This window comes from Myiozetetes cayanensis, unplaced genomic scaffold (assembly GCF_022539395.1).
Source record: "Myiozetetes cayanensis isolate MyiCay16 unplaced genomic scaffold, myiCay2020 scf2-11, whole genome shotgun sequence".
NCBI lineage: Eukaryota > Metazoa > Chordata > Aves > Passeriformes > Tyrannidae > Myiozetetes > Myiozetetes cayanensis.
The window spans coordinates 48,219,004-48,340,745 of record NW_026087411.1 but is presented as its reverse complement, the minus strand read 5'-3'; the positions used below and the strand labels follow the sequence as shown (position 1 = coordinate 48,340,745).

The 121,742-nt window shown below is 38.5% G+C and overlaps 2 protein-coding genes across 5 annotated transcripts; both read left to right on the top strand.

Moving 5' to 3' along the window:
• Positions 1-341: 341 nt before the first annotated feature.
• SHPRH (SNF2 histone linker PHD RING helicase) lies at positions 342-61,585 on the top strand. Of its 2 annotated transcripts, none has more exons than XM_050315111.1 (30): positions 342-486; positions 2,740-3,409; positions 3,795-3,924; positions 10,665-10,883; positions 11,205-11,283; positions 12,379-12,529; positions 14,311-14,416; positions 14,918-15,174; positions 16,486-17,181; positions 19,725-19,976; positions 20,783-20,861; positions 22,818-22,981; positions 23,072-23,328; positions 25,949-26,070; positions 28,554-28,642; positions 30,429-30,518; positions 32,604-32,711; positions 33,709-33,851; positions 36,726-36,899; positions 37,220-37,282; positions 38,363-38,588; positions 40,495-40,638; positions 41,936-42,037; positions 42,858-42,929; positions 44,685-44,873; positions 48,254-48,346; positions 48,896-48,982; positions 49,418-49,596; positions 51,664-51,744; positions 52,894-61,585. In XM_050315111.1, the coding sequence occupies exons 2-30, from the start codon at positions 2,771-2,773 to the stop codon at positions 52,988-52,990; spliced, it is 5,088 nt and encodes a 1,695-aa protein (XP_050171068.1). In that variant the 5' UTR covers positions 342-486; positions 2,740-2,770; the 3' UTR covers positions 52,991-61,585. The 2 variants fall into 2 exon arrangements, with proteins under 2 accessions (XP_050171068.1, XP_050171067.1); XM_050315110.1 differs by lacking the exon at positions 342-486 and adding an exon at positions 1,311-1,445.
• Positions 61,586-87,785: 26,200 nt separating this feature from the next.
• FBXO30 (F-box protein 30) lies at positions 87,786-104,369 on the top strand. Of its 3 annotated transcripts, none has more exons than XM_050315126.1 (4): positions 87,786-87,935; positions 92,476-92,580; positions 98,515-100,609; positions 101,451-104,369. In XM_050315126.1, exons 3-4 carry the CDS (start codon positions 98,531-98,533, stop codon positions 101,652-101,654), a joined length of 2,283 nt encoding a protein of 760 aa, XP_050171083.1. In that variant the 5' UTR covers positions 87,786-87,935; positions 92,476-92,580; positions 98,515-98,530; the 3' UTR covers positions 101,655-104,369. The 3 variants fall into 3 exon arrangements, with proteins under 3 accessions (XP_050171083.1, XP_050171082.1, XP_050171084.1); XM_050315125.1 differs by having other exon boundaries at positions 87,787-87,941; XM_050315127.1 differs by lacking the exon at positions 87,786-87,935 and adding an exon at positions 88,445-88,467.
• The last annotated feature ends 17,373 nt before the right edge of the window (positions 104,370-121,742 follow it).

Below are 121,742 nucleotides of genomic sequence, written 5' to 3'. Positions count from 1 at the left end.
AAGACGAGTTTCTCGTGCACTTAGACCACACCGCGCTTCCCACCTCCATCCCCCAGGATCCACCTCCCAGCGCCAGCCCCGCCCACCGCCGGTGACGTCACAGGCGGTGCCCGCCTGGCCCCGCCCCACTGAGGGCAACAGCGTTTTCCCCGCCCCCTCAGGGGTGCGCTCACTGCGCCTGCGCCGTCCTTAGACCTTCCTGCTGCTTTCTTCCTCCGGTGCGCACGAGGGGGCGGAGCAAATGTCACCGTCCCCAGAGCCCATTGGCTGCCGGCCGGGCTCGCGAGGGTGCGCGCGCATCCCGGTGCCCGCCCCCTCCCCGCTGGCCCCGCCCCCGTTCCCCGCCGGGGTCTCCGCCGGGCACCGCCCGGGCCGAGGGATCGCGGACCCCGCGCCACCCCCTCCGCACCGCCCCCCCGCCGCCGCCGCCGCGCGGGGGGGTCCGGGAGCAGCCGCGGCCGCCGGGGCCGCAGCGTCGCCGCTCCGGTAAGTCCGGGGCTCCGCGCCCCGCTCCCCTCGCCCCTCACCCTCGCGGCTCCGGGGGTCGCCCCCTGGGCGGTGACCGGCCATGCCGCGGGCCCTTGCGGGGAGCGGTGGGTGCCGCGGGCCGGCTGCGGGGTGACCGGGGGTGCGGCGGGGTCGGGTCACCGCTGCCGCACGGACCCCTCCAGGGGCTGTCGCGGAGTGTCTCATCCCCCTGGCCTCGCCTGCCCGAGCTTCAGGTCACTTTCCTCGCTCGAGACAGCGAGCTGTGCCCCCGTTCCGGCGGCGGGGGAGGCCCCTGGCCCGGGGTTCTGGGGCGCTCGGTACGGCGTCCAGCCCCGGGTCGCTTTGCGGGCCCCGCTGCTGCTGCGGGGTGCGGGCACGGTCGTCTCCTGGCCGCGGGAGCTTTGAGCGGCTCTCACTGACACAGAGCGCTTCTCCCGCTTTGCGCGTCAGAGTGCGGTGCCCGGGCTGGCGCCCACGTGCATTCCAGTGTGCCGCAGGGACCCCTCCTCCTTTGGGTTAAGTGCGTTGTTTGCTCCCGTCGGGGTTGGCCCCGATTACAGGCAACGACGCTCCGTGTGCATGGGCATTACTTTGAAAAACTTTCCTCGGTTCTGTTGTCTACAACTACCTGATAGGAGGCTGTGGCAAGGTGGGGATCGGCCTCTTCTCCCAGACAAGCAGCGACAGGACGAGAGGACATGGCCTCAAGCTGTGCCGTGGGAGGTTTAGGTTGAACATTAGGAAGAGTTTCTTCACAGAAAAAGTGATCAGACACTGGAATGGACTGCCCAGGGAGGTGGAGGACTCACCGTCCCTGGAAGATGTTTAAGGAAAGTCTGGACGTTGCACTCAGTGGCACGATCCACTTGACATGGTGATGTTCAGTCGCAGGTTGGACTCTGTGATCTCTGAGGTCTTTTCCAACCTAATTGATTCTGTGTTTGAAATTCAAACAGGCAAGATTTCTATATTCTAGAATATTTTCTTTGGCTCTCATAAATCATCAAATAGTGCTTGTTTATTGTTTTGGTTTTGTTTCTTTTTCCCTCAAGACCCTTCTAAAATTATTCAGTTATAGGAATCCTGTCCTATTCCAGCATAAACGCCTTTAACATTAGGATGTGGCGTACTGGATTTAGTAGCTTGGAATACTTTCTTCTCATCTTCCTACATTCCTTTAAAAGTTGTATGCAGAAGCTGAATTGACATGGATATCTAAATATTTTCCTGTCTTTATTGACAGAATGTAAAATGAGGTCATAGATCTATTGCTGTGTTCAGGCTCCTTATAAAAAGTCTCTTTTTAAAAAGAAAAGTTACTACTTGTTCTAGTATTTAATTATGTGCATGCAGTTTTTGAGTATGTAGTTATTAGTTTCCCAGATGGGTCTAATATTCCATAATCTGCTTCCCTGTATGTACTGTTTAGTGTATGTACTTTATTTTCTGGTATTTTATCCACAGAACCTGTTCTATGCCCAGGTTTAGTCAAGGAGTTGGATGTAGGATGTTGGATGACTTGACTTTGCTGTTAGTCAAATTCAATAAGGCTATGCATTTAGTTTGGTGATTGGTCCCACTGAAATTCAATAGAATAACTAAGGGCTCTTCTGTAAGCAATTTGTGTGTTCAGGTCCCAGGATGCATAGTTTCCTGGGAAAATAAAGTATGAATACCAGTAGGAAGGTCACTGGGGACTTTGAAGGGCAGAACTTGATAGCTTAGGCTCTAAACCATGTTTTATATAATGTCAGCTTCAGACTAACCCTGTGTCAAGTTTGCTTAAAATGTCATGTCTATCTAGGCTTTGAAAGGAAAGAGGAATTTTTTGTGTATTTTCCCCACACACGCCCCCAAATTTCCTGTACTTCCTGCACTTTTGTTCATGGAGTTTCTTGTTGTCTCCGTCCACCCCCATCTTTGAGGGATTCCGCTGCTTCTCACTTTATATCTGTTCCACAGAGTCTGAGTAACAGCTGTGAGATGAAGCATTCTTGTTGATCTCTGTCTGTCGCTGTCTGGAAAAATTATCAGATCTAGGACAAGGCAGTGCTTCATGTCCAACTTTGTGTGATGGCACAGAAATAGGAGAGGCTCTGTAGAACTAATACTTCTGAAGAATTAGAGTTTTTACTGCATATGTTTGTGTCTGAACATTTTGCAAGTTTAGCTACTGCTGCATGGTAAAATCTTAGTATGGGCATTTGATTTTATAATGCTTATTGCTGACTGATTTACTTCATCTTGCAGATACTGAAAGTACTATTGAGAAAACAACAAAATGAGTAGCCGTCGAAAACGCGCACCTCCATCGAAAGTAGATGAGGAGAAGAAGAAAAAGCTCTGCTGGAATATGCATGAAGACCGGAGAAATGAGATGGTAACATTAGATGATGAAGTGACTAATGAGGACCACATTCCAGTTCCAAGCACTTCTGCACCCTTCATTGTTATAAATGATGATAGCACTGATGAAGATCTCGTACAAAAGGAAGGCAGTGGCTCAAAATCTGTTAAGTTTTTGACAGTTAATGATGAAGAAGACTCTTATTCCATCTTGACTCCTGTGTCTGTACAGCTAAATATTATAGTCTTGCCATACCGTGCAGATGGGTCCTGGAAGGTTTTGTTGGGAGAATTTGCTCTTCATCTTCCTTCTGAGCAAATTCTATCTGACGAATTCCATGAAAGGAGCTTTACTTTAATGAGAGGAGACTCTGATGATCAGCTGCAGGTCTGTGTTCATGAAAGAAGTGAAGAAGAGTACAGTAATGAAACTAAAGAATACCTGGGCGCTTATGAACAACGTATTTTGGTGGAACCAACTTTAAGTGGTGAAATATTGGAAGGCTTGAGATGGTTGCAAAAGAAGAAGATAATTGGACTTTATCAAAGACCTGGAGAGGCTCAGACTTTAAAGGTATGCATTTGTATACATTTTGGATATTTTTTTTTGTTTGTTTGAAATGTAAAATAGAAACCTCTGAACAACAAAGTCTGGCAGCTACCATATATTTTATAATGTGATGAAAATTTATAGTTTCTACATGCTTTTGTAATGTTTTCAGTGTGTTTTTTCCTAAAAAGTGACTTCTTACTTTTCCGCTGTTAGCAGTGCATTACCCAAAGGAATCACAGAACCTTTTAGTTGCAATTCCTCTACATGGTGTTTTTAGTAGATTTATTGTATCTGTCTATACTTGCTGATTTTCAAAACACTGTTGTTATTTTCATGTTCTTCTGTTTATAATATTCTTGTAATTTTAACAGCTAATTAAATTAATAACTGTATAACCCTTCCACAGGTTGGAATTTACCTTCTTGAAGCTGGACTAAGTAAACCAGAATTTCTCAGTGATGGAGGTGGAAGACCCAAAAAAGCTAATCAGCTGATTCAAAAACTCATGGAAAAGTTCTACAGTTTTTTAATTCCAGGTAATGCAATAAAGTTGATTGTTGGCAAACAGTTTTTGTTATTAAAGTGTGTCTTTTGTGGTAGTTTTAAATATAAGGAAAAATGGTAATTAATCCTGCCATCTAGACTAACTTTTAATTTCAAGGTAATGTTATTTAGGTATGTCAATATTATTATATGACCATTAATAATGTACTAATTAGTTTATGCTGAAATTAGAGGTTTATGCTGAATATTTCTTCTCTACAGATAAGGCACTGAAACACAGAGATGTTTGAGTCCTTACTGTTTTGGGAGTAAATACAATTTTAACTGAGTCTTGTGGGTTGGTTGAACAGATCTACAGTAGCTTCTCTGAGTTACACAGGAGCTATTTAAACAAACCAGGAATTAAATTTGGAAAAATTTTGTTTCCAGGTTGGTGCCTATCACAAATCTACAGAATAGGTTTTTGTGTACTTTATATTGTAAAGCAGTTATAATGTAAACCCCTACAAAATGCAGCTTTATGACAGTTCTGAGAATATACCACTACAGATTTACAACTTTGAGCCTTGTTGTCGTTTTGGAATTGAAGATATGTTTGGCAGAATATACTTAGTACTAATACAGATTTATAGAGTGATAAACGATGACTTTATGGTGTGATGGCTTAGGAAACTTGTGAAAAAAACAACCTTAGTCTTGGTTCTGAGTGTAGGATTGATTCAAAATGTGAGCTGAAGACTGACTCAATAACAGTGACCATAGTATACTGAGTTTCAGTGTTCTTGCAGAAGCAAGAGAAGCCTAGCACCCCTGTATAATTGTATTTAATTTAAAAAGGCAGAATTGTATAAAAAATTAGGCAACTTGCTAAAGAGAAGCTAAAAAGAAGAGCTAACAGAATAAAATCTGAACATCCTTACCTGCTGCAACGAACAAATGTGGAATGTAAGAAAAGACTTGAGGTTATCAAGGGATGGGCCAGTATAACTAACTACGTGGGGAAGGGAAGATACTGCACATAGGAAGTCATCCTTCCAAAAACTGAAGTAATCTGACTGACACAGAGGTGTCAGTGTAAATTTAAAAGCACAATAAAGCAGATCCAAGAAGTCTGAAGAATAAATAGTTTGAGGTATAGAAATTAATAGTAATGGTTTTAAATGCATCAGAAGCAGAATATTTGCCAAAGAATTCATAGACTTGAGATGACTAAGGCATATGATAGAGTGCTTGAAATAAAGTAATGTTGTAGCAGAAAGCACATTTTTCTTCTCTGCATATCTTCTCATTGAGGAAAAGTTGGGGAAAGAGATTGTTTGCGAAGAAAGTGACCAGTGATTTGTTCTGAGATCCAAAATAATTTTCTGCTGGAATCTAGGGCATCTGTCTTCACTACTCTAAAGGATATATTTTTATGGATTGCGTGGTTCTGTGCTGCTTAGAGGTGAAGAGGGGTTTGCTGTAAGGGAAGTCATGCCCCTCAAAGTCACTGGAGCAAGAATGTGGATGTGAGTGACTGGCTTGCTAGTTGCTATGTCTTAACTTACCAGAAGGCATGTAACCAGCTCAGGTTCATAAAGGAGCTGTGTTGCCAACAGGTAAATGTTCTGATCATTTTTCACCATGTACGTTTTGATGTAGCATAAAATAATAATAGAGTCTTGATTTTATGCCAATGAATGCCATTTAAATGACTAAGTGAAATTAGCTGATGTGGAAAACAGAAATAAACCATTGGAAATCACCAGTCAAGTCTTACAAAGGCATGTGCAGCTTAATGTATGCTTTGAGAAAAAGAGCGATTGCTGAAATGCTATCAACAAAGTTTAAATGTATTATTCAGTATAACAGAGATGAACAACAACTAAAAGCTTGCAAGCAGATTAGGCAGTGGAGCTTCAGCAGAAGTTCAATAGATAAATGTAGAGCAATGCAGAAGACAAAAATTATGGCCTCTTTGCTAATTGTTGCAACTTGGCTTGTATTTGAGTAGGTAGGTGTATAGCTCAGTAAATGTATCAACTTAGTGTTTAATACTAATCAAACCATCAAAGGTAAACAATTATCCTGGAAGTATTAGAGAACAAAACACGATCATTAAACCACTATGCAAGTCCACAGTGTGCATTATGTTGTGCTCTGAATTCAGAAAAAGCATGTCACACAAATGAACAATATTTGGGAGGGAAGATCCCAGGCTTCACTGGGGTGATTACACACTGTGAAACTAGTTTCATTTTCTAACAGTTTTTAAGAACCTTCTTATTGATGTAGCATAAAATAATATAGCCTGTGATTGTATGCTGATGAATGTATTCATCTTAAGCATTTCTGGCAACTTAGTTGTGTTTAAAATCCATCTGTTTTTAAACAGAAATAGTTGATTTTTTTTAATTGCTTGTACTTATGTATTTTAACACTTGTCAGTATCCATCTAAAGTGAACTCTGTGCAGCAACATTCCAAGATGAGGTTTCTTGTTTTCCCCATTGATGAGCAAATTCTCATATTGATGGAGTTGTGCACAAGGTTTTACACAAATAAGAGACATGACCTCTGAATCCCTACATTTTATTTTTATATATTTGTTTTCCTCCATGTGCTCATTTTGTTAATAACCTTCTAGAGGTGGTTTTGAGATTTTGTGGTAGGAATTCCACCTCAAGTTCCAGCAAGCATGGCACAGATGCAGTAAGGAATCTAAAACAAAAAAAAGTGACCAAATATTTAACACGGAATCATAGAATCATTGAATCACTTAGGTTGGAAAAGAACTTTAAGATCGTTGAGTCCAACATGTAGCCCAATACATCCAAGTCCATCACTAAACCATGTCCCTAAGTGCCACATTTACACATCTTTTAAATAGTTCCAGGGATAGTTAATCAACCACTTTCCCTGGGCAGCCTTTTCCAAAGCTTGACAACCCTTTTGGTGAAGGAATTTTTCCTATTATCTGATCTAACCCTCCCCTGATGCATTTGAAGCCATTTCCTCTTGTTCAGTTACTTGGGAGAAGAGACTGACCCCCACCTCACTGCATTGTCCTTTCAGGTAACTGTAGATAATACTGTGCCCCCGCTCGTCTGCCTTTTCTCCAGATTAAACAGTCACAGCTATCTCAGCTGCTTCTCATAAGACTTGTGCTCCAGACCCTTCACCAGCTTTATTGCCCTGCTCTGGACATGCTCCCCTCTCTGTGTCTTTCTTGTAGTGAGGGACCCAAAATTGAATGCAGTAACCTCACCACATCCTTGTAGTCCTCCAGAGTTGCCAGCCGCTTCTTCCAAAAGTCATAACCCCTCTTTTTTCCCTGACTTCCAACCAAAGCTCCCTGCTCAGCCAGGCTGGTCTTCCCTGCCACATTATCTTTTGGCACAGGGGAACAGCCTGCTCCTGTAACCTAATGTTTCATTCTTGAAGAATGTCCAGCCCCTTTGCCTTTCAGGACTGCCTCCCGAGAGACTCTGTCAACCACACCCCTAAACAGGCCAAAGTCCACCCTCTGGAAGTCCAAGGTAGCAGTTCTGATGGCAGCCCTCCTTACTTCACCAAGAACCAAAAACTATAATTTCATGATTGCCATGCCCAATGGCACGGCCTCCAGTCATCACATCACCTGCCAGCCCTTCGTTGTTCATAAACAATGCATCCAGCAGGACATCTTCCCTAGATGGCTCACTCACTTTGCAGAATATGGAGAAGCTTCGTGAGTTAGCAGAATTAACTGTAGATTTAACCACTTTTTTGAGGAAATTGTTTGCAGAGATTTATTTTGTTTGCTTTAATAAATAGCTGGTTTTATAATAGCTTGTATCCCATATCTACCATACAATATTGTGTGCTGCTTGTAGCTTCAGTGAACACAGAGGCATTAATTACTTAAAGATCCAGCAAGCTGTTTTCTTAATATGAAAAAAACCATAGTCTTTATAATTAAAATTAAAAAAAAAAAAGAGAATAAAATGTCTGTTTAGTTGCTGTTTGTTCTAGTGAATGGTAAATGATTTAGATTTTGTTTTCTCACAGTGTCATGGAGCTATATTAGCTGGCAATGTCATATTATATAACATTTGCCTTCAATTTTCTTAAGAAGAATAAATTCTTTATTTAAAGATGGTTTTGATATTTGTATATGTTATTTACTACCAAATGCAAAGAAACAAGTTTTTCATTAATCTAGAATAATGGGGGAAAAGATTACGTTTCCAATGATGCAGATATAGCCATCTGGAAATAGAAAGATCCTTCTTCAGATGCAATAGCAGAACTGTAATTCAGTCATTGAAGGATTTAAGTAGACTATTTGAAAAGTGTCAGAGAAACTGAATTTTTAGACAGTACAATACATCTGTTTCTCAAATGTAAAAAAGACTAAGATGAAGCCTGTGTCATTGAATTACATTTTGAAATGATTGAAAGCATAATTAAACATTCACTGTTAAATAAGTAACTGAGAGAAGGGTAAACTTCCCTAGCATCCTTTAAAAAAAACCCTTTGGTACATAGAACTATTTAATCAGGGAAAAAAATCTTTGAAAGAATGAACAAAACAAGAAAGGTGTGGAGAAAAATATCCAATTATATGGAAAAAAATTACTCTGAAGTGTATTTTAGTCTTTGCTCCCCCATAAAATTCTGGATTGATTTAATTTATATAGAAGTCAATTTATTATGCTTAAAAGGTGAGATTTGAAAACTTATTTTAGCAAGTATAATGATAGGTGTCACTGTAGATTGAATTCATTGATCAAAGTTATACTTTGCAGTCATTCTAATTTTATGCTATTTTCCTAAATTGAAGGATGTGTGTTAGAGGATCCCCTGAATGGTTTCTTTAGTGCATAAAGCTGAGTGTTTTGCTTGGTGCTTTTCATTTGGCTATGGCACTAATAACCCCACATGTATACTCTGATAGCCTGGTTTACATTGCAAGTCTTATATGTATATCGTTTTCATGACTATATATAAACTCAAAGTCTTTCAGAATTCTCTTTTTCCTTGTGAAGCACTGGAATTGTTTCTTTGATTTAAAAGGATTAGGGGAATGCACTGATGGCTGCTATTCTTAGGCACACCATTTTGTTCTTCACCTTCACTATCCTTTTGAATGGAAGGGTGCTTTTGTTTTTCATGAAAGAGACTAATAGCAGCTCTCAAACCCCATTTTAAGATTAAGTTCTCTAGTGTTTGTGGCAGGTACCTCTCTTCTTTGCTAGCCCAAGACATAGGAATTATAATTTGATTTAGTTGTGCCCATCATAAGCTGTTTTATTGGAGTTTTTGAAGTCAGTTTATGGTCACTGTATGCTGGAAATGGTGGCCCTGACTTGCTTCCAATTTTTATTTTTTCTGAAATATTTTGCAAGGTGACTTTGTCTCCAGGGCTAGCTAGGGTTAGTATCTTTCTGTATTTTTTTGGTACCAATCTTTTTCACTTAAGAACTAAAACACTGTTAAAACTTGTCCTTTGAGTCTTTTGTTCTCTCCCTTTATGTCAGTTTCCTAGAATACTGACCCTTGAATTTTTCATGGATTTTTGTTCTACAGTGCTCAAGTTCTGTGTATGCCCTTATATCCAAGTTTTCTGAAAAAATACATAAGCACAAGGCCTTCTTTCCTAGAGGGTAGAAAAGAAAGGTAGGCCCTCTGTCTTAAGGGGTGCATACTTCTTTTGAAATGGGTTTTTAATTTCTAAAGTATGCCTTGTCTGTATTTTTGCAATGATGAAAGTAGTGAAGATTAAGTGTTGTCCTACTGCTACAACTTTCTTATCCCGATGGATAACTTAAGATTAACATGAAAGATCTCTGAGGAGAATCTCCTGTATTGCTTTTTAAAATGTGTTATTTTATAAAGAAAGGCTTTATTTCCTAAAAAATTAATGACAAATGCTTGACAACCCACTATGGTTTTCTCCTTTCTGTAAGGTCATTGACCCACATTAATATTTAAATCTGAAATGTGAGGTGTTTGTGATTCTCTACCAGTTGGAAATGTCTAGTGGAAGGTCTTTATCAAAGAAATAAGATCTGGTCATTGTATACCTAAATTCTAAAGAAACAGCTTTTCTGATTATGTATACATCTGTGATCACCATACCATGTTAAGATTAACTTTCAGGTTTCCTGTTTCAGCTGGGATAGAGTTAGTTTTGTTCCTAGTAGCTGGTACAGTGCTGTATGTTTGGGTTCAGTGTGAGAATAATGTTTGTAACACAATTATGTGTTACTTGTTGCTGAGTAACGCTTACCCCACGTCAAGGACCTTTCAGTCCTTGCTCTTTCAGTGAGGAGATGCAAAAGACACCAGGAGGGAACTCAGCCAGGACAGCTGATCTGTCTGAATTGGCCAAAGGGATATTCCATACCATAGAACATCATGCTCCGTTTATAAACTGGTGAGAGTTGGCTGGGAACCATCAGTCAGCACTTGGGGATGGGCTGGGCATCAGTCAGGAGGAAGCGAGCAATTGTATTGTGCATCACTTGTGTTTCTTGGGTTTCTCTAATCTCTTTTTCTTTTTCATTGCTATTACTATTATTACTGTTGTTATTATTTTACATTGTTTTACTTTATTTCAGTTATTAATCTGTAAAGCAGTGCTCATTGTTTACTACTGCTGCTAGCTGAGTTAGGTGCAGTCATGACATATTTAAATGACATTTTGCTTTGCTTGCTTTCATCCGTTAACTAAATATGTTGCAGCAAAATTTACTGAGATGTCCCAATTTAATTGATAATGAGCGTCTTAAATTATTTGGTGTATGCAGATGAACTGGAGGAAGATGAGGAAGAATCTGACATGGAGCTAGAGCGACAAAATATTGAAGAGCTTTATGACTTTGTAAGACACACCCATCAGCAGGATATCCAGTTACTTAGAAAGGATGTGCAGCATCCTGCATTAATTCCCATTCTGAGGCCGTACCAAAGTGAGGCTGTGAATTGGATGCTTCACCGAGAGAACTACACAAACGCCCCAAGCAGTGGCAAGTATATGGATCTGGAAAACTTGCATAATTGAAGAAAGTGTAATTGTATTGTCAGCAGTAATGTTTTCTTGCTGTTTGATTAGAAGTTTTGTTAATTATTTCTTTACTAATTCCGTAGAAGTTGTTATTTGGTTAGTACACTAAACGATAAGCTATGTCTTGCTGAACAGCAGTTGATGTACCTTGTTGGTCATGAAGCTCTGTGGAGGTAGACTTAAGCTTTTTGTCTCTAAGTGTCACAATAAGGCTGAACAATTCTAAGCAGTGTGCTGTTTATAAAGAAACTTCACAATAGTAACATGAACACTTTCTTCATAGAAAATGCACTGCACTTCTTATGGCGGGAGGTGATCACTCTGGATGGAGTACAAATCTACTATAATCCGTTTACTGGCTGGTATGTTTTTATAGTTACTCTTTTTGAGAATGCCTCATGGTTGCACTTTATGAAATCCTCATTGTTAGCTTTATCCTGAAGAATATAGGATAATCCACATCTCCTGTTTCAGTTAGCAACTAAAGAATTAGAACAGTGATATCTTTATTTTGAAAAAAAGGACAAACTGGAATATATAGTGCACAGGCAAATATGTAAATCTCAAGTTGAAGATGTAATTCTTAAAGTTTTTGTTTGTTTATTTGTTTGGTTTTTAATTTCAATAAATTTGTGGTTTAATATTAACATCAGGCCATTGGAGCCCCTGGTGGTCTAGTGGTAAGGGCGCGGCGCTGTCACCGCCGAGACCCGGGTTCGATTCCCGGTCAGGGCCACTCCCGGGCAGGTGGAGCTCGTTAGCCCTTAAAGGCAACCCACCTACGTCCTAAGGACCTCGCTGCCACCGTCCAAGCTCGCTTGGCCCCGGCAGATGAACCTTAGGATTAAAGGGTGGGCTCAGTTCCGCGCACACTGTGTCTCACCTAAAAAATCCAATGCGCAGGCTGGAAGGGGTAAAGACCTTCCTCGGATCTTCGCTCGCGAAGACTGGCCATTATAGGCCATTGGAGACTTTGACCTTCTTATCCAGTGTGTTTAAAGTCTAAAGGAAGGGGGCAGTATAATGCTTTTTATTAAGGCGGGTATTGCATTACTAAATCTATTTCTCTTTTCCCATTAATTTGGTTGGAATAGAACCTTTTGATTGCTAGTTTGCATTCTATTTTTCCTTGTATAACTTTCAGATCTGTGACATCTGAATATAAAAATATTTTCATTTTTAGAGACAAATGTTATGATATGCTAAGGTTAGCAGGGTAAGGCCTATTAGGAGTTGAAAAAATTCTAAAATTTCTGGTGTACGTAATTGCCTTGATTAGGTTTATACACCCAAAGAGCTTTCTAACACTTCTTAGTCTCATCTAAACTAACCAAAGATAATGCCCCACCGTACAAACTGTGCCTTGCTAAAGCTGTGCTGCATGTTCCTGAACATGTGCTTTTGTCACACCATTTTGTAGTTATTGACTTTCCTTTGGGAATGCACTTGAATTTTAGTATTATCCGTGAATACCCAACTGCTGGACCCCAGTGGCCTGGAGGTATTTTGGCAGATGAGATGGGCCTTGGAAAAACGGTAGAAGTGTTGGCTCTTATTCTGAATCATACTGGACCAGACATTAAACAAGATGATCTGACATTACCTGAGGTAAGGAAACAAGGATGACAGTTATTATGAAGAAAATGCTTTTCAGAATTAATGCAAATGCACTTCTCTTGAGTTTATTGCTTTCTGGTTTGTAGCACTCTGTATTTAAAGCTGTATTGCAAGGACGTTTTTTCCTTTGTAGGACATGATACTTGGTGGCATAAATGGTGGAATAGTTTGCATGAGAAGCAGTTGATAGTTTGCCATTGTTCAAGGGTGTTCTCAGGCAGCTGCACAGCTTATATAGTTTACACAGGCTTCAGGAGCGTATAAGTATGTTAGTTTACAATGTTGGATGTCATTCTCTACTTCACTTCTTTGTATTGATGAGTGTCAAACATCCATTAGACATATGTTCTATGCTAAAATAGGGACAATTTACACTCAGTAAATAAAGATTTATGCTCTCCCTCTATTTCATACAATAAGTGGGCTTATTTAGCAACAGTTTTCCATCTTTTCACTTTCTTCATACTGTAAAACCTTGGCACATTCACTAAAACCAAAAATTCTTTCTGAAGGAAGAGAACTATTGTTAAGAAAACTCTTACCACTTCATGGGTTCCATATCTTTGAATTCTTGGCAACCTGTTTCACTTTACATCTGTTCATAATGATCTCCTGCCTGCTTGTAATTTTGTTAGTTAAAAGGACTCAGTTCTCTGAGAGAAAAGGATGAATCTTAAATGTATGAGAGAGTCAGAACTGAGGAGTGTGAAGAGGGGAGTGTAAGCACTAAAACACGTGGACATCGACTGACAACAGTAGCTAGGGACCATAACTTTTGGAGAGCTGGAGTTAGTGGAACTGTTTCATGATACAAGTAGTTGGGACAGACAGCTAATATATTTTGGGACCTTTATAAGCAGAATTATATGACATTCCCTGTGGTTGAAAGGTAGTATTCCATTCATCCAGAAGGCCCCTTGTTATTTGTATTTTTGTTGTCTTCAAATATAAAATGCCTTTGTATGATGTCCTGAAAAAAAAAAAACAAACAAAAATAAAACCAGAAGTGCTTTATTCCACCAGAGACTTTTTGGATGACTCCTGGGTTGTATAAGCCAATGTCAGAATTACTCCAATTATTTCAACTCTCTGTAGGATTCAAACAATATCTGGAATTTCATTGCAGTTACTATTTAAGAACCCTACAGAGCAACCAATTGGACAGGACAGAGTGAAGTGTCGATGGATACAGCTATGAAACACTTAATAATAGAAATATCAGCACTGTGTTTTTTTCTGGCTTTGAGATTCTTTTTTGAATGCCAGTTTTTGAGTATATATTTCCTTGGATTGACTCACTATTCCTGAGTCACTAATAATGGAGTAAAACTGGGGAGGGGGGGGCAATCCCTAAAAAGAAAAACATACTTTTTATACAACTAACTAAGGCTTTTCCTCTGTATTACTTACCTCCTTCTTTTGTTTTTTTTTTATGTACATTAAATATATATTTTCCTCCCCCATCAGTAACCTAGTTCACTTACAGCTATAGATTCCTGCAAGTTAATTCCGAAGCAGTGAAGGACCCCAAAAGGCCTGTAGGGCTGCTCTTTCTGTTCTCAGTGTAGGTGCCGAACACCATTTGCCAAGAAACTGAATTGGATGAGGTGTCATTCTTTACATTAAAATTGAGCTGTCTGAGCAAATAAGTGAGATCAGAACATGCATCTGTAGCAGCTCATGCTTATTTTCAAATGTGAAAACATTAATGAAGGTCAGAGTGACTGTGAAGAGACATGACCTAATAACTATTTAATGTTCCTCTGCATTAGGGTAAGCTTGTGAACTTCTTTGTTCCACCTCAACCTTTAGAAGGAAATAAAAAGAAAAAACCAAAGGAAATGGAGCCTAAATTGAAGGAAAAAATACAATATCCCAGTAAGTATTTCTGATGACTTTTAAAATACATTTTGCTTTTGGCATTGAGTCTTATATTGGCCACTGACTATGAGTTCAAGGTTAGTCTTCACTTCTTCAGAATGAAATGATCTTTTGCTGGGCACTGTCATGTGGGATTGCATGCTACAAACAAGTAATCCACAGTTAAAAGTAAAGTTAGCAGCTCAGAACTCAGAGCTACAGAGCTCTGTATAACTAAAGGTCTTTGTAAAAGAGTTTATGCATTTAACTGAAATACACTATCTTTTTTACGCCTCAGTAAGAAAATTGAGTGACTTATTTCCATTGCTGTCAAATATTGTCTTGGATTCACTGCAAAATAGCATTTTGCAGAGCTGCCTCAAGCATTGTCAAAACTGCTGTCTTTGTTTTGCATTTTTTAGATGAACACTATGTTTAGAGTTCCCTTAATATGCATTCTCTGAGGTAACTTTCATTTTATCTGAGCTGTAAGTTGTTTTGCTTTGATTCTACATACAGGCTTACGAGTGATGATATTAGCGGCTGTAAAAGAAATGAATGTGAAGAAAGGAGCATCCATCGTTGCAATATTTAAGTACATCAGTGCTATTTATAGGTATGACACACAGAGAAATAGACGGCTTCTCAAAAGAACTCTAGAAAAACTAATTGCAGAACATGTAGTAGAGCAAGTCAAAGGACATGGTCTGGCTGGGTCTTTCAAGCTGGGAAAGAATTACAAGGAACAGAAGAAACGGGAAAGAACCAAAGAGCAGGTAAAATATGCTGCCACAGTTACTTTATTGTTAAAAAAACAGATATTTTTTCTACTGTTTGCATGCTACTTGGAGCTGTGTTGTCTGTGTGCACTAGTTCAGGGATGCTGACTTATTGCTAAAAATGAAGAAAACAGCAGCGTTTGCTTTGACATGCAAGAGTAAAGAAACAGAAATCATACATAGATCAAATTTGGTGCTAAAGTATTAACTACATCTGTCATGAATCTTGTAAAATAGTGGCACTGGAAATTGCGTTGTTCTTGCTGTGAATGTGTTTTTTAAACACTGGTAAACATTAACCAGATCCTCAAATTGGAAATTGACACAAAACCTTAATATCTATGCCCTGATATGTTTAAAAAAAAAAAAAAAAAAAGAGAGAATAATTTGGGTTAGAAGAGTCCTTAAAAATCATCTATTTTCCAACCTCTCCTGCCATGGGGACACCTTCCACTAGACCAGGTTGCCCAAAGCCCCATCTATCCTGGCCTGGAACACTTCCAGAGACTTCTTTATGGAAGTTATTCCAGTGTCTCATCACCCTCATAGTAAATAATTTCTTCCTAGTATCTGATTTAAAGCTACTGTCTTTCAGATTGTCCTGTCACTATACACTCTTGTAAATAGTCCCTTCAGGTACTGGAATGCCGAAATTAGGTCACCCTGTAGCCTTCTCCAGGCTGAACAATCCCAATTTTCTTAGCCTTTCCTCATGGGAGAGGTGCTCCATCCCTCTAATCATCTTGGTGGCCCTTCTCTGGATTTGCTCCAACAGGTCTATGACCTTCTTATGTAGTACTCCACGGGGGGTCTCACCTGAGCAGAGTGGAGGGGCAGAATCACCTCCCTCACACTGCTGGGCTCGCTGCTTTTGACTCAGCCCAGGATACATTTGGCTTTCTGGGCTGCAGGTGCATGTTTCCGGCTCAAGTCCAGCCTCTCATCCGCCAGCACCCGCAAGTCCTTCTCCCCAGGACTGCTCTCAATCTGTTCATCCCCCAGCCTGTGTTGATACTGGGGCTTGCCCTGACCTACATGCAGTAACTTGCACTTGATCTTGTTAAACCTCATGAGGTTCCCATGGGCCCGCTTCTCGAGCTTGTCCAGGTCCCTCCAGATGGCATCCTGTCCTTCAGATGTGCCAACTGCACCACTCAGCTTGGTGTCATCTGCACATTTCCTGAGGGTGCACTCAATCCCTTTGTCTATATCATTAATGGAAACATTAAATAGCACTTGTAGACATTAAACAGCGCTGGACAATTCTGTATGTAAAGTCTGACATTCTTGGTTAATTTTACTTTGTAGGTAGCAAAGACTTCAGAAAACACTCAGAAGAAGCAGCTGACTGATGCTAAAACTGAAACCAAAGAATCAAAAAATAGTGGTGTCACATCTGAACACATCTGTAAAACTGCTTCACGGGTGGATATTACCATGGAAGAACACGATTATTGTACAACCAGCAAAAATAAGAAGAAATCTGAAGCAGATCATGAGAACTCTGTAAAAGAAAATAATGTTAAGCAGGAAACTGTCATCCCAAAATCTCCGGATTTGCATGGCAGCCTCCTTGTCTCCAGTGACAAGAGCAGTAATCCTGATTTTGATGGTTCTAAAAGTACAACTGATGTCCAGCAGGAAATCCCAAAGGTCCAGTCCTCACATTCCCAAGAACGTGCTGACAGTAGCGTACAACATACCAGTTCTGTATTTCCATTTAATACCTCTGAATATCGTTTTGAATGCATCTGTGGTGAGCTTGGATTGGCTGACTACAAAGCTCGTGTGCAGTGCCTGAAATGCTACTTATGGCAGCATGCAGAATGTGTGAACTACAAAGAGGAAAATCTGAAGAGCAGGCCCTTCTACTGTCCCCATTGCCTTGTGGCAATGAAACCAGTTCCGACAGGAGCGACTCTGATAATTTCTCCGAGTTCTATTTGTCATCAGTGGGTAGATGAGATCAACAGGCATGTAAGATCATCCTCTCTTCGCGTTCTGGTGAGATTATATAGCTTCATGTTCTTGAGAGTTATTTTATCAAGGCTCAGGGCTTCCTGTCAGACATTCTGCATTACTTGAAGTTCAGAGGTCTCTCTGTCCTCGGTGTCAGAATTCTACATTTCCTGCTGTAGACCTATGCTTTGGCATCACACTGTGCATCAGTGTCCCAGAAAGACTGTCTGGAATTAGTTTTTAAATTTTTCCCTTTTTAGTTGGTCACTGAGAGATAATACAGCAGACTAGGTATCTATAGGAAATGGAAGCAAACTTTGAGCAGTTGCAACAACTGGTGATTTCTGAGAGGGGAGGCTGTTTCAAAGACTACCAAGGAACTTAAAAAACCCTGACTGTAGGTGTTTTGAGTCTCGTCTCACTGTACACTTGCACCTAAGCAGCTCTCTGACTCTTGCTTCTCATTTTGTTCTAGATAAAAAAATGTTTCAGTAGGTAAAGAGCATAGTTTTGCATTTCTGGTTCTCAGGCTTTATAAAAGAAGTCTTGTGCCTTGGTATTTACTGAAAACAACACCCTTACAACTTGGGCATTGCCGCTATAGCATCTACCATATTTATTTGGATGTTGCTTACTTGGAGACCATGTATTGCCCTTTTACTTTATTTCTAATAGCCCTGTCACTAAAATAAACCTATTTATACTTACAGTAAATAACGCTATACAGGATTTTTTAATATGTAGTTATCACAGTATTCAAGGGTAGCCATTGTCTTTTACTACCAATGTAGTCAAGTTTTGTCCTTGACTTTTTAGTAGTCAAGAACCTTTGTAATGATCTAGTGCTTTGAAAACCGTAGATCCCTTGTATTTTGAATAAAATAACAGTAGTAGTAGATTGATATAACTTTGTATTCAGGGATATATCTTGTACCTTCAGCTGTTATGCATAGATGCCCAATGTATAAATGGGGCACTTAGGCCCAACTAGGCCTCTAGTGCCATATGTGTGATCAGTCTAATTAGATTTAGTGCATAAATGCGTAAAACTTGTGTGGTTTTCCTAGGGCCCGGTCCAAATTTTATACCAGCTTGGATGAAAATTATCAGAAATAGATTTACACGGTAATAGTAAAATAGTTTAAATACTGACTGTCAGTACATGAAACTGTGTGACACCTTCGATTCTAAGTGATTGTTTTAATTTTCTTTTAACTGCCAACTGTAAGCAAGATTTGTTTTCAGTGTTGCTTCAAAATGAAAATTTGGGGGGTTATTTTCTGTAGAGGTAAAATAAAGGTAGCAGAGGTGTTTAAAATATAGGAGATGTTTAAAAGAACTGGTTTCCCATGTTAACAGCTTTTGCATTGCATGTGAAGTGTGCTTTTTAGTCTTCCAACTGCCTACAACCCATGGGAAATTCTAATGGTTTTATGTAATAAGCAAGAAATTAAAATTCATCAGTAGGTCTTGCTTTGTGGCAGGTTGTCTTTTCCTGCTGCTGTGAAAACAACCAAACCTTGGCCAAGTTATAAACCTCCAGAAAATCTGTTAGTAAAGACTTGAAGAAATCATTACACTCTGACAGCTATTTATTTCTTCTTCTTTGCTTCAGTGAGCATGCTCCTTTTGGTTTGTTTGTTTCTTTTTTCTTCCCCTCCCACCAACCCTTCTCGCTCTTTTTTTTCATGTGCAATGGCCTTGTTGCACATGCTTTGTTATCCCACTCTGGGGCTGAAAAGAAGGAACTTTTCTGCAGGTGTTTCTTTCAATTAGCAGAAACACCGTTTCCATATGCACAAATGTAGAAGAAGATTGTTATTGGAAGAAAAGGTATGGTTAACAGTGAAGTCATGTGCTGATCATTATGGGGTAAAGAGAAATTATTTTAATTTTTATATGCTTCTGAAATGTTTTGGCTTAAAATTATGAGGGAGATAAGTACTTCTGATAATAAAACAAATGTCAGTATGAAAAGTTTATAAAAATATTCTGTTGGTCCACATAAATTGTTTCTTACTAGGGTATTTTTTTCATACCATAAGTCTCCATAGAAATCCTTTTGTAGGCAAAACTTTACTCAGAGTATCATTTCTAGTTACTATATATTTTGCTGCATATCTCTGCCTAATCATCCATTAAACTGTGGCAATGGGAAGAAAGGTAATGCATCTACAATAAAGGAGAAAAGAAGACTGGACATGTGATTTACATAATGTTGTGCCATACAACATTACAGAATACTTATTCTTCAAACAAATAACAGCAAATTACAACAAATAACTGTTGTAGAAAATAATGAAGTCCTCTCTTCTTCAAAGGAGAAAAAATGTTTTGCACCGTTATAAATAATTATACGTAAAATTTTTGCATCAGTGACTGTCTTGTATTTATTATTATGCTACTTAGATGTATTTCCCACCATGCTACTCTGTGAATACAGATTTTATGAATGGTTTCATATTAATGAGCAACACTGCTAGAAGGATGCACCTATTAAGCTGTGCTGCTATTTTGGCATTTTTATTAAATTGTCGCTCTGACCTTTTCTTCTTTGCTATTGTGCTATTGAATATAAATCTATGTAGGTGTATCAAGGTGTGAAGAAGCATGGCTTTCTGCAGCCACACATGTTGGCAGAGCAGGAGGTGGTTATCACCACGTACGATGTCCTGCGCACTGAACTGAACTATGTGGACATCCCCCACAGCAACAGTGAAGACGGGCGCCGCTTCAGGAACCAGAAGCGGTACATGGCCATCCCAAGCCCCTTAGTAGCAGTGGAGTGGTGGAGGATCTGCCTCGATGAAGCACAAATGGTTGAGTGCACTACTGCAAAGGTATGACGTTCCTGGTCATGCGTTCATTTAACTTGAAAAGGTTTTGACAAGTTTATTGTAAATAATGCAGTAGATTTCCCGCTCCCCGTCTTAACGTTCAGTGCACTCAAGTAATTTGTCCTTGTCACTTGTTCTGTAGAAGTGAATTTTCTGTTGGGAGATACTTACTATTAAATGGTTCTCCTGTTGGAATTTTGGCAGACTGTGAAGTATATCCAGCTCAAAAAATGTTAACATATAATCTATAGTGACAGTTTAAAGAACTAGGTCATCATGTTGTATACGGTGTTTGATAGTTTCAAACAAGACACTAGCCTGTTCAGTGGAATGATTCAGAGGCATAGATATGTCCTTTGGGTCTAGAAGCTAAAATAGTCAACAGTCTGTCTGCAAACCCGAGGGATACAGTCTGCAGGGGGAGATTATTTTAATTAGTGTCTGTCCGGTCTTTTTGCCCAAGACAAAAAGACAAAAATACTACTTACATAATGGCTTATGAGCTTTAATTTTTTAATTTTTTTTAACGTACATTTTCTTTTGCTATCTATTTGGCTTCTGGGAACTCTTAATTGCACTTTATTACTCAGAAGAGGATGTGGCTTTTATCAGCTTTCAGTTATTTTCAGAAAGCTCAGAAATTTTATATACATTTTCATAATATATTGTACTGATGCAGCTTCTAATCTGCTAATGTTACATATTGAAAAGATGTTCAGACTTCTCAGAAATAAGGTCCACATGTTGTCAGACTGTGTTCCACTCTTTGTTTTCCGTTTCCTACCATTGGCTCTATCTCCTTTTACTAGGCTGCTGAAATGGCGCTCCGTTTAAGTGGAATCAATCGCTGGTGTGTCAGTGGTACTCCTGTGCAGCGAGGATTAGAAGGTGAGATTTTATGTAGCAATGTCATCTGTGAGATTTCTTTATGCTGATAATTACGTAGTGCTTTGAAGCAGTTAAAACATCTGCTAGTTTTGCTTTGAATTGATTAGGTACTCTGACTTGATAAACCATAAACTTTAAGCATGCAATAAAGCCATCAATACTTTTATCAATATAAAAATTGCAGAGCTGGAATCTTTTTGTCTCCCTTAGTTAGACAGATACTTTGGACAGCAGAGAAGTCGTATGTCTAACAACTGATTCAAGTTTATTCTTCTGTTTTCTCTTAGCAGAGTGGGTAAATATTAACCCTTCTCTATTGCAGCTATAGATAGTCTGCTCTGGTTACAGAATCCTTTAAGCTGTCAAATACAGCAAGCAAAGCTGTATTTGCCTTTTGCATAGCCCCGTATGAACTACTGTGGGTATCAACTGCCATGAATATAAATTCTGAAAATCGTGCTAAAGCTTATGAAACTTTCTTAAGTCCTTATGTAAGGACTTAATGAATTAAGATGTGTGAAGTAGGTAGCTGTATGTTAGCAAGTGTCATTTATTTTGCCGTTTTTGTGAGGTACTCAGCTTCTGTAGACAAGCTTCAGAGAGAGAGAAAAAAAGAAGGGGAACTGACTGACTTCTCTGTCTCCCTGTGTTCTCTGATGGATTTAGTAATATACAGTACAGGCTGAGGCAATGAGTTTTAAAGTGGATAAATCAGTGTAAGCATTTGTGGACTGTTGTATGTATACTAAATTATAAAAGTCAATATTGTAGATTAATTCATTATGGAATTGTGAATTAAATTTATAAATACACATGATAGTTGTGAGAATACATAGTTAATAAATCAAACCCTGTAGAAGGAACTGATAGATTTTATTGTCATGATTAATTTCTTCAAGTCGTTATGTGTGATAGTCTTGATTTAATAAATATCTGAAATGTCATATTGTCCATAATACATATTGACAGTCTCTCAGGCTATATTAAGGCAGCCTCCATCACTTACGGGATGAAAGCTGCTGACTCATTTCAGTCTATGACACTGCTGCTGTGATACAGTGGGATAGGGACCTATGGATAAACAATTGCTTCTTGCATAGAAATGATTCCCAGGATTTTTCTTCCCCTGGTCTATGATATACTTGGTGAATGTTGTGATGCTTTCAGCTGAATACAAAATTGTCATAAACCTAACAGAAAAAGGAATGCAGCCACCAGATCTTTAGGAACTACAAGATACCATCACATATCTCTGTTTTGGCATTGTCCACTTGCAGCATTTAAATGGTTGTGCTTCTGTATTTTTCCGATAAGCTTTAGACACAAGTTTAAAGTCAGAATATCCTTGAATTTCATTACAAAAAGTGATGGATTTCTGAATTAGGCAGAATTAGCAACTAAATTGTATTCTCTCAATTAGCAAGAAAACACTGAAAGTGTCTTTTGTTACTTCCTTATGTCTTAGCAGAGAAGTGAGAGTCTTCTGAATTGCAACCCCTTCTAGGATGGTGGGCAGCAAACAGTTGGTGCACAGCAGGCTGTGAAGTAATGATACTGAGCAATGTTGTTTTAGAAAATCCAGGCAAACCCAGTTAACCATATGCAGTCATGTAATTTCTGCCTCTTGCCTCTGCTCTGAATAGGTTTAAATTCATCGCTTTTATCTGCTAAACTTGAAATTAGGAAAGTGTCTCACAAATAGCTATATTCCTGCAAGTTGTGTGGAAATCAACAGCTAGCTAAAGGAGAGAACCCCCACCTTCCCCTACCCAGTCCCTTGCCTAAAATTAAATATTTTGATGAGGAAATGACTGGAAAAGAAGCACAGAAGGTAATGGCCAGAAGGTAGTTGTTTTATGCCTGGTAGCCTTTGTATGAAAGTTAATTTTTTTTGGAGGCGTGTTGTGAAGTGTTACAACACAAACACTACACTAAAGCACTTTCTTTTCTTGGCAGATCTGTATGGATTAGTCCTTTTTCTTGGAGTTGATCCTTACTGGGTCAAACATTGGTGGGACCAACTTTTATATCGACCTTATTGTAGGAAAAATCCCCGGCCTCTCTACAGTCTAATTGCGAAGATAATGTGGAGATCAGCAAAGAAGGATGTGATTGACCAAGTAAATAAGAGCTTTGAGTTTTAAAATTCCTGAACATCGTTTATCAGTAGTTTTATTTGCAAAATTACTTATTTTCTTCTTTAATTGCAGATTCAAATACCCCCTCAGACAGAAAATATACACTGGCTTCACTTCTCTCCTGTGGAGAGACACTTCTATCATCGCCAGCACGAGGTGTGCTGCCAGGATGCATTGGCAAAACTCAGGAAGATTTCAGACTGGACTCTTAAGCTTAGCAGCCTAGATAGAAGGACTGTGACTTCCATACTATACCCATTGCTACGGCTGAGGCAGGCCTGCTGTCATCCACAAGCTGTTCGGGGAGAATTTTTGCCATTACAGAAAAGGTGAATTCTGTAATTTCTTAAACGACCTGCTTTATCCAGAGGAAAACTCTGATTGTCCCCAACAGTGCAAGATCTTGCACAGTTCTCATCTCAAGCCTAATTTTAGGATTCTTTAATTAAATTTGCAAATATGGTACACCAAGCTAATCTGACCTCAGAAGATGAATAGGGTGCAGTAGGGTTGTTAGTGTAATTCTTGTGGTAAAGAACATAGTACTGAGAGACAATTTGATTTTCCAGTAGCATTTTAACCTTATGATGTTGATGGATACTGGGGTGTTGCAGGTGACAGGTTAAGTGTGAAACAAAGCAGATTCTTCTTCAGTTTCAAATAAGGCCCCTGATTTTCTTTTGTCTCTTACAAAACTTGTGTTCATGAGTGAGAAAAATGAACAAAAGGAATCAACAGAATGGAATAATTAATTTAGTTCAAAGAAAATGTTAATGTGAGGTTGCAGAATTTTTAAATGTAGATCCAAACTTGAAAACTGTACAAATGCATTTTTTTCCTTTTGCGTTTTTTTTTTTTTTTTTTGGATGCTTTCAAGATCATCCTCAGAAGTGCCCTCTAAGTATCAGTTTGGTCTCAGCATTTGTTAGACCAAAAGCATGTTGCTAGCCCTATTGCAAAACGTAGCTGCTACACTTTCAAACAATTAGAGGGAGGCTGTGAAAGAACAAGCTATTTCCATTCCAGACTCTCAGAGCAGCGACTGGTTTTTTTTTAGCTACAGGCAGAGAAGAACTTAAACCTTTAGCACTGCCAGTGTTATTTCTGCTGAGTCCTAGTCTTGTTCATCCATTCTATTCAATCTTTTTCTATGCTTTTATGAAGTTTTGTGTCCTACTCCTTCCCTCTTCTCATACAAGGCATCTGTGGTGCCTATGCACCTGAAACTGACTTTGCACCTACTGCAGCAGGGACCAGTAGTTAGATGCTGTGCTTGTAGCACTTTCTGTCTAACAGTCTGCTAGTGTGGAAACAAGGACTCAAACATAGGAGAAATCTCTATTTCCACCCATATAAGATTATTGGCATTAAAATGAGCCAGTGTAGTATAAATGAAATGTGTAAACTGAGCAGAGTATGCTGGGAACTGCTTAGTACTGTGTTGATTTTGGTGGAATGGTTGCACAGTGACAGCTACATAGTAACTGTGGTGGAAAAACCAGCAATGAAAATTAAATCTTTCTTAAAATCACATGTACAAACAAAGCACTATTTACGTATCTGTTTTGTGAACCAAACTTGACTGCAGCAGTTGACAGTACTGGAACAAAGAGAAGATTTGGCTCCTGGCTTTGGTTACATGTATGAAAATAATGAAGAAATTCACTGTTAGAGTTTTCCTAGTTTAACTGAGTAAAAAAGCTCTTATTTTTGTCTTAATTGGTACTCTCAAGCTGTGTATCAAATAGCATATTTTATATGTACATCCTTCTGCTTTTTTAAATTTTTCTTGAAATTGCTGATGGTTCTGAAAATAAAAGGTAAGTAGCAATGGTGGAAGTATCAGTGTGTGTAGGTGCTATGTGTGTTTGCCATTACCTCTGTAGAATACAGAATACATGAATAGCGATTATATTGATTTAAAGCCTGCTCTGTGTAGTGTAACACTGTAGCATACACCCAAAAATCAGTTGCTGCAACTGGAATAATGTTGTAAAGAGGATAAAATAAAGATCTAGGAAAGTGTATCCTCCCACATAATTTGGTCACGGTCTGAGCAGGAGTTAACATCCCATCTTAACTCTGTTCCACAGTGTAAATGCCAAATAATAAATTCTTCTCTAAAGGTGAAATGAGGCTGAGGAGCAGAGTTTCAGGGGAGGAGGGTACTATCTGGTCTAACAACAGTAACTGGTCATAGAAGCAGCCCCAGGTCAGCTGTTCTAGGCTGTTGCTGCTGTTCACTCTCCTGTCTCTTACTGTCAGTGCTCTTTGTGCTTGGATTCTTTGTCCCATGGCCTTACTCCAACCTATCCTTCAAGCTTTTGTCTTGCTTCTTTTTAATTTCTGTTCCTACTTCTCTCTCTTACCTCTCCATGTCCTGTTTTTTTATATTAAGTTAATTTTCTTTTAACTCAATTCCTTTCATAATTTACAAAAATGATAGAAGTAGAAAAGGAAGTTTAAAATTATTTTTGCTAATTTTCCCTGTTTTCATTTCACACATTTTTCCTTTTTACATTGATACTTCATGTGCTTTCTGGTAGCAGAGGGTAGAAATGTAGTCTTTCACAGCTGTTTTCATCTGAACAGCTTTTGGCAAAATGAGGTCTATTTTCTCTTGTTTCTACTTCACAGTAACAGAAAGAGCAAAATATTTTTCCCTGTGAAGGATTATTTTACCTAGTTCTAATTTTCTTCTTGCTTATTATTTCTTTCTGTTCTTAGGAGATGTCAACCTCTCAACACACTGGAGTTAGGGGAAAGCTCTAGCGGAAAGCAATGCTGACAGCTAGGGGGTTTTAATAAGTAAATAAATATTAAAAAAAAACCCATTTATACAGTATGTTGGATGCACATAACCATCTTTTATGCTGCACAGCATGACAGTTTTACTTCTCTAGTATTGTGATTTTGTTACAGATTTGAGCCATTTGTTCTCCTTTTCAGCACCATGACCATGGAGGAACTGTTAGCATCTCTGCAAAAGAAATGTCGAACGGAGTGTGAAGAAGCTCACCGACAGCTGGTGTGTGCTCTTAATGGCTTAGCTGGTATCCATATCATTAAAGGTAAGATTGGATGGCTGTAGTGCATCTGTATGTACTGGGAGGATAAAAGAAGCCATACTTGTGTATTTGTCCTTAACCTGCTTTTGTTTTATCAGTAGTGCTTTTTGAGCTTCCTTTGTGCCTCCTGCCATGCAAACTGCTATGCTGACTGTGGAATCTCTTCCCTGCTGCCTGCTCTACAGTTCTGTCAATACTGTAGATTTTGTCTGAATTATGAGGAAAAAAAAGCTTTGAATGGGAACCAAAAATAACTATATTAATCTTGAATGCCATTAAATAAAATGAAAATAAATTAAAATTACTTAGTTATAAATGTGAAAAAATACCTCTTTTCCAAGTTCTTCTAAAGTTGACAAGCTGTTTGAATTTTTCCAGCGCATGTTAAAGTCTTCCTTCAGAGAGGAAAACTGGCAAACTGCCTTATCTGTTACTTGTCTTACAGAAAGACTACATTCAGATTCTCTAATCTGTAGTTAGTAATTAGTGGGTTTGAAATACTTTGTTACGATTGCAGGATGGAGATAAGTGTTTCAGATAGAATTAAGTGCTTAAAAAGATTTATGTATAGATGAAACATTTCTAAAATACACTAGAAGCAACAATTAAGCTTGGCTTGAGAAGCAGATTGATGAAAATTTCATCTGGTGAGAAACAAAAGCAGGACTGAGGCAGAGTTCTGGTAACTCCCTCCCCAGTATTGCTATTACACTCAGTCTTCTTTATCAGTGAGAAGGAAGCACACCTTACACATACGTGAAACCACAAATTTATTCTTCCTGTAGTCGAAATCTTATAGGTCTAAATGTTAGTAGTCCAGATCTAATTCTTACAGGCAAAAAAAGAGTAACAGTCGCAGTTATGTACTTATACTGCTGGTCCTGCTTTTATGCTCACTGTTCTACTTAATCCCTTCTCGATCCTAAAGTCAGTGGTTTCGTAGAGGTGGTGGCAGTGCTATCACTAGTTGTCACTACCTTCATCAGGAGGAATAAGATGTTTGTGTTTATGGTTTCTTCCTCACACAAGGGTCATTTTTATGTTTGCTAGCACACATTTGCATCTTTCCCTTTCTTCATTGGTCTGCAGCTCCATGAAAACACCAAATTTACTGTACATGATGCCTTTTATGGATGTTACATACTCTTTCTTTGTTCTCTTTGTTGCCCCTAAAACCAGTTTTGTCCAGCTCTAAGCCTGCATTTCTTTGACTGTGGGTGAGTTGTTTATAGCCATGGCTTTCTTATTCACTGCCAAGCCTGTGCACCATCTTTTAGCATCCCATGGCTGTACTCTACACTGCATCCTATATCTTTACTTCTCAAGGCCTCTCCTATTGTTACTAGGCCTGTATTTCCTTACACTACATCATTGTGTTATAGTTGTAAATATCTCATTCTACATGGAATAACTGCTTGTTACTGCTATCTATGTAAAACTGTGTTTGTACCACACAAAGATAAACAAAAGCTTAAAAAAAAATAATTAAAAATTAGCCATAGACACCAGCAAATGTCAGAAATTGCTGTAGCACAGCTAAGCCAGGTAAAAGGTCCAGGTCAATCAAAATTCAAAGGAGGCCTGACAAGCTTCAAACTTGAGGCCTTGCAAATTCAGCACATAGCTTTTGACCTCTTGCTAGTAATGACAATTCAATACTGCAGGACTACACCCTTACAACTGGCAATATTTTCAATATTTTCAAGCAGCAACAAATCTTGTTGACATAGGATTTTTACACTTCCAGATATGGAGGAAGATAATTTTTGTTTTACTCTGTTATCTGTCTTTATACATTTCTTGTCCCTGTCCTTCGCCATGTTTTAAGGGTCTCTAAGACTACTACTTCAAAGTAAATTTCCATCAATTGAGAAAAGAAATTAAAATTTATTTTCCCCTGCTTTTCCATATGCAATTTCAATTTTGTTTTTCTTTTTAATTTATATAATCTATTTTCTGAGAAGTGATTGTGATGTTGGCAGCTTACATCAGTAGTTATGCTCCCTGCATGTACTTAATCATTTCTGCATTTCTGAAGTGTGACACAAATTTCACTGTTTTCACTGGAGGAGTGAATAATGTATTTGCTGTGCAAATTTAGCAATGCATCACTGCAGTGACTTGTAGATGATTTTTTTTAGGGCAACATTTGGGATATTTTGGCCTTATGCAACCAATGTATACATTAAGATTAAGAGGTTTACAGATTTTGCAGTCACAAAAGATACTTCATTTGGAAATTGTGTCGTTTTTGTAGAATATAATACTCTAGGTTTTACCTTTATTTTTTGGGGTGGTGGGAGGGGTGTGGAATGAATAGAAAAGATTTTCTTGAAGACAAGCACTTGTTGTACAGACTCTCTGTAAACATCTTAGTATGTTTCGAGTGATGTAACTCTTGTTACATCAAGGTCAGTCACGGCTGCTTGTATATTTAAAAACCAACACAATATGTCTGTGTTTTTGTTACTGTTTTTTTAATTCAGGAGAATATGCATTGGCTGCGGAGCTGTACAGAGAAGTATTAAGATCATCTGAAGAGCACAAAGAAAAGCTCAAAACAGATTCCTTGCAAGTGAGTGAGCACTGAAATGTAAAAAGATGTAGTTAAGAACTGGAATACTTTAGATTTAACTTAACAGGTCAGTCTTTTTTTCTTCCTAGTGGTGTGCTGAATTATCATTTCAGCGTGCTGTCATGATTACAGTCTTTAGATAGGAATCTGTCTGGTGATTTAGATAGGAATTGGTTCAGTGACCTTCATGTTTCTTTTTTTTTTTTTTTTTTTTTTTTTTTTTTTTTTTTTTTTTTTTTTTTTTTTTTGTTTTTTTTTGTTTTGTTTTTTTTTGTTTTGTTTTGTTTTTTTTTTTTTTTTTTTTTAATGGAAAAAAGATACTCTATTTCTAAAAACTTGTTTGTGAGTCTTCATGATGTCCCTGAAGCAGTGTGTGATCTCCACCTGCTGTTCTGCAATAAACCTAACAAGCTGAATTCCTAGACCTGTGTATGTGACTGTGACTGCTCACATTAGTGGTGCTACATTACATCCTGCAAATACAGGATACTGTGATATTAATGTGCCAAATGATTGAGAATAATAAAATTGTTGCACTGGAGAAGATAAAAGGGCATCAAAACATGAAAAAGAATCGAAGTGAATTTTCTCTTCATGCATTTTGAATGCTATATTAAAAATATGGACATATTTTATTGGTAAAAAAGCAGTGGTTTTCTAAGTAACATCTTCAGATTTCTTCAAGAAATATCAGTACTAAATTGACCAAGATTCTCTTCAGCATAACAAGATATTTAAAATGTTAATGACAGATAAATAAGAAGTGATCAGTTGTCTCTTTGCTTGCTTTGCTAAATAAATTATTGTTTGATTGTCTTCAGTGTGGTCATCTGGTGTCTCTGTTACACTTCTTTGATTCTTCCTTCTCCTTTGTGACTTCCTGGTGGCTTTTTTCCCTTAGCATAGGCATATTAGCATAAACTTGATAAGATGCTCATAACAGGGTTGTTAATTAAACTGTTTTAGTGGATTATGCAATCCAATAAAGCTTTTTTCCTCCCCTTCAAAATACATGCTGCCTAATATTGCTTTTATTATTGCTAATATGCTTTTGTTATTGCTAATATTAACTTCTGTTGAGTACCTCTCAGTTGTGTAGGTTTAGCTCTTAAAGATAATGGCAAACCATACTGGCCATTCCTCTTCAGTGGCTAAGATAGTAATAGGACAAAGATGGAGTGAATCCAGGAGGTGAGAGGGGTACAGGTTCATGATATAGTGGAGGCTAGGGAAGAGGAACAGAGTTGCCTTGTATTAATAATCAAGTTTATTTTCCCTAAGAATATACAAAAAGGTTATGTTTTATTCAGTAATATTTTATTTAGAATAGTGAAAATATGAAAAATTAAGCTCTTGGGATTTGGTATTTTCCTTAAACCTGATTTTGCTGTAGATGGGCTAAGTGAGTTGTGTCCTTAGAATATTCTAAAAGACCTTTACAAAAGAATGTACTCTGAGATAAATAATTTGTCTTCCATAATAGTCAAGGGCTGTTTTAATTAGTAGGGTGAATATGGGAGAGTATCTGATGACCTGGTATCAAACTTGCTGATTTACTTTTGAGATGTTGAAAGTCTTTAATTTCTTATTGTTTCCTATCTCAGTAAAATGAAGAAAAGAATGTTTTCTTTGTAAGATCCTTCCAGATTAACAGAGAAAAAATAAATCTAATTTTAAATGCATACTAATTTCTTGCTGTAAGCTTTTATTGCTGTTCAAGCTTTTCCTGCCACAGATGTTGCAATGGATTTTTTTTAAAATTACTGTTGACTTTTTGTATATTTAGAGACTTCATTCTACACATAATTTGATGGAATTGTTGGCAAAGCACCCAGGAATTCCCCCGACTTTGCGCGATAGCCGACTTGCAGAAGAGGTAAGCAGAGTTTATTTTCATATAAATACATTTTGAAGAGCACATTTTTATTTTTTCTCCTTCAGTATTTCCTCTAACCTAAGAAATAACATTAAATGGTGTTAAAGTTAACTATTTACATTTCCCTTCAACTTAGTAAAGTCATGAGTGTAGTGTGTGAGATGAGAGCAGAAAAGTCCAGTAAAATACTGCTGTTCTGAATGCTTTGTGTCCTCTGTTCTGTTGTAAGTGTGTTTTATGGAGCTTTTAATAATTTTTCTCTCTAAAATGTTACTTCCCCATCCTCACAATGCTCCTATGAACATCACTTACATAGATGTTACTGAAAAAGAATGTGTCATCCTGAATTCTTCTGAGTCCTTCATTTCGTCACATTTTCTTTAGCTTCCCTCATTTTTAACTGCAAATAGTCAGAGTTTTCTCTAGGTGAAGTTTCTTATTTTTCTTGGTGCAGATGAGCAAGTCACTGTGTATCATTTTCTGTGTTCATTAGCCTGTTTGACTATATCCTTAATCTTAACTGGGAAATACCTGGCAAAATAGTGGGATTACTCTTTCCCACTGGTTACTTGCAGTGGACATATGGACCACATTTGCAAAGTAGTGTCATTATTGTGGCATTATTTGGGTTGAAAGGGACTTGGGATGTCACTAGTTAAACCTCCCCCTCAGAGTAGGGTCATCATTGATTTCTGACTGGGTATCTCAGGACTGTATCCTGTTGGGCTATTGAAACCTCCCAGGAAAGAGATATCACAGCTTAGCTGAGTAACCTGTTCAGTACTTCACTATTCTCACAGTAGGGAAAAAAAATTCACGCATAACCTCTCATTTCAATTTATAGCTGATTTACCTTGTTCACGTAACATGTACTTCAGTAAAATACCTGGCTCCCAATTTAGGTGGTTTCCCTCTGGCTGCTGGAAGGCTGTTCTTTAATACCCTCTAAACCTCTCTCCTCAAAGCTGCACAGGCCTTGTTCTTACTCCTGCTTTGTGGTGGTGATCAGTGTCTGTCTTATTATTTAGATATCTAGTGATATTTTATCATTTTTACACAAATTATAGGTATGGGTAACATTTTTTTTGTTTGTTTTAATGAGAGTTTTTCTCTTAACTATATAAAATTTCTACGCACCTTTATAGAAATAGTATAGAAATACTGCTTGGTTTTTGTCGATCTGTAATTCTAGAAATTTCTGAATGTTGCCTTCTCCTGGCATTGTTATAAAAAAGGGGATTGGAAAAGTTGTATTTTGTTAATAAATGTGAAGCAGAGGTGGTTTTTTGTAGCTGTCTTTTACCAGTAGCTCATCTAAATCCTCAAGAGTCCTGTCCACTCTGGGTAAACTGGGCTCTGCAACAACAGTATAATTATCTGAATAGTAGCAAACAAAAAGAAGAAAGACTTAAACAAACACTAAAAGGCACTAAGGTACCTAGTGAAATCAGTATGAAATGATGAAAGATATATGTTACTTCTAAGTTGTTTGTTCATCAGTTTTTAAAATATGAAATAAACTGATACTGGTTGCATCATGGTGGAGGTACTTACATATCAAGTGGGGTTTTCACTGTCAGAAGTAATTTCTACTTAATTTCTATGAAAGAATTATATTCAATGCACCTAAAAATAATGAAGTTTAGAGCCTTTCTTGTTATTTCATGAATAGGTTTTATATGTAGACAAGTTCAGTTGTCCTCTTCTCAGATTGCTCTGAGATTTTTTTATTGTTTGCTTATTCAGCACATTTATTGTACAGATAAGTAAGAATAGTGAGTTAAATTCCAGTTCCCTTTTGTAATGTAGTGTATTTCTATTGTGTTGTTTGGGCTTGTCCAAAAGCAAAGTTGCATAGTTAGCATCTTTGTAGCAATTTGTCCTCTGGAATGTTTTTTGGGCTTACTAATAAGTGCTAGATTCTAGAGGAAAAAAAAAAATACTGCCAAGTATTACAAATGAAAGTAGGTAGCACATAAGTAGCTAATAATTTTAAAACATATTGGTAGCTGGGGAGTTTTTACATTTTCCATTATTCCTCCTAAATATGATTTGTCTATAATTTAAGCTCTTATTTCCATACAGGCAGAACAACTTCGACAACATTATATGAGTAAATCCAATGCAGAAGTTGCAGAAGCCCATCAGGCCTTGCAACCAGTTCTTCAAACTATTCGGGAGCTCCAGAGAAAGGCAGGCACCTTTTACATATTTTGTCTTTGAATTCTGAGATTTTTAAATAGTACTGTTTTCATCTGTATATCCAGAACTCCAGCTGTTTATTATTTCTAACAGTTTTTTGAAGGCCTATTTGGAATGGGGCTTCAGCAGCATGCACGCTCATCATAGGCCCAAAACATACTCTCTGTTCCCCACATAAAGAGGCACACAGTACTTGATGAACAGATGACTAAAAACCGAAGTACATGGCGGGGGATGATTCTAGTAAAGTTTAACACCATTCTTGATTTTCAAATTAGCTGTGCTTCACCTGTAATTTAGGTAAATAAGGTCTAGGTTTGGGCCTTGAAACATTTCTGTGGTGTATCGATGGTATTTCAGTTGCTTTCAAGGGAACTGATTTTTGTCATGCGTTTAGTCATGGTTCTTAAGGCTTAATTGCGTTTAGTCAATATGACAGTTCAGATTTCAGAGAAAGGTGCAAACCCTTAATGAACTGATGAACACCTGAGTTGAAAGGGTGCTTATCATTTGCATAATAGTAAATAAATAATGAAAAATGAGGACAAATAGCGCACGAGGAGGTAAACACTCATTCTCTTTCACCTGTTAAAATTATAAGGTCGCTGTTGTTGCTCTGTTTATTTCACAGAGAGTGTTGCTTTCTCTCATTAAATGATCTTTTCATTTCCTTCTGAGGGAAGGAAACTTTGAGATCACAATATCTCTATGTGGCTGTTCTCTGTAGATAGTCTTGGTGAATCTAACTCTACTGAAGCAATTTGAAGGTGTAGAACTAGATGAGAATGTAGACAGTTTCTTAATCGTGTGCTTACACTTCAGCAGAAGAGGCGCTATTTTTTAATTATACTCTCAATCCTCCACTTTCAGGGAATTAACCAGTCTGTTTGGTGGTGGCCTAAAGAGCAGTTAGGCCTCAAGAGTCATTCTACTGAAATGATTACATTGTTTTTTTGTTAAATGTTCAAGCATATTCTTTTTCATACAGATACATTCAGGTTCTCCTTGGTGGTTGGATGTCATCCAGACAGCAATACAGTATGCCATTGATGAGGAGCTTGTTCAACGTGTGCAAAACGAAATAACCTGCAACTACAAACAGCAGCCTAATAAACTCTCCATGGCAGAGAAGTAAGAGAGTAACTAAAATAGGCTAATGAATGCAATTAAGTCTGTTCAGGTCTTCTTATCAGTTTGTGCTAACAGTTGCAATTAAATAGCAGCCATTTTTGCTTCAGAGCATCTGGACTGCAATTATGTTTCAAAACCAGTCCCTGAAAAAGTCTTCTATGTAGTCCCTGGCTATATAGAAGACTTGAAAAGAGAAGTAGGAGGATTACCATTTTCTCTTAGATGAGCATTCTTGGAAATGATTTTCTGTATTATGTACTGTGGTTTTACAGTCTTCTGTACTCATGCAACTGCTGATCAAGAAAGATTCAAAGTTTATTACATTACAATTGAGTAACCTATAAAAGGAATTGTCTTGTGTAAATGGAAACTAGACAGAGAAAATCCTTATGTAACACCATAAGATGGCATCACTGTTTTTCTGAGCAAAGAATTTTGGTTTGGTTTCGTGTTAGAGACAACAGTACCGCTGTTTTTTGAGTTCAATTACAGAACAATGGATTCGGAAGAGACATCTAGAGGTCACTAGGCCAACCCCCAGCTTAGAGATCCAGGCCTGTGCTCATTCAACCCAATCAGGTTGCACAGGGATTTACACTGTTAAAATCAGGCTATCTCCAAGGAGGAGATTCAATAGCCTCTACATGAAGCCTGTTTCCAGTATTTGATCCACTTGGTGGAAATAAAGAAACATTAAAATCCTTTCGTCTAGTTAATATTTCCTGTGTTGCATCTTGTGTCCACTGTCTCTTGTCCTGTCACCAGCTGCCTTTGAGAAATGTTTAGCTCAGTCTTTGTGGTAGCTTCTAGTGAGATAAATGTAGGAAACAACAAGGTCTCCCATGAGCATTCTCAGTTTAAGGTTGAATAGACCCTTTTCTCCCAGCCTCCTCTCATATGTTCTGTGCTGAAGCTCTGCAAGTTTATCACAGAAAAGGGAGACATAGGAAGGACAGTGCTCTCATGGTTTAACTTCAGGCAGTTTTCTCAGATACATGAACTTAGACTTTTAAATACAGTCTTTCTGAATGATGGTTTAAGTTAAATACATTTTTATTATATTTAAAATATATATAAATAGGTGTATATAAATGCATGTACATACGTATACAAATATCTAATGTGTTTATAAAATGCGTACATGTGTATAAGTTTAAATACTTAAGATATGCACATTCAGTATATAAAGATGTATCCTTCTCTATGACTATTCTGCTATCATGATACCAAAAGGTCACAATTTCTTACCCTTGCTGCAAGTAAATGTACCCTGTACTTTTCAGTACCTTAACTTAATTCTGTTGAATAATCTAAATAAAGATACATATAGCTCCTTTTTATTCAGCACAAGAGGCAATGGGCACGAACTGAAACCCAGGATGTTCCCTGTGAACATCAGGGATGCTTTTTTACTGTGAGGGTGATTGGACACTGACAAAGGTAGCCCAGAGAGGTTGTGGGGTCTCCATCCTTGGAGATACTCAAAAGCTGTCTGGGCATGGTCCTGGGCAACCAGCTCTAGGTGATCCTGCTTGAGGAGAGCAGTTGGACAAGACAACACCCAGAGGCGCCTTCCAACCTCAACCAGTCTGTGAGTCTGGATATCAATATTTCCTGTTTGAGTTTTCATTTGAGGATGATAATACCACATTCTGGTCAAAATAAATAAGTGGACAGCATTGTTTGTATGTTCATACAGAATTTGTATGAAAATGCATCTATCTGTATGTTTGTCTGTGTCATACTGATTTTTTTTTCTTAGTTGAATTAGGTGTTTAGAAAGTATCTTCTGTAATTGTTGCTGCTTATGGGTTGTATAACTTTAAAAAAGCTATCTGCAACTCAAATGTTTATTTTATAAAATAGGGATAAAACTTAATTCTTATTCAATTTATTTTAGAACATGAGATGACATCTTAAAAAGCAGTGTCTTATTAAGTGTTACTGGTCAGTGGTGAAAGCAACAAGTACTCTACTTGCATTTAAGACATGATTAATCCATGGTATAATGTGGGAGCTTTTTATAAAGCTGATATTATTTATCAACTGATGATATTAACAACAGACTCATTATTGCAATTTACATGTATTTTCAGGCTATCTGGTTAGGCAAATTTGTCTGTGTTACTTAAAAATGCATATTACTTAAGTAAGTCATATTAAGTTCCAGGCTCTAGTGGTGTTGTTAAACCTGTACTTTGCTCTCCACACTTTACAAAACAGATGTTTTGGATCAAACTGTCCTTATGGTGTAGAACTACAGTCTTGTACATGAATGTCAGACCTTGTAGGAACTGTTCACTTTCAGCAAGAGACCTCTGCTCACAGGAAAAACACAACATGGGAAGTGCTTAACTTGTTTTCATGTTTCCACTCCAATTGCAAAAGACACCTGGGTTTTAGGAAAACACTTTGCTGTTATGTCCATTTAATAATTTTAACTTTGAAAACTAACTTGCAGAATGAAGTATATTTTTGTGATGGATGCATTTGTCAGCTGTGAATTGCACAGGTGCATTGAAAATCATTTTGTTGGCCAACAGACACAAGTAAGGCCATGTGCAGTTGTTTACCTTTAGCAGATTTGCATTGTGGACCAGAATGTTTCAGGTTGGTGCTCACTACTAATATTTGGTTCCATCTCTCGAGTCTGGGAAAGAATCTTTCTATTCTACAGATGCCATCATCTCCGGGGATACAATGGAGTGATTTCTGACAGCATTACATGCAGTAATAATAAGTATTTGCTTATGATATGAACCTTGTATGTTGTCCTAGATCGCTATATAGCTATTTTTCTTCTACTTTAAAATACTTAATTAAGTTTGGATTCGGTGAGTCGGTGTACAGTTGTTTCCTTTTTCTTTAAATCAGATTCCGTGACTGCAGAGGCCTTCAATACCTGCTCACAACCCAGCTGGATGAAGTGAAGAAGTTCCAGAAGATTGTAAGAGAAGCAGTGAAAAACTTAGAAGGGCCTCCTTCTAAGCAGGTTATTGAGGCTGCCACTATCTGCCATTTGCGACCTGTTAGACTTCCACTCAACAAGTATGTCTTGAAAATGGAAAATGTACTTTAGAAGTGTGTTATTAAATTTTCCTTTATTTGAAATAACACACTGAAGTCTTGATTATGTAATCAGGGGCTATATGCGTGCAGATACCACAGATCCATTTGTTAGAATCATGACCTTTGGTTTTATTCTAAAATATTTTCTGATCAGTTATTTTATTGAGTGTACACGTGACTGTTAATTTGTTCTTTTTAAGGATTTTGTGTGGTTTTCTTTGTTGGAATAGGTATACGGTAATTACTGTGGTTTCTGATGAAATTCTGAGTGCATCTATTTTCAATTTTCTGTGTTTCAGCTGTGTCTTTTGTAAGGCTGACGAATTGTTCACAGAATATGAGTCGAAGCTCTTTATGCATAGGTAAGTTCATAGCTTTAAAATTTATCACTTAGAAAAAGTGAAAGTTGGATAGCTTTATGTTTTCTTCTTGAAGTTTTCTGAAATAACTTTATGAACTAATTACAGCAACTTCTTGCTAATGGCCTTGATAATGGTTTTATTAGGTTTAATTTTCCGTGTAAATGTCATTTGAATAAGCTGTGTACAAAGAAGGGATTTATGACACTTATTATCAAGCTGCTGTAATATGACCATACAATTGAAATGAAGTGTTGAAGTGTTCAGAAAGTGTGTGTATAAATATAAGTATGCTAATTTAATACGTATTTCTCTTTGTGCAAATATTTATTTGCAGTCCAGTTGCAAGTGGTATAACACCATGCTCATTCAGTGTTACAATGAGAGAGATCTCAGACAGGAATGCAGCTGTTAAAGAAGGGTGACACCAGCACATGGCGTGAGAAGTATGCATAGTGGACAGTACTGAGAGGCATAGATTACAGTCCTTTGCATGCTCTCCCTTTGACTTTTGTCTCTCATATCCCTCACAATGTCAAAGCTGGATTCAAAAGTCTTGAGGTCAATGAGAAAACATTTTGAAAAGTTTTTGCTAGTGGGAGCTCTCTTACCTCATGATTGCTGGAATCAGGAAACATCAGTGTGTTTCTAAATCAGCATTATTTGTCAAGGAGGGAACTGGGAAGCTGTAGTGTTCTTAAATAGTGCAATACACAGCAAATTTTGCATCAGTTTACCTGCAATTCTTGCTTATGTAAAAGGCCAGAATTGATTTTTTTTTCTTAAATGAATGTGATATTAATAGCTCCTGAAAGATAATTTAGTTGTGTAAGCCCTTACAAAAGCTGTGGATGATTTTGAGCTGACAAAAATGGGTTTATAGTGGTTTCATTGCTGGTACTGACATCACTGTGTTCAAAGCAAGCTTTTGAGACGTTAGGTAACCAAACAGCTGTTTATATTTTTTTGGTTTGCGTTATCCTGTAATTAAATACTAGAAGGCTAAAATAGATGCTGAATAAGTGGAAATGAACGTGGAAGTACAAAATCGGTGATAAGTGCTGTATTGGGTTTGTTTTTAAGTGTTAAAGGCCAAATGGCAATATTCGAGGAGATGATAGAAGACCAAGAGGGGCTTGTTGATGACCGTTTGCCCACCACAAGTAGAGGACTGTGGGCAACCAGTGAAACTGAACGTGCCTTGAAAGCTATCCTCTCCTTTGCCAAAGCTCACCGAATGGATGTTAGGCTAACTGAAGAAGGGAGTGTATTCCTGGAACTCTTTGAAGCATGGAAAAAGGAATATAAGGTACAGTAAATGAGATGGTGACAAAAGAGTTGTCATTTAATTTATTATAAACAAGTTGAAACTGAATATTTACACATCTAAACTGTATTCCTAAAATTAGGCTTTGCCTACACCAAGCTTTTCCACAGAGCTTGTTACAGGATCTGATTCAAAATGGTTTATATATGATTTGAGTTTCTAAAAGCTATACTGGCAACTAACCAAATTACTAAGCAATATAATTACACCTATTAAGACAGTATACAGATATAATTAAATGTGTTCAATCATCAGTCAGAATGTAGCAAGACTCAGCAAATCCGGTATTATTCCATTCTGTAGTTCAGTTTACCTTCAGTCTTGTGCTAGCTGCAGATGTACTTTCACTATTGCTTTATTTCCTGGATTTTGTTTACTACACAATGTAACCTCCCATATTTACTTTCCTGCTTGGATCAGAGAGAACTACAGAAATGTTCTGTGCCTTTCTTTATACATCCCTGTTTCTGTGTTTCCTTGCTGTGAATACATGCTGGTGATGGATTTGGGGAAGAGCTATTACACACAAGGCTCTCATCCTGTCTTACAGCTTAGGTGTAATCAAAAGTTTTCTCTTGAACACTTCTCATTTTCAATTAACACAAACATCAGGTTCAGTAGAACACACTTGGTACACTAATGCCAGGCTTATTGATTCCTTTGTACTTTCTTCTGGAATCTTGGGGCTTGGGGATTTTTTTGTTTGTGGGTTTTTTGTGTGGTCTGACATCAGCATAAATTCCTGTTCCTTGAAGAGTTTATGCCCATGTGATCTATCTCCCAGGCCTGCTGGGTCATGATTCTAGGAAATCAACAAGTTACCCAACTTGCTTTTTCCTAGGAGGTTTTGAAAAAGCAAAGATGCTTATTGCTATCCAAGAATTTAAACATTTGTTATTAGCTTTAGTCCATAGAAGAACAAGAGAAGATACTCTATGGAGGCATTTATTTTTTGTATCTTGGATTAACGAATGGAATTCAGTCTGTTTTTCAACAAACTTGATTATTGATCACCTACTTCCTCAAATTGGTAGTACTCATTAGGAGTAAAACTTAATCTGGATCTGCCTTAAAAATTTAATAGTTTACAGTGTAACACAGTCCAAAAGCTTTATAAACAAAACAATGTCTCAATCAGCATTTAGGTGTCAGGTAGTTAAAGTTATTAAATGCCTAATAAAGTTGTGCTGCTCTCACTAAGTCAGGCCACATGCTTATGGTAGCAAAATGCTGATGGAAGAATAATGACCATTCTCATGACTGTTCTCATGCTTTGGTATTTTGTGTCCTCGGCTTGTAACAGTTGACAAAAGGAGGAGGACATAAGGTAACTAGTTACCAAGGCATTGCTGTGTGTTGGGAATTTTCTGCTGCAAGAGGGGACACCATCTCTTCATGTGCCTTTACATGAGGGGGAAAAAAGGTGGGACTAATATGCCAATGAGAATAAAATAGTGTCATTATGATTCCATCTGTAGTATTCTTGAAAATGCTGATTCAATGGTCTGTACTACACTAATCTACATGGAGCTACAAGGATGATACTCTGTGAAATAAGCCTTATTTTATTCAGCACTTGTTTAGTCTTAGAAGGTATTTTGTTTCTGAATTTTTAATTGCATTAGTTACTGTAATACTAATAGTTGTAGAAGAAATGAGAGATGGCTATTTATAGTTGTTTATACTGAGAGGCTGGAAAAAAAAAGCTGGCAAGATGATGTCTATACTGTTTGTTTTCCTATGTGATTTGTTTTTGTGGTGGGTGAATAAGGCAAAGAAATATTACCCCTTTCTCCAAAAAATTCTCGCATTTTACATTGTATGGCAAAATCATATAAGAGGAACTCAACTCAGTTCTGCTGTTAATTTGTTTGGGTTTTTTTTACAGTTACTTCATGAATATTGGATGGTACTTAGGGATCACGTGTCTGCTATTGATGAACTGGCAATGGCTACAGAAAGACTGAGAGTGCGTCATCCTGATGAGCCAAAACCAAATCCACCAGTTCTCCACATCATAGAACCACATGAGGTGAAGTAGTGGGCAGGAAAGAATGTGTTTTTTCTGAAAGAACCTACTTCCTACAAAAATAAAATCTGTATCTAGACCTATGTATAAGGTCTATAATATGCCTCTCTTTCCATTTCAGAAAGGGTTGGTGGAATACAGAATTCCTATATCAGTATATGGGCCTTTTTGAGGTTGCAACTCTTATTTTGATATATTTTTGTTGGCCTTCTGGCAGAGTGGCATTTTTCCAAAAGCCTGCTGTCCTTCAAGCAGCAGGTAAATGGCTCTGGCACCTTTCAATACAATTGTCCAGTTTTCCAAGCTGGTGGAAAATTAGGTTGACCTGATTTTTTACCCATATTGCTACTTTCCACAAGGACCTATCAAACAGTGTTGAACCCCTAAAAGACAAATCTTTTTTTCAGTATTTTGGAATTTCTGAGCTACATCTAAGAGACTTTCTATTCATGATGATAGAGAAAATACTGGGTGGATTTAAACTCTTAATTTTTGAGTTTTTTGCACCAGTAGAAATATGTTTTTACTAGAAACATTTTGTACGTTTTCTGAGTGAGATTGTTAAATAAAAGTGCTTCTTTCTGTAAGGAAATAGGTATTTCATCTGTGTGTTGAAATAATTTTTAAAACAGAGCACTTTGTTTAGCAAATATGTAACGAAGTCTTATGATTTATATATGTATATGCGGCCACAAAAGAAACACCTATTGCTTTGGCTTTCATCCTTCAGGTGCCTGCCTCTTCTGCAGTATTAATAACTACTCCTCTATCAGCTGTAATTAATCTAAAAAGAAGTGAGTTTGATGTTTGTGTCTTTGTATAGGTTAAATGAAAAATCTAAGAATTTAAATGAAATTTCTGAGAAGTATAAAGAAAGTAATTTTTTCCTACACATTGTTTTTGGAATGAGCAGTTGAGTCTAGGAAATACATGGCTGTAGGAAGATAGATGACCAATTTAATGAAATTCAAAAGAAACTTTTAAAAAATTGAGTTATTTTAATTTGATTTTGTCTCTGGAAAGAAACAATAATGCCAATAAAACTATAAAAAATAATTTTCTGTACCACCTGGGTCTCAGCCCATTCACAGTGCTATGTTCATACTGAGTATGAGTAAGAAAGGAGTAGATAATCAATTTTGCTTGAGGAGAAGCACATCTTGAATTTACAGCATGAACTGTTCTTTTGTCTGTCCCCAGTAAATTATTCAGTTGAATTTAAAAAAATTAATTTAAGCCTTATTGTAAAACTTAACTATTTTTTTCCTTTGTTAATATGTGTTTAATACTGTTTTCATAGGTAGAGCAAAATCGAGTGAAACTTCTGAATGACAAGGCAGTTGCCAAATCACAGCTTCAGAAGAAATTAGGACAACTTCTGTATCTCACTAATTTGGAGAAAGTAAGACTAATGATTCCGTGGTCCTCACCCAAGTGATGTACTCTGTTAACCTAGTGGAAGAAACCTACCATCATTTTTATTTAAAACTTCCATCTTTGAGAAGAAGTTGTATTTTCTGTGAAGATTCATTGCATGTTGAAATCCAGTGTGTTGTTTTTGTGTTACTGTGTAGTCATAAAATTATTTATTCCCTTATATATTTTGGTTTTTTGCTATTACTTACAAAGCTATTAACTCACTGTAGATGCTTAAAATTTTCATTAAAACTAATGGGCCATGTTTACTAAAGGCTTTATAAAATCATTTACCTTTCCACTTACCTTTGTTATTTTACAAAGAGGTTACCTTCTTAAAGAGGACAATCACATCTGGAGGTTAAATACGTGTAAAAAAATCAGACAAACCCCATGTATTATATGTTATTTTAATCATAGTGTTCAAATAAGTACAATTATGTTTAAGTAACATAGTTAAGCAAGGGTTTAATTGTTTCTACAACATGTGAAGCTGATAGAAAATATGAAGAGTTTTTTATTTGAAGCTTATATTTTACTGGGCTTTTTCAGAGTTGTTGTAGAGCTGCAGCTGCTCTATGTAGGACTGCAGAATGAAAAGTGCTCCTTTTACTTACCATCAGTTACACATTTTTTTTAACTCCTCAAGATCTGCTTTATTCATTAATATATTTTTTAATTTGTTCACACAATGGGGTTTCTTTTTAAGGACTTCATTATTCATTTTTTCTAGAAGCTTGTTTTAGACATAGAATGACTTCTTATTTGTTGATACACAAACTTGATATTTTTCTTCTACTTTATAGTCTCAGGATAAAACTACTGGGGGAGTTAACCCAGAACCATGTCCAATCTGTGCACGTCAACTGGGAAGACAGGTGAGATACTTTGTCAGCAGGTTTTAAATTTAGAATATCTTTACCTACAGCTGAGTCAGCAACTTTCGGCATCTGATTTAAAATTAACATTATATTGAAACAGGGGATATAAGCCCTTTCCTGTAATGTATCAACTAAACTCTGCCCTGACATAATGTCTTGCTCAGATGCAAGCACCACTACTGCCTTTAGCTTTTGACATCAGTGCTTAAGTGTTCTAAAAGTGTGAGTTCCTGATTGTTTTATAACCCTGAAGATATATTTTGTCAGTAACATTTGTTTGCCATTTAGAAGCTCATAGATTGAAGAAACAGATAAGCTTTTTGTAGTATACTGTTGTATTTTACTGTAACTGCTCTTATTGAAAGCATTTTTTACTTCTAAATAAATGGATATTACCTGCTTAAACAGCACTAAAAATCAAATAGATTAAAGATTGGCAATCGATATTTCTTTCCCCACCACTTACCTGCTGAACTGCAGGAGTTGAAATTTAAGTGGGACTTAATCTATGTCATAAATACAAAGCTATAGTTTAAACTTGACTTACTGTGCATTAGGTAAAACCATGAAAGGACTCCTGTACAGTCAAACTAAATTGTCTCCTTTTTTTTTAGGTAGCTATTTTAAGGTGGTTTAGCTTCTGTCCACTTTATAGACAGCTGTAAGCATGAACTGGTGTCCTCCCATGTTTCCAAAGTCCCTTCTGTGCTTTTCTTGCAGGGATAGTACAGGCTTTTACCGAGGACAGCTGTTTGTCCTGTTCACTGCCATTATGCTTTATCTTGGAGCTGGAGGAGATCACTGAAAGGGAAAATAGTCTTTTCTTTTAACTTTATCTCTTCTTAACAGCAAGACTGCTGCTTTAGATAGTAGCAACCTTCGTGGTGCAAGAAACTTTTAAAATACTTCACATCCTGTTTCTGCGGGATGGAAAGAACCTTACGAAGCCTAAAAGACCACCTGCTTGATAATCAGTTGTGTAGTCAATTTCCTCTGCTACTCCAGGGAAAGGTGTTCTATTTTTCCTCATAGAATGGCCTAGAGAACAGACTAGTACAGCGTAAGATACTATTTCTAAGTGCAAAACCACTGGTCTACAAATTGCTTTTCAGTCACAGAATGTCACAGCTGACACGTAGATGTTCCAGGCTCACAAAGGGAGAACAGCTTGTGCAATGCAACCAGTTGTTTAAAATACATTCTGTCTAAAAGAGATTAAGCCACTCTGTTCAAAAGATGTTATCTAGGACTTTACAGTAGGGAAAAAATTAAAGCATTTTATTTACAACTTACTTAATAAAGACCAGCCTAATATGAATAAATAGGTAAAGACTTTTACAGAAGGCCAATGCAAACAGTTTTGTAATTTTTTTTTAATTGTATAAATACTTTATCTGCATGCTTAACCTGAATCATCACTAAGAATCATCATTCATAGAAATGAAAGACTGTAATGTCTTTTCTGAAGTTCAAAACTGAGAAAATGCAAGAAAATGAACAATAAATGCAGAGAACTTCTGTGAATCATGAATCTTTCTGTGCTGGAAAACTTTGAAATTCAGGCTTTTTAGTAGCTGGGGTGCTAAAAATTCTAAAATTCTTCAATTTTAATCTGATGAGTGTCATGAAAATAAAGTAATTTCTCTATGAGAAAGTAATTTATCATATATTAGTACACTGGTTTTCTTTTGAACTGAGCCAAAACTGATACTGTGTTGTGTTGTTTGGTTTTTTTTTTCATTTCCTGCATAGTGGGCAGTGCTGACATGTGGACATTGTTTTTGTAACGAGTGTATAGCCATTATCATCCAACAGTACAGCGTTGGCACCTGCCGGAGCTCAATTAAATGTGCCATCTGCAGGCAGACAACATCCCATAAAGAAATATCGTATGTCTTCACTGCAGAAGCTGCAAATCAGGAGGATGATATTCCTGTAAAGGTGCGTTGTTTGTAGGAGCTGTGTGGCCCAAACTTTCAGCAGTGCGTATTTGTTGTGTTTTGTTGCGTTCTGCACTCAGGCAGACAGGTCTACTGTATAGTTTTATAAATAGGTTGTATAATGACAGAACAAAACTTTTAGACACAAATGTGTAGGGATTCAGTCCCGATTGCACTGTTTTATCTACTTTTCTTGGTAACAAGGGGTTTTCATTGTGTTGAAGGCAGGGGTGGAGGAAGAGGCAGCATCTCCATGAGTCTTTAGCAATACTGACATAGTGCACAGGTACATTTTTGCTTTGCCTGAGTATGTTATAGAGTAGTGGTAAACAAAAAAACACCTGTGGTTATTGCAGTTGTGGAAAAAATAGAAGATTCTGGACTAAAATGCAAAGGTAAATGACATATTGGTATTATTTTGATTTAAATGATACTTCTGTCTATAATTAAAATATTGTTATAATACAGCTGGACATATCAGTCATAATTTTAATCTGATTAGTGTAGTTAAAAGTCATAACTAGTTGTGCTGACAGACTTCGTGGTATCTGTGCAAGTCTCTTCAAGTCTTGTAGGTTTTCTAGGGTCGCTGGCCTGTATTGAAGACATTTGCTACCACATTCACACTAGTAATTTCAGCTTCTTGGGACAAATGGAATTCCATTTTATGAGTAGATGCTTCCTAACTAAAATTATTAGATTTGAAGTAGTTGACAGTATGTAGCACCAGGGGGAGTAAATAGACTGTATTTTTGAAGTGCTGCTTCTTAGAGTCTCACTTAATGCAAGGCTTTTTACGTATTATTTCCTCTGAGTTTAGAGATATCACTCTGTTTCTAACAAAACTTCAAATATGTTTCAGAAATTACATTGAAAAATAAAATAACTAGAATAACGAAATTTCATAAATAGAACACAGAAGGAACCTATCATCTGCTGTTCTGCGTACAGAATTGTAATGTTTTCTTGAAGTACTTCTGCATCAAAAACTTTGAACAAAAGCAATAATAAAGCAAAAATATGAATTCTGTGTGAATTCACATGATAAGGATCATTCTTAGTTCATGAAAAATTAAAGATTTATGCTGTAGCTTCATGTACTATCAAAACAAGTAGCTCTGTTACAAATAAAAATTTCTACCTCATCTTCCTTTAGGAACAGTTAACAAAGAATAACTCTGTATGGTTTCTATAGAATACCGAGTTTAAGATCAATAACTTTCAGTATTTATATGAAAATTGTGTGATTTATTCAGGTTTTTTTATTTTAATCTGAGCTTTCTTAATCACTCCAGTCTCTTTCAGTATTTGCTGTCTCTTTCTTTGCATCTTACTGTTTATTGTACCAATATTAACCAGCTTAAGTTAATACCTTAGATGCAAAAGGACTACTGTATATGGGAGCATTTTATACTGAGAGATTACTGGCATCTCTGCATGTTTTGGTTCTGTGAAAGTTTCCTGTGTCTGGTTAGTATTACAGTGGATATTGCTAGCATGTCATCTGAAAGTCTTTGTTAGAGGGTAGGTTTGGTTCTAACGTGTGTTGTTCCATACTTTGTAACTAATTTGTTTATAAATATTCATCTGTATATTCAACAAAAAGACTGATGGTGTAGGGGTAATGAGTGGGATAACGTTTTTTTAAGACACTGAAAACTAAGCTAGGGTACTTTTGTCAGCTTAATTTCTCCATGAAAATTGAGAACAGATTTGAAATTTTTTTGTGTGTTGTGAACCAAAGCTTTAGTCAATTGTTAGTTCAATAAGTCTAATGTAGTTTGTCTAATATAATGTAAGTGAAGGAACAAAGAACTTTGCACCCTTAATTATCTTTCTTAAAAAATAGAGCAAAAAGACTGACCACTTTGGTCACTGTGCTGTTCTTTTCTTTACCATAGTTCCTCTCACTGATCTGGTACAAAGTCACCTTTGTGACACCTGAGTCACAGGAATCTGAAGGGTGGAAAAATCAACAACAGTGGCTAAAGCTACTATATGGTATAGCAGGGAAAATAGGACCTAAAAAATAAGGAAATATAAGGTCTAAAAACAGTCTCTGAGGAAAAGACAGAGCAGATTAGCCAGAATTGTCATCTGAATGAGAGACAAATGGTATCGAAAAAGCACATAAATGACCCTAGACTTATATAGGAAGTACTGAAAGTTAGTCTCTAACTCTCTCCTAACTATAGGTATTTATGATTGGCAGGCAGTTGCCATAGAGCTGCAAATGTGTCATCTTTTCAGATCATAACACCTGCCAGCATATTTTAATTGTCCATCTGACTTGGCAAACAGTGTTAATGTCTATCAGGTGCAACAGAAATTACATGGAAGAAATCTGGCTTACTTCTATCTGTGACACAAGACTTTTCTATTATTTCTATGTCTGGAATCTCTATGAAAGACCCTGGGAAATAAAATGGTACTGCTTATTGCAACCTTTGGTAAAACAGTGTGCAGAAAGTATTTTATATGTATTTCTGGAGCATTCACTTATCTGCCTAATGTGTGAATGATCAAGCAACCCAGCCTAGACTGCTGACATCCTTCCCAGCCAATTCTGCAAGCAGCGTGACTTCAGTAAATTTGATCTGTCATTGTAGCAAGCCAACATAGTTAATTCAATGTTCAAAAGACAGGTGCAGACAGAAATAAAACAGTATTTGTCCAGCTGAATCTAGCACAGCTTGAAATTACTATGCATGTAGGAACTAGTAAGAAATTAAAGGCTAAGGAGAAAGGGAAGAGTACATAAATCAAAGTGGACAAGAAGTAGAATATAATATTGGATTAATTAAGCACTGAAATACTCCTGAATGCAGAATATGAAGATGTTTTCATTGCAGCACACAATTCTTCAGAAATTATTTATATTTGCACTTTTCTTATTATTTTAAGTATAATTAACAAACTTCATAGTACTGACCATAAGTTTGGTGTTGCCAGAATGAGAGACAAAAGCAGCAAAAAAAACATTCAGGTAGGCATTTTTCATAGTCAATTTTCAAGAAGTATGAAGGTAGGGAAATTTAAATGTGCATTTGGAAGATTCTCTAAGGACTGTATCACTAAATTAAGACAGTTGAGGCCTAATGGGCATGTTTGGTGCAACTGCATTGCTTAGGCTGTCTGTTCTGCCTCAGATAGCTTCATGTTCAGTGTGCTGCACATGCTGTAATACTCTGCTGATCCTATAGCAGTGCATTATAAAGGAGAGATAAAAACAGTTCAATGCTACTTAACCTGCCCTTCCTCCACATTGATAATTTTAAATTTGTGTAAGATTAAGTAAGAGACCTAATATAACATCATTTAATAAATGGGCAAGTTATTTACTATCCTACTTTACTAATGCTCTTCTTTGACTTTTCAAAGGGAAGTCACTCCACCAAAGTGGAAGCTGTGGTCCGAACACTGAAGAGAATTCAATTTAAAGATCCAGGGGCTAAATCCTTAGTTTTCTCAACGGTATTAATCATCATTTTCTGTCTTGTCTTTGTGTGTGTGAGTTTAAAGCATTCATAATATTTACAGGAATTAGTTTAGCTACCAAAACGTTGACTCACTCTGTACAGCCACTTGATTGTTTTGAGAATTTGTAGGGCAAGTCATGTAACTGGGACATGAACAATGATCGTAGTCAGCAGATGTAAAAGCTTATTTCTTTAAAGGGTAAACACTCAGTTTTGTATGGGAGTGTTAGAAATTCTAGATATTTTTAAATGTAAGGTGCAGGTGGTTTTGATATCTTATAAAACTGTTTTTGTAATGGCTGCCAATTTCTTTTATTCAAGCTGATCTTTTTAATTACGTCTTACTTAGTTTTATGTAAGATTTAGTTCCCAACAGACAGATATTTCTTTTTTTTATTATTATTACAAATGCTAGTATTTTGAAAAAGTTTTTAATCTACTCTTTCTTAGGGAAGTTAATTAGTATTTTTTAGTTGTCATTGCTGTTTTTAATGTTGAGTTACTTTTATTGTTGTGTGGTTTTGTTTCATTTTTTTTTTTACAGTGGCAAGATGTATTGGATATAATTTCAAAAGCTTTGTATGACAACAACATGATTTTTTCTCAGATCAATGGAATTAGTAAATTTCAGGTACATAAAGGATATTTTTATTTAATTATTTTCAGTGGGAAAATCATAGCTCATAGAAGTTAATTTGATCCTTTTACTTCATTGCTTCATTTGAGAAACTAAAAGAGCAACAAATTTATTTGGCAAAAGCTTTGATCCTAACTCATTAATTCTAAAAATCATAATCACAAAAAGCCCCAGTTTAAAGCTTTTGAAGCTAAACTGTACATTCGCTTTTGAGAAAGAAGCACTGACCTGGCTGTTAAGGATGAGGTGCACTGATCAGTGTTGTGAGAAGTTCATGCCTTCCTGATATCTGTTGAGTATCTGTTCCAGGAGGAACATTATTTCTCTGGAGCCTGTATTAGCTGCTATAACTTATAGAAAATATATTCACATCCTCCACGCTCTTCACTGAGGAACTTTTGTCCCACTGCTGTGATGTTTGCCTTTTAGGAAAACCTTTCTGCATTTAAATATGATCCCAACATCAACATTTTGCTGCTGCCTCTTCACACTGGTTCCAATGGACTAAACATCATTGAAGCAACTCACGTTCTGCTTGTGGAACCCATTCTGAATCCAGCACATGAGCTACAGGCTATTGGCAGAGTACATCGTATTGGCCAAACAAAGTAAGATTTAAAATTGTGTTGAATGGTTTAGATACAGTCCAGAATAGATCTGCATATTGTAATCAGAATTAATCTAGTTCACTGAACTTCTCAAACTTGGAGATGGGGTTATTTGTAGGAATCCTGGTTTTAAAGATAATCATAAAAGGGACAGAAAGATTAAATTAAAAAATGTTTGCTGAAAATTCACAATGTGTATTTTAGGGAGTTGTTTTGTGCTGCGGGGGTAAGATGCAGATGCAAATTGCATTTGGGCATTTAGGAAGAGTGTAAGCTCTTGAGTCTGAAATTCTGAAAAACCTTGTTCAGCTGCTGCCCTGTTCTATGAGTGCCATTAATGCCGTAGGTTTTAATTGGAAGTTCTGCTTGCAAAACATGTCCAGAAATGTCTTAGCTTTGCATTTCTGAGTAACTCATCCTTAGTCATAATGCGGATAAGTTCAGGCATGGCCTGAGTTTCCATGAGAGGGTCCTTCTAACTGGTCATTCTCAGCTCCAGATTAGGAGCCACATAAATTGTGTGGGGGGGTTTGTTTGCTTGTTTTAGGGGATTGTTTGGTTGGGGTTTTTTCCAAAAAGAAAGTTATAGCACACTCACTTTACAACCGATTAGATTTTTAAATCACAGTTCTGCCCTCATCCCCATCTAGATCTCATTGAAGACATTAATGAATTTGCATATCTCTTGTTTGTTTCAATATTGTTGATTTTACACATGTAGTAGTGAACACTTTAACAAAGGTTTTGGAGAGTTTGTCCTGAACATATAAGATGTATATGTTTTTCATTAGGTCTTATGTCACTTAAAAAAAAATTAAAACCTGAAACATGAAGAAGGAAAATAGCTGGAGTCAAATCTGGAATAATAATATTCTAGAATAATAGTGGGGTTTGTGTTCTGGAAATAAAGGCAAAGAGAGGACATGAAGAAGCATGTATGTGAAAGGATGTTTATGAACAGGTGGATATTTGTGTGTTGGTAAAGATTTTGAATTAACTGCGAGAGCATAGGGAAGATTGATTGCAACAGCCTGGACTGTAATTTTACATGATGCTGGCACGAAAGGTCTGGCAAAAGCCTTGCAATAAAAGCAGCAAGAATGTGCTTTACTTTTTAAGAATTAAGACTTCAGCAAGGTTTATTTGAAAAAGGGCTGAGTTCCAAGTACAGTGAGCATAAGGGAATATTCCTGTATGCAACTATTGCCACTTCAGTTGAGTTCTTATTTACTTCTCTTTTTTTGGGGTAGACTTTTGCCTATGAATCCCAAAGTATTCCCCCTGCATTCTTCTGTGAAATGTTACCTGCCAATGTTTCAGCTGAAGATATGAAAACGATCTAAGCACTTTCAAGGGTTCTTATCTTGAAAAATGTTTATGCTGGGGAGCCTGGGGTGATTTTTCATTTTTATCTTTTGAGCTGACTCTTTTCCATTTCACTTGCTTATGCCTGGCAGGGTTTTTTTATTACTGTTTTCTTTTTGAAATTTTATTTCATAAATGGACTTGTCATTTTGCATTATGTTTATTGACATTTTTGGTTTTGTTTTACCAGTGTTTACAGTTCCATGTTTATTGACTTTTAAAAACTATAATATTTTGCTATTTTCGAAAATAATATTGTTAAAACCTTGGAAATCAGCTTTGATAATCCATCACACTGAGCTCTTGTCTCTTGAAACGTCTTGTGGCAATACAGTATGAACACTGTATATCACCAGTGGGCCAAACAAATTTCTTCAGGCTTTTGAGGAAGGTTTATTTATAGTAAGGACACAGAAAGCAGAACTTTGCCCAGCATCAGCATTAGGATTTTAGCTAATACAGCTTATATTCATTTAGTATGTGGTCAGCCAAGTGAATGTGTGCTCAAGGAGGCATTAAGCACCCTGAAATGTCAGTGAAAGTTGTTTAATCACCTTTAAGATTTCTTTCTTAAAATAGAGGCATTTTTTCAACATTCTTACAAGAATTAGTATGAGATAAAATGTGATCATGAACTTCACCAATAACAGTATAACTTCTGCTCACTTATGGTCTTGTTTTCTTTTTTTTAAACACATTCAGATCTACCATTGTTCACAGGTTCCTGATAAAAGCAACAATAGAAGAGAGAATGCAGACTATGCTGAAAACTGTAGATAGAAGGTATGTGTTGAATTTTTTAGAACATTATTATTACACTGAAAATGAAGAGGTGGTTGTCAACCATACTTTTATTATAGTTAGGCATGCATATCTTTGTATATAAACCTCAACTGTTCTCCTTCAAATTGTTTTGATTGGCAAAAAAGTTTTAAGACTTGAGAAATTTTCAAGTTCAAAATACCTAGTTCCAGTAACTTGAAGCTTAAAGTATTTTTAATTCTCTGGAAAGTATTTTGGATACATTTTGTGTGTTTTATCTTATAAAAGCCTGATTATAAATTATTTGTTATGATTTATCTTTTCACTTTACCTATTTCTGTGAGTATAAAAACATTGCAATTGATGGAGTAATACTAAGCCTGCCACTGAAACAATGGCATGTGTTACAAGCTCTAATATAGGACATGGATTCTTCCTTTCATTATTTTTAAGTTCTACAGGCATTGCCCAGGTGCTGGGTCATACATCAGGCTACTGTGTAGACACAGAAGCAGTTTTCACTGTGCTTATCCTTCCAAAATCTAAAAGCAATGACAGACTGGGCCTGGACCAAAAAGGGTACTCTTTATGCAGAAAGTGTAAGAGGTTTCTACCTTTTAGACATAGTATAAGCATCATAAATCTAGGAGGAAGCCTTAGTTTAAGGAAATTTTGCTGCTTACAGATCATGAAACTAAAAATCGACATGCGCATCTTTGGCTGAGTTATGAAAGATTTCGGTTTTAGCTTTGGAAGAATGATTTATTTAGTTTCCCTATCTGTCAAGTAGCACTATTTGGCATATAAAATTTGGATTAATGTACAATGGTTGAATGATCCCATGAGGGCTAATGTTTTGGAAGTAATGTTAAGTGTTATGCATAGAAGCTGAAGACAGTCCCTTAAATGTTAAAAGGGCAAAGCAGATTATCCGATGTTCTGCTGCCTTTGCAGTGTTTGGTGTTGGCCACTGTTAGGGAAAGTAGATGGACTTTGTATCTTGCTTGGAATGTACAAGACCAGTAGCTGATCAGTGTACGTGGTTTTCTTGCTGAGTTTGAAAGCTGAGCAGTTACTGACTCTGAGCTGTGTGGTCTGTCTCCAGTGCACACAGCTCGTTACAGACTTTGATTCTTTCTCTGATGCCTGCATGCAATTTTTTTCCCACAGTCACACAAGCTCTTCCATGAAACAGTCAGAAGCCTCCGTGTTGACAGTGGCAGATTTGGCTGACCTTTTTACAGAGGAAACTGAAGAACTTGAGTAAAAACATTTGTTTGGCCTAATGAAATCAGGAAGTATCTGACCTAATAAGCACCAGGATATAATCCACTTGATCTGTCATTCTTGTAAACATCATATAACATTTGTTACAGAGTGATTGGAAATTGAAAAGTCTTAATTGTTACTGGTTTATTCTTTGGTGATGTTCATAGCAGCACACACTTCTGGTGGCACTGGAGAAAAGTTGCACTTTGCACATTATACGAAAACATGGATTTTATTCCCAAAGAGCATTTGAGCTGGATGCTAAAACTGAGATCTTGGACCCTTGGTTGAGAGGATTTTTACCATTAGGTTTTATTGGCTAGTAGCTCTGTCTGAGAGCAAAACTATGTGGGTGGTTGGGTGGGAAAGGGAAGCAGAAAAATACAAATCTAATTTTTTTTACTGTACAAAGAGTTGTTAGAATGACTGTAAATTAATATTCTTCTAGAAAGGGCTTGTTAGATTTAATGCAGAGTTACTAAATGTCTTATTGTTAACACTTCAAATGACTAATCTTTACTAATAATTTGGATATTTGTATTAGGCTTTTAGATATTCATAAAGACTTGTGACAGTTAAATATTTAATTGTTAATGCTTACTTATTGCATAAAGATGATAATTAAATTATGCTTTTTGTATGTGTGTTGTTCTGGTGATCAGTTAAAGACTTGAACTTGCTGTATATGTTTTCACTTGAAGCCATGACTAATTAATTTAGTGCTCTGTTTAAAAAAAAGGCATTTTTTACAGAGTTTTCAAAAAATTAATTGGTTAAACTGCTGATCACTTTGTAATCATATGGTGCTTGTGTGCATTTTCTCACCATGATATTTTTGTCTAGTTCTCCCCCTTAAAGATACAGCAATCTAAATATACAAAATAGATGAAATTAAGGTAGGCAGTCTAATTCTTAGGTGCCTGGTCTAAGTGCAGAGAAACAGTGGAGAGAAATGGTCATTTGTGAAGCTTCATCCTGAGATATGTCAGATCACTCTACACCATCTCTTTTAACAGTAGATAGTTTGGAAACAAATCCAGGCTAACTTCTAGACTGCTAAAAGTAGGAAAGATAAATTTTAAGCCTTTTGACATAGGTTATGGATGCACATTTACGTAACATTTGTCTCTGAAGATGTTACAGAAGCAAGCTCAGTTACACAGTTGATGTTAAACACAAGTTTGTATTTGGAGAGTGAGCATAAGCAACAGGCTGTGTCCCTCAAATTACAATATTTACTGTTTCAGTAGGCAATGTATTTTGTATATTTCAAAAGTCTTACTTGAGGTGGAAATTAAAATTAGTCCTTTAAGAAATACCATTGTAGAATTTTTACTCTAACCATGGCAGCTGATTCGTCATAGATTCGTCATATAGTTATTGAGCTTCTTGAGTTTTGTTTTCAATCATACAACATTTGAGCTGCACCAGTCAGGTATTAAACCTATCCACATGGCAGACAAGTTTTCTGACAACAAACGTGAATAGAATTTGCAAGGATTTACTGTATCAAGAAATGGGGTTTTGGCATTTATATTCTGTTGGCCTTCTGGACCAATTGGATACTTTTTTCTAAAGACTATTTGAGTAACTTTACAGACAATGTATCTGTTAGCCATATTTGTAATATGTGTTAGTTGGCTTAGCCCAGAAAGCCAGCTGCATCCTGGGCTGCATCAGAAGCAGCGTGTCCAGCAGATCGAGGGAGGTGATTCTGCTCCTCTACTCTGCTGTGGTGAAACCCCTCCTGGAGTACTGCATCCAGTTCTGGGACCCCCAGCCCAGAAGGAACATGGGCCTGTTGGCACGAGTCCAGAGGAGGGCCACTAAGTTGATCACATGGCTTGAGCGCCTCTCCTATGAAGGCAGGCTGAAAGAGTTGGGATTGTGCAGCCTGGAGAAGAGAAGGCTCTGGGGTGACCCTAGAGCAGCCTTCCCATACCCAAAGTGGGTCTGCAAAAGAGCTGGAGACAGACTTATGGCGAGGGCATGTAGTGATAGGACAAGGGAGAATGGCTGAAGGAGGACAGGTTTCTATTGAATATTAGGAAAAAATTCTTTACTTTGAGGGTGATGAGGCACTGGAACAATTTGCTGAAAGAGATCGTGGACTCCCCATCCTTGGAAGTGTTCAAGGCCAGGTTAGATGGGACTTCAGTCTAGTAGAAAGTGTCCCTGCCCATGGCAGTGGGGTTGGAACTAGATGATCTTTAAGGTCCCTTCCAAGCCAAACCACTCTACAATTCTGTATGTACATTTTGTTTTGTAGGTTATTGATTTTTTTGCAGATTACAGTTCACAGCAAGGCAAATAGAATAGATAGTACACTTTTTTTTAGGTGAGATTGATTAAACAGTGTACACAGAAACTGGGACATCTCCATCCTTGAACATACTGGGAACTCAAATAACCCTGAGCAACCTGATCCACCTTCGAAGTTAGTCCTGCTATGAGTGGTGTGTTGGACCAGATGACCTCCATGGATCCCTTCCAGCCTAAATTATTTTACAGTGTCCTGGAGTTCTTGCTGTACAGACATTCCAGGAACCCTGAGGGCAGCAACATTCTAGTTTCCTCATCGTGTTCAGATAATTTTGACATTGTATAACAATGTGATTGCACAAGAAGCTGCTGTTCACTCTGAGAAATTATGTATCTGTGTTAAAAATTGTTGTTGAAGCACATAATGTTTACATTCATAGCTCCCACTTTAATTAACTAGATATGGGAAGAATAGTTGTCAGTGAATGTGAAGAGAGGCAAACTGAAAAATGTCTGCTTCCCAAACTCTTCAAGTTTTTGGCTTATTTATATAAAGACGATGGTTTCATTGTTTATTTACAAACATGTAATTTTTGAATTCCTAACCAAAAGCATAGCTTCACGTCAAGCACTGTGTGAGTCTTAAGTCCTGACTTATCTTTTTTTATACTCATACAACAACATGGAATGCCAGAGATCTGGTTCTAGGCGCTACCCTGGAGCACCAGGACCTAAAGCTCTGGAACTATTACATTAAAATGTGTACAAAGTCATGTCAAAGCAGCTCTTGAATCTGGAAGGTTGAACTATTGGAGCATACAGCCAGTGTCAGCAGTAAAACAGATTTTTCAAGTTTCACATAGTGCTAAATAAAGACACTAAATACTTTCTGCCATTCTTTCCAACATTTAGTTTCTTTGACAAAGGTTTTTCTTTCAGACTTCTTACAAGACTTCTCATGAGATGAATTCTTTTTTTCCCCTGCTGAAAGTGCAGCTTGTACATCTGCAGTGCTTTTCTCTTATCAAAGTACAGTAAGCTTGATTTCACGGTGCTGTCATGGTTTTGCTCTCTATCAGAATACTCTTTAAAAAGACAGTATCTTAGCTGAGAACAGTTTGCCCTGTTGTAATACTTCCAACATGCTCATAGAAGTGGCATTTTTCACAGAAGACAGAAATCTATAAATACTGACTGCAGTGTTTAAATAATATTTGTGTGGACATACCCAAGAGTCATGTACCAGATTCTCATGTGTTCTCCTGCTAAAACATGTAAACATGATCTGAGGTGCCAGTATTTATCCAGTGAAGTCAGTCCTTTAAAAATGAGGCTTCAGCTGATTACAAAGACCTCAGTGTTGATCTTTTATCTCTCTCAGTTCTATGACAAATAATGTTGAAAGTTTTTTTGACTGTAGTTGATAAGGGTTTTAGGACAGGTTTTCTCCCTGTTTAGTTCAGTACCTTGTAAAACAGAGCTGTTATTTTGGTGTCTGCAAATAGTAAACTTCCTTGAACCACACAATACCATCGTGTTTGCAAACCAAAGTCTTAAACTTACGGTGCAAAATTGAGTTCTGTGAATTTCAGTGTGGATTCTTAAATGAATTTGTAAGTTAAGATCCTCCCTGTTCTCTAAATCAGGCTATGCCAGGAAAAGATTTTCATCTTAACCTGTTGGGTAACTTTTAGCATACTAATCAAAGTCCAGCATACACTACAGTTTTCATGTAGGTCAGATACTACAAAAGAATATTACCTCAGTCTTCTCTTGCATATTCAAGTTGTATACTAAGGAGTGGACATAAGAGTTGATGCTTTTTGTGAGATAGGCCTTCCAAACCATGTCTGCCAATGTCTTTAGATGTATGAGAGTTGTCTGTGAGTGGGGTCCTACATAACTAGGAAGTCCATAGTTGTTTCTGGTTAAAACTATGATTGGACATACATCCTCCTGTAAGATTCTGTCTGGATTAGTAGCTGAAGAAGACCAGTTAAGAGCTCTTTGTCACTGTCTTTTGCAGTCTTTATGACTGCATTACCTTTTTCAGGAGTCACAGAATTATTTGTTCAGTTAAAACTGTGCTTCAGTTAAATTGGAGGGAAAAAGGTCCATATTGGTCAATTTTGTGACCAGTGTAAGAAAAAATTACCCTTGAAATTTATAGCTCTCTCAAGGTAAGCAATTAGATGAGTTTCTAAAGGAAAACCTAGAAATCTAGGGGGGTTTCTGGATGTAAATGAAAGCCTGTTTCTGAAGCTTGATCTAAAGTCTTAGTGCTTGAAATCTGTATTATAAGCTTTTCTGTAGACTGAAAGGCTACTTACAAAGTCACTGTACCTGTGATTTTTCTTCCTTTTTTGATTGCTTGAAACAAGTGAGGTCTTTACAAGATTATATGGTAGAAATGTAGATTAATGAAATTTCAGAATGGAGAAAAAGTAAGGTTCGAGACATCCCTACTGCTCCCTCTCTGTGTGTTTCCATTTTTCTGTGTCAGTCATCTTGTCACACCCTCCATCCACCCACAGCTTGCTCAGTTTGTTACAAAGAATGTTTGTGTTAGTCAGTGGCAGTAGAGTAAAATAGCTACAGTAAAACTTGCTTACTGTATCACAGGAAAAGTGTCTGAGGTAAAGGGAATTTTAGCCTGATATAAATTCTTTTTTGTACCTGTAATTTACCAGTTCTATTTACCACTGTAGAAGCAGATATTGAATTTTAGTCTATTAAATTTTATATTTCTAGTTTTATATTATACATCTGATATATAAAAAGGACCCAGTAATTTAATTACTGAGTAATCAGTGAGGCTTACAAGTTTTTACTAGCCAAGTCTTTAGGTTTGGGATTCATAAAGTGCACCTGAACCACTGTCACAAATCACAGTGCATCCACTGTCTTCTCTGCTTTAGAGGAGGTGGAGGCAATAGGTAACTACTGATTCAGTGTCCTAAGTAGTCACTCTACATATTCTACAGTCATGCACTGTGTAAAGAGGACAGTTAGTTGAACTCAAAGCTTTTAAGTGTAGGTAAGGAATTAAGTCATCTGAGGCAGAAGTAAATGATGTACGGTTTCCAAGTACTAAACTCTCCTTAGACAATTGAATTGTGAGATATCTGTAAACCTCTGGCTTTGTTTCCTTCTTTTTACAGGATGTCAGCCTTCCAGGGCTTAACTTCCAAGTTCCTTTGTTTTGTGTATTTATAGAGCTGACACAAGCAAGTGCCCAGCCTGATTAATTCAACTGGACACATATCAAATTTTATCAGTTTAGGAACAGGTGTCAGTTTTCCGTGATGTAACATGTCTTGGTTTGGTAACAGCCTTCACATCAGCTAGAAATTACCTTTCCAAATTCTACCAAGTGTAAGGTCTGACTGCTTACAGGGTGTCTCAGAAGGTACATTGTTGGTGTAGGCTGGCCTAGATACTTGTGGAGATTTTTATGCCACTTTTCCTTCCATCCTACCTATGGGGGTTAGTGAGCTAGTAGGATTCATGCTGTATTGCTCTGAATTGTCCCCTCCTTATGATAACAGGTTATCATCATTGGTCAGACTTTCTCTTGACTATGTCATTTAATTAAGGAAGAAAATCTAGACTGCCTTTCTTGTTTATCGTGATGGAGTTTTGCCCTGGCACTCTTGGAGTCCCCTGAAACAGTGGACCACAAGTGTGGGAACAGTGGCATTTCTTTTATGGATGCTGAAACTTTAAGGGACCAGCTGTATTGGCTGAATGTTCACAAGTCCGTGTGGCCTGATGGGATTCATCCCAGCATTCTGAAGGAGCTGGCATAGTGTATGGAAGACCCTCTCTTGATCATCTACCAAACATCTGGGAAGGTTCCTGCTGACTGGAAGCTAGCTAATGTTCCAGTGTACAAGATGGACATAAGGGAAGACCCAGGGGACTACACGCTTGTTAGTCTAACCTCAGTTCCTGGAAAAATCTACAGATTATACCAGGTACTATGGGAAGGCACATATGTATGTTGTTTCTCTTTTAGTCTTCTATAAAATCTTAGTAAAGCAATGTAGGAGTTGTGGAAATGATTACACTGTCCTAACTGCTTCTGCCATGGTTAGGTCTTAAAAGTAGCTGATTCTATCCTGTAATTTCTGTAACAGATGTAGAAAGCCCAGAGCATTTCACCACCAGCCAGAAAAGAGATGGAGGGAATATCTCCAAGTCCCAGTGATCCATTCATATCTGCTGTTCTTCCACATGCTGCAGTGGAGGTAGAATCTGCACTAGATGGAGTTGGAGGAGAGGGGAGGAGTTTGGAGGGAAAAAAAAAATGAGGAATATTTGTAAAATGTTCCTCTGAATGCCCTTCTGATGATTTTTCTGTGGGAGGAATGAGTCACTGATATGAGCAATGAATAAACAAAGGGTGAAAGATTGTAAAGTGTAGCCTATTCATTGGAGCTTAATGTTCATCTAAATGCAGTGGCACATTTTTGTGTTCCTAATTTGAGATATTAGTCACTTTCTTACTGACTGTTGTGATATAAGCATACAGGGCTTCACAGTTGTTGAACAAATGTGAATATTGAAAAGTTTTGTCCCCTGTGAGACATGTTTTCATGTGCCCCTAAGTCAAAGGACTCCCTAACCAAATGTGTGCTGTGGATTTGTGAAGGATGACAATTCAAACTCATAAGATACACATTTACAGATTGACCTCTCTGAACCAAACAGGCAAGTTTTACTTAATAAAGGAAAGGTAATTAATCACTTTTGCTGTAAATGAACAAGTGTCTCTGAAGGGGCGAGACAGTGGACTTTGTAATTGCATCTTTGGAAATGTTGCACCTCGTGAATGTCCATGTCTGCAGTGGGGATGAAAGGCAGAAAGCCCAGCCCAGTTCTGTTGTGCAGGGAAACAGAGTGCTGAGAAGTCCGGCCAAAGGCTTGAGCCTGGTATGTTAAATGAGGGATGTATCATGAATATTTCTGGGGAATCTCTTCTTTTGTGTACTTCAGTCTTCTAGCATCTCATAAGCATAGATTTTCTGTAATGTTTCTACAATTCTTAACAGGCACTTCCTTTATCAGCAAGCTATCACTGTTCAGTAGGGCTTTTCTGTTTTCCTTGTGGACCGTGTCTTTCTTTTTTGTTACTTGTTCTTAACAAAGGTGGGTGCCCCTGAATCATTTACATCTCTTGTCCAAAGCCTCTAAAATAGAATTGAAGGACATGAAACACCAAAGGGGTAGACAAAGTGAATGAAGTGAGGGAGGTTCTACTTCTGCCTAGTAAAGGGCACACTGCTGCTGCTGTGGCAGAGGAGAAAAATGTGGGAGTTGAGGAATCGTAGAGGGGGTATCCAGTCCTATCCTGGGGGAATCAATTCTAAAATAGATAGAAAAAGTTTTCCGAATAATGTTGGTCTCTACACTTTAGGAATTCTATTGTTAGGCCCAGGACACCATTTGATCATTTTTTGAGGTAGAAGGTTCTGTAGAGAGATTTTAAAACCCAAAGCCACAACCTTGGACTTAAGTCTATAAATTGCACACTTTTTGATAGAAAATGTTTTCTTTTATATGAATGCATATTAACAAATATTTTGTCAGGCATTTGCAAGCAATTTGATGCCCTGTAATTTAATTCTAGATTTCAGCGTGGAAACAGAATAATTTAATTGTTTTAGTAATAGAACAGTGAAACTAATCAGCTTTTGCAACAGCAAGTTAATGACTTTTGGAAAGCAATGCACAGGAGAGAAAAGAGCAGTTTTCAATTTTGTTCCAAAACTGAAATTCCTGATACGCTAAGAAACAAGTATTTTTATTACCTGCTGTTTTCTTGCATTAGACAGATAATGTAATTTTAATGAAATAATTTATTTAGAAAGTAGCAAAATTAAATATTTATTTGAAAATTATTAAGTATGAATAAATGTACAACTTAACGCTCCCTTGGTTTCTGAGTAACAACATTTCTGTCAATAGCCTTTCTTTTGTACTCACAGTTTGCTTTCAGAATTACATCAGAGTATCTCTTGAGGTTTGCAGCTGTTTCAAAGCCTTTGTGAACGCAAATTTTTGTCATAAATTTTCCTGCTACTGAAAAAAATACTGACTAATGTAACATTCATTAAAAAACCTTTTCTTTCCAGCTTTCTGGTTTGTAGAAAAATAGCTGGTACCTCTTCTGAGAGATAGTGCTTAATCATTTGTATTCCTGTTGCCCAGTATGTAACTGAATTGTCTGATAGATGTTACCTGTTAAGTAGTATCCTTTAATAGGAATGCTCTGCATGTGTAAATAATTGTTACTCAAAACTAAAATTACAGTACGTGTAGAAGCCCAGGGGTCGACCCGTAATTATTCTTTCCAATATGGTTGGTTGCACCCAGCTCCAAAACTGCTGATTCCTGGAAATAGCTCACACTTCCCTACAGCAGTTCTTCACTACAATCTCCTGCTCTATGAGGACTGTGACATCTCCTCGATAAAGTTATCTGTTGGATCAGTTGTATCATATTTTCTTTCCTAGAATTGTAAATCAGTCCTGGTCAATCCCTATATACACAAACTATTTTTAAAACTGTGGTATAATTAGGAGACCTCTTTGACCCACTGATTTATTACAGTTCATGTGTTACTGTTTATAATTCCTTTTAACATTTTCAAAATTTAATAAAATATAAAAAAATGTGCACTTAGTTATACCTAGATAGGGCCTAAAGAATAAAGAAAATAGCTGATACATTTCATAAAACCAAACTTCTTGATAAAACATAAGCAATTATATTGAAAAGAAGGTATCTTAACTGAGCTTTAAGTCAGCACTCCAGCAAGGCCTTATTTTTCTGGGCACTGTACAGACGCTTTGGTTATAATACAAAGTACAAATCCAGACTGGGAGATTTTCCCATTGAGTTAAATGGTCTGTGGAGCATTATACAGGGAGAGAGAACCTGCAGCCAAAGTGCACAGAAGCAGCAAAGTGCGTGAGGGTGGTGAAGGGGACTTGCCCAAATCAAAGTGGAGGTGGAGCCCCAGCCTCCCGAGTGCCAAGGCGGGGACCAGGCTCGCCCACCTGAGCCCACGGGCAGCCAGCACTGGCACAGTGCTTGTCTTGGGATGCTGCCTCACACAGAGCTGCTGGCACGGCGAGTGCTGGAGCCATTCAGCACAAGCTGTCGCACATGGTGCCTGCTGGCACACAACGGGATCCTGTTCCTGCTCTTACTGTGGTATTTATTGTATATTGATGCAGCTCCACAAAGGCTCTTCTGACTTGCTTTGTTCCTTGTAATGCTCTCTGCTACCCAGTGTTGTGTGCAGGCAGAGCAAGGTTGTCTTCCATGTCCCCCATGCTCAGCTGAGAGTTTTCAACAGCTGTCCTGCACTGAGCAGCCAGGCAGTCTTCCTCAAGAGATGTCTGTTCTGGAATAATGTGGAAGAAAGTCTGACCTTGGGAAAATCACCACAACTATCAACAGACCAGAGCATTTTATGGCCTGATATGCTGAAATATTTATGGTCTAAATAAGCAGGAGATGAAGATTTCCTGTCAAACAGGCAGCACCCCAGTCAAAAATGCTGCACGCATTGATCAAGGCTTCTACAGATCTGTTACACTCTGGAACAAACAAGTAGCAAAGTGTTAAGTGTGTCAGAGGAAGACACTAAGGCTCTTTGAGGTCCAGTTATTAAAAGATGGTTACACACAAAGTCCACCGTGGGGTCTCATTGGAAAACAGCTCAAGGAAAACAGCTCCTTTCTCAAAGGAAAACAGCTGGTGTGAGACACATTCAGGCTTTTGTTAAGATGTGTTATGAGGGCACTCACTGCCTTATGATACCACCTGTACTAGCACTCACACTAACTTAACACCTTGCCAGACAGAAATCTCTTCAGTTTTAAATACTGTAATGTAATGTATGTGGTGAGGAATGAAAGGTAGGATCTCAATGGAATCACCCTGAAAACATCCATTTCATGTTGAGGTTTTGCTGTGAAGGAGTCAGGAGCCCCCTCTGGCTTTGGCAGCCTTGCCAGCCAGGCTCTGGGCAGGTGAGGATGTACTACCTATAAACGCATGACTGAAGGCTGAGTCGGAACCTTGGCTCCTGACTGCCTGCTGGCTGATAGTGCAAAGTGTGCTCCCTTGTGTCAATACCCATGCAGTGAGCTTGAGGAACTGTGTGTGCATGCTGGTGATGACTAGCACCTGTAATCCTCATGCAGGGAGGTGGAGAACAGGAATGTGTGAAGTAGAACTGCAGTAAGAGAAGTGGGAGTGCACAGGTAATGCCTGAAGGGAGCAACTTTTCCGTTCTAACACACGTGCACACACAGTAAGAAATTATTGTTACATCTAGTTTTCCTTTGCTTAGCTATCCGTGGTATCCCGAATGAGGAACGTGATGCATTAATAGAACAAAAGTTGTTAAGCATTCATATGGCAAAAGAAAAGGGGAAATTTGGACTTCTGATAGTTAAAAGTTAAACAGAAGTCACAGGTGGAGGGAAAGGTCAAAAGTTAAGGTGTGATAGTGGACATTTCCAATGAGATGTTTAAACAAGTTGTTCCGTTGGGTATGTTTCAGTATCTGGGGACATGTTTGCTGTCAGTCAGTCCACTGTAAATCTGGAGCTTTACGGAGTTTTTTTGTGCTCCTGCCAGTGCAACTAAGAGTAAACCTTATCTCTGATTACATCCATCTAGAGCAAGCTGGAGCTTGCCTTATCCACAGAAGAATTCCTGTTGACTTCATGAAGTTTTTCATGAGTTGGGACATCTGTATTTGGTACAGTAATACTTAACATTGTGATGTTGCTGTAAACACTAGGGTGTTTACAGAAATGGGAGACAAATCAGACCCCTGCTAACTATTTCACAGGAGCATAGGGTTTCTTCCAAGAAAAATATCTGAGCTCTCTAGGGCAGCATCTGCTCCCAGTATTCTGTTCTGCATGAAAACCTACATTCAGGAAGATTAAAATTAGCCTCCCTGGATTCCTGGATAAAACTGTCAGCTTGAGAATCTCCTCTATCTTGCAATTGCTAATTGCACTAATTCTCATAACTGTTAGTGAAAGTACTGGGTGCTGAGCAGCTATCTCCCATCCCTTGGGAGTTCCAGCCTCACTCTACCCTGAGCCAGGGCATGCTTCTTTTGACAATTAAATGCTTGGACTCTGTTCTAAGAGAACAGTAAGTGAAATAGTATGAAAATTGAGAATGAAGATGATGAATATTTAGAAAGGGAGAGCTGTATTTTAGATGCATTTCCCTTGTATCCGAGCCTAAATTTTGGAGACTTTCTGAGTTAGCTTTAACATATGGTTGCATTTCTATTAAATACAAATCATCCATTCAGAGCAGAAACTGATTTAACCTATTTTTTGTACCTCCTGCAGCTCACGATTCACTCCAGCATGTAAAGTAAAAATGAATAGCCACCATGACAATTTGGATGACAATTATTACATAAAAATCTTCATAAGCTGCTTCAGTTACAGTAAGAACTGGTCATAAACCAGCAGGAACTTTCTGTCTGCAGTATGGCAAGAGTATTTGCAGCGCTCTGTGCCAGAGGTTAGCTGGCAACGAGAGGGAGCTGCTGCCACGGAGGTGGAATTAACTGGCTACAGCTTACGTGGATTGGTCAAGCTGATGCTAAGCTGGTGACTCAGTGGTAAACAGAGAGCTGGGGCTCTCCCTGCACAAACTCTCCAAACACAAGAAATAATCTTCCCTTTTGCAGAGTACCAGAGGTTATATAAATAATTGCAAAGGTCAGATAGAACACACTGGGTTTTCCTCACCTTGGCCAATATACTTAAAATGTTCCCTGACAGGATTGCCTTCTTGGGATCTTAGCACCAGCCTTAAGCCAAAGATGTTGCTGGAGTTCTCTCCCTCATTTACCAGAGGGGAAAGTGCAGTACTACTTTCTGATGATGTTTTCAGCAACCCTACCAGCATGGTTTCACTTGGTTGGGAACTGAGCCTGAGAGAATGAGTCACATTCAAGTAAACATCTTGTGTGGCTGGAGATCATCTCTTCCACATCACCGGCTAGATTTGCTGTTACAGCAATGCGAAGCTGAGTATCAGCTGTCTATTACTAATACAATACTCAGTATTTCCTTGCTATTCTCCCTAGAGACTTCATACATACATTAAAGGAAGGGAAAGACATAGCAGGACCTTCCTCAATCAGATCATTTTTCAGCCTGGGGGCTACTCTTCCCACACTGCCAACAGCAGGAGAGTACTCCAGTCTTCTCTGAAAGTGTCTCTGTGTCATTGCTGTGGTGCTTCAGGAGGTGTTTTTCAGATCGGCTCCCTCTGACTCTCAGCCATGAGTGGCCTTGCTGCCAACATACCTGTAAAACAGGGTGAGCTGTTTTGGGAAGAGAGTTTTCCCAGGGCTTTTGGATACTGATGTGGAGTGCTGCCAAGCCATCATTTGATGTCAGTGTAGGTACCTCCAGAGCCTTCGCTAACTGGGCAGTTCATCAAAATTACCATTTCATACTGAGGGGCAGGAATGCCTCTTTGGTACCACAGCCTGTGATAAACGTTCCACTCTTCCCTATCCCATCCAAAGGTGTCAGTACGTACCAGCCTTCTGGTGTCTGTGCATGTACCCAAGTCGTACCTTGTAGTGGAAATGTCTGCCGTGTGACACACGCCGCCTTCACCACCAAGAGGGTCATTACAAACAAGAACCTGAAAAACAAGCTACACAAACTCCGCGTTAGAATTTCTTCCTTGCACCTATTGCTAAGACCTTAGAAGAAAGGTCCTGCATGTGACAGGGAAAGTAAAGGATGTTCCTTTCCAATCCTGTCTGGTGTTTTTTTTCTGGGGACACTGTGTGCTAGGGACAGATGTGAGGGAAGAGGTGCTTCAACTCGTGCACACAAGACATTCTGGATCTCCACCAGCCAGTTTCCAGTTCCCTAGAATCTATATTTAGCACCACTAATGAAAATGAAAATAAACACCTTGGGTTACATTTAACAGATGGTTGTTTTTTTCTTTTTCCTTTAACCATTTTCCAGGTTGCTGCATTGGTTCCTCATTTGAATTCCAGGGCCAAATGACAGCTGAGCCATGCCTTTGTCAGCTGCTGGTCTCGTCCTTAAGTCTATGCTATGACCTGTGAGACCCCTTGGTAAAGCTCAGAAAGAGGATCCTGTGGTTTTACTAATACTGGAGCATAGTTTAGGCTTGGTTTCTTGCTCAGTCTTCACTCAGAAGACTTTTTTTGCTCTTGTCAAGAAGAGATTAGCATTGGGAGGTTTGCATTGCTACTGGTTAATGTGATATCATTTATTAAGGAAGTTGTGGGTGGGTGGCTTGGGTAAGGAAAAAGAAGACATCAGACCCAAATAGTTGCTTAAATTATTTCTCAAAGGAAGTTTTTCAAGAATGCTCTGTATTTCACAACTGAAAAATAAGCCGAAGAAAAATTAAAAAAAAAAAAAAGAGTAACAGAATTATTTAAATTATGGAAATTGTTTGCTATCATGTATAAAAGATTTATTGTGCCTCTGTTTCTACCAGCGGAAAAGGTGCTGGGCTGGTTCCTAATTTCAGTGATCATTAACCACCCTGTGTGACAAGGTGTGGGGCAGTAATTACTGTTTTTCTGACATATTTTTCCAGTGATCTCTGAGTCAGGGAACTGCTAAATTAGATTAGAGCATGATAGGATTTCATGAAGAGGGTCTGAGTCACCCACTCAACCAGGGACGAGAGCTTCCAAACCAAGCTTTGTCCCACAAGATGTCTGTATCCACAGCACTAGTTTCCGAAGGGAAAGGGCTGCCAAGAGGTTGGCAAAACAGACCCAAGGAAACATTCCTAGGAACTGCTGGCTGCTTAAGGTGTGCATATTACACTGTTGCTGAGACCTGGGCACACACAGATTTTAAATACCTTTTTCCTATGCAGAACAATACAGAGTGCTTCATGAATGTCCGTGCTTGGAGTGGTAGAGATTGATCCAAACATGATCCAAAGAGAAGAAATGTTTTCCTAAAAATAAAGTCTGTATATAAGTCACACTAGTTCTGTGCTATAGACAGCATCACACATAATTAGGGGCTCATAAAGCATTACCAGTAAGTAGAGAGCAGAGTTGGTATTTTGCTCCAGTTGTAACTCTGCTGACCTGGGATTTCTAGGCAAAGTATATTTTAAATACCATACCCAGTTTCTGTAAAAGTTTTTCCTGAGTCATTTTCCTTAGAGAGTGATAGTGTAAATGTCTCACATATTGCAGGGGCCAATTTCTTTACTTCATTATTTCTTTACTGCATTACGGGGTTTATGGGAAAGCTGCAGTGAGTGGCAGGAGGTACGTCACAGGGAGAAAACACAGCTTACAGAATGGAGTGGAAGCATGAAGCATTTAAACAAGAATTTGACAATTCCATGTCAAACTGACTTGAAATAAAAACTTTTCATTCTTAAGTGTCAAAATACTTCTTTATTTATACACTTTTAAATTGGTATTTTCAAAAACTTTCCATTTTATGGAGAAGATACTATTCAGGATTAATATAAAGCTTGAAATATTAGGAAACTATGACAAATGGACATTCTGACCTTTTCTCCTTAGCTATACTTATTTCATTGTACTTTTTACTGAGCCTCAGAACATTTGTATTTCTACATAATTTTCAATCCAGCAATCTTTTGTTGATCTTTAAGTAGGAGTGTTACGTTAAATCTCAATTAAGATTAATGTGATAAAGAATCAAACTGGACTCAGCTGTATAAACTCAAATTCTTAATGTTTATATAGAAATCAATGAAAACCTTGTCTGTTCCAAGGACCTGACTTCACTCATCCACATTAAACAAATAGGGTATTTTTATGCCTTCATCTGTGGGCTTTTTTCCTTGTAATCTGTATGATTTCATTTGATCTCAGTGAAAACTATATATTTCTGTAGTCAGACTCACTGTAATAATGTCAAACTTACCAAATTTAGACAGACAGATAATGCTGGACTGTGGATGTCAGGAGAAACAGCTCCTGCAGTACAGCGGGCTTTCTAGACTTTAATCTGAATTCAGATGACTCCCTAGACATCTTCATGTCAGAGGAAAGAGCAGAAATGATAAGTCATTTTCTCTTTATTTCTTTATGATTCTTTCAGTAGTAAAGAAAATAGTAATTGGTGGTGGTAGCTCAAGGAGACCCGGTAGCTACTGGAGCCCCGGTAGCTCTGGGCCATCAAAATGGTGAAAGACCATAATGTTAGAACGAAAACAACAAAACAACATCTAGGCCACCCCTTTCCTGAGTTCAGCTGCAAACCTCTTCAGCTGAAATTGTCTGATCATTGCAAGGACTGGCATAAATAAGCAGAGGCTCAGAGAAGTCAGATGAGGAAGATCTTCCCTAAGGGCTCTTTCCTGAATTGATGACGAGAGTCATCAGTTTCTGAAGCATTGACAAGGAACCACTAGGCCTTTGGCACTGTCCCCTCCAGCAGTAGCTGGGAATCTTGCCTCTCTCACTGTGAATTTCGATGGAGAGCACGTTAAAAAAATATCATGAGTCCTTAAATACAAGAAAGCTTGCGATGAAACTCTGATCCTATCGTAGTTCTATTAATATTTCTACAAGAGTAAAGGTTTGCTTTGTAATTCTCACACTTGAATATTTCATCTGTCCCTTTTCTCTTATCTTCACTTAAATAGATAACAATCTTTACATCCTTTATCACAAGTGAGATAATATCACATTCAGTTCAGTTTGTCATGTGAAAATCCTTTTTTTGTCCTGTCTGCTTGAGTCAAATCAAAATGTGTTGGTGGGTAAAACACTTCTGTTTTCTCACTTTACTATGTATTTTGCTGAGTTGTGAGAGACACATTCCCATTTGTTGACTGCAGGCAGTCAACGGCCTACAGTGACTTGTATTTCAGGGTGCATGAAGAGATAATGGGGAAAATAACATAAATACCGTAAAATCCAACTGTTCTTTGCATGCATTTTGCTGAAACTGGATAGGGAACACCTACATGGGGTTTACTGTTGTGCTTTGACTTCTTACATAATGCTGAGCAATTTATTATTCTCTCAGTCCATTAAACAAACATAGCTGAAAAATTAATTTTTGTGTGGAGAGAAGGCAGGGGGTGTGTGGAGGCAGGGGGCACAAGCACACAATTTGAAGTTGAATTTTGTAATGTGCTCCAATTAAAACAAGGAGTTATAAAGAATTATAAAAATACTGAAATATTTGATATTTTAATTAATTGTTTCATGTTGTAAAAGTTAAAAAATTACTTCTACGCCTTCAGAAAGAAATGTGTTATTTGGCTTTAAAATTACATTTCTCATTTTGCAATTAACCTGCAGAAAAACTGAACATTTGAATTGATTCAGAATGTTCCTGTTTCTTGGTCTACTTGTTCTATGAGAGATAAAAATCCATTTAATTTCCACCCAGACAATTTGTTGTTGTTTTCTTTCTTAAGTTTGGCAGTGGATGCAAAAAAGCCTCTATTTGTCTAAACATATTTAGATTTAAGTTATTGGAAATGTCATCTATTATGTAAGTGTATGGTTTAACCTCAGCCACCAACTGAGCCCCACACAGACGCTCACTTCCTCCTCCCTGGTGGGTTGGGGGGGAACATCAGAAAAAGGAGAGAACTTGTGGGTTGAGATAAATACACTTGAATGGGAAAGCAAAAGCCACGCACACAGGCAAAACAGAACAAGGAATTAATTCACTGCTTCCCATGGGGCAGTGTGTTCAGGGCAGGCAGGTGTTCAGCCTTCCCCAGGCAAGCAGGGCTCCATCACATGTGATGATTACTTCAGAAGACAACCACCATCACTCTAAACATCCCCCACTTTCTGCTCCTTCCCTCAGCTTTATGTGCTGAGCATGGTGCCATATGGTCTGGAATATCCCTTGGGTGAGTTGGGGTCAGCTGTCCTGGCTGTGTCCCCTCCCAACTCATTTTGCACCCCCAGCCCACTCACTGGTGAAATGAGGTGAGAAGCAGAAAGGGCCTTGCTGCTGTGTGAGCACTGCTCAAAAATAATGAAAACATCTCTGTATTATCAACATAATTTACAGCAGAAATCCAAACCACAACCCCATCCCAGCTACTGTGAAGAAAATTAACTCTACCCCAGCCAAAAACAGCACTATAAGAGAACGTTTTGCAGCATAAATCAAACAGTAGAAGTGGGGGAAGGTTTATACTGGAACTCCCTAAATCAAACTCAGAGGATTTTATTATGGCTGCCTTCCACTTCAGATGATCCAGGCAGATGATCAGACACGAGACACTGGCCCCTCACAATTCAACAGCAAAACTCTGCAAGAAAAAGTCCCAGTGCTTCAGCCTGCATTACTCCAGAGCTGTGTACAGAGGCAAAATGGGAGTTCTACTCAGCTGCCAAAGAAACTCTGGGTAAATGAGGATTTAAATCTTCTGCAACTTAGCATCCTCCATCAGTGCAGCTCCTAGATATCGACTGTCCACCCTGAGAATCTGCAAGCCAGAATTCTCCACTCCATGGTTGAAAATTTGATTCTAAGAAAAGACTCAAGTCCCCATTTTGATATTTGAATCCATGTTCTTTCTGGTGTAGTGCATAGCTACAATTAATAGTTCCATGTTTATTTTATTCTTTAGAAATTAAATGTTGTGGTTCAGAGCCTGGAATATGTGTATATAAGGTAATGACCATCTAGCTACAAAAGGAGCTGATCTTAATACATTAAAAGCTGCTAAAAATGAAAATTTCATTCCAGATCCAGATTACACCTGAAGGACCCCAAATGAAATGGTATTGAAAAGGCAAATGTTTGTTTTCAGCAGTAAAAACAATTTGACCAACTGAGGAAGAAGAGTGGCAAAGTGCACAACGGTGTGCTGTTGAAAAGGAACCTTTTTTCCCCTAAAGGCCATGTTTATTTCTTCTGGTGCTGCAGATGGGGTAGCTTAAACTGCTGAATAGCACTCGTGTTAGAGGATTAAGCACATGGTTCTATATTTTCTCTGTCTTTTATTGATACTGCTGCCTTGTACTAGTTTCTTATCATTCCCTAATCATCTGTGAGGCCCGCTGATGTTTCTAGAAAGTTTTATCACTATGAAGAATTTGCATACACTTAGTGCACCATTTGAACAGTTAATATCATTAGTAAGATGTTATTAGTGTTGGGCAATGCAAGCAACTACACCTATTCTGCAAAACTGTAAAGTTTCTTTAAAAAACTGACAGACACTAAGAAGGAAGCTGATGTTGCTCAAAGTCCGTGGGAATAGATCTTTGCATAGACAAGAACAAAAACTTGCTACATGTGCAGTTGCAGAATATATATTTAAGAAAGAATCTTACAGCTATAAAAAAAGGTCAAATTCAGAATATTTACCATAGGTGTAACTTAAGAGAAAAAAAATCAAACAAGGCACAGCAGATTTCTCCACTTACATTCCTTGGATTAATAGCTGTAATTGTAATTTGCAATGTGAATTAATAAAATATTCAAAAAACCATGATAAACAGATGTGCACGTTGGGAAAAAAAGAAGAAAAACAGTTTCCCAGAAGCTGGGGGGTGTGGAAGGAAGGTACATGTGAGTGAGACTGCCTGAGTTTTAGATTTTAAGCTCTTATTACCAAAAAGGTGATGTGTATTTTTAGCTTCACTACCTTATGCAGATAAGGTAGAGGTTAAGTTTAATCATGTCTGGCACTAGCTGTTTGAAATTACATTAATGAATGCTCATTTTCTCACTTAAGCTGCTCTGCTTTGAGAACTAACAAAGGCTGGCTCCTTAAAAATTTGTATGTCACCTCCTACCTCCACCCTGCTGCCATGGCACCACATTCCCTCCACCACAAAGTTTTGTTTCCTTTCAAGTTTTCTAAAGCATCTACCTTCTTCCATCCATGGGCTGGAAGAGACCCTGAAGGCCATGTGGTCCCAGCTTCTGTTGAAAGCTGATGTTCATCCAGGACCTCATCAGCCCAAGCCTGGAGTGTTCCCTCCCCTAGACACTTGCACAGTAATACCCCTAGCTCTCCTTTTTGGTCCTTCACAGCACCTCCAAGGTTACACAGTCCATCCCACCATGGTCTGTGGCTGTGTGGGAAGCAGCCTGGGGTGGTGAGCCACATGTTTGTTGGCCAACGTGCCTGTGAGGCTGTCAGCAGCCCAATTCCAGGGACGAAAGGGAAGAGAGAGATGTGGCCCTTCTCCCTCAGCACTGAAAAAGTTTCCCTTCTCTGACTGTTGCTTTACATATGACCTGTGTGAATTCTTACCGTGGGAACTACACCTCCACCACAGGTGGTTAAGCGTGTGCTGTGGGCTCTAAAGCTGCCAGGACAGTGCTGGCAAACAGATGGTGTGGTGCTTCCACTAACTACCTGCAACTCCTGCCTTTGAGTGCCTCACTGCAGTGTACTGAAGTGACCCCTCAAAGGCACTCAGAGAGCAAAAGCAAGCCTGGAGCATGTGCCTGAGGCTCCCCTCAAACTACCCCATTCCAAAAGCCAGACTCTGGAATAGAGGGGGCTGCCTGCTGCTGGTGCGGTGCCTGGCTCAGGAGAGGAGAGGTTGCTAACAAAATAAACGTCTCAGTGCTAACAAAATAAACATAATTGTTATTAATGATGATTGCTTTTTAATGGAGCTGTGTGGTGCATAAAAATAGAAAGGATCCCCTTATGAGGATTTGTACAAACAACAGTTGCTGACAAGTTTCCTTGTCTCTTAATATTTCTTCATTAGGCTTCAGACTTTGGTTGATTCACATATTGTCTTCATGAACAAAATACAGAGCAACTTCTCCAGGATAATTGCAAGAACCTTTATCAATATTGCATTTACTTGCCAATTCCCACTCCATTAGTTGCATGGCACAATGGCCTGACAGGGAGAATAAAATCAGTGTTGACATCAGATAATGCTATTTTTCCTCCTAAGTGGAGCAAAATTCAGTCTAGGGGTGTTCCTTGCCTTAAAAGAGTGCCTTTTCACATGGCCTCTGTAATAAAGAATGAGGCTGGCAGAATTTGCTTTGGTCTGCTTCAAACTGTAAGATCTCATCATTAATTTACATGCATATGATGCCTAACTGCATTGAGGGTTTCACTTCAGTTGTGGCCTCTCTCCAGGCCAAAAAGCCCTGCATATTTTCAGTACACTTACTGGCATCCTGTAGATCAAAGTCTTGCAGTCAGAAAGCTCTTGAGCTAACGCCTTAGTTTGCCACAGGGATTGTGACAAACACCTACAAACAACTTCTCTGGGTGGAGAGAACACTCACAGGACTGGCCACTTGTCCTTTTTGTGGCAGTCTAGTGCCCCATGGTTTTGAGTGGGGAATTTCTGGGTCATGCACTGGGCTAATGGCCACAGAATGAGGATGAACACACTGTCAGCCCATGTACAACGTGGTGTCACACCTACCCTGTGCCAGCAGTGTGGAGCAGACGTGCTTGAACGGACCAAGGGCTTTGGAAACATTGAACCTAAGCACCTTAGAGTGGCACCTTAGAGAGCAGTGGTACAGGGGCAGCAGGATATACTGGCTGTACCATGTTTGATCTGACAGTGTGGGCAGGTCTGAGCCACCTTCAGTATTTCTGTGAAGAGTTCAGCATAGCCTTTCATGCCACAGGTCCCAATTCAGCAGAGCACTCAGTTCATGCTGCAGTTAATATGCCTGTGTCCTAGTACTCTTCGAGGACACAAGAAGGCGATTCAAAATTGAAAGCATCAAAAGATGGATAGCTGTAAAGCAGTGATTTTTCAGTCATGCCAACTGTTCATGGACTGTCTCACCGTAACTATGTGATTGATCTGAATCATTCATAGAACAATTATTTTAAATACAGAAGATGGGACTTTGTCTCAGTGCAAGTCTGAGGATATATGAACTGTTATAGCATTTTTAACTCTGAAGGACAGCATTTGTGTTAAAATAAATTTGGTATGTTATGCTTCATAAATCACAGAATCATGGAATCATTTAAGTTGGAAAAGGCCTTTAAGATTATTAAGTCCAACTGGGAACAAAAGAGAGCTTTCACTGATACTCAGTAAACATCAACATTTAATCAAGGGAAGAAACCTAATGATGGAATGAAGGAATAATTTCAGTTGTTAGGCACAGGTTTTTTATATAAATATGCTCATCAAGAGTGAGTTAGATAAAAAACTTTTGAAGGACAATGACAACCATGTTTCCTGAGAGGGCAGGGTGCTGAAATGGCAGTGAGATAGGAAAAAAAGATTATGACTCACAAAGTTTTATCATGGAGTTCTGTGCTCCTTCTGTTGAGAGATGACCACCACTATGACTACCCTGAGATGTCAGCCCCAGGTCCTTCTCTCAACTCCTCTTCATGCTTCCCTATTCATGTATCATTCTGGTTCCTACAGTTTTCTCTTTTCACAGAAAAGGTCTATTACACAGTTAGATCATGCTTTAGATTGGCATAATGAGTGATGGAGTGATGCGTCAGATTTTAAGCCACCCTTTGTTGTGTCCCCATAATGATGAAGGCAGTCAGATGAAAATCAAGATGGAGAGTAAACAACTCACAAGAAGAATGCATTTAAGAGGTGTTACACATAAAGGATACCACTAGAAAGGTTGTATCCTCACCTAGCTGGTACATAATTCATGGCTTTTGGTAAAGGGAGGAGATCACAGAGAATGGGAGGCTTGAGAAACACAGAAGCCTCATCCGACAAACCTGCCACAGCTGACCAATGGAGAAGGCATCCTGGCTGCAATGATTCAGTAGCAGAGTCAGGCCAAATAGTATCTTCATTACTTCTGTGGTCCATTTTCTCCTGGATTGTCTTTTCTCTTGTCTCTGGAGCTCTCTGTCTGGCTCTCCTGCTTTTGAGAAAGAGGTGTTCCCACAGAGAAGACCTCAGTTTTGCTCTCCTGTGTCTATACCTGGTACTTTCCCACTGTGTATTTTCTCTGGTCCACTCATCTACCCTCCCTGGATATGGGCTGCCAACATTGCCTTCATGCTCCCATGGCTTTAAATGAAAACATTTTAGTTAGTTTCAATTTATTAAACTATTTCTAAGTTTCAGTGAAATTTAAATTTCTAAAAAAAGTATGATTTTAAATGTGAGAATTGTCACTTTATGTGTTATAACTGTTGGAGAAAATGTTGGAAAAATATTTCAAAGTGCCTTCTCACTCTTAGACAAAACTAGTTGCTTAACTGAAATGTGCTAGGTTCAGCCTCCTTCCACACTGAATTTGAAGGGAATTTATTATAAAGAACTATCATATTTAAAAAGACATAAACTCAATTGAAAATCTGTACATTCAACATTATTCTGAATCTGGAGTTCACTGAAATTTTTCTGAACAGCATATTTTTATTAGAGAAAATATGCAGTGGAATTGAATATTTTTCCACAGGAATATATTGACTAATATAATGAGAAATTACATTATATGAAATTATGTAATTATAAGAAATTGCATTATATTATAAAAATTACATTAGTTCTTATTTTTATAAGAAGATAATGGAAATAATCAATGCTTTGAGGAAATTCAGTGTATTTCATCTGGACTTAATAGGCTATGAATGAGGTTGAAGCTATTCTAAGCAAATGTCCTTACTTAATGAGATGAAATACTTGAAAAAGAGCTGTTTGAAACTTGCAGGTAATAATTTCTTTAATTCTTACTTCTTGGGGAACAAAAAAAAAAAATTAACTTTTCCTTTCAATTAAGGACAAAAGGAAAGTCGAAGTAGAAATCTTCCATGGAGAATAAATTCTGTATATTGACCAGCTCAATTGCAAGATCATTAGCTGAACAACACATACAGTCTGACCATGAAACCATACATATTTTTATATTGCTATACGTTCCTATGTAATTTTACTCCAGAATTCAAGAAAGCATTAGTCACTAGCTAATGCAGGTAGGAAAGAAAACTTTAAACGTGTTGAGTAAATGCAGATTTGCATTGTGATACCTCCATAAACCTGCACAAAAAACATACTTCTGCAAGGAGTTTGTAGTTCATCTCTTTGAATTACCAAAATGAAGACTGACAATAATTTAACTATATTACCCTTTTACTCATGATAATTTGAGCGGGAACACCAAGCTAATGTGTTATCTGCCAGTAATGAGTGGAATGACAAGCCAGGGATGAGCGATGGCTGGTGCTGCAGATTGCAGAGACAAGGACGTGGGCTGCTGTCTGACAAACTACCAGCTGCTCTTGATCCAGGTTAAGATATTGCTAAACTGCTATCTCCCAGCTGCTCATCTTGTCTTCCTCACCAAATCCTCATCTCTGCTGGTTTACCAGCTCAGCTGAGAGCTCTGCATTACAAAGAGAAGCAAGTATTTCACATAGGAGCACATTTGAATTTGGGCCACTGTGCAGAAGTAGGTTACTGACTATGACCCAAATAGGCAAGTTAGCAGAAGCTGTCCCCTCCAAAGGGTTTCTTTACAATATATGCCCTTTCCCTCAGGGCTTGCAGCTGGATGTGTGTAACCCTTCATGTAATTTTTGATGGCAGCACTCAAATGCTTCTGGAATGAATACAGAAACAGACATGCCAGTCATTTTTGGTGATCCGTCTTGCAATTTCAAGTTAAACCTTCCAATAAAATGATCATCACAGCTTTCACTTTAAGGGACGATTTTAAATTTTACAGTCTGCAAAAACGCTAACACATGCAAAGGCTTGAAATAAATAAAAAGAAATAAGAGATACTGAAGATTTCAAATAGTGAAAAACTTGTTCTTTGAGGCAAATATATTTACAATAACAGAGTCACTCTTCCCTGCCCCTCTCCAAGTACACTGTCTGTTTCCATATTTCATTAAAAACCCAAATCCAAACCATTTTGATTCAGGATGGCACCATGTTCCCTGGAGTTACAGCTTACTTACTTTGTGATCCAATTCTCCACTATAGAAAAGATGCTTTTTTATTTTTTTTTTTGAATATGTAAGATATCATAAAATCTGTAATGTGTTCAGAGTATCCAGACTATAGGGTGCTGGATCTATACCTTCCCATAGGAATCAGTATTGTCAAATATTTGTAACAAGTCAAACACAAAGACTGATTGCAGATGAAATGAACTCAACATTTCACTTTAGAAGTGAAAAAGCATTACAATACTTCTGAGGTCTTTGTTCATGCCTCAGCAGCACAGCAGCCTCAGGAATGACACCAGGGAGATGACCTGCTCCAGTCCCAGTGGCAGTCCCCTTGGCTGCCCAGCCTCAGGCAGAGGGCCAGGGTCCTGGGGGAAATATCTGAACACCAGGCAAACAAGAGGCATGGGGAAGGGGAGGCAAGAAATGTAATAACACACCTGTGACAAGTCATTGTATGACATCCAACATGACAGCCAACACTGTTAGAAGGATGGTGCACCACAGAGGCCACCTCCCCTAAACATCTTTTATCTGGCTATTCACCATCTCAGTGTCTGACACCCCAATTCTTAATTTACCTTAGGCTATTCTTTCTACCAACAGCACTAGAAGTTCATTCCTTTTGATTGCTCCACATAAAAGGTCAGGCTTTGCAAAGGTACATCTGCCTCAATCTAAGGCTGAGCTGGCACATATTTAGATGCCTCTCTGTTCTTAAAAGATTTTGTGGCCCTGCCCCAGGAATTTCTAACTCTCACGTAAGAAAGAATAGACAAAAAAACAAGATAATCACTTTTCCTTGCAGTCCTTCGTTTTTTCTATCCTCTGGCAAGTCTGGGAAAATTGTAAATATTTAAAAAGGAATGTGAACATTTAAAATTAGTATTTGAAAATTAAGTGGAAATTGGGACTTTTAATTGTGAAATAGTGGAGTTAGTAACTTTTTCTACAGAGTCTTCTGAATAAGTAATGAGTTTATTATTAAAATTTAGCAAATTCTCACTCACCTCTGCTTTTCTCAATCTGGTTTTATTTCCTTCAGTTCAAAATTTGATTATTTTGTGGGATGCATGAATATCAAGTCTAGTCACCAGTTCCTGCTGTTTAGTTAAATCTCTTCAATGCCTTCATGTCTTCAATGTTCAACTAATTCCACAGTCTAAAAGTTTAGTGATCTATGGATCTAACTGCATCATAGCTTTTATTTTATATAGTAGCCCACAAGTCGCCAAGGATCAAACTCTGTCTACACTCATAAATGGAGAAGGAGATGAGGCAATGTTTAGGATCCAGGTGTTCAGATTTTTTAGTGTCTCTTACAGTTGTATTTTTCTGCCCTGCAAAATTCAGATTTGTCACAACAGTTGTTTGCAAGCCCCTAAGTTTTGCATGTGTGATGGGATGATAAAGATGTAGTTATGTTACTGCTGGACCAAGAGAGCAGGTTTCTTACGTGGAAGTTCCTGAATCCCAACTGCCATAATTTAGTTGATGCTTAGCCCAGAGCAAAGTGTTCAAGCATGGGGTTTTAGCATTCCCCATTTACAAGAATAATAATTCTTACAGCAAGCCTGTGTAATGACTTGTCAGAAATGTAACTAAGGAGCAATAAGGAAAGGATTTTACTTTAGTCTTACTCTTACAGCTCGATAGCCAATTATTTAGCCATAATTAAAGAGGCAAAAATTCCATCAAAATCATTGTGTGTTTTATCTACATTGTTTGGACTGATGCTTTATATTATTTCTAGAGCAGCCTGTCCAGTGATGTGCACAGAAAAAAAATAAATTCTGTACTGATGGTAGTTTACAGCTTAAATGGCACACTTGTAGTCCCAAAGGAAAACAAACAGCAAAGAATCTGTCTCTCTCTGATCAGAGAATGTAATGTAGTACCAGAAAGTACACGATATTACTTGCTCCTGGAGGAATTATAACTAGGTGACAGTAACAAGCATTCAGCTAATGAATTATGGGATCTTGAAACAGGAGTTCTCTAATGGGACCACTATAATATTCCATCCAGAAGAACAATTCTTTTATGCTGCGGTATCCTATAGCACTATGATAATAGCAAGAAGATTTATTATGCAAAGTCCAGAGGGGAAATACTTTGTAGATCAGAGGAGAAAGTATTTTATCATATTCTCCATACTTATGAGATGCTATGACACAAATACAGTATCTACTTGATAGGTTTCAGGTGGTAAAGGTTTAGTCATTAATGGCAACTGCCTCATGACAACAAGGTTTTATGAACCAGTTTGTTTCTTTAAAGATACATCTGAAAGTCACCACAGTGACATTAAACAAGGGAAGAAATAAAAGCAGAAGGCACTGTGACATTTTGGAAATGGACTCCAAACCAGATGCTAGGTCTGAAAGTCACAAGATTGCCAATGTAGTCAACAAACAAAGTCTGAGAAAAACAGTACTAGGATTTACTTCTGCTTCCAAGTATAAATGTCAGTTATTGCCTCAGACCTGGTTATGTAAGTTGCCCACACATCAGCATGGACTTCCTTTAAAAAGACAAAACCCAAAAACTTTAGCAACATGTGATTCAAGACCTTTGCAACCCAATGTCATCATATTCATAAAATACTTCTGAAGGGCATAAGTAAGTCACATACCATTGCATCTGATTTATTTTATTTTCTTTTTCCTCACAGGACCTAACCTGGCCTCATCTAATGCTGAGGAGAAGGAGATCATGGCACTATAGGGGGCAGAGCATATTCCATACTGACCATTGCTAATATAAAAAACAAAGACATCTCAGGATGTATCTGCAGAGTAGGTCTTGATTTCATCACATGGGGTTATCCAGTTGTGCTCGTCTTGAAGGAACCGGAATTTCCTTTTGTGTCTATTATTATAAATTATAGCTGTGTTACATTTACTACTCCATATGAATAAAACTGACACGAGAGGATAAGAAAGCCTTAAAAATGCATTGCTGACCTTTGATCTTCTTCAAAATGTGCAGCCTAATAATGCCACCATCTATTTGCCATAGTTGACTCCATCTTCCCTTTCTGGAGTAAGGCAGATTTTTGCCACACAGATTTTTTAGGTTTTGGAACAAAGCAACAGTGAGTTCTTAGCATATCATACAGCAAATTATTAGCGCTTATGATGTCTCAGGTCTATAAAGCAAAGAAGATTCAGTCCCTTGCTTCCAGGCAAGAAACTGGCGTGCCCATAAGGAAATCTTAATGGCTACAAATAAAGTCCTGTCTACTGACTCCTTCTGCAGACCTCTTCCTTTGGTATTGCAAAATATCTTTTACTGGGACATCCACAAACCTCTGGCACATGTTTCTAAGGAGAAGAGATAGCTACAGCCCTAGTAACTTCCATGCACAGCTGTGACTGGAGGGAGTTACGGGCTGAGAGCCCAATCAGTGAAGCAAGGTTTTATTTTAGTCTCCGCAGCTGACCTGGATGTTCAGTTCTGGGTATGTTGCAAGGGTGTGAAAGGGGTAGAATTTCTGAACCCTGATCTGTTTTATTATGGATGGTGAAAGTTCTTCTTTAATTCTCAGTCTTGTTTTTGAAATTCACTATTTTTACAGAACTGAATCAAGACAATGACATGCACATCAAGATCTTTTCCCAGATGATTGAGCACTTGGGGAATTCCCTTCCTCATTCCAACCAAGATGCTGAGAGATTCACTAGCATTGCTCACTGGAGTTCCCCAGCATCATTCGCAAGAACTTTATGTCTATATATAGGGCTTGGAGAGAGGGAAGGCTTTGTCCTTGGAAAAAGGGAGTGTGCAGGATGCCAGATTTGACCTGTCACTGCAGGCACAAGCAATTAATATGAAGGAATAACCTATCTTCTCTTTGCAGAGAGTCTAGGTCAAATCTGCCTGCTTAGGAAAAAAAAAAAAAAAAAAAAAAAAGAGTGGAAACAAGGACATTAATATAAAAGGCAAATTTTACAAGTAGCTTAAAAGTAAAAAGTACATAATTTTTCCCATATCCTTCTAAATCCGAGTATTCATTGTAATATTGCTCTTCTGGTTAAACCCTCTTCCTACTAGATTTCTTCTCTTCAGGATCACATTGATAGCTCTGCGTCTTTCATTGTCAGGCCAAAACTGTCTCTGATTTGTCCACTTTTGATACATCTGTCAATGTCATCGTGAAAAAGCAACAGTGTATTAGCCATTATTTGAAACAGCCACTTTAGTTACTTGTCTTTACATTTGCCAGTCACCAAAACTTTATTCAGACTTTCTGATTTATATGGAAATTTGTTCTATATGAGAGTAAGCTCTGACAAGAAAATGGTTCTCTTTCTATATAATATATGAAAAATCTATATAATTCTATATAGTGTAGAAATATAATATATAAAGATATTATATGTAAATATATATTACTCTCTATATATTATAGACAGAAATATAAGTCTAAATAAGCAAATGTGGATATTTCTTCTTGTCATATCTGCCAACACTAGGAACTGAGAAACAGAAATCTTTCAAGCTCACTTAAGTAAAAGTGTATCTTTCGAACCTGAATTAATTCATAACATACCTTCTAGTACATCTTTTACCATCCTAGTGTCTCACACTAATATATACAAATAACCTTTCCCACTTTGGATGTGACCAGCATTGCCAGTAACAGCTCTGAAACATAAGTACAACTGGGAGAATTCATAAAACCTCCCATAGTATAAGAGTAAAATGTCCAAGTTTAAACCCCATTAACTTATGTTCATTGTTCTTGTTGCTGAGTGTATCCCTTGAAAGACTAAAATCACATGTGATCAGGAATTAATTCTGACAGACTGCTAGTACCTGTTTGTGAGTGATACTCTTGCAAAAAATCCCCCACAACTTTTCCAAGAACTGCATTGACTTGCGGCAGTAGCACATGAACTCTAGTAGAGCTGCACTTGTGGAAGCTGCCCTGGGCTGTCTACAGCTCCATGTCTTTGTCTGCAGGTTCAGGCCACTGTTGACCTCAAATGACTTCTAACAAGCCTGTCTGCAAAAAATGTTAGTGTTTGTTAGTGTTCCACAACAAGTCCTCTAAGTAGCAGATAGTCCTGCTTTGGCTGCAGGACAAGCTGTCTTGTGTCTCTGGAGCACATGATGTATTGCTTTGTATATATAGGTGTCAGAGCCCTCTCTTGAAAGAAGATAGCTCATGTGCAGGGCCTCATAGAGCTGGTAGAGCTGTTCCTTCCTCTATTTGTTGAGCTTTTGTTTCTAAGAAAGCATTAATTGACTTTTTATTTTAGAGAAGTGTGTACAGTCCTGATAATTTCCCTTTTTTTTTTTTTTTAATCAGAATTGTATTAATTATTGCAGAATGACCAGCAATAACAGATTTGACTCCATTCCCCACACATGGTCTCTTATGGTCCCATTAAGTGAAAGCTAACAAACAACAGGGAAGAAACTCCAACTAAGTGATTCATAAAGTGGTTCACTAGAAACAAGAAAGTTTCATGTAGCCTGGAACAAATCACCAGCATGTTCTTAAAGTAAAACATGCGACACTGTTTTGAATTCTTATCGCTGCCTGAGATTAAAGCTGAAGTCTCCTATAATCCAAAAAAACTTAAAGAAAAAAAAACTCATGCACACATGATGTGGTTTGATTTCCTTGCCAGTGTACTCTTTTGGATTGCACGAGTGTGCACAGACCAACCAGATGTTCCCGTACGACTAATGAATACGCAGCTTCCTGATCAGTCCTAAAGGCTGGGAGCTACCATGCCTTCCTGTCAGTAAGCTTTGACAAAAACTATAACTACAAGTTTTGAGGCACATATGGTTGATAGTTTACTAGGGGATCAACCAGTTCTAAGTGCAGTCCTGTTAGTCCTGACTCTCCTTCTCACCTATCATGATACAGCCAAAGCCAGAAATAAGCTACAGTGTTGTGCAGCAGGCAGTAGTGTAGATATGATATTTTGATCCTTGCTTCCCCCTGCAGCCCCGCATGGCACTCCCAAGTTCAAACATTTCATGTTATATGACTTGACCTTCAGCTCCTTTTCAGATAAAACACTAAAGTGACATTTATCACACCACCACTTCAGTTTTTGTAGGGGAAAATTGAAAAGAAATTAAAAGCACTAGTGTCTAAGTCTTCTGAATCAATCACCTGTGTCAATGCTGGCTGGCTTCTTACTTCTAAAGTACAATAGCTCTCAAATAGCTTCTTTATTTCTAAAACAAATTATGCAATCACAAAAACCAGAAAGGTCACACAGTATGCAAAGGCTGTCTAGTAAGAATATTCCCAAACATACGGAAGAAATAATAATAATAAAAGATAAAAATTGCTGAAGTTTGAACAAAGAACTTGTTAGTGCCAAAAAGAATGAAATCCAATAAGGGTGTTATGTCATTGTTACTTTGTTTAATGCAGAACTTCATCTCCACTAAAACCCAGTTTTGTGAAGTTAAGCCCAGGAGGTACAATGATCCTCCTGAGCACTGCAGCTTCCAAGTCAAAATTTTGTGAGCTCAGAGAGGTCTCCTTGTACTGCCATGTAAAAAAGAGCCATTCACAAAGCTCCTCTCAAATGTGGCATCAGAGGGCCCAGCTGTTCCCTCCTTCTACTACTCCAAATCAGACACAGCTCCATCAGGTTTCCTATGACTGCGAGGTTACAAAACTTAGGCAACTTTTGCAAGAATCCAGTCCTACAGTGCTGTCTAGCCTAGCTGCCACCCGTAATGGAAGATGCAACCACATGGTAGAGGATCTTCCCTTCAGGCCATCCTCTCAGCTGGATCATGGAGAATGAAGACTGAAGAGACCCACAGGGCTGGAAATAGCCTCCTCCCCATGAAGGCAACTCCTGAGTTGAAGAGGCAGCATTGTATCCCAGAAAATTGTATCCTGCACATGTGCACGGCACTCAAGCATTTTGGGTATCTTTTGTTCAGAAGATCATCACTGTGATGCTCAGCTCCTGTAACAATCACAGTCTTCCTCATAGGTCTATAACCAAACAAGGGAGTCCGATCTGGCAGGATTAAAATTTTATTGACTTTTTTAGGTTGTGGAGTCTTCCCTGGAGATATTCAGAACCTGCCTGGATGCAATCCTGTGTAACTTGCTCTGGGTGAACCTGCTTTGGCAGGGGATTGGACTAAAGGGTGTGCAGGGGTCCCTTCCAACCCCAACCATTCTGTGATTCTGAAGGTACCTGAGTCAGAGCACCAAGAATTCCCACAAAACATATGCAGCAACCACCCACCACAGCTTTAATGGTTGTAACAAGGTAGGTGGGCGATTATGCTGACATTGAGACATCTGACCTCATAGGGTAGATTTTCCTGCCAAAAAAACCTTCTCACATTAAAGGTGGAATATGATGAAACAACACAAAATTCCCAAATTCATGATCTTATCCAGCAGCTTCTTTTATAATCCATGTTCCAGATCTTCTAAAATATCAAATGTTACTACTATCAGAAAGCTTTAGAAAAGAAAATCTGATTACTATGCTACTTCAAGTCTCTAGGCTACTTACTGGCTTTTTTAAAAATTACAGAAGTAGTACCTTGTTAAAGAGGAGAGACTTTGCTTGAAAAGGTATAACCATAAAGGCATTAAGATAAGCGTCAGATCTCTTGATGGACCTAGGTTGAAAACAAACTCAGGAGTAGCAAAAAACTTTTTTTGAGGTCTCTGTTGTTTGGAAACATCCTGCTGTTAAAGCCGTGCATTGTAAATTGCATATGTGGCTTTGTGGGCAGATCTCAGCTGTTTATTTTTACACACTGCTAAATACGAACGCTCACGCATTAGTCAATCTACTTGCAAATGCATTTTGGAAACATTTGTAATTTTTTTTCCCCCCTCTATGTCTCCACGTAGAAAGAATTTCCAGACACAAATACCCATCAGTGAAAAAAGACTGTGATTGTTAGAATTTGAAACTAGAAAGTGCTTAAATAATTCACATTCAATGACAGCAAACAAATTGCACTTTCCACAACCTTAGAAATAAATGTGTTTTATTTCACAGTTACTGGTTTACAGGAGATTGTTCGCACACCTCACTAACTGCCTTGGTATTTGGTACAAGCTTTACTTCAAATGAGGGGAAAGACACCAGTTATACTGCCTCAAGAATCAATTTACACTTCACTCTTCTGTTGACTTCAGTGACGGTGTCGTGTACAAAACAACACTGGACCAGAAACGGATACTCATTTTCCATTTATGAGTAACCAGAATGAAGTTTCAGTCATTTTGGATTTAAGCCAGCAGAAAATAACCTCTCCAGTTGTTCACCCACTGAATCCTCAAAGACCTTCTGGCTTGTAGGTCAATGGTACTAAGCCAAATTGTATGATTATAACTTGCCTGATTACCTTAAATAGCAGTTCATGGGAATGATGGCGATTATCTGGTGGGATACAATGGAATAGCTCTGGGACCATGAACAAGTATATGCACTAAAGCACTAGACAAGCAGCAGATTTTTCCCTGAATGACTGCATGACCAAAGAAGTCCCAGCTGAGGTATGAGAAAGGAAGTCCAAGCCACAGAAATTCATTCTTCTCACTCAAAAGAAGCAATAAAGCCCTGCTTCAGTCACAGAAGCCCAATTCCAGCACACAGCCAGTCAGTGACCCAAGCCCTGCAACACCCTGTGTAATTAATACCTCTGCAGCAGAGTCATCTCAGCTAGCCTGCTAGTGTACTCCACTGTGGTGAGAATAAGCAGCACAGTAAACTTCACCTGCCCCACAGCAGACACTGCCAGTAAGAGGCAATTGCGAGAACCACGACTGTCTACACAGATTCTGCCCAGCAATTTATATAATTGCCTGCTGAGCAGATGAAATGATTTTGCTTGGCTTCTCTGAGTCATGGTGCCAATCCCTACCATCTTCTGGAACTCACTTGGCTAGATTATTATATCCTGATCCTATAATCAAACCTACGAAGGATAAAAAGGGCCTGTCCTCAGGATCAAGGAAGATCAAGGCTGTAGTGTAAGGGTGGGGAAAACCTGAGAGTGCTTATTATAGGAAGTGCTGGCAATGATGCCTCGATATTAAGGTCATCTTGTGCTTTGTTTTATGTACCTAATGTACCTTATGTCTTTCATGTTCTCTTGTTTTAGAGTAAGAAAAGGTAAGAATTTTCTAAGATGCTAAATGTTCAAACTTGCAACAGTCACATCTTTTACTTACTCCCCACCAAATTGGGTTAGGTGCTGAGAGATTGAGAGGATCTATTTTGCTTGCTTTAAAACACATACAACCTCTCTCAAACACAAATCTACACAGATGGCAGGGAAAGAAGGTCTTCAGAAACTGGGTGCAGAAAACACGATTGTCTTGGAAGTTTAAAGAAAGAATACCTTTTCTTGTAAATTAACAAACTAATCTCCCCAAGCTGTATCTTCTGTGGCCACAAAATATGTCTACATTTAGTATGTTCCTTCTGGAAAAAAAAAAAAAAAAAAGGGTATGGTCTAAGTAAAACTTTTTTTTCTCAGAACTGTAAGACACACTGTATCCCCTTAAAACATGAAGTATCAGGAATAAAGACACAGTTGTACACGTTGTGTGATTCCTACCTAGTTACAAGGGCAGCCTTCCACGGACTGAAGGGCAAGACCTGCAAAGGAAGGCTCAACATGCTGCACTTCTGGGACCAAGTCCAAGCTTCTGGGAAGAAAGTTCTGGGGCATAAGCCCAATATACACCAAGAAAGGTGTTAAACAGGCACTGCCAGTAACACCAAAAGGCATGTTCTGAACTGGCTGTCTGGAAAGGTTCTGCTGAGGTGATGGCTTTAGCAAGACCCAGCGCCTGCAGAGGCCCATAGAAGCCAACAGGATAGGTTGCAGTGGTGCATCCCCTCAGCTGGATTGACTCTGGAACCAGGACTGGTGATCTTCTTGTCTCCCTTCCCTCCCTCCCTCCCTCCCTTCTTTCCTTTCTTTCCTTTCACCCTACTACTTTACCCAAAAACCCAGTGCCATGTGCCTTACATAGCAGGCCAGGGACTAACATACCAATTTCCATAGCAAACGTACAATTTACTAATAAAACTTCCTGACTGCGGACCCTCTGACTTTTGTCGTTCGACTCGACCAACGCACATCTACGAATCTTAGGCGCTTCACTTCCCCTCGAGGGTGGGTCGCCACGGTGCCCCAGAGCCCACCGGTGCCCCCGGCGAGCCGAGAGGGGCTGTTCGGACCCAACGCGCTCGCTCAGCCCTCCGCCCACACCACCGCCTGCAGCGGCTGCCCCCAGGCCCAGGAAAGCTGCACGGGCGGTAACCCCAGGGCCAGAGCCCACTGGCTCCCGGGCCGGCTGTGCAGGGCAGGGCAGGGCAGGGCAGGGCAGCGAGCCCCGAGACGACCGCTCCCCCGGAGCCCCAAACGCCCCCTCCGCCCGCCCACGGCCGCCGCCACCGCGCACGCGCGGGGACCACCGAGGCCGCACGCGCCATCCGGGCACTCCGGCCCTGTCCTCTCCCGGCCCCGCCCCCGCCGGCCCCGCCCCGCCCCTCCCGCGCGTGCTGGCCTGGGCTGTGCCGCGCGCGCGCGGCCGGCGGGGCGCGGCGGAGCGGGGCCGCGCCGGGAGCCCCGCGCGCCGTGCGGGCAGAGCGGGCCGGGCCGGCGGAGAGACGGGAACCGAGCGCGGCGGCGGCGGCCGGAGCCCCGCGGGGGAAAAGGGCGAGGCGCAGCGCAGGCTCCCGCGCCCTCCTGCCTGCCTGACTGCTGAGCGACGGGTACGGGTGAGCCGCCGCCGCTGCTGCTGCTGCTGCTGCTGCTGTCCGCGACCGGCGGGGCGAGCTGGGGCCTGCGCCCCCCCGGGGCCGCGCCCCGCTGCCCGGCAGCCGAGCTGTAAACAAATGGCGGCCCGGCGGGGGCCCGAGCGCCCGGAGCGGCTCCCCGCCACCGCTGACAGCTCCGGCCGGGGCGGGCCGCGGGAGGCTCGGTGTGCGGCTCCGCCGGGTCCCCTCCGCCCCGCCCGCCCCTCGATCCCCGCGGGCCGGAGCGCCGAGGCTGTGCCGGCCGGGCCGGGCCGGACCGGGCCATGTAGGGTGGCCGCGGCCGCCCCGCCCCCTCGCCGGTCCCGCTCCGTGCTCACGGGCAGCCGCTGCTGATTCCTATGACCCCAGTGCTGCCAGCTCTGTCGGGGTGTCGCGATAGCACGTGGGGAGGGGATAGGGCCGGGGGCTGCCTGGTGCTGTGGAGACCGCAGTCGGAGATGCTCCTTTCTGCGTGGAAGGAAAGGGGAAGAGAGCAAATGATCTAGAGGTATTCCTGAAATCCTCCTTTAATGCCCCGTGTTCGTGTTATTTCGAGTAGGTGTGCTCAGACCATGCAGGAGGTGGTGTTTTGACTCTTCTCCAAATTTCTTTTTTTTTTTTTTTTTTATGGTTATTGTTGACGTGCAGTGGAACCTTTGTTTCCCTCCTTTATGAAGGTAAAGAACGTTCCGTGGTTGCACTCCCGTAACCCCACGGGTCGGCAATCAGAAGCACACAGGGAGATGACAGCAGCTTGTTGAACGGCTCGCGTGTTGGAACAGTTGTGTGGCCTCACTTCCAAAAGTTCTAGCGCCGCTGTTGTTTGCAGCAGGTCTGCAGAATTCTTAAGGGAAACAACCCGTGGGCTGGAGAGACGGCTTTCTTTTGTTCTGTAAAGCTCTACTCGGATTTGGCTGAGGAGCTTTACATAATCCTTGTTTCCCGTGTTGTTAATATGCCAAAATAAGTGTGTGTTAGCATACTAGTCCAAACCCAGGCCTGTGCTATAGTAGTAACAGCATCACCTTGCTGAAGGCAAGGTACCTTCCTCTGCTTTCTGCAGAATTGGTGTGTTAAGTCATGGTTAAGTCCTTTCCCTGGTCAGCTGCTGCCTTCTCCTGCATGTTCATGTCATACACCTTAACTTGTGCTGTGATTTGGATGGTTAAGATTCGTGCATCTCTTTTGATGAGGATGTTAGTTATGCTTATTTATGATCTTCCCCTCTGCACCCATCTCCCAGAAGTCCAAAATATATTATTAGAAGAACTTTGCTTGGTAAGCAAGTTGAGTACTGGAAGACTGAAAAATGCATTGGTAACTTTACTCTGTCTTCGACTCTGTATGCATGTAAATATCTGTGCGTAATTTCTCCATAGCGGTCAAGTTTCATCCAGAGAAGAAATAGATTAAAAGAGCGAATGGCGGTTGTATTGCAAACTGAGATTTTTTGTGGGGTCTCTTGCTTCATTTTCTTCCAAGGTTAGAAGGTGCTAGAGAATAGGAGAATCCCAGCAGAATGGGCAAAAGCTATGCAAAAGCAGTGTTTTTACTCTGATGCCTGAGCATTCTTTCTTTTGCACTAAATTCTGCATTTACTCAATTAGCTTCTTAAATATGGATTATATTTTCCTTGCCTTTGATGTTAGAAGTCTAATGGGCAAAATAAGTGCTGAGTTTAACAAGCAATATGTGATTGGAAGCTTTTTGGACAAGAGTTCTGCATGTTTTTGGACAGACAGGTTTTTAGGTCCTAAAGAGAGTGTCTTGTAGTCTACAACTTTCTGAAGAAGAACACATAGGGATCTTCAAGTGAGTTCCTGTAGCTGCTGTGGGTTTCAGCTCTGTAAAAAAACCCTATGCTCTGTATTCAGTCCAATTGAACTAAAAATAGCAAAAAATCCCTCATATCAATAGATCTATTTCTTTGGTGAGCTCTGTCTCAACTGAGGCAAAGGCTCTTTGCTTCTGGCAATGAGATCCAGTGGTACAGAGATGGGAGCAGGGAATCATTTGCATAGTCATCATTATACTGATGGCAATTTCCCTTCAGTTTCCTTATCTACATAATAAGAATAAAGATACTGTACCTGTTGGTGAGATGGTTAGATTGTATAAGGGGTGCTACGTATTCCTGATCAGACCTCAAGTAAAGAAGTAGAAGACCTCAAATTATTGAAGGTCACAGAGAAATCTGTGTAACTGTCTGAGCAGTATCTAGTCTCAATATTGAATGAAGGAAAAAGGCTGAAAAATCTCAAAATATAAATTGCTCTGAAACAGGCCAAGAGAGTTAAAATGACAGGAGAGCTCTAGATTCTGATGTACTTTGCAGGCTACTGTTTTTCATAGTTTCTGTGGTGACACTTGATGCCTTATTATAATTTTATTGTAATCTCTTAATTTTCAGGTACAGTACCCTGAAAACCCTTGCAGTGAGCAGAATATCTAATTGAATAGACTGTGCTATTTCTTACCAAATGCCCAACATTGATCTAAACTCTCAATGTGAAATCATGATGAACTTGATAGGTTTAAACTTAAGTCATGAGAATGAGAGATATGGTGAGGTAAAATTTTAAGCAGTGTAGTTACAGCTCTTCATACAAAACTTTAGGTAGTGGTTCAGGCCTACTGTGATACCTGGTTCAGACTTGGTTATATAGATGCTGGAAGATGGATGGTGTTTTGTTTGTTGAAGTTCAGGTTTTTATTTGTCTATTTAGAAGCATCTCTGGTAGAAATTGCAGTTTTCCAAAAGTCCTATTTGACAGAGATTGTTGGAGTGATAGATTGATTGCAAATAGGATCTTTGCTTTACTGACATAGCTGGAATGCTCTTACAAAACCTTGTTTTGGCTGAGTCACTATTGTCATCGAATAAGGAATGTGTTTGGATAGGAATGTTCAGCTGGAGTCTTTGGGGAAAAAGAAATAGCATCAAGCTTGTTGACATTTGGAAAATGCAGTCTAAATTATATTAGAGATAATAAATTGATGACTCACTGTATGTCCTAAAACCCTGCACAAACTTGTAGTGAAGATGTTTGTGTTTTCCAGTTCTTCATTCATGTTAGAAATATATTGAAAGAGCTGGTGTAACATGCTCATTATGAAATATATTCCCAGCTTTCTGTCATCAGCTATTTGAGATAGGTGAGGTTTTGTTTAGACAGTAGTGGTTTGTTGTTTTTTTTTTTAACTGTCTCTTACTGTTTCTCTTGGATTTAAAACCAAGTAGCTTGGAAGGGGGAAAAGCATAACAGTTGCTGCAAGAAATGTCTTTTATTTAGTAAGAAAGTTAAATACCTGAAAATAGAATAGGTTAAAGGTGTTAAAACGGTTTCTCTTGTTCTCATAAACTTCTTTTATTTTTAATTTTTCAAAATATTGTGGGACGTACTCCCTCATTTCTACTTTAGTGTAATCTGATGAGGTATGTGTGTAGGGATGTCTGTTAAATTGTTTTGTATACTGCCTATTTTGCTGTATATTGGTCAGGCCATTGTCTACTAACAAGAGTGTATTTTTAATAGAAAAAATAACTTTGTATGTACAGAATACATGACATCTGTGTTTCAGTCTGGTGTGTTGGAGAAAAGTTGCATTCATGGTCTGTTTACTTTAAAGTTGTTTTCTTATTTTACTGTGGGAACTGGTTAAACTTGTGTAGAAAGATCTAAAACAGAGTATTAATGAGATTCTTGGCCCAATTTCTGTAAATATGCAGAGGTCAGGAATTCTTCAGCAGCATGTATGAATTAAAATATTACATAAGAAGGATTTATTTTTTGTTTCTTTTGGGTGGTTAAAACTACCTACTGCAATACAGAATGCGTTATTTTTTACAGTAGTTCTGTTTCTGATTTCTGAGAAATGGCTTATTTTCTTTCCTGTTTTCCTGAAGGATTTTGAGTTGATATTGGGGGATAAGAATATCCTTGTTCCTTTGGGCATATCACCTCAGTTCCATCTCTATTAAGTTTTAGTGATAATCCTTGGGTATGAATACAAGGAAGAAGCAGCTTGTTACAGTAAAAAGCTTTTTAATAGTAAGCAACTGCTTAATAAGTTCTCTTGTGAAGACTGAATATGGATGAATTTTGACTAGACTAAAATGCAGTTTATAAAAGAACCAAACATTAAATGTATTTATTTATTTTAGTTCTCCAGCTGTTGTAATCTTTCATTTGAGTTTGTTTTTTTCCTGAAGTGGTCAGAGCAATGAATTAAGTGCAGTAGGTCAGAATAATAACTTTTAATAATCTCTTATAGCCTTAAAATGAGGTCACCATCCAGTGTGACTAACAGCTGTCAGTAAGCTAAAATGACAGAACTTGGGTTGCACTTTGGAAGTCTGTTAAAAACTTTTTTATATTTCTGTAAAAGCTGCAAAAAATTTTAGCATTTATAGCTCCAGGTAGTGTAAGCACATGACCTTTCCAGGGGATGGTACATATGGAAAGCAATGTCTACACCTGAAATGAAATCTAACTTCTGATCTCATTTCTTGCAGAGTCCGCAACAATTGAGGAGTCACACTGTGCTCAAGTTCAGAAGTGCTTTACACATGAAATCTACTGGCTCTCTGGCTGATTCTGCCCTGTCACCATCTCAACAGGTAGAGTGCTTCTGTGCCTGAGCCATGCAGCAAGCGTAGCTGTTCCTCATACAGTTGTCCTGTATCAGTGTGTGGCCAAAGGCACACTGAGGCCTTGGGATTTCCTCTCTGGGGAACGTGTCAGGGAAGCAAGAACGCATGGCAGATATGTCACAAAAGTACTCTAAGGAAAAGCCTTAGTTTTGGTTTTGATTTAACACTCGCTGAGTTTAACAGGGATAGAAGAATGTGTTCTGTCATTTCATCAGAGCTTCTATTCTAAAATGGAACAAAGGGAGACACATAGGGCATCTGTGTAGAGTCCACTTCAGTCAAATCAGTGTTTTGCTTTGAGTAATCTTCCCCTTCAATTATACTTTTTTTTTTTTCCCCCCCCTGCAATGATTTGGGAGGAAATAACCTCACTAAAATCTCTGAATGGTAGGGAGATGGTTTGCTACTAGGAAGAAAGGAACTCCTGAAGTGCTACTCAAAAGAATGCAAAATAGATTTTTGCTCCTAGAGTAGGATATTTGGGGCAGAAATAGACAGACATAGAAAAGCTTTTCTTTATAAGGTTGGCATAAAAAAGGTTGCACTTCCCTATAATTCTAATGCTTACTATTTTTGCTGTAGTTAGAGGTTTCTTTTTGTTTTGGTCTGGTTTGTTTGTGAGGGGGATAGGTAACTTTAATTTATGCTTAAAAAAGCAGTTAGTATATATTCCTTCAATGCTAGAATACTGATAAAACTGGAATCTTTCCAGAAGTATGTGTCCCCCTGAATTTTTTTCCTTGCAGTAAGAAGCCATGTTTTGAGCATGAACTTTTTTACCTCTTTTGTGTAATAAATTAGACTGTAGACTATGATCATAATGGTCCAAGTAGCATCTTACTTATGTAGTAGTTTGGGCTTTAGTAATTGGAGCTTCTTCTCATGTTTTCAGTGTTTAACAAAAAAGTGATGTAGACTCATTCTAATATGTTCAATATGAACAGTCACTACCAGCTGGGGAAGATGCTCTCCTCTTCGTTGTGGATGAATTTATGTTTGAGAATGCAGTGAACACTCATCTATCCACCTGTTTTGAATACAGTTTTAACTTCCCTGATCTCCCTACTTGTAACAGAAATCAGTCTTGAACTTGGTGGTGGGAGAGGTAATTAGTATCTCATAAGGCTGAGAATTTAGGTTGAGAATCTGAAAGAGAAGTTCCTAAGAGAAACCTGGGTAAAAGATGGAAAATTCAGAAGTACAGCAGTCTCTTTTACAGTGTCCAGAAGAAAAGGGAACTTTTTGCATGGTTTGCATATATTTGCTTGTGGGTGGATTTGGATGCTCCTGGGAGTTTAAACCTGTAGTACAGCTTGTGTGTCTCTATGCTTCTACTTCCTTGAACCAGTAATTTAAGAACCTGTTGGCCTATTTACTTGAATTTGATAGAAGAGTCTCAAAGGTAGCTGAGCTTTATAGGTTGGTGAATAAAAGGTGGCTAAGTAATGGAGGGTTCCAATAGCAGTAATGGTTTCTTTGATTTCCTGTCTTATTGGCATTAAAAAATTCACGTAGGGGAGAGTAAGCAAGGAGGCTTTCGATTTGATAACACTGAATACAGCTCTTGTGGTGTAGAAGAAAGTGAGAGCTCTTGCAGCTGAAGCACTGTGTAGTGTCTGAAACCTTTATTATGCTATTTTAATGTTTGTGTTATAACAGCAACTGAAAATCATGTGGCAGTAGCAGCTGGAATTTTAATCCTTTTAATTATGACAGATTTTCAGAGCATGTTCTGGCTGATTTGGTCAGCTGACTGTATAGTATGTACAATAACATCAAGTGATTGCACAAATTCTGACAGCAGTGGTCACCTCACTGGAACGGGATGTATTTTTAGGTTTCTCTGCTAGTAACAGTCAAGTGTGTGTACTTAAGCACACTGAACTGAACTGAAGGAACTGAAGGTAGTTGCTGACACTACACTATTAGAAAAGGACAGCTGTTTCTTCTTGCTGTAGTCATTGATCTGACACTGTCTTCTCACTATACTGTGACGAGGAACACAGTGGGATATAAATACTGTAAATATGATTGGTACATGTTTTAATGACAGGTATTTTTCTTTAGGTCAGTGATGACATTCTTTGTTAGCCCTTTCAGTTTGCTGTATTAGAGAAAATGAAAGGACTTTGTTACCTCCAGCGAGAATTTTCTTTATCTCCCCTTTACCCAACAGTTTTTTCCTTTACAAGGCAGTATTTGGGAAGAGGGTGGTTCTTGTTCTCCATGTAGTACTAATGATATATTGGTTATGGTTATTTAAAGGAAAATTATTCATAGGTGGATGTTCTTAATCTATGAATCAAAGAGGTGCTAAGTTCTGTGGTTCACAAAGTTAGCTTACAAAATAGTGAGTCATGGCCATTTGTTGATTAATGACTGTGCTAATTCTTGAGGTCTTATCCATTTACTTCACCAGTTTGATAGGGTTGTTTGTTGTTTTTTTCCTTTGGACTTAATTTGCAATTTGATAATTGAATTATATCAGAAGCCTTAACTAGTTTAAGCAGTCCGGGAACTCATGACTGCCCAAAACAGCTGTTGAGTGTGAAGCTTAAGTATTAAAATTAAAAATGCATAAAAGGACATGTAATATATTTAAAGAGACTTTGTAGTAACCTGTAAGTAAACTGTGACATTGTGACTAAATGGAAGTTCTACAGCAAGTTCTGTGGAGTTAAGGCTTATAAGCAGAACATAGAATTTTAGTGAATGTTCTGCGGATGGTCTGCTGATGTGTGAAGCAATTCTAAATTATATATTTAGATAAGGAGCCAAAGGATTTGAATTTTAAGATAAATGGCAACTAACATCAAACTTCCTGGTGACCAGTAAAATTCTTACTTGTGGAAACTGAGAGAATAGGTCACTTCAGCTATTTAACTGATTTGTGTGTGTAACTGCCTCTTTATAAAAGCAACCTGAAGCATCTGTTATAGAACAAGTTAGCATCTACCTATTATTAATAAGACTTGATATTTTAGTGTCTGCTTTGGCTTTCATATACTGTCTGTTACTATATATGATGTTTTCACCAGATTTTGTTTCCTACTTGCACACTTCAAAATGTCATTTGCTTGTATGAAATCATTAAGTTTTGATGAATATTTTGATGAAGCTTTTGTGTGAAGGAGTCCAGGAGCCTGAGAAAACCCTGCAACTCGGGTTTCACAATCTGGCTTGTAAAAAACCAAGATAGTGTGCTAGGGAGGAGGATGTTTTACTGTCTTAATAGAATGTTCTGTGTAAGCTCACGTAGGCTATTTAAAGATTGTATTTAATGGTGGTTGACTAATTTAGGTTATGTCTACAGAAATGGTGCAGGCAAATAGGAGCTCAGTTTGACTGGGTTCTGAGCTGCTGCATGTGGACCAGCTTTGGCCTAGAAGCAGTAGAATAGTGCTGGCTTAGCAGTGTGTGCTACTTAACACACCTGCCCACTGCTCTGCAAGTGGCTTACTTCTGGCCAGCTTAAAGTGAGCAGTGTGCAGAGCTTTTTGCAAAGTATGTAAACAATATATATGTTTTAATTTTTAATTTTTAATCATAATTGTGGCTAATTGATTAAGTTAAGCTTTACTGCTACCAGGCTGTTGCTTTAGGGGAGCAAGACTGTTTAGATACATGAAACAAGGGCTGGGGTCTCTAGGGGCTCCCGCATTATAAACTAGCAATTGTCTTTTTCAGTGTGCTTTTCATTTTGTCTTATACACTTTAAACTACACACATAACCTGAGAGCTTCCTTTTGATCTCTGCTCACCTGTTGACTTGGAAGAAGGCTACAGTGTGGTTTCAGTACTGATGCAAAGTTCTGAGATTTTCTTTGGTCTAGCAACAGGCTGCTGTATTTTGCAAGAACTTACCTAAAGAGGGCTTTGCTGGAAGAACTAAAAATATCTCCAGAGAAGTCAAATAATGTTCTCTTTTTCATTCCTTATTAAACATGTTTCAGCTCTTTGTAGTAGATGCTATTTGACTTAATTTGCAAGTTGAAAGCAGGTTGTGTGCCAGAAAGGTTTGCAGAAATGTTTGGCAAGTCAGTCAGTCACTGAATCCAGTGACTGATGCACTTGACAATTTATTTGAAACTCACTTGTTGCTTAGTATATAAATGCTAAGATATGGTGGGGGAAATTCAGCTGTGTTTTGCCTGCTAAGTGTAGCACATATGCTTCTTTGTTAGAAGTGTTCAGGAGAGTGGGTGGCTAAAATATTTAAGTCATCCAAATTACGACGGATGGGGGGGTGAGAACTGATTGCTACTTAAAGTTGGCATGAATTTCAAAGCATTATAAAAGAATGGAAGTGAGTGAAGTGTCACATAGATTTCTATTTAAATGCTTTATTTAAAGTGAAGTGTCTAAAAGGCAGTTTGTTTCTTTTGTCATCAGTTTGAACAGAAGGAATAATACTAGGCAGTTTTATTTTTTTAGTTTAGAGTAATTTTAATGTAAGAAGCTTTAATGCATTAAAACAGAAGTATTTAGTCTGAAGACAATGCGTGAGAGCATTTGTTAGCTAGCAGAATATTTGAGCATTTTATTTCTGAAGAAAATTACTAGAGGGTGGGGGAGTAAGAAGAAGATGAAACTGAGCAATGTATTTTTGAAACAGTATTTTGAGATTTTGTTCCATACAAGTCATTCTCTGCTATCTGAACTTTAATCCCTACTGGTATCACTGCTGAGAGGGAGATTGCTGGAGCATAGAAGAGAGCTTGGTCACTTGTGTGGGCCTGCACTCCAGCTAATGGGTCATTCCAGAGTTTCTCAAAGTATGGTACAGAGATGAAAAGTTTACTCTTCTCTTTTCTTTTTTCCATTTTTCTTTCTTCCTTTTTCTTTTTTTCTTTTTCTTTTTTAATTTTTTCCTTCTTTTTTCTTTTTCTTTGTTTTTCTTAGTAATTTTTTTCCATACCACAACAATGAATTAAATTTTTTGTTCATGTCAGTGTGTTCTTATAGATTACACAATGGATATATATGTATTTACATTTTTATTGTTGTTTGGCCTTCTTATGTGGTGTTGTTGTGATACCCTTATACTTTGAACTGCTGGTATTGTAATCAGGACTGCCATAGTTAAAATTTACCGTTTGTGGGTTGAACTGGATGTATAGATAGGACCATGTTGGCTACCAAAGTTTTATTTAGAAGTTTTCCATGAAATAGAAGGACTTATTTAATGTGTAGTGTAATTGTGTAATATAATTGCTACCCTTGTACAACAACTACTATAAAAAATAAGGGAGGAGCTATAGGGTATAGATGAAGAAAAAGAGTGAAGAGCTGTTGTAAAGGACTGCAGTCCGTCAAGTGCATGGAGTGAGGGGGAGAATGGGACACAACAGGAAATTGAGATACTCTACTGAAGGCTGCAGATTGTGTTAAACAGAACTGCATGAAGAGGGTGTCAGCAGGTTAGGTGGTAGCAGGCAGCCTGGGGAATATGTTGCCTCTTTTTAATTTAAAGAAGTGGAGATGAGGATGAATCCGGCTTCCTTTATTTTGTCTCTCTACAGTTGTATGGTTTATGATTTTAGGTAGTAGGCTATATAGTCAATGATCATGCTTTGTTTTTCATTGAATAATCTATTTGCAATGGGCAGGGAAAAAGGGCTATTCCAGAGGGAAGGATTATACAATTTAGGACTTTTCCCTAAGTTGCATATAGTACACCTGGTAGATAAATGTACAGACCATGTTTTGGACTCTGATGCAAATATGTATTTTTAATTTTCAGATGAACTTTTAAGCACCATTTATTTGAAATAAGATCTTACATAATTGTTTTCTTAAAATGGCTACTAACCAAGGATGCAAATCTGCAAATAATATTTAGTAAACATTAACAATATTGAGTAAATATTCTATGCTGTTGTCTCCTTTCTCTTTACTCAGAATTGGATTTACAATCATGGAGGAACATCAGCAACATATACACTGTGTGAACTGTGTCAGCCGTCGCTGTATGACCAGACCAGAGCCGGGCATTTCCTGTGATTTGATTGGCTGCCCCTTGGTTTGTGGAGCAGTTTTTCACTCCTGTAAAGCTGAGGAACATCGCATGTTATGTCCACTTGAAAGAGTGCCTTGTTTGAATAGTGGCTTTGGATGTCCCTTCATAGTAGCCCGAAATAAAATTGCTGATCATCTAGAAGTTTGTCCTGCAAGTGTGGTATGTTGTACCATGGAGTGGAACAGATGGCCAGTCAGTTATGCTGACCGAAAATCTTATGAAAACCTGAGTAAAGATGTTGATGAAGTGGAGCAGCTAGATATGGCTTTAGCCCTTCAAGACCAGCGCATGTTATTAGAATCCCTTAAAGTAGCAACTATGATGTCAAAAGCAGGTGAACAAATACCAGAATCCAGAGAGCAAACCTCTGTCAAATCAAGTGCCCCAGATACAGTGCATACAAATGGTTTGATGCCTGTAGATGAAGAGTCCTATGGTGCACTTTATCAAGCTACTGTTGAAACAACGAGGAGTTTAGCTGCTGCTCTGGATATTCTGAACACTGCTACACGGGACATTAATATGTTAAGTTCAAACGTCTGCATTTCACCACATGAAAGGAAAGAAGATACTGAGATTAAAGAACAAGCTTCTAGTGGCATTATTCAGGATAAAAAGTCTGACCATGAATATCCAGATGAAGATAATGTAGGAGCAGTTGGGGGAATTAACTTTGATAGCCTGAGTCAAAATTCACAAATGGAGCAAAATGGTTCTAGCGATATTTGTTATGACGTAGTGCAAAATCATGACTTAAATCTAAACCTCAATAACTCCCCACTCTTGTGTAATGGCTTTCATGTAGAAAATGAGTGTTCAAAGGTGTTGGACCAGAATGAAGATCTTAGTGCATCTAATTCAAAACCGTCCAGTGTAGCAAATGGTGAATGTACTGCATCTCACGATGATGAAGCATTACAGTCTTGCAGCTCCTTCCCTGTAACAGCACAACTTAAAGAAGAAGTAATAGCAGCTGATCAGTTAGTTAATGGCAATGTTAATCATGTACTACTTCCCCATAATGCTAATGAAGAAGAAATATTAGAGAGACAAGTGGAGCAAGAAAGATTGAGAAATATCGATGCGTTTTCACTTTTGCGGCATCGATCGTACAGATTTCTTGTTAACCACTATTGGTCAACACCAAAAGAAGACAAAGCTGTTGATACATCAGATTTGGAGATAACAGAAGATCCTATGGGTCTTCAGGGGATTGATCTAATCACTGCAGCTCTGTTGTTTTGCCTAGGAGACTCCCCCGGAGGTAGGGGGATATCAGAAAGTCGCGCTGTTGATGCGTTTCACGTTGACTTTGGGACCCAGACATTTTCTCTCCCATCTGCTATATTGGCCACAAATACAATGGTGGGGGAAATAGCTTCAGCTTCTGCATGTGATCATGCCAACCCACAGCTCTCAAATCCAAGTCCATTCCAGACCCTTGGACTGGATTTGGTATTGGAATATGTGGCTAGATACCAAACAAAACAGCGTTCAATGTTTACATTTGTTTGTGGACAGTTGTTTAGAAGGAATGAATTTTCATCGCATTTTAAGAATGTGCATGGAGACATTCATGCGGGCCTTAATGGCTGGATGGAGCAGAGGTGTCCTTTGGCATATTATGGGTGTACATATTCTCAACGAAGGTTTTGTCCTTCAACACAAGGGGCAAAAATTATTCATGACCGCCACTTACGGTCATTTGGAGTTCAGCCTTGTATATCCACAGTATTAGTGGAACCAGCAAAAAGCTGCTTAATTGGACTGCACAATGACCATCTGAGTAGTCTACCTTTTGAGGTGCTGCAGCATATTGCTAGTTTTCTAGATGGCTTTAGTTTATGTCAGCTTTCAAGAGTGTCACGTTTAATGAGAGATGTGTGTGGAAGCTTACTTCAAGCACGTGGAATGGTGATATTGCTGTGGGAGAAGAGAAAGTACCCAGATGGAAGTTCTTGGCAGGTAAAAGAAAAGGTAAGTGTTTTTTTAATTTTTTTTGAAGGTGAAAGGGAAAGAATCAAATTGATCCTGTCTCTACTTTTTCTCTTAATATTATCTCTGTTACTACTGGCTTTTGGTATAATACCCTTCAAGAAAAAGATTGTTGTATAGAACAAGTGAAAATTGCTAGCAGGTTGGCTCAGTCTTCTTCATCCTTGGAGAAGTAGAAGTTGAAGTAGTCTGTCTAGTTTTCACTGGATGTAAGTAAATTAACTTCTGTTTTTTCCAATATTTTAAAATATTAGAAGATTACTTCATGATTTTCTTTGAAATCAGTATTCCACAGAAGTAGGAAAGCTGCCACAGAGTTTGCTTTTCTTACCTTTATAATGTTTACAGCAATTATTTTTTCTAACCTGTTGAAATCCTATCTATTGCCATGATATTGGGTGCCTTAAATACTGAAATAATTTAAAACCTTTAGGTGACCTTTGTGTAGTACAGTTTTCACCATCCTCCCCAAGAGCATCTGCAGCACTCATTTGGAATTGCAGAAGTTGATAATTTCAGAACCAAATCATTGTGACTGGTCTTGCAATACTTGTCATTTAACTTCTAATTGCATCTATTTTGTAGACACAAAAAGTACTGCCTGTATTTCCTCCCAGTTCAGAGTTGTCTTGGAATCTGAATCAGCCTGGGACTGTCTATACAGAATTTAGCATTGTATATTTTTGCTATGTTGGTTTTTAGTATGAATTATAGTAGGCTGACAACATTGCCTGAAAGTTTTTTATAGCACAAGTATTTAATTTTCTGCTCTGAGTCCAGGTATCTTAAAACAGTTTGAGCCTAAGTGCAACTTGTTTTCTAGGTTTGGCGCTTCAGTACAGCCTTCTGTACTGTGAAAGAGTGGAAGTTTGCTGACATCGTAAGCATGGCTGACCACTTGAAGAAATGTAGCTATAATGCTGTAGAGAGAAGAGAGGAGGCTGTTCCGCTGCCATGTATGTGTGTAACACGAGAACTCACTAAAGAAGGACGTTCACTGCGCTCTGTTTTGAAACCAGTACTTTAAGTATTGCAACCACTCCAATTGCACATACACTCAAGCACCTGATATAACCTCGGTAATATTACATGACACTTTATTAATGTACTAAAGATACTTTCTAGCTAAATCTTCTCTGTCACTGTGTATATAAGGTTTGAAGTGACATTTATTTTTTATAATACTGTTTAGCTGGAAAGTAATGAAAGTTGCCTTAACGTTTGAAAAATTCGGAACTTGCTGGACAGGGTAGTTTTATCTAACTTATATAATTTAAAAACAAAATCCTAAGGTGTGTTTTCTGATTCACTGGTGCCCATGTTGCTGTTGACTAATAATATTTCAAAAATGGCTTCTAAATGATATGCACATTTAGATAGGAAACACTGAATTGTAGTGAGAGAAAATCCTGTCCAAATGTACTTTCTGTATCTGGTATATTTTTTTTTTAACAAATTATAATCCAAATATTTGAAAGATAAGGAAGAATTCAAAACTTTATAATAGATGTCTCAAACACAGCTTTTAAGCACATCTTTTCTCATTAAATCAGTGTTCTAGTGCTCTTCCTAGTCAACAGGTGATCTAGGATCAGCTTTTTTTAAAAAAAGTTTTTTTTAGGAATGATCTAAGTGAACTTAGATTTACAGCAGCTTAATTTTTAGCACAACTTTGTTTTGACATGTCAATGATTGCTATTTTTCTGAACTCTTAACAGTTACTTTAATTCTGGGAGCAAAACTTTAAGAGCTAAAAACATGGAATACTAGTTTTTACTCTCGCACCTACAATGACATCAATATCAAATGTTCAAAATATTTTTCCTTGTCCTGCAGTTGGCTGAGGGTTAAATTGCTTGAGCAGTCAGAAATTCTAAGTATGTGATGAACAGTTATGAATTTATAATGCAGCTAATGAAAGGGCTTTACTTGTTCTGTGGTATTGTGAGATGTATCGTCTCCTTTTCTGTTAATTTGTCTATAAAAATGCTACTTTTTAAGGGAGCATTTTAAATTACTGGTATGTATAGCAAATGTATCATCTTCATAAGATGAGACATGATTTGTTAATTGCATAAGGCATATCAGAAATGTATGTCCAACCACATTCATTAAACAAACAACTCCAGTTTGCTTCCAGTCTTCCATAAGAAAAAATCTTACAAAGCGTTTGTGAACAGAGAATACATGCTATGAAAAATGGCCTGTATAGCAAAACTGTAATAACTTGAACTGACTTTCCAACTTGTTTGTAATAATGTTGGTGTCTCTAGCCTGTTGCACTTAGCAACTGTGCCACAAAGCTCAAACAGAAACAGACCAGAGCTTGGAACAATGAAATACAGTACGTATTTCCATTATAGGAAAAAAATAAGAGATTAGTAAGGAGGAGATGTTTACAAAAATGGCTAAATTTATTACTTGTAATTTCTGTACCGGACACTTGTTTATGGCTAGTCTGGCTGCAGTTCACAACTTTGGTATCTGTGCATTTCCCGTTCTGGGTTCAGTCCAGCTAAACATTCACTGCCGCCTTCTATTCAGAGTGCTACAGGTGCCCAGAAAAAAAAATAAATCTAGTTCTTCAGTGCCATGAATTGAAATCATAACAACTCAAATAGAAGTTCTGCCTGGGTCTTCAAACTACATGTTCTTGTTCCGACAACTTACCTTACTTTTGTTTGAAGAGAAGAAAGGAGTAAATCCTCTACAGAAGTTAGCAACATTTGCAGTAATTCTTAGCTGTTACCACAGTTATCTGGAAAGGAGAATCTAGAATGATGTACAGAGCTGACTATACCAACTGGGTTTTAGGTAGGAATTTTACACCTCCAGCCTAGTTCTCTGAATGCATTGAAATGTTCATTACTCACAAATTCTTCAGTACAAGGCAGGAGACAGACTTTCATCAGTTCTTGTCTTTTAGCTCTAATGGCTCCTTGCTGCTGCTCTACAGTGTTTAAAAGTAGGTATGTGACTGGAAGGATCCTGAATGTTGAGGATATAATGTTTGTGTTTATGGTTAAATCTACTTTAAAACATCTGTCTGGGGGTTACTGGTATTTTTTAGTGAGCAATGTGGTGGTTTTGGTACTTGAATTCTTTGTAACTACCCAGAACCCTGAATAAGTACAGTAGGCAGGCAAATGTCTTGGTCACTTATGGAAAAGAGGGTGTTCAGTTAGAGGAACTGGTGTTGGTAGAACCTCGCTTGTAGCACAATGCAGAACTGCATTTAAAGTATCATCAGTTGTTGATCTAATCAAATGAACTTTTTAAGTACTCTTCTAAGAAATAACACTATTTCTCAATACATGCACTTTTATTTTCAGATGTAGATACAGGCTTTTTTGTTAAATTAGTTAATTTTTTTATGAGAATCCAGAGCTATTAAAATATCATTGTTGTAAACAACATCTCTGCCTTGTGAACTGCTCCAAATGCAGGAATACAGTATAGTTAGGATAAAACTTTTTTTTTACACTGCTATGCAGTTTGTAAAACATTTATGGTGTATAGTCAGTCTATCAAAATGTGACTTGTTCACATTTGCCCTTGAATTTTAAAAATGTTGTATCCCTTTCCTGGTACATCTTCCATACAGCATATATAGACAGCTGTTCCAGTCTTTCTCTTACTTGATACCACGTTGCTACTTTGTTTAAAATATTATGTTTTCAATCATTATGCAATATTTTTTTGCAATGTCTGTTGAAATCCTAATAAAACTTTTGGAGTTTCACTTTTAGTATGATTGTACTTTCTTTAAAGCTTATCCCCAGCCTACCAGTTTTCAAGAGTGGTGCTCAATGTCTGCCTATAGGATTCCAGTAAGTACTCAAAAAGAAAGAAATTTACATAAAGGAAACTATTTGCAAACGTTCAAACATTGCATAATTTGGAAGTGATTAGTATTTATTCACATTCATTTCAGTGTGAAGTAGGTAATTTATTTTTACACTTACATACCCATTTCTATTGCTTTGGTCTATTACACAGCAGAAATTGCCTTCCACAATTAAAGATTTAATTACATAACGTTGAAGACACATATTGTACCTTGTAGGTTTGTTCTAATTGATTTTTCTGAATAATAAATTGGAAAGATCTGATCAATGTGATATGCTGCTGGTTCGCAAAGAACATTTTCAGTGTTTTGTCTCATGAGTAAAGTTTACTGCAGAAAGTTGTTGGTTAGAATGATATAAGAGATAAAAATTTAGGGTATTTTAGATAATGGTTGTAGATAATGGTTGCAGTTTGGGCAATTTATAGAATGGCAAAACACAGAACAAAATCTCATTAGAATAGAAGACTGCCCAGAAACTGACCTTTTGCTCTGAAGAAGTAGACTTTAAATAAGGAAAGCATCCAGTCCCAGCATATAGAGACTCTTCTGAGAGACTGTGTGAGAATGCTGGGAGTTTGACTTGTGCGTGCTGCCACTGTGTTTCACTGACCACTTATCAGTCTTTCGATGATAGTAGGAGTTATCCTGCTGCTTGAGCTCCAATGGGCTTTAGTTATAAACTGTCTCCAAATACTGCCTGCATTCCTGAGTCAATATTACTTAAGTTGAACGCAGACCTCTCTACTGAATGCAAGGTATGTATTCAATGTTGATTCTACATGCTGTTGGTGTTAGAGGCAATATTTGTTAAAATAATGGAAAAATAAGGTCCTTTGGAGACAGAGGATTCATCTGCTTGGCTTCTACTGGTATTTGCCAGAAAAAGGGAACAAAAATGTGTTAGGGAATGCAAGGAGCAAGACTGATAGCATTCACTATAGCTTGCTAATGGCCTGATATTTAAGAAAACATTATTAATTGTCATTAGATGCAATATAATACTTGATGGCAGAAAGTCCACACTTTTGCCATTTTTGCAAAGCAAATTCTGGGACATGTACAGCAGTTGGTATACAGACTTGTTACAGCATGAGATGGTAGAAGAAATGTATACAAAATAAGCATGTATGATTTTCACTGCAAGATACATGAAAACTAGAATTTCATCAGGTATGAATTCACATAAGGCTAGATTTGTAGAATGAATCAGGAAAATGTGATTTCTGCCTTGAGGACGTTTCAGTGTTCTGGTGCTTAGTTTCATCCTAAACTGTGCTGACATTTATTTATCTTAAATCATAAAATGAATGAACTGCAGAAAAATAGTAGTAGAAAAAGATGAAATGACTCTACAAAATCATTTCAGTTTGACAGTGTCATAAAGTAGTACCGAACTGAGAATTTTACAATATAAAAAAAAAAAGCAATACAAGTAGTAGATTGGGATATATGCTTTTCATTTAAGATTTGTCTTTTATTCCTATGGTATGTTTTCAAGTGTGTAACAAAAGAGCTGTCTTCAAGCTTATTGTGATTTAATGAAGAAAGTTCTGCTAGTAAAATGAAAGTTGGGTTGCATTAGTATTTCCCAGCAAAGGGGTAGGCTGCAGAACAAAAGTAATCTGATTATGTGACTGGTTAGCAAGTGAACAATCAACCTGGCATGAATCTATGCTGGACTTTGTTCAGAAGTGTTAATGTTTGATCATTATGTGTTGTGTAATCTTCTGAATATTGTGTACTCTTTAGCATTGTAATTGTGTAGTTGTGTTTCACATGTGATTCTGGAGGCCTTTGCAACAGGAAATAATGTGCTGCTTAAGGAGATTTGAACCTTGGCTAAGGTACAATGTGAGTGTTATGAACTGTGACAGCTGTTTATGAGCATCAGCTGTCCGGACTTTCACGTCATTGTGTATTTCAAGAGGAAGGGATGGCTGAATGCCTTGTTGCCTAAGCAAGATGGCTTTACTTATAAGCATGTTATATAGTATTGCACTGTGCGTGTGGTTTTTAATGTACAGATGGGTAGGAAGGATATTGTTGAATTAACAAGGCTGTAAGACTACTGAGTGGATGGGATTGCACACAACAAAAATTGCTTCCATATTTTCTGACAAAACAGGCTCAGTCTAAGTGATCTACATCTTTGACAACAGCTAAGTGCAACTCATAGTCATGTTTTTCAGCTGATGCCATTTTGGATTCACACAGAAGCATTTATATTAAAAGGTTAAAACAAATCAAAACAACCAAAAAAGAAAACCCACACCCAAAAAAATCACCCCAACAAATAGGAAAATTCTCACTTATGTATTTTTTAAATATATAAGCAGCATTCATTAGTGTTTGTTAGGAGAGCCTGGCAAGTAATTAGAAAACTCAGTTTCTATATTTTGTTCAAATGAAATCTACTGCATATACATAAGAAAGTGCATCTTTTTAATGAAAAAGCCAAAACAAAACACATTTACAAAAGCTGTATGATTGGCATTATCACCTTTCTACTGTCCTTTTGATCTTCAGGTGAAACTAAAATGATCCCAAATTTGCTAATTTTACCATCCAGATTTTTGTATTCTCTTTGACTAGTTCGGGTATATAAATAGCTGAAAAAAAATCTCAGGGCTACAATAGATGTTTAACAAGCTGAGACAGTTTAAAGTACAAGATTTTACCCCGATCTCTGTCATGATTGTAGGGGTTCTTTGCCGAGATGTTGGTGGTTATTATGTACCTCAGATGCAGTAAGATCACTTTTTCAACCCTATATTGAAGATCAGGGAGAAGGACAATTCTCATGTATAGCTGTGATCCTCCATACTGTCTTGAAGCTCTTCAGTTTTCTAGAGTCACATTGAACCTACAAGAGTCTTGCCTTGGTTTTCACTTAGCAGGGGAGTTGATGTAAAAAAAAAAGTTGAGTATTCACATTTCTGCGAGCCCCTGGTGGTCTAGTGGTAAAGGCGCCGCGCTATCACCGCCGAGACCCGGGTTCAATTCCCGGTCAGGGCCACTCCCGGGCAGGTGGGGCTCGTTAGCCCTTAAAGGCAACCCACCTACGTCCTAAGGACCTCGCTGCCACCGTCCAAGCTCGCTTGGCCCCGGCAGAGGAACCTTAGGATTAAAGGGTGGGCTCAGTTCCGCGCACACTGTGTCTCACCTAAAAAATCCAATGCGCAGGCTGGAAGGTGGAAAGACCTTCCCCGGATCTTCGCTCGTGAAGACTGGCCATTATTCACATTTCTAGTAATTTGGAATTTGTGCCAGGTGGGTATCATAAACTACATTAACCAAGGCCTGCCTTCTTGAGGGTATAAAGTATGAACAGGACTGTGCTGGGTTTATGTGGCGAGAGTCTGGTAGTGGGGGGCTGGGAGGGAGGAACCTCTGTGAGAAGAGACTGGGAGCTGCCCCTTGCTGAATATAGCTGGTTCTAGATGGCTCTGCAGTGGCCAGCCCAAGCTAAGCCCATCCAGCAAGCTGGTGGTGCCTCTGTGAGAATGTAATTAAGAAGGGGTAAAAACCACTGTGCTGCAGATGTGAGAGGAGAGTGACAAAAATGTGAGAAACAGCCCTGCAGAGGTCAGGGAAGAAGGAGGGGGAGGAGGTCTTCCATGTGTGGGAACAGAGATTCTCCTGCAACCTGTGGAGAAGACCATGATAACTCAGGTTATCCCTCTGTAGCCCACGGAGGACTACACAGGAGAAGGTATGAGCTCTGCAGCCCATGAAGGACCCCATGTCAGAGCAGGTGGATCTACCCTGAGGGAAGCTGCAGTCTGGAGAACCCCCACAGGAGCAGGCTTCTGGCAGGAGATGCAGCTCATGGAAAGGAGCTCATGCATAAGCAGGTTTTAGGCAGGTTTTATGGTTTCCTGTGGGGAAACGATTCTGGAGCAGTCTGTTGCTGATGAACAGGACCCTGTGGCAAGGAGCCATGCTGTAGCAGATCTTGAAGAACCTGGGAAGGACTCATGTTTGACCAGCTTGAACTCTATCCTGTGGCCGGGGCCTTACTCTTAAACAGAGGAAAAGTGCAAGGGGGAGGGAGAGGCAGGGAAAAGCTGCTGTAAACTAACTGCAACCCTCATTCTCCATCCCCCTGTGCTGGTTGCAGGGGGAAAAAGGAGATGGAAGAGTGAAATTGAGTGAAATTGAGCCTGGGAAGAGAGGGTGAAGGGAAAGGTGTGTTTAGTTTTGTCTTTGTTTCTAACCATCCTACTCAATTTTTTATTTGCAATAAATTTAATTTTTTCCTAAGCTGATGCTTTTCTTTTTTTGCCTGTGACAGTAATTGGGGAGCAATCTCCCCATCCTTATCTCAACCTATGAGCTTCTCTATTTTCTCCCCATCCTGTTGAAGAGGGGGAGTTAAAGTGGCAGGTTCAGTGTCTGTCAGCCATCCAAGATCAAACCCAAGGATAAAATCCATTAGAAGGCACTTAGAGTCTTGGAATCATTAAGGTTGGAAAAGATCTTTATGATCAAAGAGTCCAACCTTTAACCAAAACACCATTTTGTCAACTAGACTATAGCAGTAAGTGCTACATCCAGTCATATCTTGAACACTTCCAGGGATGGTGACTACACCCCTTCCCTGGGCACCCTCTTCCAATGTTTAACCTCCCTTTCAGTGAAAAAATTCTTCCTCATGTCCAATCTAAACCTCCCCCGGTGCAGCTTGAGGCCATGTCCTCTCGTTCTGTCACTGGTTGCCTGGGGGAAGAGACCACCCCCCACCTGGCTACAACCTCCTTTCAGATGGCTGTAAAGAGTGATAAGCCTCCTTTTTTCCAGGCTAAACAACCCCAGCTCCCTCAGCTGCTCCTCTAGACCTTCCACCAGCTCCGTTGTGCTCTCTGTACACACTCCAGCCCGTCAATGTCTTTCTTGTAGTGCAGGGCCCAGAACTGAGACATAGTACTCGAGGTGTGGCTTCACCAGGGCCGAGTACAGGGCATGATCACTGCCCTGGTCCTGCTGGCCAAGCTATTTCTGATACAGGCCAGGAGGCCACCTGGGCACACTGCTGGCTCATGTTCAGTGGCTCTCAACCAGCACCCCCAGGTCCTTTTGCCCTGGGCAACTTTCCAGCCACTCATTCCCCACCCTGTAACACTGCATGGGGTTTTTGTGACCCAGCTACAGGAACTGGCACTTTGCCTTATTGAACCTCATACAGCTGGCCTTGGTCCATCAATCCAGCCTGTCCAGATCGCTCTGCAGAGCCTTCCTACCCTCCAGCAGATCAACTTTCCCACCCAACTTAGTGTTGTCTGCAAACTGACTGGAGCATGCACTTGATCATCTCATCCAGATCATTGATAAAGATATTAAACAGAACTGGCCCCAATATTGAGCACTGGGGAACACCACTAGTGTTTGGGGTTTTTTTAATGCAGGTAACTTCACATTTTTTGTGTTTGTGACAATTTGTTTCTCAGGTGCTGCTGCCTCCACTCTTAAGGAGAAATTATGTCGAAGGACTGTTCTGTAGTAACTGGAAGGTGACTTCAGATGTATCATCCATATGCTTGCTTATGCTATTTCCAGTGGGGTCTGGAAGCTGGAAGGAACATGGAAGGGCTTATGAGGCTGAGGTACAAGGCTTACTGTGTTGATTTGCACCATATATGGGACAAGGGAGTCCTGTGACTCAGCAAGTAAGGTGGGCACCATCCCTGCTAGATGTGAGAGGGAAGGGCTTGAGTATGTCATGAGAGTCCCAGCTCAGATTAAAAAGTACTTGGTTTTAAATTATTAAATGTCCTCATGTTAAGAATTAGCATCAACAGCACCACTCAAAAAATGCCATTTCCTAATAGCCAACTTTCTTGTTTTCTCTTACTCCAGTGGTTGAAAAGTTTTGAAATGGGGTTTTGATCCAGAGTAGGTGTTGAAGCCTTAACTGGATTTACCATCAGGGTTGTAGCGTTAATGATAGAGCAAAGTGGATTGTGTGGTTTAATGTCACTCAGCAATATCATTCAACTGCAAAGCTGTAATTCTGTTTTGCAGGAAAAAAAAGTGGGTTTATCTGTATTTTCCCTCTGCTTTGAATGAAACAAAAGCTTGATATAGTTTATGTCAAGAAAGGAAGCAAGACACCAGTGTTTGTTCAGAGTAAGAGCTGAATGGTTAGGCCATTTCATATGTGGAAGATCCAGTTTGTCTTGCCTCCAAATCAAGCAGAGGAGGAACGTTCAATAATGAGGCACTGTTTCTCATATGATAATTACAGCAAGAGCTGCTTCTGAGTTGTCTCTTGCTTTCACCTTTCTCTCCTCATAAAATTAATGTTAAATTATTCTGCTACATTATATAGTCCCAAGAATAACACAGGAACCTGTATGAATTAGTTACCTTGTATAGAGCTGTGTTAAACAAGCTTGGCCAAACATCCATAGGTGAAACAAAGTGTAAGTAAGAAATCATCAAAATAGATGGAGAATATGGAATAACTGATAGTTTAACAATTAGTCAAGATAAACTGTAACTGATCTATAATTTTGCTTTGACCACGGGTATGCTCTCAGTAAAAGTTGGTTTGGGAACCACTATAAAGAAACTTAGGGCACAGTCTGCCTTTGGAATATTCTATTTGAACTTCAAGCCACTCGTGATTGACAGAAATCAAACAACTTAATGTTAACAGTGGTACTCAGTAGGAACAACACACAAAGTGAATGAGTATTCCCTGGCAGCTGAGGTGACCTAAGTGGCCGACTGATGCATACTGTGCTACTTCAGAACTTGAGCTATACCTGATGGTTGTGTCAAGATCATACAAGCATGTTTTTCTTCTAAAGTTTGACCAGGTTAGAGTGAATACTTGCATAGGGAAAACATGCAGAGGGAAAATTTTAGAATTGTGCTCAAGATGAAACTAACATGAGGATCATTATCTGAGGACTCTGCTATGGTAAGGGAGTTACCTGCCCCTAGACACATGAAACCACATAATTTATAATTGCAAGCTAGTGCAGGATAATGAGTTACCCATTAAATCAGCTGAGACATCATATAGTGTTAGCAAATGTGTTACACTTTGCAGCTGGAGCAGATAGAATTTATCTGGTCTTTTACTGTAATTCCACAAATAATTTGAGGAATTGCCATGAGATATGCTAGGAGTCAAAATCTAGCCTGTACTGTCAGTGATCCCACCATTGCCAAATGCACTCTTCCAGCAGCTTTACTGTCACTTGTGTTTTCCTCTGCTAGTCTGTTGAGTTTTTTTAATATCAGTGAAGTGGGATTAACAATAGAAGTAAATAGATTTTTCAAAGCACTGTCTGACACCAATATTAGAAGACTTTAAAGTTGCTCTTAAGCTTCAGGGGGATGTTCTGATGAACTCATCCAAAATGCAACTTGGGTAAGGAAAAAAATCCCTTTGGATCCATATGCTCTATGGATCATATAGATGTATTCACATTTCAATGAAGTGAGATGCTAAAGCTGTGACTACAGTAATTCTGTGAAAATCCATGTAGAGTTAATTTTATGCTTAGTTGGACCAATACATCAAATGTATTGGTTTTTATCTCCTTGAATTTATGTGAGTAGTAGTGTTTGAACAAAGGTATGCCACAGCAAAGCTAGTCTTAATAAATCGAGCATAATAAATGTAAAACAAAAGCACTCATTCTCCAGTGGTATGGACACAAACCTTAACAGAACTTGTCTTCTTAGGAAAGATTACCAGTAACTGGTTTACTTTACTTAGAAGCATTCAAGTGAAAAGTGATACCAGCTGCATTTGTTCTATAAATAACAACTTTTCACAGATTTTTGAGTATTTCTGGTCTCAATAGAACGTCTGAAGTTTGTTAGCTTATGTGTTATACATATTCATGGTATAGATGTGTTGTACATATTCATGTTCTGGCATACGATAACACTATTATTAAATTTACATAAAGAGGCATTTTGGGGGAAATGAGTGGATTCATTTGACTTCAATGCAATTTTCAGGCTGTTCTAATCCAGGTCATATGGTTTGCTGCTTAAAATATGTCACAATTCTAAACCAAAGTACTAACTCTCCAAGTCTGAAATAAGCCCTTCTAGGTGATAATGTGCCATTCATCCATCACTCTAGTCAGTTGCCAAATAACAATTCAGTAGGCAGGATGAAGGGGAGCAGTAGTGAAAGGATTAGTCTCTTTGTGTCTGCATAGTTCAGACAGTGAACAGCTTCTTTCCACTATTCCCTTTTTTCTTAATTTCTGTTGTTTTCTTGGCATTGTTCAAAAAATAATATCCCACTGGCTGCCTCCACTAAATCTTTTAATTTGCAGTCATAATAGCCTAAACTGCATGTGTAAAAGACAATTTTGCCTAGTTTTACAAACAGCAATTAGTTTTGTTTTCATAAACTCATGGCTTAAAATAGATTGCTTAAAAGCAAAGAAAATGAAAGATATATTTCTAGAGGAACATAATCCTTTGTGCGCTGATAGAATCAATAGATACTGATCTATCTGTTATCTCTAATATTAGCTTTAAACTTCCAAATGAGAATGGTTTTGCTAGAGTCACTTTGAATCTTTCTACTAGTAAGTGAAGGCACTGACAGTCAGTGGTTTTTATTTCATGCTTTTTAAATATGAAGAAAAAACTGCCTGCTGAGGTTTAGTGTTTAACAATGTCAGAGAACCTCATTTGAGTAAGACAGATTGGTTTAACTTTCCCTGCAAAAACATGGAGACCAGAATGATATGAATACTGTTTTGTGCTCTCTCTTTAAAAATATTAAAAGGAAAAGCATTAAGAGGTACATCTAATTTAGTTGTTACAACATAGTATGCCACCTTGGCTCAGTTACTTTTGGAGGCAAGTAACGATGGGCTCAGCTTTTTCGGTGTTAACTCTAAAAATGTATGTCTCATGCTTGTTCAGGATAGGGTCTTTCTGAAATAAAATATTGATGTTCTGCTGCAGGTGGTTGTATAGAGATGCAGATAGGGCTGTGATCACCATCTCACCTGCAGTGCTTGGCTTTGAGCATGCTGTAGCATGGATTATTCCACTGGACACATGTGGCAACAGGCTTGATTTTTTTTAAAGGTAGTGATGTTGATAACCTGTCAGACTGTTTATGTCCCACCCACAGCAGGATGATAGATGGTAGTAGTTATTAAAGGAGCATGGAGATTTAAGTGCAAATACTAAATGTGCCTTTTGTGTGCATAATCACTCCTTAGAAATACAGTTGAAGAAAACTGTGTCAATTATTTTTGCTTATTATTTTATATTGACAGAATCCATGTAGTTTAAAAGAAATGTGTGTACAGCTGAAAATTAGGTGTTTCAGAAAGCAAAGGTAAGATAAGTAGTATGTGGTGGATAAGTGGAACATGCAGTCAGTACCTCACATAATACACTCTTGTTCCTGCTGAGGAGGAACTGTGCAGTAACACCCATCATATTCACTTGGCCAGAAGTGATACACTTGGAGGTTCTGATTATGGAAGCAAGAGACTGAGTTATCACACCACAGTCTTCGAGAAATGCTGAAAGATGGTTTATTTTGTGTGTCATTTAATGCACTCAGCGTAGTGAATTTTGACAATATTAGTACCATTGATCACTAAGGTAAAAAAAAGTTACTTTATTTGCATATTCATTCTTACAGTCAAATTAAAAATGCAGAGCTTAATTGTTACTTTCAGTTTAAATAATGTAAAATGTGGGTGCTTCCAAAGGAAATCTAATAACAGCACATCAAATGCCTCATTGTGCTGCCCCTGTCAGTGCAGACTGGCCATTATGCTTTTTTCTCCTTACAAATATTTTAATCACTGGGATTGCTGTATTTTTTAATAAATAAATAAATAAATAAATAAATAAATAAATAAAAATACTCATAAAATACTCATATGCAGTGTAAAAACCTGTTCTTTAAATAAGATTAAGCTTTTGAAAACTTGGAACATGATATTCTACAATGTGTGTTTATGAAAGAACTACTACATGCTACAAAGAATGCTTGGTTGGCAGACAGGAACTCAAAAAGCAAGTTTTGAAGTTTGTGTGGAACTAGTTCCAGCAATTCCTATATAAATATATTTTTTAAAACTCCATTTTTTTTATAGGCAGGAAAACCTGAAAAGTGAGAGATCAGATCAGGATTTATTCTACAAGTTTCATAGACAAGGAATTTTCTATCAAGCAAAATCTAATTCTGATAATTTAAGAAAATAATTCCACTTACATGGAATTTGAGGTCATGAGTGACATACTGAAGAAATGCTCATTTTTGGCCAAATTATTGCCTGTTATAAATATATGAATATATGAAAATGTCTATTTAACTTTATCTCATAATAGGATAGGCATTTGGCAAGTACATTTTATATGGCACTAAGCCTTCCATAATCTTAACTTGAGAATATTGTGCCTATGGAAGTGTGCAGATGACTTAATGTATACAAGTAAACCAAGAAGGAATCTGTAAGTAGGACAGTTAGATCTAGTTGCTATTTTTCAGTATACTTAAACCTCTCCCCACTTTGCGGGGAGCAGATGTAAGAAGTGTCAGCTTGTATAGTTATATTGTCATGCAGTAAGGAAGGAAAAGTAAGCAGTGAGAAAGATAATGTCATTTGAAAATTGAAGTGTGCTCATAGCTGTTCAAGACAATGCATGTGTAATGCAAGTGTAACTCTACAAGGAGACTATCTGAAGTGTCTCCTGTACTTCAAAGGCTGTTGTAATACTTTTCATTAACATAACTGATCTATTTTCAGACTGATCTTCAAAATCCATTATTCCTTCAAAACAGGTGAAATAAAAAACAAGTGGTCAGCTGCTGACTTAGGGGTCAGGTACAGCTCTTGAGGAGCCAGCTCTGGCTTCTGTGTTAGGATTACCTTGAAGGACTGGCTGTGCTAATGGGGAGGCATCTGTGTGAGAACTTGAGCTCGAGTGGAAACAGGTCACTATGGTACACAGCAACATACACACACCAAATTAAGTATCAGGAGTCCCCTGTCTATGATCTAGTCTCCAAAGTATGTCATACACATCTTCTGGTTTTTGGCTGCAAGCTGTTGCCATGGCCTGTGGAAGGTTGCTAAGTTGCAGGCTGTTTACACTCTCATTCTAGAGTGCAATTCCTATTTCCAAGAGTTTCTTTGTAGCTGGATGAAAATAGTATTTGTTCCTCAGCAAGGATTATTTGTGTGCCATATAAGTGAATTTAGTGAAGCTTGCCAAATCAGCTGAAATAAAGTTTTTTTATACAAAAGCAAGATGTAAAATTGAAAACTTGGTAAACACATGAAACCAAGAAGATAAGTAGCAGCAATGTATTGGACTGATACAGTGATAGAGCAACAGATTCATACAGGAAAGAAGATAATGGAGTAGATACTCTGTACACTATTATACACTTGAGCATTAAATCTCTTCATTATCAGATTTGGTTGATGATATAACCTTTTCTTATTTTGTGTATGTGGTGGGACTGTCAGATAGGAAGCAGGGTGGTTTCTGAATTTATTTTTTTTATTTCTGCTGCCATTTCTTCTAGACCTTAAAGATAAGTTGCTGCTCTAAAGGTAACTGTTGGATTTATTTTTGATCCAGATTCACTCTAAGAAAAAGGCTGGAAAAGGAAATTTATTGTTAGGGTCAGTCACAAATAAGTTGAATTTCTTATATAATAAGGAACATACAATAACCACTGAGAATTGTATACTTAAATGAATAATCATCTCTCTACATTTCATCTTTTTGTTCCCTTTTTTGATATATGGGCCAAGGCTTGAAGGATAATGTCCCTCAGTATATGCTTCCTTCATTTTTTGAAAAACAGTAAAGGTTCCTTTACTGTTCCAAATGGCTTTTGTTCCGAAGCCATTTAATTATTATAAAATGAAACGGTTCTATCTCTAACTTACATAAAATCTAGTTAGAATTTTCTGCAAGACTTCCATTTTTTTAGTCTGTATATTATGTTCCAGTCAGCTTTGGAGCTAGAAATGTATTGCTTAAGCACGTATTGGGAAGAAACCTTTTTTACTGAACTTTCCCATGGTTGCTTCTCTCACCTTTTACAAATCAGCAACTGGATTTTTGCTTTTTCCTGAATTCAAGAGTTGTAATTTAGTAATTTATATTCTGAAGATATCAAATTATGCATAAACTTTAAATACTTTGATGATATTATAGTCTTAAAGACTGTGCCAAATGTTTTGCCATCTAATGCTGTGTGTATCTTTCTGAAATGCTGTTGGTCATACATAAAACAATTGCAATAAAAAAGTCTGCATAATGAAAAATAAACAGTATTTTTTTCTTAAAATGGTCACAGGAGTATAACATACAGGAACTTTTTATCACTCAGTAGTTTGTTGGAAGTCCTAACACTGAAACTCTGCAATTTACAGAGGGTACACTAGACTGGAGCACAATTACTAGGATCTGTGAACATCTGCTTTTGAAAGTGGAAGGATTATGTAAGTCTCCACAAAAAGGCACATTCTTCTACTTAAAAACTAATCTGTCATATTGCACATAAATTTTGGGTCAGATAGCACTTAACCAATTAATAGAATAACCTTTTGCTATTCCATACAGTTAAGTGTTTGGTGCTGTCTTGTTTCAAAAGGGCTGAAACACGCTTTTTTCCCCTCATGTAGGAATTTTAATAAGAAACTTGATATAACATTGTTGGCAAAAGGCTGGTTTCAAAAAATGTACCTTATAATGAATTGGCATTGTAATGATTTACTGTTTCATACTGTTTTTCACTGAAGAAGCTTAAGGCGCTTTGATCTCCGAGTAAACACTTGGCCTCTCTTGTCCCTTTGTGCCAGGCAGAAGAGCCATGTTCCTGCTAGGGTTACCAGAACTCCAGGCTTGCTTGGGACATATTAACCCAGTGCAGATGCATCACAGATACACGAGGCTGGTCTGGAGCATCCCTCCAAGTACTGTGTGGCTCATTCTGAAGCAGGAAAGGAGCCACATGCTGCACTAGTCTGCGATACGTGTTGCTATCTGGGCAATGATGAGGCTCATATCCTGAAATGGCCCTGTGCTGAAATATGTTGGGACTTTCTCCAGCTCCTAAGACATTTGAGGCTGAGGAAGATGCAGAGATGGCTTTATTGGATGTTGAAAAAAGAAACATAGTGGAACTGTTATTCCTGTATGTGTTTCTGTAATGTTTACTGTAATGTTATTGCATATTTATGCTGCCTAGTTACTTCTAAGACATTTTTTTTAAATATGCCACACAAACCCCCATGCAAAAGTGGAAATGGTCTCCTGTAGAGTGTCCTACCTATTATTACAGCATAATTTTACAAAACAATTCTTAAAATGGTCAGTCATGCCAGAACTTCTGTAGCTTAGTCTGCATAAAAGGCTGCTCCTAGCAATAAGGAGCTAAAACAGTTAATGCAGTTATCACTGCATTAAGTGCTGCTCTGACACAGCACTTAAAACTAAAACTTATGAATAGCAGTGCTTATCTGGTAACAGGTTTTTAAATTGCGTAGTCTCCTTTCAGTCTTCAGACTCTAAAGGTATTTCTTAGCTGCTGTACTGTGAAATAAGAACAAACAGTGAAAGTGTTAGTTCGTAGTTCTATCAGAATTATCATGAGAAGGACAGTTGGAATTCAATTAGAAGGTCTGGGTCCATAGATCTATTAGTTTAGATTAATCAACATAATCACCTTTCACTTAAAAAAGTGGTCTTAAATTATTTGCATTAGACTAGTTTTATATATACATATATATATATATTTAGTTCAATCTCTTTGAGGAAACAAAGGCTGTCTAAAGTTTTCAGCAATGAACATTTTACCCAAATCACTAATACATCTAAATCAGCTTACCACGTAATATAAATGTTTGCCCTTTTACAAGCAAGACTGTGTACCGTGTGCTGCCTTTCCCTTTTCTATAATTAGCAGAAACATTTGGAAATTTCAATAACATTTTCTCTGTATCTTTACAAGAAAGAAAATTACCTAAAAAGGGAAGAAAGGCAAGTCTAGGAAGGAGCACAGCTAATCTAAACATCACCCACAACTTGCAATCAGGGACTCCCCCTCCCTTCTCCAATCAGATCCCTTCAGTGTTTGTGTTTTGTTTTTATTATTCAAACTCTCTCTCTTCACTACAGATTTCCCTACTTGGAAATATTATCATTTGAGATCACTGTACAGCAACAACAGATAAAGCTGTGCCAAGCTGCAAACCAGCCCACGGGATAAATGTCTGTAATCAGTAAAGGACACATCCACTGCAGACACAGGCTACCCCAACATGGAAATATTAAGTTCATCTGTCATTTTAGTAGTGTTCACATTGCTCAGGTAACCGTGTGCTGTCTCTACACCTAGTTGACACTTACCAAGTAAGAAAATGGTAAGGAAAAATATGACTTTACACTTGGAAAGATGAATTTTGAACTGCTGTATACCGTCAAACATCTTAACTACTGTCTTTACTAAAATTTCAGCCAGCAATACTTTGCCCAGGTTTCCTGACTGTAACAAATGGTTCAAAACTCTTGAGTTCACAAAAATACCAGGACTATTCCATGCCAGGAAGAGACAGTATAAGAAAACCATAAACATATCTTTCCTGACTGGTAAATCATCCACAGCAATGGGATTGGTATGAATTCACAATCTCAGCATTAGAACTTCAGTAGGACCCTATGTAGAAAGTCAGATTTGTGATTCTGCAAAAGTTTAGTTCACAGCAAGTGAAAATTCCTTTAAATGTGTTTTACATGTCCATAAATATAATCAGAGCTCCAATCTCTGGCCATTCAACCTTTTCCTTAGAATACTTTTAGCTATAGCAATTTGGCAGAAACTGAAGGCATAACAGTTGGTTGATTTGAAGTTGGTACACAGCCTCGGTGAGTCCTCCTTTGAAACCTCTACCACCTTCACAAATTTTGGATAATAAATCAGACATAAAGGGTAATTTGCTGAAAATTGCATAAGGCCTGACCTATCAATACAGTTTAGCAGAAATCCCACAAAGCAATTGATTTTTGCAGAGACGGTGATCTCTAGAGCCCCTTCTTGGATACTAATCCTGTGGAAAAATAAGCTGGGGTTTTTTTTCCATACAGTTATTCCCATTTTGCCAGTTAGAAACACAGTCAGCTTTGGCAAAGACCTGGAATAGTAGCAGTGACAGTAAATTGAAAGCTTTAAAATAAACTTGGCACTAAGCCTCACTGTGTTGCTAGTTTACTGTTCGATTTGAGGTCAGTCAAGGCTTCCACTCAGTAAGTAGATGCTGTAAGCTAAGTATACTGCTAGATCCTAAACAGCTGTGAAGGACACAAAGGCACAACGTTTATTTAATTACAATTCAGACAGACCACTCAGATGGTAGTTTGTTCCCATAGGAATGAACAATTAACAATAGTTTCTGGGATGGTTAAAAGCAACTTGATTATTTAGGGGTTTGGCCCCTTTATGATGCTTTTTGATGGGAACTGTAAGGCTTGCCAAGTTGGAATGATGACTTAATATAGGGGAAAAAAAAAAGAAAATGGTCATGTTTAATTTGTGGTTGTAAAAGATGACTGGATTATGGGGAAGGCTTTTAGGTTTCAGAATAGTATTGAGGACTGCAGGGAAGAGCACTGGCCAGGCAGTACTAAAATAAGGGGTCATTTTGGCAAAGGAAACCGGTTTATTGTTAATTCCTTAGGAGGCTTAGGGTGACACTTAAGCCCCAAACCAAACTACATTTCTAGTTTTTATCTCAGTCTTGCAGTATCCATCAATAGTTTTTCAGCCTTTACTGTTTGATCTCTCAGCCTAGCCCTAATCTGAACTAGGGTTTTTTAAGGAAAAAGCATCTTTAGCCTTCATCTAACACCCAATATTGACTGGCACAAAATGCATTAAGGCAGATCCTGGAGAAGAAATTGAGTGAACTATTTTTAAAGATAGTATTTGACACATCAGAGTCTAAAGAAAAAATTTTTTATTGTTGCACATGGCTTACAGGTCTAAGATGAGTACTCGGCACAAACTCAGGTTTGTCTAAAGGTGCAAGTTGTTGGTTTCTCTTTATATTTAGGCTTAGACAACAGCCAGGAACTAAACTGTCCGTCAGATGTACCATTGGATCCTGCAGTTTCTTAGCTGAGACTGTGACTGGAATGAACAGAAGCACGTGGTTTTACATAGACACAATATGCTGGGATGGTTTTAGGACTCCTTTCAAGCTTGAGCTTTAGGATAAAACACCAAAATTGTTACATTCTGTCTTGCTCATCATGCTAAATGAAGGCATATGATAAAGAGGTAGATATTTGAAAGACAATTATGAAATAGGTTATGGGTAACCTGACTGTAAAGTTGAGCAAAAGCAAAGATGTAAGGCACTGTTCCACAAAGTCAGCAGTGCTACAGTGAAGACTGGTGCTAGAAGAAATGCATGGAGGACAGTAAGAATCCCATTAGTTTTGGTTACACCTGGAAAAGCGGTGGCATATCACTTACACAAGTTCAATGAGGATCAGTGAAAATTAGCTACAGCACTCTTAAAAATAAATTTGGCAACACATACACTTTGGTATGTCATCACCCCTGAACACAGGAAACAAACAGCCATCTTTTGAGGCAGGTTTCTTTTGACTCATTGAAAGGCCTTCATCCTGTTCCCAGAACTTGACCTAAATAAAGTTACCACTCTTGTTTCTGTTTTTAAACGATTCTGAAATGGGTGTATTCAAACAAAGACCGCCCTATAAATGGTTGGATTGCATCCTCTTACTCAGTCATCTTTGTAAATCCTGAATATTGCTACATGTTGGAACTGCCAAGTTTTCCCCTTCTGGCTGTAAACAGAATGGGTGCAGTTGGGAGCTACAGAAGTTTTTTTAAAAAGCTTCCTAACCTCCCCCAGCTTTTCACATTTCTGCTCTCACCACCAGTCTGCCTGTCAATGGGAAAAGACACAAGCATCATGAACACTGAAGGGTTATTTGCGGCTAGTCCTTGTTTGTAGCGCTGCACGTACGGCAGTTTTTAATGATGTGTTTTCTGCGCTAAATTAAGCCTGGGCTCTTGGGAGTAATTGCACTGGCTTCCTTTAATGAAGCAATAATCCTTGTTAAAGTCAGCACGCATAACGCGTAGCCTTTTGCAACCTGCAAAGCCACTACTGAGCTGAGAATTCTCCATCCCAGTCCCCGCTTTAGGAGCCGACCGGGGGTCGGTGTTGTTTTGACTCCCAGGCGGTACTTTCGGAGGGGAGTTCC

Excerpts from the sequence above, each read along its gene's own strand:
- FBXO30 (XM_050315126.1), top strand. The coding sequence starts at position 98,531 with ATGGAGGAACATCAGCAACATATACACTGTGTGAACTGTGTCAGCCGT. Across the intron at positions 100,610-101,450 it reads CTTGGCAGGTAAAAGAAAAG|GTTTGGCGCTTCAGTACAGC; the intron begins GTAAGTGTTTTT and ends CTTGTTTTCTAG.
- SHPRH (XM_050315111.1), top strand. The coding sequence starts at position 2,771 with ATGAGTAGCCGTCGAAAACGCGCACCTCCATCGAAAGTAGATGAGGAG. Across the intron at positions 14,417-14,917 it reads GGAAAAAATACAATATCCCA|GCTTACGAGTGATGATATTA; the intron begins GTAAGTATTTCT and ends TTCTACATACAG. Across the intron at positions 38,589-40,494 it reads CATGGAAAAAGGAATATAAG|TTACTTCATGAATATTGGAT; the intron begins GTACAGTAAATG and ends TTTTTTTTACAG.